This window comes from Somniosus microcephalus, unplaced genomic scaffold (genome assembly GCF_052327205.1).
Source record: "Somniosus microcephalus isolate GS21.2 unplaced genomic scaffold, FLI_Smic_1.0 unresolved_chr6, whole genome shotgun sequence".
In the NCBI taxonomy this organism is placed as follows: Eukaryota; Metazoa; Chordata; class Chondrichthyes; order Squaliformes; family Somniosidae; genus Somniosus; species Somniosus microcephalus.
This window is the reverse complement of record NW_028225184.1, coordinates 22,001,800-22,145,978: the sequence shown is the minus strand read 5'-3', so window position 1 is coordinate 22,145,978 and position 144,179 is coordinate 22,001,800. Positions and strand designations below refer to the sequence as shown.

At 44.8% G+C, this 144,179-nt stretch overlaps 2 protein-coding genes across 2 annotated transcripts; both read left to right on the top strand.

Moving 5' to 3' along the window:
• Positions 1 to 63,531: 63,531 nt before the first annotated feature.
• LOC147087117 (NACHT, LRR and PYD domains-containing protein 3-like) lies at positions 63,532 to 129,395 on the top strand. Its single transcript, XM_085978051.1, has 6 exons — positions 63,532 to 63,802; positions 65,660 to 65,772; positions 74,178 to 74,344; positions 105,773 to 105,944; positions 106,039 to 106,104; positions 127,618 to 129,395. The coding sequence occupies exons 1-6, from the start codon at positions 63,669 to 63,671 to the stop codon at positions 129,393 to 129,395; spliced, it is 2,430 nt and encodes an 809-aa protein (XP_085834177.1). The 5' UTR covers positions 63,532 to 63,668.
• A 178-nt stretch (positions 129,396 to 129,573) lies between these two features.
• Positions 129,574 to 133,720, top strand: LOC147087116 (NACHT, LRR and PYD domains-containing protein 3-like). Its single transcript, XM_085978050.1, has 6 exons — positions 129,574 to 129,659; positions 132,163 to 132,249; positions 132,439 to 132,609; positions 132,981 to 133,151; positions 133,294 to 133,461; positions 133,633 to 133,720. Exons 1-6 carry the CDS (start codon positions 129,574 to 129,576, stop codon positions 133,718 to 133,720), a joined length of 771 nt encoding a protein of 256 aa, XP_085834176.1.
• Positions 133,721 to 144,179: the final 10,459 nt, after the last annotated feature.

Here is a 144,179-nt window from a genome sequence, read left to right as displayed (position 1 = left end):
TCAATCTTGAGTCCTGAGTTCATTTCAGGTGGGTGCCACGGTCAGCTATTAAAATACCCTGACATGTTTCTTGGTGACCTGAATGCACCTGTGACTCAGGCGTCTATCTGCTAAATTGGTCATGATTGGACCCATTTCCAGCCCTTTGCAAGATAGAGATTGAGTAGGTTCGGCATTCCGGTGCAAACTGATCAACAGTAAATGATCCCTGCACCGGAACAATGACAGTGACTATCTGCCCATTGACATTGCGCATCCTGGACGTAAAGCAGTCTGTGGGGAATGATGGTCAAAGTATGAAACCTGCTGTCCTATCATTGAGGGACTGGGGTTAAATATAGCACAGATTGGGCGGGGTTTCACTGTGCATTAGAAACCCCACTTTACCTCTGGAACATGGATTTACATCAGGTTGTGGGGCTGTTGTAACAAGGAATAACGCCTATGTCTTCCCATCTCTGTGATTTAGGTCCAAAACCAGCCCAGCAGTACCGACCTTCACACAATGGTTGATGCAGCACCCATGCCTCAGAAGTGAAACAAGACAAGAGTGTTCCTATTAATTCATTCACGGGATGTGTACCTCACTGACAAAGCCACATTTATTGCCAATACCGAGTTGCCCTTGAGAGGATGATGGTGGGCTTTATAATTGAACCACGGCAGACCGTGTGGTGAAAGTGCTTCCACAGCGCTATAAGATAGGGAGTTACAGGAGTCTCATCTTTTAAGGCCCACGTGTTCGGCCGCATGTAGACATGGTTATCTCAAATGAATCTAGCCTGGCAGCAGCTGCCAACAGTATACAGCAGTTGTAGGAAAGGGCTTGTTCCCCTTAGAGCAGAGAAGGTGAAGGAGAAATTTAATAGAGTTGTTCAAAATCATGAAAGGTTTTGATCGAGTGAATAAGGAGACATTGTATCGAGTGCCAGGAGAGTCATTAACCAGGGGAAACAGATATAAGTTGATTGGCAAAAGGAGCAGATGTGAGATGAGGAGAAAAATAATATGCAGCGAGTTATGATGATCTGGAGTGCTCTGCCTAAAATGAGGGTTGCAGCAGATTCAATACTAACTTTCAAAAGTGAATTGTATAAACGCTTGAAGTGGAGATGTTTACAGGCATATGGGGAATCGCTGGGGAGTGCGATTAATTTGATAGCACTTGCAAAGAGCCGGTACAGGGCCGATGGGCCGAATGGCCTCCTTCTGTGCTGTAAGATTCTACAAAAGCACACATTCTGAATGTAATGAAATCTGTTTGTTCTTGCCTGTATTCGTTCTTGCCTGTATTCGTTTTGCACTCATGTATATTACCCTCCCCCACACGGTGTATGGTTTCACTTCCTCTTTCCTGACTAACCTGTATGGCTCATTCCTCTGAGCCAGTCAGTGTGTTGAGTTGTTAGCTCTGATCTTAGTGATAGCTCTGATCTTAGTGTTTAAAAGCCAACTTGTTAAAGTCTATGGCCTAGAAATTCATTGACGCCACTTTTGGGGCGCTAAAGTGGGGCGTCCGCTAAAGTTTGCGGCCGCCGCCAAATCTAGGCCACTTCTCCGATATTCATTAGCTTCGCCCTACTAGTTCGGGCGAGCACTAAAACTGCTGTTGGACGCCTCTCTTTGGGCGCTAAGCCGGAGGTGGTGATCGAAAAGCGCCGAGGCCGGGCGAAGCGCAGGTGCGGCCATCTCGTGACTGACAGCAGACACCCTGGCGCCGGCCAGCTCTTAAGGGGGAAGGGTCGGCTGTGTCTGCTGCCACGCCCTGGATAGTGGAGCCCTCCAGCTAGGCCTGAACACTGCTGCTAGACCCAAATAGCGCCTGAAGACATGGAGAAGGCCCGTGAACGTGCGCAGCCCTTCTCAGAGCGTGATCTGAGTGTGCTGTTTGCTGCTGTGGAGAAGCGGCACCATGTTTTGTACCCGGACAATGGCAAGAAGGTGATGGTCCGCATCTACAGGAGAGCCTGGAGGCATGTCGCCAGCAAGCTGTCAGCCAACAGCGACATCCCCAGGACCGGTGACCAATGCCGCAAAAAGTTAAATGACCTCACACGCATTGTCAGGGTGAGTACCCTTTCCAATGACCTCCTCATCCTTGCATGTGCACCTCACATTATGGGCAAAGGGACCTGAAAGCTCTAATGGCCAGCCTTCATCCAGCAGCTATGGCACAGGCATGAGCATCAATTGCACATTCTGCACTGAACACACTGGCCAAGCTATTCCACCATGGAAGGCAGTGCACACCAGATCATGGCGACACACTGGCCAGGCTATTCCACCATGGGAGGCAGTGCACGCCAGATCATGGCGACACACTGGCCAGGCTATTCCACCATGTGAGGCAGTGCACACCAGATCATGGCGACACACTGGCCAGGCTATTCCACCATGGGAGGCAGTGCATACAAGATCACGGCGACACACTGTACTTAGAGGCCGTCCTTTCTCTTGCAGGCCAAGCTGTCGAATAATCGCAAGAGCCGGACTGCGACCGGGGGAGGACGACCCCATATCCAGCCACTCACCGACCTGCAACATTGCGTGGAGCGCCTCATGAGTGGCCGGGTGATTGGGCCCACTGCATGTGGAGATGCCGACCCTGTTCTGGGAAGCAATGGTAAGGACATCACCTTTTGCACCTCTCTCGTCCCACTTGTGCATCAGATCAACATCCTTTGCCACTGTCCGACCAATGCGCTGAATGCCACCACTCATGCATCCCGCACTGACGCCCTCTCTTCACTCTAAAGCTACTCTTGTGCCTTCCTGCTTTCAGATGGTCAAGAGGAGGTCCCTCAACTTGCCAGTGACAGACCCTCCGAGGAGGAGCAGGAGGAGGAGCAAGAGGAAGGCGGCCCATCAGGGGAATCCTCAGCCGCGGCCACCCAGGACAATGTAGGGGACACGTCTTCCCTGGAGGGCAGCGTGGTGGAAGTGTCGAAGGGGAGGGGAGCTCCTGGGACCTGCGGGTTGCAGAAAGGCGGGAGGGGGTGGAAGTTGGCGGCCTTCTCCCCAGAGGGGGGATGCGTCGGAGGGGAGTCCAATTGCTGGGCCCAGCGGCCTCCAGCAATGCAGGAAGGGTCGGCCAGCTCGGCGGCCTTCTCCCCAGAGGGAGAGTCCGGCATCCAGTCAGGAGATGCTCTTCGCCGAGGAGATGGAACGCCTCGAAGACTTGTTCGCGGACTCGGAGCGCCGGCACACGGAGCTCATGGCGGCAGTGGCACGGTTGCCTGAGTCCATCGATTCCCTCTCTCGGAGTGTGGCCGAGTTCGGGCCCTTAGAGACCACCAGTCAGGTGGAATACCGGGCAGATCTATCAGCGACTGGCCAGATGATTAGTGGTGCCGTCCAGTCACTGGCTGCTCTGCTGCGGTCAGTGAACAGGTCAACACGGGCACTCACTGCTGCCACACTCGCTGTGTCAGCCAGGCATCACCAGGGCACCCGGCGTGCTGCAGCAGCACATCGGTCTGTCCCTCGGCAGATTGGTGCGCATGCTGCAGTGCTGGCCCGGGCGAGTGCCAGTGTCTCAGGCAACCAGCGAGCGCCTGCCATCCGCCAGCTTGCCGCCATTCCTCCAGCCGCCACTGCCACTCCCCCAGTGGAGCTGCCAGGAGCTGCTGCAGTGACTGATGCTGGCCAGCCACAGCTGCAGCAATCAACAGCCGGCCGCTCGACGCCCAGACCTCGACTAGGCCGACCCCCAAGGGCATCTGCCGTCACGACATGTGCCCCTCAGGAGCCTGCCCGCAGCCTTGCAGCAGGCAATGTCCTTACTTTGAGGCGGAGCAGCAGGGCGGGCAGGGGCCACCCAAAGATGGCCAAGGCATCGCCCTAGCGGGCCAAATAGTCGAATGTGTGACCATTTGTTTTTGTTTCATGAGGCCGAGAATTGGATGTTCGTTTTTTGAAGGCCGATGATGTGATGTTTGTGTTGGACGAAGGCCGAGAATGATGGCCATTTTAGTTGCCCTATTTTGTTAATCCTCCCCAGGTTGTGGGAGCGAGTAATGTGTTTGAGTGTTTTTTGGGGGTTTCCTCAGTTTTTGGTTTTCATGTGGGAAGGGCCCAGAGTTTGTACAATAAAGCATTTTATTTATTCACATTGTCCATGTTTGATCTTTGAAGTATTTGTTGCCTTAACCGGCTGAGGGCTTGCGGAGCGGCTGCAATCATGTTCTATCATTGGCACAAGCCATTCCCTGACAGGGGGCCTAGAAGTGACGTTCAATAAGCCGACGGCGGGCGGCCCTTGGACCTTGTGCGTCCCTCCTGGGCTGGTACTCCTCGTCCTCGTCGTCCTCATGCTCCTCCTGCTCGTCCTCCTGAGGTGGTGGTCCAACTTGAGGTGGCAGTGCCTGAGTCCTGCGGATAGCCAGGTTGTGCAGCATGCAGCAAACGACGACGAATTGCGAGACTCGATCCTGCGAATACGGGAGGGCTCCCCCGGAGCGGTCGAGACAGCGGAACCGTTGCTTCAGCACTCTGATTGTTTGTTCTATGAGGCTCCTCGTCGCTTGATGGCTCTCGTTGTATGCCTCTTCAGCAGGGGTCGTCGGCGCGCGGAGTGGGGTCATGAGCCAGGCACACAAAGGACAGCCTTTGTCCCCGATAAGCCATCCTCTTGAGGGAGACTGTGCCTGGAACATGTCAGCCACAGTTGTCTGTCGCAGGATAAATGCATCGTGGCTGCTGCCTGGAAAGCGGGCATTGACAGCTAGGATGCGCTGCCTGTGGTCACACACCAGCTGTACATTGAGGGAATGGTAGCCCTTCCGGTTGCAGTAATCCTCGGCATGCTCAAGAGGTGCCCGCAAAGCCACATGCATGCAGTCAATGGCGCCCTGCACCATGGGGAAGCCCGCTATTATTGCAAACCCCACTGAACGCTGCTGCTGCTTGTCCAGGGTCATGGGGAAGGAGATGAATTGATGTCTCCTTCTGAAAAGGGCTTCGGTCACCTGGTGGATGCAGCAATGCACGGCGAACTGGGAGATGTAAGCGATGTCCCCAGTAGCGGATTGGAAGGAGCCGGAGGCATAGAAGTTGAGAGCCGCCGTCACCTTTACTGCCACTGACAGAGACGTCCTGCGCATCAGCAGTGGCTGCAGACCTCTCTGAAGCAGCTGGCAGATGTCTGCAACCACCTCCCTTCGGAATCATAGCCTCCTAACACACATCGCAGCAGACATGGTCAGATAGGAGGTCTGCTGGCAGTATACCCTGCGTGGGTAAGGCCTCAGTTGGCGACGCCTGTTACCCCCTCTGTGTCTAGCCAGGGCTGCCACTCTCTCACGGCGTCTGTAAGCCCTTCTGGCATAAGGCTGAAATTCAGCGTTGCCACCCAATGCAGCCCCCATTATATGCTGGCAAACACTGAGCTCTGAATGAAGGCTAAGATAATTGGTAAGCTCTGGCCTGAGCCAAAAATACCTGTCCAAGTGTTGATCCAAACCAGTAAACTCTCCTCCTTGGTCTCTGTCCAAAAAACCGTTGCACAAGAGTGAATGCTGCAAAATGGCTGGCCTTTATACTGCTGGGTAAGTGCCCTTTAATTAGCGCTCCCCCCGGCCCGGCTGGCCTGTGTACCGTTCCACTTCACAGTCGCGCGGGACGCCCAGCGCACAATGGGCCAGCGCGAGTGAAGTTCCGGTTTGGGGCACACAAAGGGCGTTGCACTATTATATGACGTCATGATCTGCGCGCGCAGCAGGGCGCACGCGCTAAGACTTTGCGCCGGCGCTAAATGTGTCCTGAAGTTGGGGAGAGGCGCAGATTGTGCTGCGCCCGGACGATAAGCGCCTAGCGCTCGAGATCTACTCCCCCTAAGGCGCTAACGGCTGGCGTGCCCAACTGAATTTCTAGGCCTATAACTTCTAGTTTTGTGGTTATTGAAGGCACATCACTGATACACTGTCAGATCTGCGTTCATTATGGTGAGTTTGAACCGTAGCGGAAAAGATACCATGGAGCACCTTGTGATTGAACACAGATCAATGAGCTCAAAGGGCAATGCCTAACAAGCTCTGACGCACAGTTGGACCTGGAATGAATGGGAACCCAGTACCCAGAGGTAACCGTCCAGCCTGCCATGCGCTGTGGTGCCCAGCTATGATTTTCCTGAATATGAATGCAAGTGTTTAAGGTGAAAGGAGTGTCTCTTGCACACTCTGACACCCGTGTTCTCGGGGAGGTGGGTTGGCAGGAGGTCCCAGATTTGAAATACAATGTAATGACTGAGGCACTATGTCAACTAACGCCTCTGTGTTTCTCCTGAGGCAGGCATCACAGGTGAACTCCAGTATACATGGCAACCCCCTCCTAAGGTCTGGATTTGAAATAATTCCAAAATGCAGTACGCAAGTGTCGAATCTGAAGGGTGCAGTGGGTTAAAATGATAACACATTCAGTACAGGTCATTTGCATTCATTATTGAGTCCCCTGTAATGACACAGCAAGCCTTTCTTTAAAGTCTCTTCCTTCTCATGCTACTTGGAACTTGATTGTAGAAATGCGGTTCAGTCACGAATAGATATATGCAAATGTTTCCTTGTGATGGATGAATCAGTACAACATTGCAGGCACAGTTTACTCTGTGACTGAATACACTCGAGTGCTTCAATTCAACTCAGTTTCTTTCTGCGCCTCCCCTTTCCTCCCTCTCGCACATGAACCTACTGCTTCTGCCTGGGGCACAATTCTCCATCTGGTATTTCTCCTGAGGTGTGAGACCAGGCTTTTATTATTGGCCAAACTTTCACTACGGGAATCAAGACAGTCTATTCGGTCTTGTATGGTCTGACATCCACACACAAGTTCTTTTCAGCAGAGTTAAAAGGATAACAGAATAAACCTGATACCTGGCAAATGCTGCTCATGAAACCCAAGACCGATTGGAAAAAACTGGAATGCAACTAACTGGATTACCAGGTCCATTGACTCATTTTGTTAACATTTCCCAGATTTCAGAGAGCAGTGACTAGTACACTGAGACTTCCCATCCTCCCTGTCCTTCATCTGCACTAAGATTTGTTGATGAAAGAACACAGTCCAACAATCTCTCACACACCAACTTCTTACAACACTCACCGGTGTTTCATGAGGAATCTGCCGAGCACCCGCCGTGTTCGGCATCATTGTCATTTTACTTCAGTGCTATTCTGGATCACCCTGAATTAATCTTGAATTTCGTTTTCTCTGTTTTTTCCTATGCTCTTATTTTCGCACTTTGTGTGATGAGAAACTTAGTTCATGTTCCATCTTCCACTAAAAACATTCTCAGTCTAACAGCTCTGTTTTATATTTTGACTAACTCCACACATGTGTTCTACGACCTTTATAAACCGTCGGTTCTGGGTATATACAGCATAATCATTTGTACCTTCAATTTATTATTGTAAACCCCATTGGAAGATACATCGTCATCAATTAGACAGATGTAAGGAACAAAAGTGGTCAGATTCAAATTCGTTTCATGAAAGACAAGCCTCTCATTGAGGAGTCCTAAATCTACCTGGACATCAGCTGTGATTAAGTATCTATGTCCAGCTCTCCAAGATAGGGAAAGGGAGAGGGATAAGGAGAGGTATAGGACAGCGACAGGCATAACGACAGGGATAGGGTGAGGGCCTTTTACAGGGACACGGATAGGGAGAGGGTTAGGACAGGGACAGGGATAGCGACAGGGATAGGGAGAGGGAATGATACAGGGACAAGGATATTGACAGGGACAGGGATAGGGATAGGGAGAGGGACAGGGACTGAGATAGGGAGAGTGATCGGGACAGAGCCAGGGATAGAGACAGGGACAGGTACAGGGAGAGGGATAGCGACAGGGATAGTGATAGAGAGAGAAACAGGGAATGGGATAGGAAGAGGGAAAGGGATAGGGATATGTAGAGGGACAGGGACAGGGAGAGGCAGAGGGATAGGGACAGTGATAAGGACAGGGACAGGGACAGGGATTGGGACAGGTAAGGGGACAGGGATAGATAGATGATAAAGGGACAGAGAAAGGGACTTGGTATGGGACAGGAATATGGATAGGGAGAGGGACAGCGACAGGGATAGTGACTGGGATAGGGAGAGCGATAGGGAGAGGGTTGGTAGAGAGATAGGGATAGGGAACGGGAGAGGTACAGTGATAGGGAGAAGCTTAGGGAGAGCGATAGGGAGAGGGAGATGGATAGAGACAGGGCCAGAAAAGTGATATGTTCAGAGACAGGGATAGTAAAAAGGATACAGACAGGGATATGGATGGGGAAAGGGAAAGAAATAGGGATAGGGACAGTGTTTTGGATAGGAAAATGGACAGGGATGGGGTGCGTGACAGGGCTAGGGAGAAAGATAAAGATTGCGAGAGGGACAGGGAGAGGGACAGGGAGAGGCAGAAGGAAAGGGAGAGGTAGAGAGAGAGCGAGAGGAAGCGAGAGGCTGACAGGGACAGGGAACGTGATACTAACAGGGATAGCGACTGTGATAGGGCAGGGACAGTGATAGAGAGAGGGGACAGGAATAGGGACTGGGATAGGGACAGGAATAGGGACTGGGATAGGGACAGGGACAGGAATATGGAAAGCTAAAGAGTGCGGGGGTAGCGAGAGGGATAGCGAGATGGTTAAGCAGAGGGTGAATGATAGGGACAGGGAGAGGATAGGTACAGGGACAGGGAGAGAGACAGGGATAGTGACAGGGTCAGGGACAGCGATAGGGACAAGGATATGGATGGGGAAAGGGATAGGGAAAGCGACACGGATAGGGAAATGGAAGAGCTTGGGAATGGGACAGGGCTATGGAGAATAACAGGTATAGTAAGAGCGATAGTGAGAGAGACAGGGAGAGGGAGAGCGAGAAGTGGAGAGAGAGAGTGACAGGGATAGGGACTGGGACAGCACTAGGGAGAGCGACAAATATAGGGAGACGGGCAGGGAGAGGGACAGGGAGAGGGACTGGTAAATGAAAGGGGCAGTTATAGGGAAGGGGAGAGGGAGAGGGATGGGGACAGGGATATGGATAGGGATAGTGACATGGATTGGGGTAGGGATAGGGATAGTGGCAGGGATATGGATAGGGATAGTGTCTGTGATAGGGACAGGGACAGGGATAGCTACAGGGACAGGGACAGCGATAGCGACAGGGAGAGTGAGAGGGAAAGTTACAGGGCAGAAATATGCCAGAGACAGGGATAGGGAGAGGGAGAGGGACAGGGGCAGGGACAGAGGCAGGGATAGTGACAGGGATATAGGCATGGTTATGGATGAGGAAATGGAAAGGGATTGGTCCAGATACAAGGATAGGGAAACTGACAGGGATTGGGACCAGGGCAGGGCTGGGCAGAGGGACACAGGTATTGAGAGTGGCAGGGAGAGGGACAGGGAGAGGGAGAGGGAGAGAGGGAGGTGGGAGAGAGGGACTGAGATGGAGAGAGAGAATGACATGGATAGGGACAGTGACTGCGATAGGGAAGGGACAATGATAGAGAGAGGGAAAGGAATTGGGACAGGGATACGGCCAGGGACAGGGAAATGGAAAGCATGAGGGTCAGGGACAGGGATAGGGACCGGGATATGGATAGGGATATTGACTGGGACAGGGAAGGGAGAGTTGAAGGGAGAATGACAGCAATGGGGAATGGTAAAAGGACAGGGATAGGGATAGTGAAGGGGAATGGGAGAGGGACAGGGATAAGGACAGGGATAGGAATACTGACAGGGATAGGGACTGCGATAGGGGCAGGTACAGCGACAGTGATAGGGAGAGGATTGGGGACAAGGAGAGGGATAGCGATAAGGATAGCGAAATGAGAGGGATAGTGACAGTGAGAGGGATAAGGATACTGAGTAGGGAGAGGGACAGGGAAAAGGATGGGGGCAGGGATATGGATAGAGGAAGCGATATGGGTAGGGTAGGGAAAGGGATACTAACAGGGACACGCCTAGGGAAATGGACAGAAATAGGGACCGGGACAGCACTAGGGAGAGTGACAAATATAGGGATAGGGACAGGTAGAGGGACAGGGAGAGGGACTGGGAAAGGAAGGGGGCAGTGATAGGGAAGTGGAGAGGGAGAGGGATAGGGACAGGAACAGGGATAGTTATAGGGAGAGGGATAGGGATAGTAACCGTGATAGAGACAGGGACAGGGATAGGCACAGGGACAGGGTGAGGGATAGCAAGAGCTGCAGGACAAGGACAGGGATTGTGACAGGGAGAGTGAGAATGAAAGTTACAGGGACACGGATAGGAACAGAGACAGGGATAGGGAGAGCGAGAGGGACAGTGCCAGTGCAGAGGCAGCGATAGTGACAGGGAGAATGACGGGGATAGCGACAGGGACACGTTAAGGGAAATGGACAGGAAATGGGAAAAGGATAGGGCGAGTGAGAGGGACAAATATAGGTAGAGGGGCAGGGAGACGCACAGGGAGTGGGAGAGGTTCAAGGACAGGGAGAGAGAGAGAGGGAGGGAGAGGCAGAGAGGGAGGGAGAGGGAGAGAATAATTGACAGGGACTGGGATGGGGAGGGGACAGTGATAGAGAGAGGGACAGGAATAGGGACTTTTATAGGGACAGGGACATGAATAGGAAAAGGAAGAGGGACAGGGACAGTGATAGGGAAGGGATTGGTATAGTGACAGGGATAGTGACAAGGATATGGATAGGGACAGGGAGAGGGAGAGGGGCAGTGTTATGAAAAGGTACAGGGAGTGTGGTAAGGTGAGTGATGGGGACAGTGAGGGAGATAGGGATAAGTGATAGGGACGGGGCCAGAAATAGTGACAGGGAGAGGGAAAGGGATAGCAATAGCCTCCGGGATAGGGAGAGGGACAGGGATAGGGATATGGACAGGGATAGTCATATGGACAGGCATAGGGAGAGGGGTATGGGCAGGAACAGGGATAGAGATAGGGAGAGGTAAAGTGATAGGGGAATGGAAATTGTCCAGGATAGGGGCAGTGACAGGGATAGGGACAGGGATAGGGGTAGGGATCGGATAAGGGTGAGGTAAAGTGTGAGGTATAGGACTGGGACAGTGATGGCGACAGGGATAGGGAGAGGGATAACATATAAGGACAGGCATAGGTCGAGGGATAGGACAGGGTCAAGGATAGCGACAGGGATAGGGAGAGTGAAAGTTACAGGGACACGGATAGGGACAGGGACATGGATATGGATAGGTTCAGGGAAAGGGACAGGGATAGAGAGAGTGATAAGAACAGAGATAGGGATAGCGAGAGTGACAGGGAATGGGATAGGGAGAGGGAAAGGGACAGGGATAAGGAGGGGGATCGGGACAGGGAGAGTGAGATGGAGAAGCAGAGGGAGAGGGGGAGTGTTAGGGGCAAAGACAGGGATAGGGAGAAGGGCGGGGTCGGTGATAGGGACTGGGATAGGGACAGTGATATGTATAGCGATAGGGACAGGGACAGGAAGAGGGAGAGAGACAGGGACACGGACAGGGATCAGGGTTGGTATAGGGATAGAGAGATGGATAGGGAGAGGGATAGGGAGAGGGACAGGGTCAGGGAAAGGGAGAGGGACAGGGACATGGACCAGGACAGATACAGGGATAGTGACAGGGACGTGAATAGCGACAGGGATATGGATGGGAAAATGGAAAGGCACACGGATGGGAAAAGGACAGGAATAGGGAAAGGGACATTGTTAGGGAAAGGGCCAACGATATAGAGGGACAGGGAAAGAGTCAGTGAGTGGGAGAGGGAGAGGGAGAGAGACAGTGACGGCGACAGGGCCAGGAATAGCGACTGGGATAGCGACAGGGACAGGGATAGGGAAGGTGTGAGGGACAGTAAAAGCGACCATGATAGCAATAGGGATACAGACAGGGAGAGGGTAAGGGACAGGGACAGAGGCAGGGATATTGATGGGGACAGCAAGAGGGATGGGGATCGGGACAAAGATATGCATGTGGAAATGGAAAGGGATAGCGTCAGGCACACGAATAATGAAATGGACAGAGATAGAGACCGGGTCAATCCTAGGGAGATAGACAAATATAGGGAGAAAGAGAGAAAGGGGGAAAGGGTGAGGGAGGGAGCTAGTAATAGGGACAGGGATAGGGATAGGGACTGGGTTAGGGACTGGGATAGGGAAGGGAAAGTGATAGCGACAGAGACAGGAATAAGGACTGGGATAGTGACAAACAAACAAAATACTTCCCACAGGGGCGGGGGGTGACGCAGGGCTCGCCAATCTCACCGACACTCTTTAATATTTACATTAATGGATTGGCAAAACTACTTGAACAATCTACAGCACCCGGCCTCACCCTATATGAATCCAAGGTTAAATTCCTCCTCTATGCAGACGACCTGGTTCTGCTGTCACCTACTAAAGAGGGGCTACAGCAAAACCTGGACCTGCTGGAGTCGTACTGCCAGACTTGGGCCCTGACAATAAATCCCCAAAAAACCAAAGTCCTTGTGTTCCAGCAAAGATCCAAACATCAGGGACCCAAAATAAATTTCACAGTAGGAACAACCAAAATTGAACAAACCACTAACTACACATACTTGGGCTTAAAAATCAGTTCTACGGGAAACTTCAAACTGGCTGTGAATGAACTGAAAGAGAAAGCAAGAAGGGCTTTCTATGCCATCAAAAAATCAATCCAAATAGAAATCCCAATTAGCATTTGGCTCAAAATTTTCAAATCAGTAATTGAACCAATTGCACTCTATGGCAGTGAGGTATGGGGACCGCTAACTCAACAAGAATTCGCAAAATGGGACAAACACCCAATTGAGATCCTACATGCAGAATTCTGTAAAAGTATCCTCCGGACTCAAAGGAAAACAGTAAACAATGCATGCAGGGCGGAACTAGGCCAATATCCATTAATAATCAATATCCAAAAAAGAGCCACCAAATTTTGGAATCACCTACAAATGAGCAATCCCCAATGCTATCACTACGACGCCCTGAAATGCCAAGAGCTGACCATAAAGAAGAATACCCTCAGTCAACTAGTCCTGGGACTCAGTGAAGTAACTACTAACAATACTAACAATAACCAGCCCCAGGACAGTGACAGGGTAACACAAAGAATTCGACCCAACACAATCGTCGCTAAGCAAAAGGAAAAATATCTGACATATTGGGCAGAAACAACAAAAACCCAAAGCAAACTCAATTGCTACTTGGCCCTAAACAGACAATACAACATAGCTGATTACCTGACCATGGTAAAGGATAACAAACTGAGAAGAACCTTGACAAGGTACAGACTTAGCGAACATAGCCTAGCGATCGAAAAAGGCAGACACAGGCAGACCAGGCTGCCAAGAGAGGACAGGATATGCTCGCACTGCAGTCAGGGAGTGGTGGAGACAGAGATGCACTTCCTCACAGCTTGTGGAAAATATCAGGGCATCAGGGAGAATTTCTACCAAAAATTCTCACAAATATGCCCTGATTTCAGAAATCTGAATGACAACCAAAAACTCCCATTCCTACTGGGAGAGGAGAGAAGCTGTATAACACTGGCGGCACGCTAGTTACAGCTTGCCATGAACAGAGAGCCAACCAGTAAACCAAGAAAAGAATATATATAAACAATGCGAATGTATATTTATACACTCAGGGATATACCTGTTTATACACTGTATGAATAGAACTGCGTTTATGTGGTAAACCATAAATGTATTTTGATGCTTTGGCAACATAAGATGTAACTTATCATGCCAATAAAGCTATTTTAATTGTAATTGTAATTGATAGTGATGGGGTCAGCGACAGTAATAGGGAAGGGGATAGGGATAGTCACAAGGATAGGGAGTTGGAAAAAAATAAGACCAGGGAAAGGGTTAGGGACAAGGATAGGGAAGGGGATAGCGACAGGGATATGCAGAGAGACAGTTACAGGGACATGGCTAGAGACAGGGACAGGGATATTGATAGGGAGAGCAACAGTGACCGGATTAGGAAGAGTGATTGGGACAGGGACAGGGATAAAGAGAGGGACAGCGATAGGGAGAGCGATAGGGACAGGATTACGAATCGGGAGAGGGACAGGGAATGAGACAGTGACAGGGAAAGTGATAATGAACTGGAGAGGGACAGGGACAGGGAAAGTGACAGGGACAGCGAGAGGGAGAGGCCGTGGGATATGAAGAGTGATAGGGACAGTGACAGGGATAGGGAGAGGGACATGGACAGGGAATGTGAGAGGTAAGACCACAGGGCGAGGGACAGGGAGAGGGAGAGGGAGAGGACCAATGACTGGGATAGAGACAGAGACAGGGACAGGGAGAGAGTGAGTGATAGGGAGAGGGATATGGAGAGGAATAGGGAGAGGGAGAGCGATACAGCGAGTGAGAGTGACAGGGACAGGGACAGGGACATGTATAGGGACAGGGATGTGGCCTGCCCTAGGGTGGGGACTGTGATAGATAGAGGGACAGGAATAGGTACTGTGATAGGGACAGGGACAGGGCTGGGGAAGGTGAGAGGGAGAGCGACAGGGATAGGTATAGGAATAGGGATAGTCACAGGGAGAGCGACAGGGATAGGGATATGGACAGGTACAGGGAGAGGGAGGGGGAGAGGGAGAGCGGGAAATACATGGACAGGGATAGTGAAAGAGAAAAGGGTTGCAACAGGGATAGACAGGGTTGCGGATAGGGACAGGGGCGGGTATATCGAAAGGGAAAATGAGAGTGACAGTGATTGGGACTGGGAGAGTGATAGGGATACTGATAGTGAGAGGTATATGGAGAGCGATAGGGACAGGCATTGGGAGATGGACAGGGATAGGGAGAGAGACAGTGGCAGTGACAGGGACAGTGAGAGGGACAGCGACAGGGACAGGAATAGGGAGAGGGATAAGGACAGTGACAGGGATAGGGACTGAGATAGGGTTAGGGATAGGGATAGGGAAGGGGACAGGGACAGGGAGAGTGATAGGGATAGTGACAGGGATTGGGACAGGGATCGTGACAGTTACAGGGACAGGGAAAGGGAGAAGGATACTGATAATGATAGGGACTGTGAGGGGGATTGTAACAGGGAGTGGGATAGGGAGTGGGATAGGGACAGGGATAGTTACAGGGAGAATTTCAGGGACAGAGGCAGGTATACCGATATGGACAGGGACAGGGACGGGGATAGGGACAGCGATATGCATGTGTAAATGGAAAGTGATAGGTTCAGGCACATGAATAAGGAAATGGACACAGATACGGACCGGGGCAAGGCTAGGGAGAGGGACAAAGATAGGGAGAGGGAGAGGGAGAGGGAGAGGGGGACAGGGAGAGGGAGAGATATAGTGACAGGGACTGAGACAGGGATATGGACTGTGTTAGGGACTGGGATAGGCAAGTGACAGTGATAGAGAGAGAGACAGGAATAAGGACTGTGATTGGGACAGAGACAGTAATACGGAAGGGGATAGGGATAGTCAAAAGAATAGGGATTTCGAAAGGAATAAGGTCAGGGAAAGTGTTGGGGACATGGATAGGGTAACGGATAGCCTTAGGGATAGGGAGAGATTCAGTTACAGGACATGGATAGGTAGAAGAATAGAACAGGGACAGGGATAGCGACAGGGATAGGATGAGGAAAAGTTGCAGGGACACGGATAGGGACAGGGCCAGGGATAGAGAGAGGGACACCGACAGTTAGAGCGATAGCGACAGGAATAGGCATAGAGAGAGGGACAGGGAATGGGAAAGGGAGAGGGAAAGGGACAATGATATGGAGAGTGACATGGACAGGGAAAGTGACAGGGACAGGGAGATGGAGAGGCCGTGGGGTAGGGAGAGTGATAGGGACAGGGATAGGGAGAGGGACAGGACAGGGATTGTGAGAGATAAAGTGAAAGGGAGAGGGAGAGGGAGAGGGCGAGAGAGAGTAACTAGGACAGGGACAGAGACAGAGACAGGGACAGGGAGAGAGTGAATGATAGGGACAGGGATAGCGAGAGGAACAGGGAGAGGATTACAGTGAGGGGTATATCAGTGTTACAGTGAGGGGGACGTTTTCTACAGTTATTTCAATGTTCAGTACAGAGCAGTGATCATTGTGTTCCATAGATAGTTCAATGTTCAGTACAGAGCAGTGATCATAGTGTTCTACAGTTAGTTCGATGTTCAGTACAGAACAGTGATCATTGTGTTCCACAGTTAGTTCAATGTTCAGTACAGAGCAGTGATCATCGTTTTCTACAGTTATTTCAATGTTCAGTACAGAGCAGTGCACATTGTGTTCCATAGTTAGTTCAATGTTCAGTACAGAGCAGTGATCATAGTGTTCTACAGTTAGTTCAATGTTCAGTACAGAGCACTGATCATTGTGTTCTACAGCTAATTCAAAGTACTGTACAGAACAGAGATCATTGTGTTATACATTTAGCTCAGTGTATAGTACAGAGCAGTGATCATTGTGTCCCATAGTTAATTCAATGTTCAGTTCAGAGCAGTGATCATAGTGTTCTACAGTTAGTTCAATGTTCAGTACAGATCAGTGATCATTGTGTTCTACAGTTAGTTCAATGTACAGTACAGGGCTGTGATCATTGTTTTCTACAGTTAGTTCAGTGTATAGTACAGATCACTGATCTTTGTATGATTCAGTTAGTTCAGTTAACATCACAGTTTGTGAGAGAGAGAGAGACTGGGAGTGTGAGAGAGAGAGACTGGGAGGGTGAGAGAGAGAGAGAGTGGAAGTGTGTGAGAGAGAGAGAGAGAGTGGGAGTGTGTGTGAGAGAGAGAGAGAGAGTGGGAGTGTGTGTGAGAGAGAGAGAGAAAGAGTGACTGGGAGTGTGTGAGAGAGAGAGAGACTGGGAGTGTGTGAGAGGGAGCGAGACTGGGAGTGAGAGAGAGAGAGAGAGACTGGGAGTGAGAGAGAGATAGAGAGAGAGAAACTGGGAATGTAAGAGAGAAAGAGACTGGGAGTGTGTGAGAGAGAGAGAGACTGGGAGTGAAAGAGAGAGAGAGAGAGATTGGGAGTCAGAGAGAGAGAGAGTCTGGGAATGTGAGAGAGAGAGAGAGACTGGGAGTGTGAGAGAGAGAGAGAGACTGCGAGTGGGAGAGTGAGAGAGAGAGAGAGAGAGGGAGACTGGGAGTGAGAGAGAGAGAGAGAGACTGGGAGTTTGAGAGAGAGAGTGTGTGTGTGAAGAGAGAGAGTGTGTGAGAGAGAGAGAGAGAGTGGGAGTGTGAGAGAGAGAGAGAGACAGCTTGGACCTGTGGGAGAGCAGCAGCGCGACCGGCGGCACTTAAAACCGGCGGGTTCAGCAGAGGCGGGACCAAATCAACAGCAGAGCAGAGAGGCCCACAGCCCCGAGACCGGAGAAGCAGCGGACCTGCGCGGGAGCAGCCCGAGGCGGGAGAGCTTAAAGGCTTGAGCGGGAGCAGTCAGAGGCACCGACCAATCCAGGTTCCAGGAGAGAGCTAGTGCAGTCGGGAGAGCAGGAGGCCAGTAACTGGTGAGTTTAAAAGCTCACCTTTCGCGGGCTTTTTCTCTCACAGCTGGTGCAGTCAGGAGAGCAGGAGGCCAGTAACTCGTATATAAGTGGAGCTGTTGCTAAACCCGAAACACTACAGTGTAGTGTCTCCCACCCTTCCACCTCCTCTAACCTTTTAGGGGTTAGGGGAAGTTGAAAAGGTCGGTTCAATTTATTTTATTTCAGGAGCCTAACCTTGGTGGAAAAGGTTCCAGGACAGGAGGCGGCAGTGAGAGAGAGAGAGAGAGACTGGGAGTTTGAGAGAGAGCGAGTGTGTGAGAGAGAGAGCGTGTGTGAGAGAGAGAGAGCGTGTGTGAGAGATAGAGAGAGAGAGAGTGGGAGTGTGTGTGTGAGAGAAAGAGAGAGTTGGAGTGTGTGTGTGAGAGAGAGAGAGAGACTGGGATTTTGTGAGAGAGAGAGAGAGACTGGGAGTGTGAGAGAGAGAGAGAGACTGGGAATGAGAGAGAGAGAGACTGGGAGTGTGAGAGAGAGAGAGAGTGGAAGTGTGTGAGAGAGAGAGAGAGAGAGAGTGGGAGTGTGTGTGTGAGAGAGAGAGAGAGAGAGAGTGGGAGTGTGTGAGAGAGAGAGAGACTGGGAGTGAGAGAGAGAGAGAGAGAGAGAAAGAGTGACTGGGAGTGTGTGAGAGAGAGAGAGACTGGGAGTGTGTGAGAGGGAGCGAAACTGGGAGTGAGAGAGAGAGAGAGAGACTGGGAGTGAGAGAGAGATAGAGAGAGAGAAACTGGGAATGTAAGAGAGAAAGAGACTGGGAGTGTGTGAGAGAGAGAGAGACTGGGAGTGAAAGAGAGAGAGAGAGAGATTGGGAGTCAGAGAGAGAGAGAGTCTGGGAATGTGAGAGAGAGAGAGAGACTGGGAGTGTGAGAGAGAGAGAGAGACTGCGAGTGGGAGAGTGAGAGAGAGAGAGAGAGAGGGAGACTGGGAGTGAGAGAGAGAGAGAGAGACTGGGAGTTTGAGAGAGAGAGTGTGTGTGTGAAGAGAGAGAGTGTGTGAGAGAGAGAGAGAGAGTGGGAGTGTGTGAGAGAGAGAGAGAGTGGGAGTGAGAGAGAGAGAGAGAGAGAGAAAGAGTGACTGGGAGTGTGTGAGAGAGAGAGAGACTGGGAGTGTGTGAGAGGGAGCGAGACTGGGAGTGAGAGAGAGAGAGAGAGACTGGGAGTGAGAGAGAGACAGAGAGAGAGAAACTGGGAATGCAAGAGAGAAAGAGACTGGGAGTGTGTGAGAGAGAGAGAGACTGGGAGTGAAAGAGAGAGAGAGAGAGATTGGGAGTCAGAGAGAGAGAGAGAGTCTGGGAATGTGAGAGAGAGAGAGAGACTGGGAGTGAGAGAGAGAGAGAGACTGGGAGAGGGAGTGTGAGAGAGAGAGAGAGAGAGAGAGAGGGAGACTGGGAGTGAGAGAGAGAGAGAGAGACTGGGAGTTTGAGAGAGAGAGTGTGTGTGTGAAGAGAGAGAGTGTGTGAGAGAGAGAGAGAGTGGGAGTGTGAGAGAGAGAGAGAGAGAGACAGCTTGGACCTGTGGGAGAGCAGCAGCGCGACCGGCGGCACTTAAAACCGGCGGGTTCAGCAGAGGCGGGACCAAATCAGCAGCAGAGCAGAGAGGCCCACAGCCCCGAGACCGGAGAAGCAGCGGACCTGCGCGGGAGCAGCCCGAGGCGGGAGAGCTTCAAGGCTTGAGAGGGAGCAGTCAGAGGCACCGACCAATCCAGGTTCCAGGAGAGAGCTAGTGCAGTCGGGAGAGCAGGAGGCGAGTAACTGGTGAGTTTAAAAGCTCACCTTTCGCGCGCTTTTTCTTTCACAGCTGGTGCAGTCAGGAGAGCAGGAAGCCAGTAACTCTTATATAAGTGGAGCTGTTGCTAAACCCGAAACACTACAGTGTAGTGTCTCCCACCATTCCACCTCCTCTAACCTTTTAGGGGTTAGGGGAAGTTGAAAAGGTAGGTTCAATTTATTTTATTTCAGGAGCCTAACCTTGGTGGAAAAGGTTCCAGGACAGGAGGCGGCAGTGAGAGAGAGAGAGAGAGACTGGGAGTTTGAGAGAGAGCGAGTGTGTGAGAGAGAGAGAGCGTGTGTGAGAGAGAGAGAGCGTGTGTGAGAGATAGAGAGAGAGAGAGTGGGAGTGTGTGTGTGAGAGAAAGAGAGAGTTGGAGTGTGTGTGTGAGAGAGAGAGAGAGACTGGGATTTTGTGAGAGAGAGAGAGAGACTGGGAGTGTGAGAGAGAGAGAGAGACTGGGAGTGAGAGAGAGAGAGACTGGGAGTGTGAGAGAGAGAGAGAGTGGAAGTGTGTGAGAGAGAGAGAGAGAGAGAGTGGGAGTGTGTGTGTGAGAGAGAGAGAGAGAGAGAGAGTGGGAGTGTGTGAGAGAGAGAGAGACTGGGAGTGAGAGAGAGAGAGAGAGAGAGAAAGAGTGACTGGGAGTGTGTGAGAGAGAGAGAGACTGGGAGTGTGTGAGAGGGAGCGAGACTGGGAGTGAGAGAGAGAGAGAGAGACTGGGAGTGAGAGAGAGACAGAGAGAGAGAAACTGGGAATGCAAGAGAGAAAAAGACTGGGAGTGTGTGAGAGAGAGAGAGACTGGGAGTGAAAGAGAGAGAGAGAGAGATTGGGAGTCAGAGAGAGAGAGAGAGTCTGGGAATGTGAGAGAGAGAGAGAGACTGGGAGTGAGAGAGAGAGAGAGACTGGGAGAGGGAGTGTGAGAGAGAGAGAGAGAGAGAGAGAGGGAGACTGGGAGTGAGAGAGAGAGAGAGAGACTGGGAGTTTGAGAGAGAGAGTGTGTGTGTGAAGAGAGAGAGTGTGTGAGAGAGAGAGAGAGTGGGAGTGTGAGAGAGAGAGAGAGAGAGACAGCTTGGACCTGTGGGAGAGCAGCAGCGCGACCGGCGGCACTTAAAACCGGCGGGTTCAGCAGAGGCGGGACCAAATCAGCAGCAGAGCAGAGAGGCCCACAGCCCCGAGACCAGAGAAGCAGCGGACCTGCGCGGGAGCAGCCCGAGGCGGGAGAGCTTCAAGGCTTGAGAGGGAGCAGTCAGAGGCACCGACCAATCCAGGTTCCAGGAGAGAGCTAGTGCAGTCGGGAGAGCAGGAGGCGAGTAACTGGTGAGTTTAAAAGCTCACCTTTCGCGCGCTTTTTCTTTCACAGCTGGTGCAGTCAGGAGAGCAGGAGGCCAGTAACTCTTATATAAGTGGAGCTGTTGCTAAACCCGAAACACTACAGTGTAGTGTCTCCCACCCTTCCACCTCCTCTAACCTTTTAGGGGTTAGGGGAAGTTGGAAAGGTAGGTTCAATTTATTTTATTTCAGGAGCCTAACCTAGGTTGAAAAGGTTCCAGGACAGGAGGCGGCAGTGAGAGAGAGAGAGAGAGACTGGGAGTTTGAGAGAGCGAGTGTGTGAGAGAGAGAGAGCGTGTGTGAGAGATAGAGAGGGAGTGTGAGAGAGAGAGAGAGAGAGTGGGAGTGTGAGAGACTGAGAGAGAGAGTGGGAGTGTGAGAGAGAGAGTGAGAGTGGGAGTGGGAGATAGAGAGAGTGGGAGTGTGTGAGAGAGAGAGTGGGAGTGTGAGAGAGAAAGATCGAGAGTGTGTGAGAGAGAGAGAGAGAGTGGGAGTGTGTGTGAGAGAGAGACAGAGAGCGGGAGAGTGTGAGAGAGAGAGAGACTGGGAGTGTGTGTGAGAGAGAGAGAGAGAGTGTGTGTGAGAGAGAGAGAGAGAGACTGGGACTCACTTTATTAAAATTACTTTATAACAACTCTTTCCATTTTTTCCTTACAAGTACTTCGGTTTCAAGAGGAAGCCTGTGAGGGAGAAACATGCCCTTTAAGAATGCTGCCCTGATCCTCGTGGCGATTTTGCTTCAGAGAATTGGAAACGCCAGGGTACAACAAAGAAGACTGAGGAACCATAACCGTATCCTGATAAGGAGGAAGTACTACCCACCGCGGAGAGTTTACAGGGAGAGGCGATCATTTGAGATGCTGTCGGAGGAGTTGTGTGTGAGGAGGTTGTGCTTCATTAAATAGGGAATTGGCCGACTATGTGACATGTTAGAGGAGGACCTCCGAACATGCTCGAAGACCCGCAATACCTTGTCAGTGAACATGAAGGTAACCACAACATTCAACTTCTTTGTAAGTGGGTCATTTCGAGCAAGCACCGGTGAAATAAGCAACATCTGCAAGAATGCTGCGAGGGCCTGCATTCACCAGGTCACACATGCCATTTTCCATAGGCTTTCAGAGTTCATTAACTTTGATTGTCCACTCGCCAGCAAAAGGAGATGGTCCTTGCATTTTATCGAATTGCTGGATTCCCCAAAGTGATTGGGGCCGTCGATGGAACCCATATTGCATTGAAAGCACCAGTGGATGCACCTGTGACATAAACAACAGGAAGGGGTATCATTCATAGAATGTAATGATAGTCTGTGATGCGCACCACAGGATCCTAAACGTGAATGCAGCGCACCGGGGAAGTAATTGATAGTCCTTCATCCTCCGTCACTCGAACTTTTATGGAGCCCTTAGCAAATTGCCTCCAGGATCCGCATGGATATTGGGCGACAAGGGCTACCCGCTAAGACGATGGCTGATGACTCCCTACCGCAAGACCAATAATGAGGCTCAGGGGAGATACAACCAGGCACACTTGCCCACACGGCAATTGGTGGAGAGGACAATCGGAGTTCAGAAATCACACTTCCTGTGCTTGGACTAGTCAGGGGGGATCTTGAAGTATTCTCACCAGAAAGTGGCAAGGATTGTGATGGCCTGATGTGCTTTGCATAACTTTGCCCTGCGGGAACGACTGACCCCTAACACTGCAGAGGAGCTCGTTGCTGAAATGGAGGACATGGGCGATGCCAATGTGCCTGTGGCCAGGACTGATGTGCAGCAGCCAAGTGCTGCCGAATGTAAGGCTGCTCGGGAACTGCTAGTAGCCAACACCTTCACGAGGTAGTGTCGCCTTGTCCCTCCCCCTCCCCCAGCAAGGCAAAGAAAGGAACAGACACAATTTAAAGTGAAACAGTGAACTTTTATTGCAGCATCAAAGACTTTTGAGATTCATTTTTGATGTAGATAGTTTATAACTTTTAAATGTTAACTCGCTAATTTCTACTTTTTAAACATTCGCAAACATAAATAGTTTAGAAAAATGTTGTAAACAGTTTAAAGTGACTTTTTTTGGTTTCTGAGTGCAACAATGACATTCAAGATGGAAACTAGCTATTTTCTAATTTTCAAACAGTTGTAAAAATATTTTTGCAAAAATAAAAGTTGCAGTTTCTTTCAAAGTGACTAGAGGCTGTACTTTTTAAACGAAAAGGTTAGATATACTTTCAGTCACAAATATACATTTCAATGAAAAAGCAAAGACAACAGTTAACATGTAAATAAAATGAAAAATTAAACAGATGAATGATTTGCCCCCTCGCATGCATGCCTGAGGGTCAAAGGAGGTGCATTGTACAAAAGGTGACACCCTAACGTCTCCTGCGCTCTCCCCCTCCCCGTGACCGGAGCCCTCTGCTGCCACTTGAAAGGCCCCTGTGTGCCATCTCTTGCCCTTCAGCAATTGTCTCATGACAGGGTTGCTGCTGCTGCTGCAAGGCAATGTTTGCTTTCATCACGACTGGCAGAGCGACTGGCTCTTGTGCCCTCACTGTTTTTGTGCAGGGAGTCAAAGTAAAGGTAGCAGAATGTGGTTCAAGCAACTGCAAGAGTCGAACGAATGTCTCATTTATTAGATTACGCGACACCAAATGCAAAGCTATCTGATTAAGTGAATTGCCAAGATTATCGATTCCCTGCCTGATGGAGGCAATAGAGTCAACTTTCTTCTCAGTAAGAGAACACATCAATTGGCTCAACCATTCAATCAGTTGCACCTCAGCTTGTAAGTGCTGTTCTGGTAAATGTTTTCTGCTCTTCCCACCTGCTCTGCAGTATCAAGCTGGTGTCCGTCTGGAAAAACAGTCATCTGTGCCTCGCACATTTGACTCAGATACACACTGGTCCGGGAGATGGAATGCGGAGAACGGTCAGAGAGAGTCCCATTGACTCAGATACACAATGCTGCTGGAGATGGACTGTGGAGAATCAGCAGAGAGAGTCCCATTGACTCAGATACACAATGCTGCTGGAGATGGACTGTGGAGAATCAGCAGAGAGAGTCCCATTGACTCAGATACTCACTGGTCCTGGAGATAGACTGGGGAGAATGCTCAGAGAGAGTCCCATTGACTCAGATATACAGTCGTCCTGGTGATAGACCGGGGAGAAAGATCAAAGAGAGTCCCATTGATTCAGATACGCACTGTACCTGTGGACAGTCCACAAAGATTACAACATGAGGCAGAAAATGATGAGAATGAGACTGGGTGAGTCTGGCAACTGAGCACAATTATCCAGCATTAGGCTGTGCCTTGAAATGTGAAGTGAGATCAATTTCTGTCTCTAAACACAGTCACAGAGAATCTTGTGTGTTTTGCTGTAAATGAAGTGACAGAGAGGTTTGATGCAGGGAGTGCTGTTGATGTATATATGGACTTTCAAAAGCAATTTGCTAAAGGGCCACATAAACGAACTTGTTCAGAAAATAGAAGTACCTGGTATCAAAGGGACGGTGATAACTTGGGCTGGTAATTATCTGAGTGATAGGAGGCAGAGATCAGTGGTGATCAGTTGTTTTTCTGACTGGAGAGAAGTATGCGTTGGGTCATCCAGGGCTCACAATTGAGATCTTTGTTTTCTTAAATTTTAAATGACCTGGACAACGGTATATGGAATGGACCTTCAAGGTTTGCTGATGATACAATGATTGACTCTTGTAAATGCTGAGCAGGGTAGCAGCAGAGTTTAGAAAGACACAAACAGTCTGGTGAAATGGGCAGACACATGGCAGATGCTGTTTAATGCGGGTCAAATTCAACAGACTTGACTGTAGTATTTTGAGGGTTTGCAATAGCAGAGGGTTCTTCGGGTGCATAATCACAACTTTCAGAATGTGGCAGGATAATTTGAAAAGGCTTTTAAACGAGTGCGTGTGAACTTTGCTTTTTAAATTGGGTATTGAACACATAAAAGGAGGTCAATGCTAACAGATTATAATTCATTGGCTAGGCTGGAGTGTTGTGTACAATTCTGGTCACCGCACTTTAGGATTGATGCCAAAGTCATGGAGAGGGTACATAGGTGATTTACATAGAAACATAGAAATATAGAAGCTAGGAGCAGGAGTAGGCCATTCGGCCCTTCGAGCCTGCTCCGCCATTCAACGAGATCATGGCTGATCTTCCAAACCCTAGCACCCGGTCCCTACACCGACAGCCATCCCACCCAAGCCATATCCCCGTAACCCCACATATTTAATCCCCCCTAACACAAGGGGCCAATTTTTTTATTTTTTTATTTTTTATTTTTTATCATGGCCAATCAACCTAACCCGATCAACCTACCAGAATGATACTAGGGATGAAGGACTTCAATTATACGGAGAATTCGGAGAAGCTGGGATTGTTGCCTTTTAGAGCAGAGAAGATTAGGGGGAGATCTAACCGTTATTCAAAATTAAGAGGGGTTTAAATAGAGCAAGGAAGAAGAAATATTTCGTCTGGCAAGTAGGATGTAAACAAAAGGTCACAGCTTAAAATAATTGGCAAAAGAACTGGAGGGGAAATTTGGAGTATGTGTTTTACACAGTGGTTTAAGGTCTGGAATGATGCACCTGGAAAACTGATGTAAACAAATTCCATGGGAACATTCCAATGGCAATTTGAACTTTAATTGAATAGGATGAATTTGTGAGGTTATGGGGAGAAAGCTGGGGTGTGGGCTTAGTTTGGACATCCTTTCAAAGAGCCGGCACAGGCACTGTGGGCAGAATGGCCTTCTGTGTTGTATGATTGGAAGGGGTTTGATCCACGAGCCCAGCAAATATTAACTGTCTCCCAAAACCAAATGGGAAATAAATGACTTTTATGTTCCCCACAATATTAATATATACTGCGTGTTAAGGTAGCACCAGACACTCAAATATATTTCCGATCCAACTCTCAATTAGTAATCTAGGCCGTTAAGGGGTGATAGAATCATAGAATCTTTGTTATGGCACAGTAGGAGGCCATTTGGACCACCGAGCCCGTGCCGTCTCTCTGCAAGACCACTTCAGCTCAATCCCCCGCCGTTTTCCTGTAGCCCTGCAATGCTTTTCCTTCAGCTACTTATGTAGTTCCATTTGGATGGTGGAAAGCATTTCTTCACAGAAAGAGTGGTGGAAATCTTGAACTCTTCCCCCAACAAGCTGTTGAGGCTGTGGGTCAAATGAAAATTCCAAAACTGAAGTGAATAGATGTTTGTTGGACATTAAGGATTACGTAACCAAGGCAGGTCAATAGGGTTAAGACACAGATCAGCCATAGTCTAATTGAATGATGGAACAGACTGGAGGGGCTGAATGGCAGTTTCCTGTTGCTCTGTTGCTGTGTAGTCCTCCCACTACTCGTGGTGTTGCAGAGATTCATTTTCGCACCCAGTCTCTCCCGCGCAGTCCCAGTTCCGCTCCCTTGCTGATCCGGGGGTGTGCAGTGGGCAGGGTTTGCTTTGTGCCGGGCCAGACAGTGCGGGCCGGCGTGTGAGCGATGGTAAGAAACAGGATGGTTGCCCGGGTTGCAGGGCCCGCGCTCTGTGACTGAGGGAACTCGGCTCCATTCAGCACCCGGCCCGAAAGCGTCTGCCCAGACCCCAGTGTAAAGCACAGCGAGGGTGTGGCTTCATAGTGTAAAATAACCGGTTTGTAACTCCCTATCTCTGTAATCTGAATGAAATCAGTATTTGTAGGGAAATGGTGTTAGGGAAATTGACGGGATTGGAGGCTGATGAATACCCAGGGCCTGATAATCTACAAATTATGTGACTTAAGGAAGTGGCCCTTGACATAGTAGATGAATTGCTGGTCATCTTCCAAAATTATATAGACTCTGGAACAGTTCCCATGGATTGGAGAGTAGCTAATGTAATCCCACCATTTAAAATAGGTGGTAGAGAGAAAACGGGGAATTATGCCTGACATCGGCGGTGGGGAAAATGCTAGTGTCCAATATAAAACATGTAATAGCAGAGCACTTGGAAAACAGTGACAGAATCGGACAATGTCAACAAGGATTTACAAAAGGTAGGTCAATCTAAACTAATCTACTGGAATTCTTTGAGGATGTAACTGGTAGAATAGATCAGGGAGAATCAGTGGATGTGTTGTATTTGGACTTTCAGAAGGCTTTTCATAAGGTCCCACATAAGAGATTAGCGTGTAAAGTTAAAGCACATGGGATTGGGGGTAAGGTCCTGTCTTGGATAGAGAACTGGATGTCAGACAGGAAGCAAAGATTTGGAATAAACGGGTCTTTTTCCAAGGGGCATCCGGTGACTAGTAGGGTACCACAGGGATCGGTGCTAGGTCCCCAGCTATTCACAATATATATTAATGATCTAGACGAGGGAACTAGATGTAATATCTCCAAATTTGCAGACGACACAATGTTGGATGGGCGTGTGTGCTGTAAGGAGGATTCAGAGAAACTCCAGTATGATTTGGACAGGTTGTTTGATTGGGCAGATGCATGGCAGATGCAGGATAATGTGGATAAATGCGAGGTTATCCACTTTGGTGGCAAAAAAAGGAAGACAGTTAATTAACTGAACGGTAATAGATTGGGAGAAGGGGAAGTACAACGAGACCTGGGTGTCCTTGTGCACCAGTCGCTGAAGGTGAGCATGCAGGTGCAGCAAGCTGTTAAGATGGCAATTGGTATGTTGGCCTTCATACCGAGGGGATTCGAGTACAGGAGCAAGGATGTCTTACTGAAGTTTTACAGGGCCTTGGTGAGACCACTTCTTGAGCATTGTGTGCAGTTTTGCCCGCATTATCTGAGGAAGGATGTTCTTGCCATGGAGGGAGTGCAGCGAAGATTCACAAGACTCATACCTGGGATAGCAGGAATGACGTATGAGGAGAGATTGGTTCGATTGGGTTTATATTCGCTAGAGTTTTGAAGAAGGAGTGGGGATCGCATTGAAACTTTTGATATTCTAACAGGACTAGACAGGCTAGGTGCAGGAAGGATGTTCCCAATGTCGGCAGAGTCCAGAACCAGGTCTCACACTCTAAGGCAAAGGGGTAAGCTATTTAAGACTGAGATGAGGAGGAATTTCATCTCCCAGAGAGTGGTGTACCTACGGAATTCTCTACTACAGAAGGCAGTTGAAGCCAAGTCAATAAATATATTCAAGAAGGAGTTAGATACATTTCTTAAGGCTAAAGGGATCAAGTTATATATGGAGAAAGCAGGGACAGGGTACTGAGTTTGGATGATCAGCTGTGATCTCATTAAATGGCGGAACAGGCTCGAGGGGCCGAATGGCCTACTCCTGCTCCTACCTGCTATGTAATCTCTTCCAGTCCTACATCCCTCCGAAATCCCTGTGCTCCTCCAATTCTGACCTGTGGCACATCTCTGAATTCCTTCCCTCCACCATTGGCGGCCGTGCCTTTATCTGCAGCGCCCCTAAGCTCTAAATGCAGGCCAAGCCAGCCATAACCGTCCACATCCCAGCAATGAAAAAAATTTAAAAAATTCCCTCTTTAAACATCACTACATCTCTGCTCCTTTAAGATGCTCCTGAAAACCTGCTTCTTTGTCCAAATGTAGAATAAAAGCCGTGACAGCCGGCTCATGCAGACCATAAACACTGGCGCAGACCACTTGGGCAGAGTAGCCTGTTTCTCTGCTATGTTAAAACGGAAGTGACAATACCAAATTTTCTGAGACAGTTTGATACAAAGCGAGCATCAGAAGCTTTGGTGTTATTCTGAAGCCTGCAACTATTAACCACCTCCGGTGGACTGGGAGATCCCAGTCACCCAGCCAGAGCACGTGGAACATTCTGTAAAGGTGGAATGAGTTTAACTGTTCCTGTAACATTCAATGAGACTTGTGCATTTCAGAGGAGAGGGTTTGACCAGAGATTCGTCCAGTTTGACACGTGGGTGAAGAGTTAGACATGAGCATCTCCATCTCCAGCCTCCCTTTCTTCCATGTTTTGTCACCTCCCGAATCTCTGCCTATCTTTTTCACAGCTTCATGTTTGAATCTCTCCAGGGTCAGCCACCTGAAACTTTAACTCTGTTGCTCTCTCCATAGATGCTGCCTGACCTGCTGAGTATTTCCAGCATTTTCCGTTTTATTCAAGATCTCTATGTTCCTCCAAATCTGGTCTTTTGTGCATTTCACCCTCTCCTCATCCGAAAGGTGGTGGCCTTGCCTTTGGCTGTCCCTGCACTGAAATTCCGCACCTAAACCTCTCTGCCTCCCTCTCCTCTTGTACGAGCTGCCTAAAACCCACTCCTTTAAGAACATAAGGAATAGGAGCAGGAGGAGGCCATTTGATACTTCGAGCCTGCACTGCCATTCAATAAGATCACGGCTGATCTATTACCTCATCTCCACTTTCCTGCACGATCAACATATCCCTTGATTCTCTTAATATTCAAAACTATGTCGCCCTCTATCTTGAATACACTCAACGGCAGAGCCTCCTCCACCCTCTGAGTGAAGACATTTCTCCTCATCTCAGTCCTAAATGGCTGACTCCTTATTCAGTGACTGTGACACCTGGTTCTATTCTCCCCAGCCAGGTGAATCATTCTCCCTGCATCTACCCTGTCGAGCCCTGTAAGAATTTTGTATGTTTCAAAGAGATCTCCACTCATTCTTCTAATCTCTAGAGAATATAGGCCTAGTCTACACAATCGTTCCTCCTAGGACAATCCCAACATCCCAGGAACCAATCTGGTGGACCTTCGTTGCACTGCATCTAAGGGAGGAAATAGCAGAGGCTTTGAAAATCACTTTCCAATCCTCTCTGGCTACGTTTGTGGTGCAGGGGGACTGCTAACATGGTACAGTTGTTTAAAAAGGGAGATAGGGATAGACCGAGTATTACAGGCCAGTCAGCCTAACTTTGGTACTTGGAAAATTATTGTAATAAATTCTGAGGGACAGGATACATCTTCATTGAGAAAGACACGGATTAATCAAGGATAGTCAGCATGGATTTGTTGATGGGAGGTCGTGTCTGACAAATAGATTGAATTTTTTGAGGAGGTAATAAGGAGGTTCGATGAGGTTTCTGCTTTTGATGTAGTGTATATGGATTTCAGCAAGGCTTTTGATAAGGTCCCATATGGCAGACGGATCCCGAAAGTAAAAGCCCATGTGATCAAAGGCAAAGTGGCAAGTTGGATCCCAAATTGGCTCAGAAGTGGAAAGGAAAGTTTTATGTTCGATGAATTTTTTTTTGTGACTGGATGGCTGTTTCCAGTGGGGTTCTGCAGGACTCAATACTAGGCCTCTTGCTTTATGTGATATATATAAATGATTTAGACTTCAGTGTAGGGTGTAAGATTAAGAAGTTTGCAGGTGATACAAAAATTGGCAGTGCGGTGAAAAATTATGAAGAATGCTGCAGACTGCCGGAAGATATCAATGGACTGGTCAGGTGGACAGAACAGTGGCGAATGGAATTAAATCCGGACAAGTGCAAGGTGTTACATTTGGGGAGGGCTAACAAGGCGAAATAACGCACAATAAATGATAGGACACTGATAAGTGCGGGGGAACAGAGGGACCCTGGAGCGCATCTCCACAGATCCCTAAAGGTAGCAGGAGAGGTAGATGAGGCGGTTAACAAAGCTTGTGCCTTTATTAGCATATAAGAGCAGGGAGGTTATGCTTTAACTGTATAAAACGCTAGTTAGGCCTCAGCTAGAGTACTGCGTGCAGTTCTGGTCACCACATTACAAGAAAGATGTGATTGCCCTAGAGAGGGAACAGAGGAGATTTACCAGGATGTTGCCTGGACTGGGGAATTTTAGCTATGAGGAAGGATTGGAGAGGCTGGGGCTGTTTTCTTTGAGGGGCCGAGATAGAGTGGATAGGAAGGAACTATTTTCCTTTGCAGATGGGTCATTAACCTGGGGGCATAGATTTAAAGTAATTGTTCGTAAGGTTAGATGTGATTTGAGGAGAATATTTTTCACCCGGAGGTTGGTGGGGGTCTGGAACTCACTGCCTGAAATGGTGGTAGAGGCAGAGACACTTATCATATTTATAAAGCCCTTGGATATGCACCTGAAGTGCTGTAACCTACAAGGATACGGACCAAGAGCTGGAAAGTGGGATTAGGGTGGATAGCTCTTTGTCGGCCGGCACGGACAAGACCAGAGAGGGCCCACCTGATAAAAGGCACTCGCCCCTTCGAGCGCCTGAGCGTTGATTTTAAAGGGCCTCTCCCCTCCTCCGACCGCAATGTGTACTTCCTCAATATTATTGATGAGTACTCCCGTTTCCCGTTCGCCATCCCCTGCCCGGACATGACCAGTGCCACGGTCATTAAATGTCTGAACGACCTCTTCACCCTGTTCGGTTTTATGGCAAGTATATCCATCCTTGGGATAGGAGACCTAAAATGTACACAATACTCCCGGTGTAGTCTCACCAGGGCCCTTTATAACTGCAGTAAGACGTCATTACTCTTCTAATCAAATCCTATTGTGATAATGGCCAACATGCCATTTTCTTTCCTAATTGCTTGCTGTACCTGCCTGTTAACTTTCAGTGATTCATGTACAAAGACACCCGGGACCCTCTGAACACTAACATTTCCCAATCTCTCACCGTTAAAAAATACTCTGCTGTTCTCTTTTTCCTACTGAAGTGGATAACTAGTCATTTCTCCACGTTATATTCCATTTGCCATGTTCTAGCCCACGCGCTTAATCTGTCTCTATCACCTTGAAGTCTCCTTGCATCCTCGTCACAACTTACATTCCCACCCAGCTTTGTATCATCAGCAAACTTGTATATGTTACTTTTGGTCGACTCATCCAACTCATTGATGTAGATTGTGAATAGCTGAGGCCCAAGCACTGATTCTTGCGCTACCTCACGAGTTCCAGCCTGCCAACCTGAAAATGACACGTTTATTCCTACTCTTTGTTTTCTGTCAGTTAACCAATCCTCAATCCATTACCCCCAATTACATGAGCGCTAATTTTATATAATAACCTTTTGTGCGGCAACTTATTGAATGCCTTCTAAAATTTCAAATACACCACATCAACTGGGTCCCCCTTATCTATTGAGCTGGTTACGACCTCAAAACACTCCAACAGATTTGTAAACACGAATTCCCTTTCCTAAATCCGTGTTGATTCTTCACAATCCTAGTATTATTTTCTAAGATGCTCTGTTACCACGTCTTTAATAATAGTTTCTAGCATTTTCCGTGCAATTGATTTCAGTTTAACTGGCCTGCAATTCCCCGTTTTCTCTCTCCCTCCTTTCTTAAATCGTGGGGTTTCATTTGCTACCTTCCAATCCACGGGAACCGTTCGAGAATTTGAAATTTTGGAAAATGACAACCAATGCATCTACTATCTCTGTAGACACCTCTTTCAATACCCTAGGATGTAGACCAGCAGGTCCAGGGGATTGATTGGCTTTCAGTCCCATTATCCTCTCCAGTAGTATTTTTTTTACCAATACAAATTTCTTTCAGTTCCTCATTCTCGCTAGACCCTTGGTTCTACACTATTTCCGGGAATTTCTGTATCTCTTACCCAAAACCTTAAATATGTGTCCCCTAGACCTTGTACCATCCACAAGTGGGAACAGCCTTTCCCCGTTAGCCTATCCAAAACCGTCATCATCTTGTACACCTCTATCTTGAATAGTGCGATTGCATTTTCTACCTTCCAGTCTGCTGGGACTGTTCTATAATCTAGGGAATTTTGGAATATCACAACCAATGCAACCACTGTCTCTTCCGCCACCTCTATTAGAACCCTAGGATGTAGGCCATCAGGTCCAGAGCATGGGCTATTAGTCCCTTTCGTTTCTGTAGTACTTCTTTCTCTACTGATATTAATTACTTTAAGTTCCTTACTCTCATTAGAGCCTTGTTTCCCTGCTATTTTTCGTATGCTATTTTTGTATTCTATGTGCAGATAGATGCAAAATATGTATTTAAAGTATCTGTCATTTCCTTTTTTCCCATTATAATTTCTCCTGTCTCAGCCTCTAATGGACCAATGCTTACTTTTGCTACTCTCTTCATGTTTACATACAAATAAACTCCCCTGCATTTTTATGTGTCTTGCTATAATACACTAATTCTATTTTCTCCCTTTTTATCAATTTTGGTCATGCTTTCTTGGTTAACAGAATAAGGCATCCAAAGGCAATTTCACCCGCTAAATGTCTTCTACTGTAAATAGCATTCAAGTGCATTTATCGTTTATTACACGCTTAGGAACAAAGAGTTAGAGGTCGACCCCATAGGAATTTGGAATCATACAGCTCAGAATGAGGCCATTCAGCACAACGTGCCTGTACCGGCTCTTTGAAAGTGCAATCCCATTCATCCCACTCCCCTGTTGTGTCCCCAGAGCACTGCTAATACACTTCCCTTCGTGTATTTAAGGAATTCAGTTTAAAATGTTATTATTGCATCTGCTCCCACCACTCTTTCAGACATTGCATTCCAGATGCTAATAACACGAGGCCTAAAAACAATCTCCTCATCTTACCTCTGGCTCTTTTGTCAATTACACTAAATCTGTGTCCACTGTTTACTGACCCTTCAGTCAGTGGATACAGTTGCTGCTATAGACTCTATCGAAACACTTTCATGATATTGAACACTTGTATTAAATCTCTCCTTAACCTTTACTGCTCTAAGGAGAACACGATTCTCTGGAGCCTCCATGTAGCTGAAGTCCCTCATCTCTGTTACCATTCGAGAAAATCTCCTCTCCGCCCTCTCCAAGGCGTTGGAAGCCTTCCTAAAGTGTAATGCCCAGAATTGGACACAATGATCCGGCTGAGGCCTAACCAGTGTTTGATGATGGTTGAGCATAATTTCGTTGCACTTGTACTCTATGGGTAAAATTGTTGCAGATGGAGTTCAATGTGGGAAAGTGTGAGTTAATTCACTTTGGACCTTAAGAGGAGAGATCAGAGTATTTTCGAAATAGTGAGAAGCTGGGAAACATGGATCAGCAGACAGAATTAGAGGTCCAGGTATAGAAATTACTAGAAGCTAGTGGTCAGCTACAAAAATAAGTAAAATGCCTAATGAAATGTTAGGTTTTATCTCGGGGGGGCTGGATCACAAAAGTAATGTTACAGCTGTACAGAGCTCTGGTTAGAACCGATTCAGAGCACTGTGCTAAGTTCTGGGCACCGCACCTCATGCAGGATATCTTGGCTTTGGTGATGGTCAAGATCAGAGTTAAAAGAGTTAAATTATGAGAGCTGATCGCATAGACAAATCTTGTATTCCCTTGAATATACAATATTAAGGGGTGATCTTATTGAGATATTAAAGATGATCAAAGGAATTGACAAGATAAACAGAGATAAACTTTGCTCCTCTGGTGGAGGAGTCCAGTACAAGGGGCAATAACTTTTAAAGCAGAGCCAGGCCATTCAGTGGTAATGTTAGAAATCATTTATTCACACAAAAGATAGTGCAAATCTTGAACACTCGCACGGTGGCATAGTGGTTAGCACTGTTGCCTCACAGCGCCAGGGACCTGGGTTCGAATCCGGCCTCGGGCGACTGTCTGTGTGGAGTTTGCACATTCTCCCCGTGTTTGCGTGGGTTTTCTCCGGGTGCTCCGGTTTCCTCCCATAGTCCAAAGATGTGCGGGTTATGTTGATTGGCTATGATAAATTGACCCTTAGTGTTAGGGGGATTAAATACGTGGGGTTACGGGGATAGGGTGGGATATGTGTCGGTGTAGGGGTTACGGGGATCGGGTGAGATATGTGTCAGTGCAGGCTCGATGGGCCGAAATGGCCTCTATCTGCACTGTGGGGTTTGTGTGATTCTGTGATTCCACAGCTGTTGAAGCTGGGGGTCAATTGAAAATTTCAAAACTGTGATTGATAGATTTTTGTTAGGCTTATGGAACCAAGGTTTGTAAATTCAGTTAAGTTCAAGATCAGCCGTGATTGAATTGAATGATGGAACAGGCTCAAACCAATAAATTGCCTACTGTTGCTACATTCCTATATTCCCATGTCTCTATTAAAAAAGCCAGTGATCCCGTATGCTTTTCTAAAAGCTCTCTGAACTTGTCCTGCCAACTTCAATGACTTCTGGCTGTATGCCCCCATGTTTGCCTGTTCTTGCACCCCGTTTTCTCTTGTACTATTTATTTTATATTACATCTCCTCAGTCTTTCTTCAAAAATGGATCACTTCACACTCCTCTGCATTAAGTTAAACCTGTCAAATGACTGTGCATTTCACCAGACGGATTATCTCCTCCTTAATACTTCCATTATCCTCCTCAGAGTTTACGACTTTTCCGAGTTTTGTGTTATCTGCAAACTTTGAAATGATGCCTTGTACACCCAAGTCCAGGTCATTAATTTACTTTAAAAGGAGCAATGCTCATAATACCGACACCTGGGAATAGCATTAACTTAACTCCTGTCTGAAAAACCTCGATTCACCACAACTTTCTGCTTCCTGTCGCTTTGCAAATTTAGCAACCACGCTAACATTGCACCTTTAATGTCAATGGTTTCAATTTTGCCAACCAGTCTATTATGAGGTACTTTTTCAAAAGCCTTCTAAAATTCCATAGACACAGCATCAATCGTACTACCTTCAAAAGTCCGCTCCCTAATTTCCTCGAAGAAATGAAACAAGTCAGACTCGATTTGCCTGTAACCAATCTGTTTTGGCTGTGTTTTGGTAGCCCATGTTCTTCCAAGTGACAAGTAATTTTTTGTCTTGCTTTTGTCTCAATGAGTTGTCTGAAGAAATTTTCTCAACATCGGCGATAGACGGAGTGGCATGTATTTAATGGTTTTATCACACTCTCCACTTTAAACAAGGGGGCAACATTTACAAATCTCCAGTCCTCTGGCACCACTGCCTTATACAAGCAGGATTCAAAGATTATGGCCAGAGCCTTTCTTCTCTCAGCAACCAAGGATGCATTCCATCCATACCAGTGACTTCTCCACACACAGTCCTGTCAACTGTTTTAGTACATCCTCTTGGTCTATTTATATCCTGTCCAATTTCACTACCACCCTCTCCTTTACTGTAACATTGACAGCATCCTGTTCTTTAGTGAAGGCAGATGCAATGTACTCATTTAGTACCTCAGCCATGCCCACTGCATCCACAAGAAGATTGCCCTTTTGGGCCTTAATCATCGCACCTTTCACTGTCCTTTTCAGCTTTATATGTTTAAGAGAGATTTTAGTATTCCCTATTGTATTACAACTAATCTTTTCTCATTCCTTCCGTGCCCCTCTTTGTTCTTTTTTCATTTCTCCTCTGTAGTTTCCGTATTCAGCTTGATTCCCCACTGTGCTGTTGGAGCAATCGTGTGTTTATTATACCAGTGTCTACGTGTGTGAAACAGCAGAAAACTGAATTTTACAAGGACTCAAACTTGGTTATAATTTAATGCCGGCGAATAACGTCAACTATAGTTTATATAAATTACTGATCCGAGGCTGAATCACTTGTACACAGTGGGGAGAGGAAAGGACGCTGACTGAGAGTTTGTTAGATGCACGAACGTGGGCACGCACACAGCGAGACATGTGCACAAGTCGAGAATTATAAATGCATAGCAGCAGTCAGATCAAACCAGTTATGCATTTAAGGCACTTCCAGAGATTGTAAAACACCTAAAGATAGGCCAAACAAAAATGTTGTACGTCACCAACCTGCTTAATGTTACACAACTGATATCATTGCACATTAATTTAATATTAGTGGAACAGCGGTATAGTCCTCGCCTCCTACAGTGCTCTTTAGTCAGGTGCAAACACCATAAGCGATGCCCTGGGCTTATTAATGGAGGTACAGAGAATACAAGCAAGGAACTTATGTTAATACATTATGAAAGACTGATTCGACCTCAGCTGGAGGATTGTTTTCAGTTCTGGCCACCACAATTTAGGAAGGATATTAAGGCCTTGGAGACGGTGCAGAAGATATTTGAGAGACCTTTACCAAGGATGGGGGACTTCAGTTGTGGTGAGAAAGTGGCGAAGCTGGTTTGTTCTCTTTAGAGCAGTGATAGTTCAGAGGAGATTTCATTGAGGTGTTCAAAATCATGAATGGTTTTGATGAGTAAATAAGGAGGAACTGTTTCCTGTGGCAGAAGGGTCGGTAAACAGACCACGCAGATATAAAGTTAGTAGCAAAAGAACCAGAGTCAACATGAGGGAACATTCTGTTACTCAGCGAGTTGGTGTGTTCTGGAATGCATTGGAAGGGTGGTGGAATGAGTTAAACTAGTAACATTAAAAAGAGAATTAGATAAATACTTTAAGGCAAAACATTTACAGTGCTATGGGGAAGAGAGGGGCAGTCGTAATAACCAGATAGTTTTTCCAAAGAGCTGGCAAAGGCACGATGGGCCGAATTATCTCTTTCTATGTTGTATCATATTATGATTCTATGATGCAGCCTCGCCTAGTCAATGGAGGTGCAAGGTGAGGCGATCTCAGTACAGAGTTTGTAATCCACCGCCCATTGCTCTGGCTCTGACTTGACTCTGACATTCAACCTATCAATTCTGCCTCTAGTGCTCAGTAATCAGTTACTATGTACCGGAAACATAATTGTCAGTTCAATATTGGACTACGAGAGGGATAGAAGGCCAAAAGTTAACCCATTGCTGGAGATCTGGTATCTGTGATCAGGGAGCTAGACAGCAAGCACCCGAGAAGCAGTTTAATGGGGGTGGAAAATGGAGGCCATGACATGGGAAAGGATGCCAGATGAGACCATATCGAATGCTGTGGAAAGGTTAATGATGGACAAGGAAGGGTTATACACCATGGACACAGTCACTAAGATTGTAGTTTTTGACTTTTTCGGGGCAGATAAAATTAAATAGAAACAGCAGAAGAGAAACAGGCCCAATTGGTCTCGGCTGTGTTTATCTTCCACGGAACCTCCTCCCACTCGAATTACATCGTGACATTGTGTCCACATATCAGCTCGAGGGCGTTAGACTAGTGGCACCAATATTAAAAAACATTCAGAACGCCGGAGATCCCAACCTCCGGGAAAGAATTGAGTGAGTTAGCCGCACTCCCCTCACTTCTTCAGAAATAAATACTGCCACTGATAATGAAGCAACTCGTTAAAAATTAAATTGTGCTTTTTGACCCCCCGTGACCGGGAAACCTCCTTTAATTATTCACTTTACAATGAAGAACACCAGATATGCCTGTAGTATTAGAGTACTGGGTGCAGTATCACGCTCCATGCTTTAGGAAGGATATTGAGCCTCTAGAGAGTGAAACAAATCTGCCTGGTTGCTGAAAAACAAGTACAAACAACTACTTGGAATGAGGCCTTTTTTCATTAGAACAACACATATTATGGAGCGATATGCTAATTGTGTTTAAAATTATGGGCGTTTGGGACAGGGTAGATAGACGCAGACTGTTTTCAGCCGCTGAGCTAACTCGCACTGAGGAGACAATGATTTAAATTTTCAGAGTTTGCCAGGTCCACAATGAATTGAAAACGCTATTAAACATTTAACAGAAAGAGGAAATGAAAATGAGACATTTCAGCTCTGTGTTGACAGTTAACCGGCCAACGATGCTGAACGTTCACTTCTTTACTGCACAAATTTACTTATTCAGTTCCAGTAATTGAAAGCCCCGAACCATCACTGAAATACAATATATCTAGCCATGGACTGTTTCCTCCTTGGCCCATATTGACCTTAGGATGCTGGAACTCATTGGGGCCAAACCGAGGCAAAAGCTAACTTGTTGTCGAGGTGAATAACGGTCCCGCTATTGATCAGTCCATCCGTCACTTTGCTGATCATTGTGAGGTGGCTGGTACGGCGATAATTGGCCTGACTCCTTCTGTCCTTATCTTTGCAGATAGGACATTGCTGGTCATCGAAACCATATCATTAAGGAGGTAAAAGTTCACTTGTACAGTCAAACAGCCATGGTCTGCATGTGCGATAAGATCAGTATGAAGCTAAAGGAAGTGATTGACACTAATGTCAAGAAAAGCGTTAATCCTGAGGACTGGGGGAAACATTGAAAACGACCAGGTTTACAAAGAAAATAGTAAGAGCCGCAAAAAGGGAATACGAATGCACCTTGCAAATAATATAAAAGCTAAAAGTAACAATTCATGTAAATATGTGAAGATTCAGAGAGTGACTGAGGGAGATGTGGGCCATTAAAGACAGATTCAGGTGATACAGTAATACCTACCAAGGTAACAGCAGATTTATTTAACTAATATTTTGTGTCAGTTTTCACGGTGGATCAAAAGGATAAAATACAACTGATAGCAGGGAAACTAAAAATAAATAAAGGAGAGGAACTTACTAATAGTAAAAATGTTAATGTGGAATATATTGGAAATCTCTATGACCTGATAATTTCCACCCAAGGTTATTAAAAGAAGTAGGGTGGAAATTGCTAAGCGTTTGTTAGAATCCTTCAAAGCTTCCTTGATTTGGGAATTGTGCCGTTGGACTGGAAATTGTTAACGTCACTCCACTTTTTAACATGGGTGTGATAGAAATTCAGGGAACTACATGCAAGTTAGTTTAATGTCGGTTGAGGAGAATCTACTGGAATCGGTCATTAAGGATCGAGTGACGGACCATTTGAGCAAAATCAGCTGATCAGAGATCCAGCATGGTTATTGTGGTGATTATTCTTTATGTTTAGTAAGAAGTATTGTGATTGGTTGTTTGTTTCCTGCCTTGGGATATATGCTGTAATCTCATTGGTAGTTGATGTCAAGTGATTTGTGGTGGCCATCTTAAATTCAGTTCTTTCCAGCCTTTAGTTGGGACTGGGTGTTGAAGATGTGCTACAGGATTTTTAAGTTAATTAAGCCTAGATTAGAAAGGCAAATCTATTCTTTATTTCAATTTATTAACTTTATGTCAGAATGGAGCGATATCTTCAACCAGAACGATTCAATGCTGACCCTAATTCTGCAGGAGTGGATGATAAATGGAAACACTGGTATTGTACATTTAAAAACTTTTTGGGCGTGTTGGATCAAGAGTCTCTAAATAAGCTGAATATGCTGATCAACTACATTGCTCCGGATGTGTATAAGTATATTTTGGACTGTAGAACTTACGAAGTGGCTATTTCTACATTGGAAAAGATTTTTGTTAAACCAAAGAATGAGGTATTTGCACATCACCTTCTAACTGCCCATAGGCAGCAGGTGGGAGAATCTTTGGATGCTTATTTACAAGCACTTCGGTGCCTTAGTGTTAACTGTAATTATAAGGCCGTGACGGCTGAAGAATATAAGGAAGAATTGGTACAGGATGCTTTTATTAATGGATTACTGTCTAGATCAATTCGTCAGCGGTTGATAGAAAATAAGACTTTGGATCTTAAGAGTGCTTCTGAGCAAGCTTCTACATTGGATGTGGCTCAGAGAAGTTCGGATTCTTATGCTCTTTCTAATCATCCTGTGACTGTGGTTTCGGCAGTTCCGGATGAAAAGGAATTATGTGGACTTAATCGGAGTGGTTTACTAGATTCTGAAACAGTTTCTACTTCAGCGGCTGTTGCCTCTAGGATTCAGAAGTGTTATTTTTGTGGGAACGTCCAGCACCCTCGTCTGAAGTGTCGTGCTCGGGAGGCTGTGTGTAGTAAATGCGGCAAGAGAGGTCATTACGCACGTGTGTGTAAATCATCAGGTTCAATTACCTCCTCTGTGACTATTCAGCCTTTAGATAGGGCGTTTATTGCATCAATTTCTGCTGCATTTGCTCATGGCCTAAACAAAGCTATAGTTACGGCCCAAGTTAATGGGTTGGAAGTGAAGGCCCTTATAGATACGGGCAGTACCGAGAGTTTTATAAGTCTTCAGTTTGCAAAGGAGAAGCATTTGAAAATTTCGCCTGTTTCCTATCAGGTGTGTATGGCTCAGACGACTCTCACTTCACAAGTAGCTGGTTGTTGCCTTGTGAAATTGATTCTTGTAGGTAATACGTATACTGATATGCGCCTATCTGTTTTGCCTAATCTCTGTGCGGATATTTTGATTGGTCATGATGTGCTTCAGTTACACGAGTCTCTCAGTCTTTCATTTGGAGGGACTAAGCCACCTTTATCTATTTGTGGATTAACCTCTTTATCCATTTATCTATTATCACTTTTTTCCAATTTGATGCCGGATTGTAAGCCAATTGCTACCAAGTCAAGAAGGTATAGCAGTCAGGATAGAGAATTTATTAATTCTGAAGTTCAACGTCTCGTATTGGAAGGAATCATTGAACCTGGTTGTTCGCCTTGGCGGGCACAGGTAGTTGTCACGACTAACGAGAGACATAAGAAACGAATCGTGATAGACTATTCCCAAACTATTAATAGGTATACTCAATTAGATGCATACCCTTTGCCTAAGATTGATGAGCTTATCAATAAAGTATCTCAGTATAAGGTTTTTAGCACTATTGACCTAATGTGTGCTTATCATCAGATTCCTATTGTTAAGAAGGATCAACCATATACGGCCTTTGAGGCTGGTGGAAAGCTGTGTCAGTTTTGCCGAATACCATTTGGTGTTACTAATGGTGTTGCTTGTTTTCAACGGGCAATGGATGCTTTTATAAGTGATAACTCTCTCTCTGACACCTTTTCATTCTTAGATGACATCACGGTGTGTGGCAAATCAAGGGTGGAGCATGATTCTAATTTAGAAAGATTCCTTCATGCTGCGGAAAAAGTTGGTTTAACTTTCAATAAAGAGAAGTGTACCTTTTCGACCACTGAGGTAAATCTACTGGGGTATATTATCTCGGGAAACAAGATTAAACCAGACCCAGAACGTCTGTGACCATTGATTGATTTACCTTGTCCTACTAATTCTAAGGCTTTGCAACGAGTTGTTGGACTGCTTTCTTACTATTCTAATTGGATTGCAAATTTTTCACACAAGATCCGGCCTCTTATTCGGGTTACGACATAGCCTTTATCATGGGAAGCCAGGACGTGTTTTGATCATTTTAAAAAGGATATCCTTGCAGCAGTTGTGCATTCTATTGATGAGCAGGTTCCTTTTGTGATTGAGATGGACGCTTCTGATTTTGCAATTGGGGCTACTCTGAACCAAAATGGAAGACCTGTGGCCTTTTTCTCACGTACCTTGAACAATAGTGAAAAAAGGCATTCCTCAATAGAGAAAGAGGCGTATGCAATAGTAGAAGCACTGCGTAAATGGAGACATTATTTATCGGGGCGACATTTTACGTTGGTAACTGATCAAAAGTCTGTGTCCTTTATGTTTGATGTCAAACATTTTGGAAAGATTAAGAATGATAAAATAATGAGGTGGAGGATTAAGTTGGCATGTTACCATTTTGATATAGTTTATCGTCCGGGGAAGGATATTGTTGCTGCTGATTCGCTGTCGAGCGCTTATTGTTCTGTGATTCACGGAGATACACTTATTAATCTTCACAATGCCTTATGCCATCCTGGGGTTACGAGGATGATACACTTCGTACGCAGTAAGAATTTGCCCTTTTCAGTTGAAGACGTCAAGCGGATGACTTCATCATGTTCTATCTGTGCTCGGTGTAAACCGAATTTCTTTTAGCCTCAACGAGCTCATCTTATAAAGGCTACTTCTCCTTTTGAACGTTTGAGCGTCGATTTTAAGGGGCCTCTTCCTTCAACTACTCAAAACCGATATATATTTACTGTTGTGGATAAGTTTTCAAGGTTCCCTTTTGCTTTTCCTTGCGCAGATGTATCAGCTGCTGCAGTTATCAAATGTCTGACTCAACTTTTTGTCATCTTTGGGATGCCTGCATATATCCATTCAGATCAGGGAAGTTCTTTTATGTCTTCCCAGTTGAAGGAATACCTTCAGAGTCGGGGAATTTCTACTAGCCGAACTACCCCGTATAATCCCCAGGGTAATGGACAGTGCGAATGATAAAATGGGGTGATCTGGAAGGCAGGTATGTTGGCTTTGACATCCCGGAACCTTAAGAATACACAGTGGGAAATGGTACTGCCTGATGCCCTGCATTCCATTAGATCATTGCTTTCAACGGCTACTAATGTGACCCCCCATGAAAGGCTCTTTAACTATCCGCGGAGATCTACTACGGGATATTCGGTACCTTCATGGCTTACTATGCAGGGACCTGTGCTGCTTCGACACCATGTTCGATTGTCAAAATATGATCTTTTAGTGGAGGAGGTGGAGCTGTTGGAGGCAAATTCCCAATATGCTCATATTCGATTCCAAGATGGGAAAGAAAGTACCGTTTCAATTAAAGACTTGGCTCCTTGTGGTGGCCAGCCCTCTTCTGAGGATATTAACAATAGTCATGATTCAGATAATGTGGATGCTGTTACAGATACTACGAATATTTCCAATCCGACTGCAGATAATTATACTTCTATTAGTCAGCCCTCGAGGGATGCTCATGACCGTCCCAGTTTATCTCCTGATGGGATTTCTAATCCGGAAACCGTTGAAAATCGGGATATGGATAGCCTTCCTGCAGAAGATACTTCTGTGTCTCCTGGTGTGGGAGGGCAAGGAATTTCACCAAGGTTAAGAAGGTCGACACGAACAAGATATCCGGTCGACCGATTGAAAATGGACTTTTAAATTGATAGTAATGTTTTACAATTGTTGAAATAATATATTATATTGTTTTAGTTGAGAGATACTTAATACTTATGTGCAATGTTACTATTTGTTGTTGCTCACTTAGTATTGTGTCATGTTGAATAGTTTTATTTTGTCTGTGCATAGTTTTAGTTGTAAATAATTAATTATAATTGTAAAGGTTATTTAGGTTGGAGTATATTTTAAAAGGAGGGGTGAATGTGGTGATTATTCTTTATGTTTAGTAAGAAGTATTGTGATTGGTTGTTTGTTTCCTGCCTTGGGATATATGCTGTTATCTCATTGGTAGTTGATGTCATGTGATTTGTGGTGGCCATCTTAAATTCAGTTCTTTCCAGCCTTTAATTGGGATTGGGTGTTGAAGATGTGCTACAGGATTTTTAAGTTAATAAAGCACAGATTAGAAAGGCAAATCTATTCTTTATTTCAGTTATATTAAAGGTCAGTCATGTCTGACTAATTTAGTGGAATATTTTGAGTACCTATGGGTGTTATCGATGTCGACTTGCAGAAGGCATTCGATCAGGTTCCACACAAAAAATAATCGGCATAAATGAGAGCGCATGGAAATGGAGGCAGCTTTTTAACGTGTTTTAGAAATTGTTACTGAGGTAGGAGAAAGAGCGGAGATCTACCAATGGTATGCACTCATTGGCATGTTGCAATATCTTGGCTTGTATTCGCTTGAGTATAGAAGTTTGAGGGGCGAACTGAACGACGTTTTTAAAATGTTAAGCTACGATAGTGTAGATTGAGATAAACGATTTCCTCTGATCGGGAAATTAATAACGAGGGGACATGGTTGAACTTTAGAATCAGGCCCTAACCTCATCAAACTACAACTGAGACAAAGTACCACAAGGGGAACTTTTAACACGGAGATGTGTGATCACACATATAACTATTGAAGAGGAACAATATCCAGATGGTTGATGCTGGTTCATTATTGCAGGGCCATTTCTCGAGTCTGTAACAACATTCAGTGCAAAGAATATAGGCTGGGTTTTTGAGTCGGCTGTACTTCAAATAGATTTAAAATATTATTGAAAATACGGTGCAAATCTGAAATAAAAACAAAAAATGCTTGAAATACTCAGCAGGATAGGCAGCATATATGGAGAGGGAATGTTTCAGGTTCTGACGAAAGGTCTTCGGCCTGAAAAGTTGAATCATTCTCTCTCCACATATGCGGCCTGACCAGCTGAGTATTTTCAGCATTTTCAGCTGTTACACATTGTGTGTGGTGGATAGGAAATTAGACATGCAGCAGGATCGGGAAGGAACCAGGGAAGGTAATCAGACATGCGGCAGGTGGGATGGAAAGGAGAGGGTGAATCAGATATAGAGAAAGAGGGCAAATGGGTATGGGAATATCGGGCACGGAGCAGGAAGAAAGGAAGGTCAAGGGGAAAATTAGTATCGCAACAGGTGGGGCGGAATAACGGGTTAGCGGGAGATAGTTGGAGGTGGAGGAATGTGTTGTAGAGCTGGAGGCAGTTACAGATGCGTGGGGACATTCAGCATGGAGCAAATGGGATGGAGTATTTGGGGAAGGGAAGTTACTACAGAATCAGACATACAGCTGATAGGAACGGAAACAGCGGAATACAGAAATGGTACCCATGAGGGAGGGAAACAAACATTAAAGATCAGGTAGGGCACGCAGAGAGATAAAAGGCAAGGATTTCAGACACGGAGCAGGGGACCTATAAACAGATTGGGAGCTGCAGCACAGAGAAGCAGGAAGGGGAATGGGACATGGAGCAGGGGGAGCTGTAAACAGATTGGGAGCGGCAGCACAGAGAAGCAGGCAGGGGAAAGAGACACGGAGCGGTCGCAAGAGATAGCCTGAACTTTTAATATTTATATTAAATACAAATACTGATTAGCAAATGAATTTAATGTTCCGAGTGTCTCAGTCTCATAATATATACAATCGTCTGCCAAACTGTTAACATAAAGAATAAATGAAAATGTGAAATTACATCACGACCACTAAAAGTTAACAAGCCGATGAAGCAGATTTTCACAAGTTAACCTCACCCATTGGCAGATTCTGAGACTCATGGGTTAACATCATGATCAAGACCCAGACTGTTACTCATTAACTAGAGAATATTTTCTGGAGATTATAACGAGCGATCTTTGTCCCTTGCCATCTCTGCCCTTCACTGGTCCGAGAATAAAGAGGTTTAATGGTGAAAAATAAAATATAATTGATGAACTGAAACTGATTCCTGATGCAGAACACGGATTCACTGCGGGGTCTTCTGAACCGCAGATGGAAGAGTTGTGGGGGAATGTAGTCATTGTTACCACACAGGGGATTCATGATTTTGGGCCAAAGGTCAGTAATTTATCAGAACAATTTAAACTGAATGCGACCGTGTGTGATTTTGATTGAGCCCCGCATCAGAGAACAAGGCGGGGAGGGATTGTACTGATCAGGCTGAAGGTCGGGTTTATGACTGTGATCTGTAACTGATCCTTACCCAGGGTGTGCTCATTAACCTGCAGAACTGACAATGCTAACTTACCTGGACTCGCTGGAACCGGAATCAGGAGCAGCAATATACTGAGGAACATTATTGTCTTTTAATGTAGAGTAAGTGCCGTTTAATTGTGTCATAGTTCAAAGATAGTGACAAGTTAACATAACAATAATGGTCAGGTATTAACTGATGTATTTTCAGAAATTGATTTACTGGGAGTCGCATCATTTAACGGAATGAAACTTCCAAATATTATTTCAATCTCTAAAATTCTGCTGCTGTAAATAGATTTCAAGTGTATATATCGTTTACTAAACGCTTAGGAACAAAGAGTAAGGGGTCGTTATCAAAGAATCATCCAACAGAGAAGGCGGCCATTCGGCCTATCGAGCCTGGACCGGTTCTTTGAAAGAACAATCCAATCAGTCCCACACCACTGCTCTTTCCCCTGAGCCCGACAATTTTCTCCCCTTCAAGTATTTATCCAAATTCCCTTTGAAAGTTACTATTGCTTCTGCTTCCACCCTTTCAGGCAACGCATTCCAGATCATAATTACTTGATACCTAAAACAATCTCTCCGCATCACACCTCTGGCTCTTTTGCCAATTATATTAAGTCTGTGTGCTCTGTTTACCGACCTTTTTACCAGTGGAAACATTTTCTCCTTATTTACTCTGTCAAAAAAGCTTCATCATTTTGAACACCTCTATTAAATTTCCCCTCAAAATTCTCTGCTCCAAGGAGAAGAATTCCAGCTTCTCCAGTCTATCCATGTAACTGAAGTTCCTCATCCTTGTTACCATTTCAGTCAATATAATCTGCATCCTCGCCAAGGCCTTGACAGCCTTCTTAAAGTGTGACGATACAATTGGATACAGTACTCCAGCAGACGCCAGTGATTGATGAAGGGTGAGCCTAACTTCCTTGATTTTGCACTCTCTGGGCAAAACTGTGGCAGTTGGAGATCAATGTAGGAAAGTGTGAGCTCCATCAACTTGGACCTGAATAAGAGAGATCAGAGTATTTTCTAAATGGCGAGAAACTAGGAACTGTGGATGAGCAGAGAGAATTGGGCTCCAAGCACGGAAATCACTAAAAGATAGTCAATAGGTGCAAACAATCAGTAAACAGTGAAATGGAATATTGGACTTTTTCTCAAGAGGGCTGGAACACAAACGGCTTGAAGTTCTGCTACAGCTGTACAGAGCTCTGGTTAGACCCCATTTTTATGTCTGTGTTAAGTTCTGGGAACTGGACCTTAGGAAGGATATACTGGCCTTGTAGAGGGTGTAGCTGACATTCACCAGAATGACACAAGGGCTAAAAAGGTTAAGTTATGAGGACTGAATGCATAGACGATGTGTGTATTCCCTTGTCTGTATACGATTAAGGAGTGATCTAATTGAGGTCTTTAAGACGGTCAAAGGAATTGATGGGATAAAAAGTGGCAAACTATTTCCTCGGCGGGAGGAGTCCAGAAAGATGGGGTTAAACTCAAAGCAGAGCTGGGCCATTCAGGGATGATGTTAGAAAATTCTTCTTCACATAACTGCTGGTAGAAATCTGGAACACTCGCCCTCAAAAATCCGTTGAAGTTTCGGTCAATTGAAAATGTCCAAACTGAGATTGATAGATTTTGTTAGGCAAGGGTATTTAGAGTTACGGAACCAAGGTGGGTAGATGGAGTTAATTTACAGATCATGATGTCATTTCGTCGTGCAACGCCCTTTGTGCGCCCGGAACCGGAACTTCGCTCGCGCCGCCCCATTGTGCGCCGTGCGGCCCTAATGACTGTGAAGTGGAATGGTACACAGCTGAGGCGGGCCGCGGGGAGCGCAAATTAAAGGGCACTTACCCTGCACTATAAAGGCCAGCCATTTTGCAGCATTCACTCCTCTGCAACGGTTTTTTGGAGAGAGACCAAGGAGGAGAGCTTACTGCTTTGGCCCAACAGCAGGACAGGTATTTTTGGATCAGGCCAGAGCTTAGCAATTATCTTTGCCTTCATTGAGATCTCAGTGTTTGCCAGGATATAATGGTGGCTGCATTGGGTGCCAACGCTGAGTTCCAGCCTTATGCCGGAAGGGCTTACAGATGCCGTGAGAGAGTGGCAGCCCTGGCTAGACGCAGAGGGGGCAACAGGCGTTGCCAACTGAGGCCTTACCCACCCAGGGTATACTGCCAGCAGTCCTCCTATCTGACCATGTCTGCCGCGCAGTGTGTTAGGAGGCTGCGATTCAGAAGGGAGGTGGTTGCAGACATCTGCCTGCTGCTGCACAGAGATCTGCGTCCACAGCTGATGCACAGGACGTCTCTGTCGGTGGCAGTGAAGGTGACGGTGGCTCTCAACTTCTATGCCACCGGCTCCTTCCAATCCGCTGCTGGGGACATCACTAACATCTCCCAGTTCGCCGTGCATTGCAGCATCCGCCAGGTGACCAATGCCATTTTCAGAAGGAGACGTCAATTCATCTCCTTCCCCATGACCCTGGACAAGCAGCAGCAGCGTGCAGTGGGATTTGCAAGAATAGCGGGCTTCCCCATGGTGCAGGGCGCCATTGACTGCACGCAAGTGGCTTTGCGGGCACCTCTGGAGCATGCCGAGGATTACCGCAACCGGAAGGACTACCATTCCCTCAACGTACAGCTGGTGTGTGACCACAGGCAGCGCATCCTAGCTGTCAATGCCCGCTTTCCAGGCAGCAGCCACGATGCCTTTATCCTGCGACAGACAACTGTGGCTGACACGTTCCAGGCACAGCCTCACCCAAGAGGATGGCTTATCGGGGACAAAGGCTATCCTTTGTGTACCTGGCTCATGACCCCGCTCCACGCGCCCACGACCCCTGCTGAAGAGGCATACAACGAGAGCCATCAAGCGACTAGGAACATCATAGAACAAACAATTGGCGTCCTCAAGCAACGGTTCCGCTGTCTCGATCGCTCCGGGGGAGCCCTCCAGTATTCGTAGGAGGGAGTCTCCCAATTCATCGTCGTTTGCTGCATGCTGCACAACCTGGCTATCCGCAGGACTCAGGCACTGCCATCTTACGTTGGACCACCACCTCAGGAGGAGGAGCAGGAGGAGGAGGAGGACGAGGAGTACCAGCCCAGGAGGGAGGCAGAATGTCCAAGGGCCGCCCGTCGGTGGCTTATTGACCGTCACTTCTAGGCCCCCTGTCAGGGAATGGCTTGTGCCAATGAAAGAACATGATTGCAGCTGCACCGCAAGCCATCAGCCGGTTAAGGCAACAAACACTTCAAAGATCAAACATGGACAATGTGAATAAATAAAATGGTTTATATTACAAACTCAGGGCCCTTCCAACATGAAAACCATAAACAGACGAAACCCCCAAAAAACACTCACACACATGACTCACTCCCACAACCTGGGGAGCATTAACAAAAGATGTAAACAAAAATGGCCTTCATCCTCGGCCTTCACAAAACACACATTGCAAAAAACACAACATTTGGACACACCCTCTACTTAGTGGCCCGCGAGGGCGATGCCTTCTGCAAACTTTTGCGGCCCCTGCACGCCCTGCTGCTCCTCCTCAAATTGAGGCCATTGGCTGCTGCAAGGCTGGGGGCAGGCTCCTGAGGGGCACATGTCGTGACGGCAGATGCCCTTGGGGGTCGGCCTAGACGAGGTCTGGCCGTCGAGGGGCCGGCTGGTGAATGCTGCAGCTGTGGCTGGCCAGCATCAGTCGCTGCAGCAGCTCCTGGCAGCTCCACTGGGGGAGTGGCAGTGGCGGCTGGAGGAATGGGGCAAGCTGGCGGATGGCAGGCGCTCGCTGATCACCTGAGACACTGGCAATCGGCCGGGCCAGCACTGCAGCATGCGCACCAATCTGCCGAGGGACAGACCGCTGTGCTGCTGCAGCGCGCCGGGTGCCCTGCCGATGCCTGGCTGACACAGCGGGTGTGGCAGCAGTGAGTGCCCGTGTTGACCTGTTCAGTGACCGCATCAGAGCAGCCACTGACTGCACGGCACCACTGATCACCTGGCCAGTCGCTGCCAGAGCTGCCCCGAATTCCGCCCGACTCGCTGCCTGATCTTCCCCGAATTCCGCCCGACTGGTGGCCTCTGAGGCCCCGAACTCGGTCACACTCCGAGACAGGGACTCGATGGCCTTAGGCAAACGTGCCACTACCACCTTGAGCTCCGTGTGCCGGCGCTCCGAGTCTGCGGACAGGTCCTCGAGGCGGCGCATCTCCTCGGCGTTGGCCATCTCCGGACTGGAGGCCGGACTGTCCCTCTGGGGAGAAGGCCGCCGAGCTGGCCGACCCTTCCTGCATTGCTGGATGCCGCTGGGCCCAGCAATTGGACTCCCCTCCGACCCTTCCCCCCTCTGGGGAGAAGGCCGCTGAGCTTCCACCCCCCTCCCGCGTTTCTGCAGGCCGCTGGTCCCAGGATCTACCCTCCCCTCCGACACTTCCCCCACGCTCCCCTCCAGGGAAGACGTGTCCCCTACATTGGCATGGGTTGCCACGGCTGAGGGTTCCCCTGATGGGCCGCCTTCCTCTTGCTCCTCCTCCTCCTCCTCTTCTGAGGGGCTGTCACTGGCAACTTCAGGGACCTCCTCCTCACCATCTGAAAGCAGGAAGGCACAAGAGTAGCTTTAGAGTGAGGAGAGGGCGTCAGCGAGGGATGCATGAGTGGTGGCATTCAGCGCATTAGTCGGACAGTGGCAAAGGATGTAGATCTGATGCGCAAGTGGGACGAAAGAGGTCCAACAGGTGATGTCCTTACCATTGGTGCCCAGAACAGGGTCGGCATCTCCAGATGCAACGGGGCCAATCACCCGGGCACCCATGATGCGCTCCACGTGATGTTGCAGCTCGGTGAGCGGCTGGATCTGGGGTCCGCCTCCCCCGGTCGCATTCCGGCTCCTCTTATTATTGGCCAGCTTGGCCTGCAAGAGAAAGGACGGCCTCTAAGTACAGTGTGTAGCCCTGATCTTGTGTGCACTGCCTCCCATGGTCGAATAGCCTGGCCAGTGTGCAGCCCTGATCTTGTGTGCACTGACTCCCATGGTCGAATAGCTTGGCCAGTGTGTAAAGTGCAGAATGTGCAATTGATGTTCATGCCAGTCGCATAGCTGCTGGATGAGGGCTGGCCATCAGTGCTTTCAGGTCCCTTTGCCCATAATGTGAGGTGCACATGCAAGGATGAGGAGGACACTGGAAAGGGTACTCACCCTAACAATCCTGCCGAGGTCATTGAGCTTTTTGCGGAATTGGACACCGCTCCTGGGGACCTCGCTGTTGGATGTCACCTTGGTGGCGACATGCCTCCAGGCTCTCCGGTAGACGCGGGCCGGCAGCTTCCTGCCATTGTCCGGAAACAAAATATGGCGTCTCTTCTCCACAGCACCAACCAGCACCCTCAGATCAAGCTCTGAGAAGCGCTGCGCTCGTTCACGGGCCTTCTCCATGGTTTCAGGTGCTATTTGGGTCCAGCAGCAGTGTTCAGGCCTAGCTGGAAGGCTCCACTATCCAGGGCGTGGCAGCAGACCAACTCAACCCTTCCCCCTTAAGAGCTGGCCGGCGCCATTGTGTCTGCTGTCAATCAAGAAATGGCCGCACCGGCGCTGTGCCCGGCCTCGGCGCTATCGCTCAGCACCTCCGGCTTAGCGCCTAAAGCGAGGCGTGCATCGCCAGTATTAGCGCTCGCGCAAACTCTTAGGGCGAAGCTAATGAATATCGGGGAAGTGGCCTCGAATTTGCGCCGGGCGCAAACTTTATCGGCCGCCCGACTTTACCGCCCCAAAAGTGGCTATAATGAATTTCGAGGCCTCAGACTCGATCTGCCTTGAGCGATTCTGTTCTGGTTGTCGTATCCATGCTTACTGCTGTATATTAACCCATCTTCTTAAAAGTGACAATTAACTTTGTCTCGAATTATTGCCTCTACACGTTTCCCATAGCCTGATGTAAGGATGACTTGCCTGTAGTTACTTGATTTATCCCTGTCCCCTTTTTGAACAGGAGATTAATTAATGCAGCCTTCAAGTCCTCTGACACCACTCGCATATCCAAGGAGGGTTGCAAGATTGTGGCCAGGGCCTCCGCCATTTTGATCCTTACTTCTCTTAGCAACGGAGGATGCATCCCATCCAGACCGGGTGACATTTCCACTTTAAGCACTGTCAAAAGTTTTAATAACTCCTTTAATCTATTGATAGCCCATCCAATTTGTCAACCACCTCCGCCTTTACTATAAGATTGGCAGCATCCTCTTCGATATTGAAGACCGGGGGAAAGTTCACAATTAGGACATTAACCATAGAAACATAGAAACATAGAAGATAGGAGAAGCAGTAGGCCATTCGGCCCTTCGAGCCTGCTCCGCCATTAAATGAGATCATGGCTGATCATCCATATTCAGCACCCTGTCCCTGCCTTCTCCCCATATCCCTTGATCCCTTTAGCCTTAAGAAATATATCCAACTCTTTCTTGAATATACTTAATGAACTGGCCTCCACCGCCCTCTGTGGCAGAGAATTCCACAGGTTCACCACTCTCTGGGTGAAGAAATTCCGGCTCATTTCAGTCCTAAATGGCTTAGTCCCTTATCCTTAGACTATGACCCCTGGTTCTGGACTCCCCGGCCATCAGATACGTCCTTCCTGCACCTAGTCTGTCCAGGCCTGACAGAATTTTATAGGTTTCGATGAGATCCCCTCTCAATCTTCTAAACTCCAGTGAGTATAAGCCCAATCGACACAATCTCTCCTCATACGTCATTCCTGCCTTCCCAGGTATCAGCCTGGTGAATCTTCGCTGCACTCCTTCCATGGCAAGAACGTCCTTCCTCAGGTAAGGCGACCAAAACTGCACACAATACTCAAGGTGTGGTCTCACCAAGGCCCTATACAACTGCAGCAAGACATCCTTGTTCTTGTACTCGAACCCTTTTGCTATGAAGGCCAACGTACCATTTGACTTCTTAACCGCCTGCTGCACCTGCATGCTTACCTTCAGCGACTGGTGTACAAGAACATGCAGGTCTCTTTGCACTTCCCCTTCTCCCAAACTATTGCCATTGAAATAATAATCTGCCTTCCTCTTTTTGGCACCAAACTGGATAACCTCACATTTATCCACATTATAGTGCATTTGGCATATTTCTGCCCAATCACCCAACCTGTCCAAATCGTGCTGGAGTTTCAGGACATCCTCCTCACAGCATAACCTCCCACCCAGCATTGTGTCATCTGCAAATTTGGAAATATTACATCCAATTCCCTCGACCAGATCATTAATATATATTGTGAACAGCTGGGGTGCTAGGACCGATCATTGCGGTACCCCACTAGTCACTGCCTGCCACTCGGAAAATGACCCGTTTATTCCAACTCTTTGCTTTCTGTCCGCCAACCAGTTCTCTATCCAAGTCAATACCTTGCCCCCAATCCCATGTGCCTTAAATTTGCACGCTAATCTCTTATGCGGGACCTTATCGAAAGCCTTCTGAATGTCCAAATACACCACATCCACTGGTTCTCCCTTATCTATTTTACCAGTTACATCCTCAAAAATTTCCAGTAGATTAGACAAGCATGATTTACCTTTTGTAAATCCATGTTGAATTTGTCCGATCCAGTCATTGCTTTCCAAGTTCTCTGCTATTACATGTTTCATAATAGATTCTAGCATTTTCCCCACTACCGATGTCAAGCTTACTGGTCTATAATTCCCCGCCTTTTCTCTACCACCTTTTTTGAACAGTGGGGTAACATTAGCTACATGCCAATTCTTGGGTACCGTTCCAGAGTCTATCGAATTCAGGAAGATGACCAGCAAGGCCTTCAGTCCCATCAATTTTCCTAACACCATGTCCCGACAAATACTGATTTCTTTCAGTTCCACCCTTTCATCAGACCCTATGTTCCCCGGCATCTCTGGGAGGTTATTTGTGTCCTCCTTTGTGAAGACAGAACCAAAATATGTATTTAGTTGGTCTGTCATTTCTTTGTTCCCCATTATAAATTCCCCCGATTCCGACTGCAAGGGACCTACGCTTGACTTCACCAATCTTTTTATCTTCACATATCTATAAAAGCTTTTACAGTCAGTTTTTATGTTCCCTGCAAGCTTACTCTATTCTATTTTCCCTTTCTTAATTAATCCCTTTGTCCTCCTTTGTTGAATTCTAAACTGCTCCCAATCCTCAGGATTATTGCTTTTTCTGGCCAATTTAAATGCCCTCTCCTTGGACCTTATGCTATCCCTAATTTCCCTTGTTTGCCACGGCTGGGTCACCTTTTTTGTTTTATTCTTATGCCAAACTGGGATGTACAAATTCTGTAGTTCATCCATTCGGTCTTTGAATGTTTGCCATTGCCTATCCACTGTCAACCCTTTGAGTGCCATTCCTCAATCAATCCAACCAACTCGCTCCTCAGACCATCGTAGTTTCGTTTATTTAAATTGAGGACCCGAGACTCCGAGTCAAATACTTCATTCTCCATCTTAATGAAGAATTCGACCAAGGGGCCTCGGACAACATGATTGCTAATTAATCCTTTCTCGTTACATAATAGCCAGTCTAAGATGGCCTGATCTCTGGTTGGTTCCTCGATATATTGGTCCAGGAAACCATCCCATAAACACTCCAGAAATTCCTCCTCCACTGTACTGTTACTCATTTGGTTGGCCCAATCTATATGTAGATTAAAGTCACCCATGATGACTGCTGTGCCCTTATTGCACGCTTCTTTAATTTCGCTTTTAATGCCATCCCCAACCTCCGCCTTACTGGTTGGAGGTCTATAAACCACTCCCACTAACGTTTTTTTCCCCTTAGTATTTCTCAATTCTACCCATACAGATTCCATCTCATCAGAGCTAATGTCCTTCATTACAATTGTGTTAATCCCTTCTTTAAAAAGTAATGCTACCGCACCTGCCTTTCCTTTTTGCCTATCTTTCCTGAATATCGAATACCCCGGGATGTTGAGTTCCCAGTCCTGGTCTTCCTTGAGCCACGTTTCCGCAATCCCAACCAAATCGTCTTTGTTTACTTCTGTTTGCACAGCCAATTCATCCACCTTATTACAAATGCTCCTTGCATTAAGACACAAAGCCTTCAGGCTTGTGTTTTTAACGCTCTTAGTCCTATTAGAATTATTATTTTCTGTGGCCCTGTTTGATTTAGACCGTTGAATTCTCTGACTGCCACTTTTGTTTTTCTCCTTCCTATCTTTTGCTTTTATCCTTGTTTCCCTTTCCTCTGTCTCCCTGCTCAGGTTCCCAAACCCCTGCCAGTTTTAGTTTAAACCCTCCCCCACAGCACTAGCAAACACTCCCCCTAGGACATCCGGTTTGAACTGGTCCCACCTCCCCCAGAACCGGTTCCAATGTCCCAGGAACTTGAATCCCTCCCCCTGGCAACATGTACTATGCTTCCACAACAAGACTGCCTTTTATATCCATGATCGGCCCTACCTTTCCTATGACAATCACTCGCAGAATCATAGAATAGCTATAGCACAGTAGGAGGCCATTCGGTCCGTCGAGCACGAGCAGGCTCTCTGCAAGAGAACTTCAGCTAGCCTCAAACTCCACACTTTCCTGCATCCCTGCATTTTCCCCTTCAGTTACTTATCCAATTCCCTTTTGAGAGCCATGATTGAATCTGCCTCCACCACCCTTTCAGGCAGTGCAGTTCAGATCATAACCACTCGCTGCATAAAAAAGATTTTTCTCATGTCGCCTTTGCTTCTTCTGGCAATCACCTTATAGCTGCATCCTCTGGTTCCCGACTTTTCCACCAATAGGAACAGTGTCTCTGTAACTACTCTGTTTCACCCCTCATGATTTTGAGCACCTCTATCAAATCTCCTCTCAATCTTCTCTGCTGTAAGGGGAATAAACCCAGCTTCTACAGTCTATCCCCGTAACTGAAGTCTCTCATCCCTGGAACCATTCTTGGGAATTTTTTCTGCACCCAATCAAAGGCCTTCACATCCTTCTTAAAGTGCAGTGCCCACAACTGGACACAATACGCCAGTTGAGGACGAACAAATGCTTTATACATGTTGATCATGACTTCCTTGTTTTTTTACTTGTTGCCTCTATTTATAAATTCCATGATCCTGGCTGCTTTTTTAACAGCTTTCTCAACCTGCCCTTCCACCTTCATCGATTTGTGCACAAATACCCCAGCTCTCTCTGGTAATGTGCACCCTTTAGCATTGTATCCTTTATGTATATGTCGTCTCCTAGTTATTCCTACCAAAATGTATCACGCGCACTTTTCTGCATTGAATTGCACCTGCCATGTGCCTGCTCATTCTACCAGCTGATCTATGTCCTCTTGAATTCTATCACTATTCTCAGTTTTCACTATACTTCCAAGTTTTGTGTATTCTGAAAATTTGGCCCTGTATACCAGGTCTAAGCCGTTAATATATACCAGGAAAAGCAATTGTCCTATTGCCGACCCTTGGGGAACCCCTTCCTCCAGTCTGAAAAAATAACCATTCACCACTACACTCGGTTTCCTGTCCATTTCGTGTCCATGCTGCCACTTTCCCTTTTATTCCATGGTCTTTAACTTTGCTGGCAATCCTATTATGTGGCACTTTATCAAACGCCTTTTTGAAGTCCTTGTACACTACAGCAAATGCATTGCCCTCATCAACCCTTTCTGTTACCTCATCAAAAAACTCAATCAAGTTAGTTAAACACGATTTGCCTTTAACAAATTCTTGCTGGCTTTCCTTAATTAATCCATACTTGTTCAAGTGAGTGTTAATTTTGTCCCGGATTATCGTTTCTAAAAGCTTCGCCAGTACCGAGTTTAAACTGATTGGACTGTAGTTGCTGGATTTATCCGTACACACTTTCTTGAACAATGGTGTAACGTTTGGAATAAGCCAGTCCTCTGGCACCACCCCCATATCCAAGGAGGATTGGAAGATTATAGCCAGTTCCTCCACAAATTCCACCTTTACGTCCATTAGCATCCTAGGATGCATCCCACCCGGTCCTGGTGACTTAACTACTTTAAGTACAGCCAGCGTTTCAAAAGCTCCTCTTTATCAATTTTTATCTCAACCAATATCTCAACTACCTCCTCTTCAAATATGACTTTGGCAGCATCATCTTCCTTGGTAAAAAGAGCTACAAAGTCTTCATTTATTACCTCAGCCATGACCTCTGCCTGCATGTATAGGTCTCCATTTTGGTCCCAAATAGGCCCTACCCCTCCTCTTACTACCCGTTTACTATTCAAATGCCTATAGAAGACTTTTGGATTCCCTTTTATGTTAGCTGCCAATCTATTATCATACTCTCTCTTTGCCCCTCTTATTTCCTTTTTCACTTAAACTCTCAACTTTCTATAGTCGGCCTGCTTCTCATTTGTATTCTCAACTTGACATCTGTCATAAGCTCCCATTTTCTGCTTCATGTTACTCTCTATTTCTTTCGTCATCCAGGGAGCTCTGGCTTTTGTTGCCCTACCGTCCCCACTAGTGGAAATGTACGCGAAACATCTCCTCATCAAAGACAGCCTGCCAACCTTTGATTCCAATTTACCCTGTCCAGATCTATTCTAAACACCGGGAAATTGGCCTTCCTCCAATTAAGTATTTCTTACTCTAGATTTCTCCCAGTCCTTTTCCAAAGCTAATCTGAACCTTATGATATTGTTCTCACTGTTCCTTAAATGTTCCCCAACTGACACTTGCTCTACTTGACACAACTCATTCCCCACAAATAGATCAAGCAGTGCCTCCTTCCTGTTTGGGCTGGAAACCTACTGATCGAGAAAGTACTCCTGAACAAACATCAGAAATTCTTGTTCATCTCTGCCCTTAACACTTTACTATCCCAGTCCATGTTAGGATAGTTGAAGTCGCACATTATGACTACACTATAGTTCTTGCATCTCCCTGTAATTTCTATTCAAATTTTCTCCTCTATATCCTTCCCACTAGTTGGCGGCCTTTTGATTAAACAATGTAGTATAATGGCACCTGTTTTGTTTCTGAAATCTAACTAAATACATTCTGTGTTTTAACCTCCAGAACATCCTTTCTCTCCAGCATAGTAATATTCTCCTTAATCAATACTGCTGCCCCACCTTCTTTCTTTCCTTCCATAGCTTTCCTGAACACCTTACATCCGGGCATACTTACTACCCAACCATGCATTTTTTTGAGCCAGGACACCGTTATCGCCACGACATCATATTCCCATGTTGCTATTTGCGCCTGCAGCTCACCAATGTTATTTACCACACTTCGGGCATTCACACACATGCATTTTAAAGATTTTTTAGACCTTGTATTCTCTCTGAGTCTGACCCCACACACTACCATTCTATTTCTTACTCGAGTGCTATCTGACTCTCCCAATTCTTTGTGCACGTTGTTTCTCGTTTCTAATGCAACATCCTGCTGCCCATCCCCCTGCCAACAGCACCATCAAACCCACATCCCACAGAGGACATTGGACCCAACCCTGTTGAGGTGCAAGCCGTCCGGCTTGTAATAGTCCCACCTCTCCCAGAATTGGTCCCAATGTACCTGGAATCTAATCTTTCCCTCTAAACCATCTCCCCAGCAATGCATTTATCTGTTCTATCCTCCTGTTTCTATAATCACTAGCTCGTGGCACCTGGAATCACAGAAATCACAGAAATCACAGAATCCCCACAATGCAGATAGAGGCCATTTCGGCCCATCGAGCCTGCACCGACACATATCCCACCCTATCCCTGTAATCCCACGTATTTAATCCCCTAACACTAAGGGTCAATTTATCATAGCCAAATCAACCTAACCCGCACATCTTTGGACTGTGGGAGGAAACCGGAGCACCCAAAGAAAACCCACGCAGATACAGGGAGAATGTGCAAACTCCACACAGACAGTCGCCCGAGGCCGGATTTGAACCCGGGTCTCCATCCAGAGATTACGAACTTTGAGGTCCTGCTTTTTAATCACTTTCCTAGGTCCCTAAAATCTGCCTGCAGGACCTCATCCTTCATTCTAACTATGTCATTGATACTGATATGTGCCCGACTTCTGGCTGTTCCCTCACCCCCCTCAAAATGTTCCACAGCTGCTCAGTGATATCCTTGACCCCGGCATCAGGGAGGCCATATACTGTCCCCGAATCACGTCTGTGGCTGCAGAAACGCCTGTCTGTTCCCCAGCTATCGAATTTCCTATCACTATTGATTTCCAGACCGTATTCCTCCCCTCACCCCCAATCAACTGAGCCACCCGTGTTGCCATGGACGTGGCCCTGGCTGTATTCCCCAGAGGAACCATCGCCCTCACCATACTGGCTAGATAGCGAGATGCACTCAGGTGACTCCTGCATTCCCTGCCTGGTCCTCCCTGTCCCTCTAACGGTCAGCCACTCCCTCCCTGCTTGCACACTCTTACGCTATGGCGTGACCACCTCCTCAAACGTGCTGTCCACGTTGCTCTGAGCCTCACGGATGCACCGTGATGACGCCAGCTGCTGCACAAACTCCAAAAACTGGAGCTTGATATCCTCCAGATGATGACACTTCCTGCATATGTGTTTCTCCAGGACAAGGGAAGAATCCTGGAGTTCTCACATGGCATAAGATGTGCATTCCACGGGACCGATGTCTACTTAATAGACAATTAATAACTGAACTGAAATAAAGTTAAGCCATAAAATAAAACATCAACTATTCACCAATCAGCTCCTTCAATTGTGCTAATGTCAATTATCGAGCTCCGTGTCACTCGCGGCCCTCCGGCCTCTTGGGCCTTACTTTATCTGTGGCTGCTCCTCTCGATTTCCTGCAGGTCGATCTCGTGTAAGTAACTTAGAACCCCTCCTCCTTTTCAGTCCGACGTCTCCACCAACTTCCTCCTTTCCACCAATTCCTGCGCTCACAAAATTCCTCAGTACTCTTGCGATTCACTTAATTTGCGATCTCCCAGCTCTGTGATTTTGCAAACTACTGCCTCAGATTTCCCTTTTGAGAGTCAAACAAGCTACACCTGCTTAATCAGCTGCAACTCACCGCTTTTCCCACCTAGTCAAGCAATCACTTACAGCTGATAGCTCTAAACTGCGAACTGCCACTGACCATGCAGTTTATTTTATGTTACAATACAAAGCCAAATTCAATATGATGATTACTTACCTAACATACCTTATACCTAGCAGTGAATTCCTCCTCTCCCAATTCCTGCGCTCACAAAATCACTCACTCTGCTTGCTTATTCACTTGGTCTGCAATCTCCCAGCTCTGCCTCCCAGCTCGGTGCTCACGCACTCTTCTATCCCTTTTGGGTCTAACATGGATGACCTCACATTTACCTACAGTAAAATCCATTTGTTACGGTTTTGCCTATTCAATTAATCTATCAATATCTCCATGTAATTTATGCTTCTACCTATAGTGCTTATATTTCCGTCTATCTTTGTGTCATCGGTAGACTTGCCCAAACAACGCTTTGTAATTGATCAAACTGATTTAAAGCAATACCACGGGTACTTTTAACAGTTTTCTTGTTAACTCTAGACTAATGTTTGTAAAGTTCAAATTTATTTTCTACCATGTCAAACTTAACTTGAAGGATTAGGCTTGGATTGTAACTTAACTTTTGTAAAACAAACTTTTTTTGTTTTGGGTCGTCTCAGCCTGTCCACACCAGCGTTTCTAACTTAAATAGTAATTTCGTTTATTTCCCCAATTCTGGGTGAAAATTTTAAATAAAAATTAACATGTTTATTTAAAATGTTTATTTTTACAGATGTTCCCTGTTCGGAGCTCTCCTTCTTGGACTTGGTCATTACTGGAGTTTATCCATCTCACATTTCCTTACAACCGCCTTCCCTTTTCTCTGATGTCTATAAGAGATTGAGGACTATATGAATAGTATAGTGGTCCTTCAGCCGCTGTCACATCAATATGCCATAAACCGTTGAATGTGATATGCCCCACTATCATATTGAATACTACCCACACGTATAGATACTTTTATCCTGAGTCCTGCTTTGTTACTTTGGTTTGTCGCTGGGTGTAGTAGTCTACCTCCTTCCCCAGAGCAAATTCACCATTGAGTTCTTGATGGCTGTGTTTCGATTTCAGTCCCGTTTCGATGCCCCTGTTTTTCAAACAATCCTTTGCTCAGCTGGCCAATGTTGTATTAAACAGGGTTATGTTTTTTCACTTGAGTAGTAACGAATTCACGCTTCTGGTTATAATCATCTTCTTCTTTAACTTCACCATAAAAAACAATTTACAAGCAGAGTATAGTCAGTTAGTCACACAAAATAGGCGTGGTTCATTTGGTGCCACCTGAACACAGGAAAAAGCTTCAGTTTATGCACTCTTTTCTTATGAAACTGGAGCAGGCATTGCCTAATATGGTAGTCCAGAGACACAAGTCTGCATTTTCTTCAAAATACATCAACCACGTTAGAAGCACATAAAAAATAGTGGCCTTGCTGTGGAAACATCCAAGACAACAAACAGCAGCTGTGGCTGAGTGAAATCCGTCTCTCCCTCTCTCTCTCCAATGGTACCAACTAAATGTTTTCCCGATATCGAATGAACTAAACATGAACCCCTTTCAGAAGCTGAATTAACCGAGTTCCATATACCACCAGCCGAGCATCACATTTGTCACTGCCGGACTTTCTCAGGACTGCAACCTTGGTTAGGTACATTCAAAAATTACTTTCTCTTGGTCATAAGTTCAGGAATCGATCCGTTCTCTGTGAATTCAACAGTGCCCTGCTCCTTTTTCGAAGTCATTAATAATGAAGCAGCCCGTGACAGAGTAATTGAGGACTACAAAATTTTCCAGGCATGTGCTAAAGGTGGCAGGTATTATTTGTGCCACGTCAGTGCCAGGCAATTAACAGATCCAACGGAAAAAGGCACAACACATCGCTCCATCATATTGGGGCAACAGCATAACCTTCTGCCGCCCCATCAACATACTGGAAGTTCCCATTGACCAGAAGGTAAGCGGCACCTGCTTTATCAAAACTGCAGGTGAACGGCAGAGACTGGGAGCTCCACGATACGTGTCTCTCTTCCTGATCTCTTAAAGCCTTTTCGCTAGGCCTCAAGCTAGGAATGTGATGGAATAATCACCACTTGTCTTAAATGGATACACCCGCAACACCACTCATAAAGCTCAGCCTCATCCAGGACAAAACATTCTGCGTTATTCTAAGTCAATAACATCCACCCCGTCCACCGTCAGTAGACTATTGCTGCAGTCTGTTTAATCCACTGCAAATCACCAAGCTTAACTTGACATCACTGCTCAGACCAGCTCTCTCTATCACTGAAAAAGGGAAGAGCAGAACTCTTTTGAGATACCCGCTGCTCCAATGCCCCCTCCAAATCACAGACTATCCTGAATTGGACACATATCATGGTTACTTCATTGTTTGTGAATCAAAATCCTGCGATTGCATTCTGATCACAATCCTAGTAACATCATCACCACAAGGATTGCAGCGGTTTGAAAAAGCCAACCTACTCGAGGCAGCTAAAGAAGACAGATCAAAACCATCGGGTAGATGAGAAACAATGGAATGTATTCAATATGGAGATTTCTGAGCGGAAAGACATGACTGTTGAAGAGAAGCATGATGTGGCTGCTCACCTGGTATGGAAGGAACCATTTCCCTAACCGGTAACTGCATTCGGTGAAGATAATAAGAGAGGGATTCTGTAGGTTATGGGGGATTATGTGCACACTTAGTGTGATGTTGGAGTACATTAAACAGCTTTAATCGGTCCTTGGTTGTGAATGGGGAATTAGACATGAAACAGGATGGAGAGGGAAGCAGGGAAGATAATCAGGTATATAGCAGATGGAAATGGGAGGACAGGGAGGACAGGGACAGAATCAGGAACCGTGCATGAGAAAAGGAAGTTAAAGGGGAGAATTTAGATTATAGCAGGTGGGGGAGGGAAGGACACATCAGGAACAGAATAGGTGTGGAACCAGACATGAAGTGCCAGATGGAGCGGCACAGAGAAGGAGCAATGGGAATCAGGAACAGAGGATTCGGAAAATTTGTTTGAAAGTATTATTATTTAAGTTAAATGCAAATTATAATACGGAAATAAATTTAGTTTTCCGAGTTTCCCGGTCTCACAATGAAATGAATCGACTGCCAGATATGTTTTTAAAAATGAAATTAAAATGTAAGTTTACAGCACTACCAGCAAAAAATAACTGGCCAATGAAAAATACGGTTCGCTTGTTTACTGGACACATTTGCTGAGTCAGTTCCAGTGAACGCAACTCAGAGCCTGATACTCATGGGTGTGACCAACCTGATCAAGACCCTGACTGTTACACATTAACTGGAGACCTGCTCCCGGATTTTATAGTCATTGCTAATAAATAAACGTCAATGGAAAAAAACTTGCGACTGGACTTGTAGCGGGAATTACGGAAATCCATTTCAATTCTTATCAGGATAACATTGTAAATAGCCTGATACCGAAATTAGTAGAGACGGGATCAGAATCAATTACATTTACACAGAGTTAGAATCGGCTCCAAGAAACAGCGAATGCTTGAATGGGAAGGAAATTTCAAGACATTAACTTGTTAACTCAGGGTCTAACCCTTCCCTTCCCTCTGGTGTTTGATCCCAATAAACTAACAGCAATCTTTGTCCCTTGCTATCTCTACTCTTTTATAATCTTACAATAACGAGATTTTATGATGAGGAATGCAATCGACTTCAGGACACGGAACTACATCCGGCTACAGAGCTCGGTTTCCCTGCGGGGTCATTTGAACAACAGCAGAAAGAGCTGGTGGAAATGTATTTTTGTTACCACAAAGAGTCCATGACTTTGGGTAAAACACGAGTAATTCATCAGAAAAATGTGAATAAAACCACGTGCGATTCAGATCGAGCCCTGAACCAGAGAAGAGCGAAAAGGGATTGTACTGATGAGGCCGAAGGTCCTGTTTATGACTGTGATGTGTAACTGTTCTTTACCCAGGGTGTATTCAGTAACCTGCAGAAGACACAACGCTGACTTAGCCAGACTCTCTGGAAACAGAATCAGGATCCGCAGCACAGGGTAAGGAGCCGGAATATACTGAGCACCATTATAGTGTTTAAATATACAGTAGTGGATTCACCGCCGATTGTCAGTGTCATTGTTCAATGGTGTTGAAAAAAGTTGTAGTATCCATAATGCATTAGTCAAGAAAGGAATGTTTTTTCAGACATCAACTTACTGAAAGCAGCGCCACTTTACAGAATATAACTTCAAAATGTAAACCCGCATGCTAAAATTCTACTGCTGTAAACCGTATTTATATATATTTATCGTTTATGACACGGTTAAGGTAAGAAAGGTAGAGGTCGAGACTTTTCACCATAACTCCAAACAATCACCGAAATCCAAAGATTCCAGCCACGGGAGGTTTGCCTTGACTTTATGGATATGACACAGCCCATCATTCTGTTATGTTGTCCAGTAGATGCCAGTGTCAGTTGCTCCAGCATCGGTTGCCCCTATTTTAACTCTTACCATGTCACGTTAACCCTGTGCAAGCTGACCTACACTGGCTTCATGTTCGGCAAAGCCTCGATCTCAAAATGCAAATAATTGTTTTCAAATCCTTATGTGACCTTCCTCCTACCTATCTTTGTAACCTCCTCCAGCCCTACAATCCTCCGAGGTTGCTGCGGTTCTACAATTTTGTCACATTCCCAAATTTCACCAACGGCGGTCGTAGCTTCAGCTGCCTCGTTCCTAAACCTCCCTGCCTCTCTACCTCTCCCCACGCTGAAGCCGCTCCTTAAAACCTACATATTTTGCTAATATTTTGTGAAAATTTGTATCATAACTATATCTGTGTAGAGGGTTAGAGTGTTTTACCGCAATAAAGGCTCTACATAATGCAAGTAGTTGTTATGAAATACGTGGCAATGACGAAAAATAGAAATTCAAACTAATGAGTAGTGAACCTAATGAAATTATCAGTCTGTACTTTGTGTTGTGTTTTCAGGTATCAGTTCCATTTAATCCTGATCCCTTTCAAACTTCTAATTCTATGTCTTTGTAAATGGAGTGCAAGGTATAATTGGAAACTGTGCTCTGAACTAATCGCTAATCCCATTCAGTCAGAAATGTCTGGTTATTGGGGCAATTGAATTTTGAGAGAAAACGAGCAGACTAGAACGTTTAAGACTTTCATCGATTGAACTGAAATTTTCAGAGAATGTTCAGTATCTCAGTATTTTAAAGCATTTCCAGCACTAACTCCCTCCACACTGGTCCCTCCGGAAGAGTCATCACTAAACGCCGCCACCCTGACCCCGGCGGTGCTTTATCAGTGACCCCCACCCCAACCTTACCATGCCGGGCTTTTATTGATCAATGAGAGCACAATCCTGAATGGCCAGTAGTTTATCAATGACTCCCTCCACACATGCCTCACCACCCCGGCACCCACACCCCCTCCACACACACACACACACACACACACACACACACACACACACACTGACCCCTCCGGCGATGTATCAATGACACTCCAACCCTGGCACGCTGGTAGTTTATCACTGACCCCGCCCCACCTTACACAGAGCCCAACCCGTACCGCCAGTGATTCATCAATGATGCTTGGTCCATCGCTTGCTCAGAATATTCGCTACTTTAAGAATGCAGGAGATGGTGGCTGCACGGTAGGAGTAGATTTTACTAAATGGCGCTGCTGTTGAGGAGTTCCATCCAACGGGAGCCCATACCGAGTGTGGAGCTCAGTGGGCCCGATCGATTTTACTGTGTTCTTGTCTGGGACAAACCTGATGTGGATTATTGTTCAAACCATTCAGGCAACTCTCTATTACAGAGCTAACAGTTGCTCCACGGAACGGGTAGGAAACATTCTTTGCATATACGTAATTATCTCTAACCATCCTACAGTATTATAATTATTGCAGAGCATCAGAATCTGGAAGCAACTATCACCACAATGGCTGAAAGTCCAACATCGATGGGGGATGCAACACTTTCAACAAGAAAAAGACAAGACATAGGTAAAATCAGATAAATATTCCAAAGATCAATTCATTCCTTAGCAACGGTCGACATCTGCAGCAAAAACCCGAAGCTCGCGGAGGAAATAGAGCAGTTGATACACTATGTGGAAATAGGTAAGTGTAGAGAAGCACCAAAGTCACAGGTGCAGAGGACCACTGAGTGCTGGAACTGGGAAGACAGACCTGGTGCTGACAAGTGTAAAGTGGATAGAGGCAGGGCGATTTCAACCCAACTCACCGGCAGCAGACCCCACGAGACCTGGTGGAACTCTAGTTTTGCACCCCGCAAAATATTACTCTTCATTGATGTCAACGGAGAGTAAAATCTGGCTCGGTGTAAAACCGGCGGTCCATCAGATCCCGCCAGTTTCCAGTCAGGTGGGCTAGGCTAAAAATTGCCTCAGTAACACTGTTGAGTCAGCAGACGGTATACATAGATACATAGATACATAGAGATAGGAACAGGAGTAGGCCATTCGGCCCTTCGAGCCTGCTCCACCATTCAATGAGATCATGGCTGATCTTACCAGTTCAGTACCCCGTCCCCGCCTTTTCTCCGTAACCCTTAGTCCCCTTAGCCTTCAGAAATATATCCAATTCTCTCTTGAAAATATTTATTGAATTAGTCTTCACAGCCCTCTGTGGCAGGGAATTCCACAGGCTCACCACTCTTTGAGTGAAGAAATTCTTCCTCATCTCTGTTTTAAATGATTTGCCCGCTATTTTTAGACTGTGGCCCCTGGTTCTGTGCTCCCCGGCCATTGGAAACATTCTCTCTGAATTCAGCCTGTCCAGGCCTGCCATAATTTTATATGTTTCGATGAGATCCCCTCTCAATCTTCTAAACTCCAGTGAGTACAAGCCCAAACTATTTAATCTCTCTTCGTAGGTCATTCCCGCCATTCCAGGTATCAGCCTGGTGAATCGCCGTTGCACTCTTTCCATGGCAAGAACATCCTTCCGCAGATGGGGCGACCAAAACTGTACACAATACTCCAGATGCGGTCTCACCAGCACCTTGTACAGCTGTAGTAAGGTATCCCTATTCCTATACTCGAACCCCCTTGATATGAAGGCCAACATACCATTTGCCTTCTTAATCGCCTGTTGCACCTGCATGCTCTCCTTCAGTGACTGGTGCACAAGAACACCCAGGTCCCTCTGCACTTCCCCATCTCCCAATCTATTGCCATTTAGATAATAATCTACCCTCCTGTTTTTACCCCCAAAGTGGATAACCTCTCATTTATCCACATTATAGTGCATCTGCCACGTATCCGCCCATTCCCCCAACCTGTCCAAATCGCACTGTAGCCTCCTGACATCCTCATCAGAGCCCACCCCTCCTCCTAGTTTAGTGTCGTCAGCGAATTTGGAAATATTGCATCCAATTCCCTGATCCAGATCATTTATATATATTGTGAACAGCTGGGGTCCCAGGACAGATCCTTGCGGCACCCCGCTGGTCACTGCCTGCCACTCCGAAAACGAGCCGTTTATTCCAACTCTCTGTTTTCTATCCGCCAGCCAGTTCTCTATCCACGTTAATACTTTGCCCCCAATTCCATGAGCCTTAATTTTGCATGATAATCTTTTGTGTGGAACCTTATCGAAGGCTTTCTGGAAGTCAAGGTACACCACATCCACTGGCTCTCCCCCATCTATTTTTCCAGTTACTTCCTCAAAAAATTCCAGCAGATTAGTCAAACACGATTTACCCTTTGTAAATCCATGTTGACTCTGTCCGATCCTTTCCCCATTTGTCAAGTGCTCCGCTATTTTATCCTTAATAATGGACTCTAGCATTTTGCCCACAACCGATGTAAGGCTTACTGGTCTATAATTCCCTGCTTTCTCTCTACCCCCCTTTTTAAATATTGGGGTAACATTAGCTACCCTCCAATCCACGGGTACTGTTCCCGAGTCAATGGAGTTCCGGAAGATGATCCTTAGAGCATCTGCTATCTCCAGGGCCACCTCCTTAAGTACCCTAGGATGTAGTTTATCAGGCCCCGGGGATTTGTCGGCCTTCAGTCCCCTCAACTTACCCAACACCATATCCCTAGAGATACTAATTTCTGTCAGCTCCTCCCTCTCATTAGTCCCCATGTTTGCCGATATTCCTGGGAGGTTATGTGTGTCCTCCTTTGTGAATACAGAACCAAAGTATGAGTTTAATTGGTCTGCCATTTCCTTATTCTCCATTATATATTCTCCCGAATCGGACTGCAAGGGACCGACTTGGGATTTTACCAGTCTTTTCCTCCTGATATACCGATAAAAGCTTTTGCAGTCTGTCTTTATGTTTGCTGCAAGTTTACTTTCGTATTCTATTTTCCCCTTCCTGATTAATCCCTTTGTCCTCTTTTGCTGTATCCTGTTCTGACCCAATCTTCCGGTCTGGTGCTTTTTTTTGCCAGTTGATATGCCCTTTTTTTTGATTTTATGCTGTCCCTAATTTCCCTCGTTATCCACGGTTGAGTCACCTTTTTAGGTTTATTTTTATGCCAAACCGGTATAAACATGTTCTGGAATTCTTCCATTCTATCTTTGAATGCTTGCCATTGTCTCTCCACTGTCAATCCCCCCAGAAACACCACCCAATCAATCTTACCCAATTCCCGTCTCATACCCTCGTAATTCCCTTTATTTAAGTTCTGGACCTTAGTCTCTGATTCAATTTCCTCACTCTCCATCTCGACTGAGAGCTCGATCATATTATGATCGCTCTGACCCAAGGGGCCTCGTACAAGAAGATTGCTGATAAGTCCCTTCTCATTGCACAATACCCAGTCTAAAATGGCCTGATCTCGAGTCGGCTCCTCGACATATTGGTCCAGATAACCGTCCCGAAAACATTCCAGGAATTCCTCCTCCTCAGAATTTTTACTAATTTGGGTAGTCCAATCAATATGTAAATTAAAGTCACCCATGATGACAGCTGTGCTCTTATCGCACGCTTCTCTAATTTCCCTTTTTATGCCTTCCCTCACCTCCATATTACTATTTGGAGGCCTATATATCACACCCACTAACGTTTTCCTCCCCTTGCTATTTCTCATTTCTACCCATACAGATTCCGTTTCATCCGAGTTAATATCCTTCCTTTCCATTGCATTAATCCCCTCCTTTACCAGCAATGCTACCCCACCTCCCCTACCTTTTTGCCGATCCTTCCTAAATATTGTATATCCCTGGATGTTAAGTTCCCAGCCTTGCCCACACTGCAGCCACGTTTCTGTAATCCCAATCAAATCATACTTGTTTACCTCTATTTCCACAACTAATTCATCCACCTTGTTCCTAATGCTTCTAGCATTAAGATACAAAGCCTTCAGGCTTGCTTTTTTCACACTCTCATTATGAATTAGTTTGGCCCTTTGTGTTTCTCTCCTTTGCTTATTGCTTCTCACCTTTCTACCATCTATTTCTGACTTCATATGACTTCCCTCTTTTCCACTACCTAGGTTCCCATCCCCCTGCCAAATTAGTTTAAATCCTCCCGAACCGCCCTAGAAAATATTACCCCGAGGACATCGGCTCCCTCACAGTTCAGGTGTAGACCGTCCCCTTGGTACAGGTCCCTCCTCCCCAAGAACTGGTTCCAATGCCTCAAGAATTTAAATCCCTCTCCCTTGCACCACTGCTCAAGCCACGTATTTAGCTTATCTATCTTATTCTCTCTAAACTTATTAGCTCGTGGCACTGGTAGCAATCCAGAGATTACTACCTTTGAGGTCCTACTTTTCAATTTAGCTCCTAACTCCCTAAATTCAGCTTGTAGGACCTCCTCCCTCTTTTTACCTACATCGTTGGTACCTACATGTACCACGACAACTGGCTGATACCCCTCCCCCTTCAGAATGCTCTGCACCCGCTCCGAGACATCCTTGACCCTTGCACCAGGGAGGCAACATACCATCTTGGAGTCTCGGTCTCGGCCACAGAAACTCCTGTCTATCCCCCTTACAATTGAATCCCCTATCACTATAGCCCTATCCCTCTTTTTACCGCCCTTCTGTGCAGCAGAGCCAGTCATGGTGCCCTGAACCTGGCTGCTGGTGCCTTCCCCTGATAAGTCATCTCCCCCAACAGTACCCAAAACGGTAAACCTGTTTTGGAGGGAGATGACCGCAGGTGACTCCTGCACTACCTTCCTGCCTTTACCCTGCCTTTTGGTCACCCATTTACTGTCTGAGCTAGCGTTTACCTGCGGTGTGACCAACTCACTGAATGTGCTATCCACAAGATCCTCAGCATCGCGTATGCTCCAGAGTGAGTCCATTCGCAGCTCCAGCGCCGCCATGCGGTCCGCTAGGAGCTGCAGCTGGACACACTTCCTGCACACATAGTTGTCAGGGACAGTGTCCCTGATTTCCCACATGGCACAGGAGGAGCATGACACGGGTCTGAGCTGCCCTTCCATGACTTAACCCTTACAAGACCCTTTTATTTACTACGATTTAGCTTAATTATTGAATTCTACTTGGAATAAGTTTGTGAAAGTACTCACCAACCTGTGTAAACCTGCGGCTCTTCTACGGATGGGCATCATGGATATCCGTGTTGGTCAGAGGCTGGAAGTTGTTTGCTGCAGGGTAGAAAGATTGGTAGATACCCTTCTATGGGTCTGTTAATATAGAGGTGTGGATGGAGTTAGGGGAATGAGTTGCTCAACTGATGTGCGGGCTAATCAACGGCTGGTGAAGAGCTGTTGTCCGTGGGGACCATAGAAATAGGAGAGCAATAGTGGTGGCTAAACTGTAGCCTGTGGAATAGACGACCTCTATGGCAGTCCCAAGCCACAGCACTGGATGGCAATTTGCCTCGATGATACCAGAACGAAGAACGTCACAGGACAGGAGGAACCATTTCGGAGTGGAGTTAGAGAGCAGAAAGAAAATGTGCTCAACCGCAATAGATCTTCACAAACAGTTGATTAACCCACAACTCAGCCATCCCCCAAATACATCCCCTCCCCTATATTAATTGTCCTAACACGATCTCTACCAATCCAAAGAACTTCCAACCTCTGACTGACACTGATATCCAAGACACCTCACAGACCACTCTACTTACAGGCGCAGTCACTACAATGAACCATGCTGCAGATAAAGTCGCAAAGTCAAAAGCTGTAATTTATTAAAGGCTGTTAGAACAGACCTAATGTCACCTGTGGGTCGACTTTAAGTGAGACTTGCGTATTCTGCCCGCCTACGAAGTGCAGGTGCAATCGTGGCATGTTTACCTTGAAGGCTGACCACTCAAGCTCTGTTCAGCCGAGCTAGGAGTCGAAGGTGCCCAATTGTGAGCCAACGGCCGGGATGACGTTTCCACATGTCTGCCCTTGCTGTCTTCAGGTCTGTGGTTCATGGTGAGCAGACTCATGTAACTCACAATCTGTTCCACGCGGGGAACCGATTTATCTACTGGTGCTTGAGAGCGATGGAACCAGTGCTGCTTCATCGTGTGCATCATCGAGTTGATTGTCCCCATTTCAATCAGGTTATGTGGGGCCCAGGTCTTCAGACGGAGGTACACAAATCGGGAGAGTGACATGGCATGGAAAGGTTACTCCGTTGTGGTTAGTTAAGAACATAAGAACATAAGAAATAGGAGCAGGAGTAGGCCAATCGGCCCCTCGAGCCTGCTCCGCCATTCAATAAGATCATCGCTGATCTGATCCTAACCGCCAATCCACTATCACAGAACCATCTCCTGAATCTAACAGAATTAGACACACGAAATAGGAGCAGGATCAGGCTACACGGCCCATGGGCCTGCTCCGCTACCCACAGGGCCATGACCGATCCGAACCTAGACTCATGTCCAAATTCGTGCCCGCTCCCCGTAACCCTTAATTCCCTTTACTTCTAGGAAACTGTCTATTTCTGTTTTAAATTTATGTAATGATGTAGCTTCTACAGCTTTTTGGGGCAACATATTCCATGGACCTACCACCCTCTGAGTGAAGTAGTTCCTCCTCATCTCAGTTTTGAAAGAGCAGCCCCTTATTCTAAGACTATGACACCTAGTTCTAGTTTCACCCATCATCGGGAACATCTACCCCACATCCACCCGATCCGAGCCCTTCACAATCTTATATGTTTTAATAAGATCGCCTCTCATTCTTCTGAACTCCAATGAGTAGAGTCCCAATCTACTCAACCTCTCCTCATATGTCCATCCCCTCATCCCTGGGATTAACCGAGTGAACCTTCATTGTACTGACTCGGGAGCAAGTATGTCCTTTCTTAAGTATGGACACCAAAACTGTACGCAGTATTCCAGGTGTGGTCTCACCAATACCTTGTACAACTGAAGCAATACCTCCCTATTTTTATATTCTATCCCCCTAGCAATGAAAGCCAACATTCCATTGGCCATCTTAACCACTTGCTGTACCTGCATACTAACCTTTTGAGTTTCGTGCACCAGGACCCCCAGATCCCTTTGTACTTCAGTACTTTCCAGTTTCTTTTCATGAAGATAATAACTTGCTCTACGATTTTTCCTGCCAAAGTGCATAACCTCACACTTTCCAGTATTGTATTCCATCTGCCAAATCTCTGCCCACTTACTTAGCCTGTCCATGTCCCCTTGCAGGTTTTTTATGTCCTACTCACTCACTACTTTCCCTCCCATCTTAGTATCATCTGTAAACTTTGATATGTTACACTCGGTCCCCTCCCCCAAATCGTTAATATAGATTGTAAAGAGTTGAGGACCCAGCACTGACCCCTGCGGAACACCACTAGTTACTGATTGCCAGTCTGAGAATGAACCATTTATCCCAACTCTCTGCCTTCTGTTAGATATCCAATCCTCTATCCATGCCAGAATGTTACCCCCGATCCCGTGATTTTTTATCTTAAGCAATAATCTTTTGTGTGGCACCTTGTCAAATGCCTTTTGGAAGTCTAAATACACTACGTCCAGTGGTTCCCCTTTATCCACCCTATACGTTATTTCCTCAAAGAACTCCAGCAAATTTGTCAAACATGACTTCCCCTTCATAAAACCATGCTGACTTTGTCCTATTAAATTATGATTATCCAAATGTCCTGTTACTGTCTCCTTAATAATGGACTCCCAAATGTTACCTACCACACATGTTAGGCTAACCGGTCTATAGTTTCCAGCCTTCTGTCTACTGCCCTTTTTAAATAAGGGTGTTACATTAGCAGTTTTCCTGTCTGCCGGGACCTTTGCCGAGTCCAGGGAGTTTTGGAAAATTATTACCAATGCATCCACAATCCCTACCGCCACTTCCCTCAAGACCCTAGGATGTAAGCCATCAGGTCCAGGTGATTTATCCGCCTTGAGTCCCATTATTTTACCGAGTACCACTTCCTTAGTGATTTTGATCGTGTTTAGCTCCTCCCCCCCTTTAGTCCCCAGTTTGTCCAGTGTTGGGATATTCTTAGTGTCTTCTACTGTAAAGACTGATGTAAAATATTCATTCAGTGTTTTTGCCATCTCCATATTTCCCACCATTAATTTCCCGGTCTCATCCTCTAAGGGACCAACATTTACTTTACCACCCTTTTTCTTTTTATATAACGATAAAAACTCTTACTATCTGTTTTTATATTTTTTACTAATTTACTTTCATAATCTATCTTCCCTTTCTTAATCAATCTTTTTGTCATTTTTTGCTGTCTTTTAAAGTTTTCCCAATCCTCTATCCTCCCACTAGTTTTGGCTACCTTATATGCCCTTGCATTTAGTCGAATACTATCCTTAATTTCTTTACTTAGCCACGGATGGTTGTCTTTTCTTTTACACACTTTTCTTCTCAGTGGAATATATTTTTTTTGGAAGTTGTAAAATAACTCCTTAAATGTACACCACTGATCATGTATCGTCTTAACCTTTAATCTATTTTCCCAATCCACTCTTCTCAATTCCGCTCTCATACCTTCACAGTCTCCTTTATTCAAGCTTAGCACGCTTGTTTGAGATGCAACATTCTCACCCTCCAATTGAATATGGAATTCAACCATGTTATGGTCACTCATTCCAAGGGGATCATTTATTAGGACATTTTTAATTAATCCCGTCTTGTTACACAGGACCAGATCTAAGTTTGCTTGCCCCCTGGTCGGTTCAGTTACATACTGCTCAAGAAACCCATCCCTAATACACTCAATGAACTCATCCTCAAGGCAGCCCAGCCCAATTTGATTTGCAGCATTGATTCCAATGGATGGAAATGATGCCTGGCCATCGAATTGGTTCGGGCTAATAATGATGTATTTTATATCTCGATAATCTGAACTTGTAAAAACGAACTTAAGCTGTTTATATTCTAATGGAAAAGAAAGGAGAACCGTCTCCATAACGCTGCAATTCCTGAAAAAGTAATCTCAGGAATTAAACAATTCGTTTTGTATTCATAGATCCGATCTCTACCATCACTGAGCTCTTGATCAAGTGCAACGATTACCAGCTCTTCCAATTGACGAAATTCTACCGGGACAGACTAGAGCAGGCGATTGAAGGAGGGGTGGACGGAGTTAGCTCTTTGTTAACATACGAGAGGTATTTCGATGGACAAGAACACCTGGTGAGTGGGAGGGACACAGAATGAGTGCAGGTTACTTCAATATGACAAAAATGACAGGATATCAGAGCGTAGAATCGTAGAATCGCCCTGAAAAGGCAAAGTTAACCAGACAGGAAGAAAAACAGCAAATGTTGTTTGAAATAACAATGCAAAATTGAGATTTCCCAGCAGACAAGTGAGTGTATCTACCATGAGGCAGAGGATAACGTATCCGATATAACCTTTAGTGTGATCTGATAACTAAATGTATAAATAACTTAATGGGAATGGGACAAGAACCAGAGACAAGAAAGACAGACAGGATTAAGAAGGAAGGTAACGGGTTGAGCAATCTGCAAATTACTGTGTAGCATTTCAGGGAACAGTGAGATTAGCCAGAATTTGTAAACTTCGACTCCTCGTGAACGCAGAGCCGGCATATCTTGGATCCACTTTCAACAGGTTGAAGTGGTTGTTAGAATAGGAAACAAACGGAGACAAAGCCTCTTACAGGGAATATTCACAGAGAATGGGTCCTATATGATGGCATTAACAAGTTAAATGTGCTAGAAAAAAAAATGAATGTGGCCCAAACAATCTAAATCAGAGAATAATTAATATAAATTATCACTTAAATTATTAACCAATACAGACATTTCAACTACAAGGGACACCATGGTTACCATAGTATATTTCATTCCCGATTGCGTTTCAAGCTCACAGCCTAAGGAATATAGTGCAGACCACTAAAAATCATTTGCTTCCATTAGTTCAGTGTAGAGTAATGATCACTGATTTAGTGTTCTACAATTAGTTCATAGGAACAGGAGGAGGCCATTCAGACCCTCGAGCCTGTTTCGCCATTGAAATAGAGCATGCTTCATCTGTATCATAACTCCATCCTTGGCTCCATATCCTTTTAAACACTTGTTTAGCCAAATTCTAGCGAACTCAGATTTAAAATGATGAATTGAGCCAACATCTACAGCTTTTTGCTGGCGATTGCTCCACAGTTCTAGCGATGGCTGAGCATAATTTATGCTGATTAGAGAAAGCCAGCATTGATTTGTGCACTTTGCGTGAAGAAGTGTTTCCTAACATCTTTCCTGAATGGCCTGGCTCTGATTTTAACGTCATGTCCATTTTTCTTTGACTCCCCAACCAGCGGAACAAGTTGCTTTATATACCATACCAATTCCTTTCAAAATTCTACAAGCATAAATCAAATAACCCCTTAAACTTTTATATTGCAGGAAATACAGGCGTAGTTTATGTAATATGTCCCCATAATCACACTTGGAGACCTGGTAACATTCTGGTGAATCTGCACTACACGCCTTCCATTGCCAATATATCAGTGCTACGGTGCGTTGCCCAGAGCTGTACACAATACTCCAGATGTGGTGTAACCATGGTTTTGTAATGCTGAAGCAAAACGTCCTCCTCTTTATATTATATCCCTCTCGTTATAAAGTCTATCATTCCATTAGACTTCTTGATTATTTGTGTACCTGAACACAGCATTTAAGTGATCTATGTTCATGGATCACTAAATCCCATTGGACCTTCACTGTTCCTAGTTTTTCACCATTTAAATAAGACTCGGATGTATGCTTTCTTGATCCAAAATGGATGACCTCACACTTGCCTGTGTTGGAATCCATCGGCCACTGTTACACTTAATCTAATTAAATGCACTCGTGGCTGGCCTCCCACGTTCTACCCCACTTAAACTTGAGGTCATCCATAAGCCGGATGCCGGTGTCCTAACTCGCACCAAGTTCCATTCCCCCATCACCCCTGTACTCGCTGATCCTCATTTGCTCTCGGTTAAGCAACGCCTCGATTACCAAATTGTAATTTTTTTCAAATGCTGCCAAGGCCTCTCTAAACTTCTTCAGCCCCACAGCCCCCTGAGATATCTGCATTCCTCTAATTCCGCCCTCTTGAGCATCCCTGGTATAATCTCGCAACCATTGGTGGTCGTGTCTTCAGCTGCCTAGGACCTAAGCTCTGAAATTCCCTCCCTAATCCTCTCCACCTCTCTACCTCTTTTTCTCCTTTAAGACGCTCCTTTAAACTTACCTGTTTGACCAAGCTTTTGGTCATCTGGCCCAATTTCTCCTTATGTTGTTCGGTGAAAAATGTTTTGTCTAATAATAATCCTGTGGAGTGCCTGGTGACATTTTACTATGGTAAAGACGCTATATAAGTGAAGGTTGTTGTTGTTGTTGTTCTATTAATGCCTCGTTGTTTTTGCAAGCTCCCGTTCTGCACTACCTACAATACCTCTACTCTTTGTGCTATCTGCAAACTTGGATATATGGCTCGCTATTCTGTCATCTAAGTGATTAATGAATAAAGTGGTTAGTTCAGGCCACAGCAGAGATCATTGTGGAACACAACTGGACATTTTCTTCCAATTATAGTGCATACTCATTACCTCTACTCACTGTCTTCTACCACCTGAACAATCTCCGAACCAGGTCAAAAGTGGACCTACATTCAATTTGCTTTAATTTATTTAAGAGTATGTCATAGGGAAGAATATTAATAATGATAATAATAATCAACTTTATTGTCATTGTTAGTGCACAAGTGCAGTACAATGAAATGTAGTCTTGCGGCTCCGAAGAGTGTACATTTAGATTAAGACATTTAAACATTCAACATTAATTTGCCTTGTAATACATTAACATAGACATAACCATAATAAAGTGCATTGGCAGATGTGCAGACTTCAGATTTTATTTGTGGAGTTCAGTAGGATGACAGCCCTGAGAAAGAAGCTGTTCCTAAATCTGGTCGTTCGGGTGCGAATGCATCTGTAGCGTCTCCCAGGTGGCAGGAGGGCGAGCAGACTGTGGCTGGGGTGGGTAGGGTCTTTGATGATGATCTGTGACCTCCGTAAATAGCGTTTCTGGTATATGTGCTCTATGGTCGGTAGCCGGGTGCCGGTAATGCGTTGGGCAGTTTTGACTACCCGCTGCAGGGCTTTCCGGTCATAGTAGCTACAGCTGCCATACCATACTGTGATACAGTTTGTCAGGATGCTCTCTATTGTGCAGCGGTAAAAGTTAGAGAGGATCAGGGGTGACAGGTTACATCCCTTCAGCCTCCTTAGGAAATATAGGCGCTGCTGGGCCTTCTTCACCAGGGAGGAGGTATTGAGGGACCAGGAGAGGTCTTCTGTGATATGGACTCCGAGGAACTTAAAGCTGTCCACCCTTTCCACCACAGCCCCATGGATGTGGATGGGGGTGTGACTTCTGCCTTTAGACTTCCTGAAGTCCACAATGATTTCTTTGGTTTTCTTGATGTTAAGGGCCAGGTTGTTGTCAGCGCACCACTTCACGAGATGCTGGACCTCCTCCCTGTACGCTGACTCATCGTTGTTGGTGATCTGGCCTACTATTGTGGTATCATCCGCAAACTTGATGATGGTGTTGGAACCATGAACAGCCACACAGTCGTGGGTGAAGAGGGAGTAGAGGAGGGGGCTCAGCACACATCCTTGTGGGGCCCCCGTGTTCAGGGTCAGTGGGGGGGAGGTGTGGTTACCTAATTTGACAGACTGGGGTCTGTTTGTTAGGAAGTCCAGGGTCCAGTTGCAGAGGGAAGTTTTCAGGCCGAGAGTGTGGAGTTTGGTTGCCAGCTTGTTGGGGACGATAGTGTTGAATGCTGAGCTGTAGTCTATGAAAAGCATTCTGATGTAGGTCTCTTTACCATCTAAGTGATTCAGTGCAGAATGTAGAGCAGTTGTGATTGCATCCTCCGTTGATCTGTTTGCACGATAGGCAAACTGGTGTTGGTCAAGAGAGGCGGGAACACTGGCTTTGCTGTGAGCCAGGACCAGTCTCTCGAAACGCTTCATTATGATGCGTGTGCGTGCGAAAGGTCGATAGTCGTTCAGGCACATCACAGCCGTTTGCTTTGGCACAGGAATAATGGTAGCGGTCTTGAAGCATGTAGGGACTATTGCCTGGGCCAATGACAGATTGAATATGACGGTGAAGACATCAGCCAGCTGATCAGCACATTCCTTGAGTACCCGTCCAGGGATGCTATCCAGTCCAGCAGCCTTTCGTGTGTTCACTCCGCATAGAACACCCCTTACATCGGAGGTTGACAGAGTGAGCACCTGGTCTTCCGGGGGTGGCAAGGTTTTGGTAGCCGGCTCCCTGTTGTCCCTGTCAAAGCGAGCATAGAAGTTGTTAAGCTCCTCCGGAAGGGAGGCATCGCTAACCGGGGGGCTGGTATTTTTGCTCTTGTAGTCAGTGATGGACTGGATGCCTTGCCACATGCGCAGGGGGTCCAAGTTGTTGTTGAAATGGTCCTCTATCCGCAGTGTCTGTTTACTTTTGGCAGTCCTGATACCCTTTTTTAGGTTGGTCCTAGCTGCACTGTAAGCCGCCGCGTCACCAGATTTAAATGCTGCGTCGCTTGCTTTCGACAGCGAGCGGACCTCTCCGTTCATCCAGGGTTTCTGGTTTGGGTATGTCCTGATATTTTTACGGGTCGTGACGACCTCGACGCAACTATTAATGTTGAATAGCACTGTGGATGCGTATTCCTCGAGGCCATTATGGGCAAACATGCCCCAATCAGTGCGTTCAAAGCAATCCTGAAGCTCCGAGACTGCCCCCTCTGGCCATACTTTCACTTCATCAAATGACGTCAGGAAGTCCCTACAAACTAAATCAATTGTAATTTCCTCATCTGCCCATTAGTTACATTCTACAACAATCAATTAGGTTAGTTATACATGACTTACCCTTTACAAACCCATGTTGGCTCTCTAATCAGCACAAATTTTGCTCAGCCACTCGGTCCTTAATTATAGATTCCAATAACCTTACCACAATACGTGTCAGATTAACTGGTCTATAACTTCCTGATTTCTCTATCTCATTTATCATAAATAATAGAGTTAAATTTTCAATTTTCCAATCTAAAGGGACAATTTCTGAATCGAGAGAGCTTAGAAAGTTTCTGGCTATAACCTCTGCAATTTCCTCAATACTTCCTTTAAAAACCTGGGGTGCAAACCATCAGGTCCTGCGGATCTGTCAGTATTTTAGTTCCATCATTTTTTCTAATAATATGTTCTTGCTTACATTAACTTTATTGAGTTCCAGTCCTAGATTAATTTTATCTTCCCTGATGTGTCACGTATGTTATCCTCTTGTTCCAGTGGGAAGACTGTCAAAAGTAATTATTCAACACGTCTGCTATTTCCTTTTTTCATTTGCAATATTATCCCCATTATTATTTAAAGGGCACATATTACCCTTGTTCTTCTAAAATAATTGTTGATTTTTTGATATCCCTCGCAAGTTTCTTTTCATGTACCCTTGTTGCAACCCTTACTAGTTTTTTGTCTTCGTTTTCTGTTCTTTATATCTCTCCCAGGCCCCTAGATCTACAAAATTCTTCGCAATTCTACATGTTATTTCCTTCAATGTTATGTTATCTTTCACCTGTTTTGTCGTCCCTGGCTTAGAGGTAAATATTGGTCATGTATTAAGCTAAATTATATTTGAGCACCTGGTACTGTTAAACATTATTTGTACCCGCTATCAGTTTTCACCAGTTTATGGTTGCCAGTCTGTGTCTCAACTCGTTAAAATTAGACTTCCAAAATCTAGAACCTTAGTAACTCTTTCTCCTTTTCAAACCTAACATTGAATTCGATCACCTTATGATGACTGTGAGTGAAATGATCCTTTACCTTTAGATTAATAACAGAGGCTGGCTCATTATTACTAGCTAAATTTAGTATGGTCTGCCGTCTTGTTGGTTCTAGAACATCTTTCTCAGTAAACTAACATGTATACAGTCAACACATTCACTATCTTACTGGCCATAGTTAACCTGATCTTCCCAATCTATATGAAAATTAAGATCTCCCATTAAGATTACTTTGGGTTTGCTACAAGCTACTCTAATAACTGAATAAATACAATCTGCTGCTATCAAGAGGCCTGTGCACAGCTCCCATTACAGTTTTAAGTCCGCTCTTATTCCCCAATTCAATCCACAGAATATCAGCTGATTACATTCCCTTACGTATATCCACCCTCACTACTGTTACAATAGTATATTTAATCAATAAGATGGCCACTCCTCCTATTCCAGTTTCGCTATCCTTTATAAAGACGTTAAAAACTGGAATATTTAAGTCCCTGTCCTGACCAGCTTGCAGACATGTCTCTGTAAAAGCCAGCCTGTTGTTCCCTCTAATCTGTATTTGAGCCTCTAATTCACTCAATTTATTTCTTCTACTCTGTGCGTTAATATAGGGAACTCTTACTTGTCCTTTAGCTCTGATGTTTCCTTTAATACACCGTTTAACTTAACACGTTTCTCATTTGTTCCTCCTGCTGTAACTACATTAGTTACTTTAGTATTCCTTTCAACTGGAGTATCAGTGTTGTGACCTGAATTCTGCTTTTATCCCTCTTTTAATCGTTAAATTATCATTTTAACTATTGTTTATGACTGAGCCCCCCCACAACCATTTATTAGTTTAAAGTCATTTTTACCACACTATGTAACCTTTCCGCCAGGACCTTCATCCCAGCCCGGTTCTGGAGCAGCCCGTCCCAACGGTACAGCTCTCTCCTGTCCCACTGCTGGTGCGAGTATCCCATGAAACAGACATCCACCTTCTCACACCACTCCTTCAACCACGTGTTCGCCTTCCTGTTCTGTTTGTCCCTATGCCAGTTAGTATACCATAATTGTGAGATGACAACGCTTGAGGTCTTGCTTTTTAACTTTAGCCCCTTTTGCCAGTTGTCACTGGTCTCGAAAAGGAACTCAGCAATTGGATCTTCTCTTCCCTTTTCCAAATTCCTTTCTAGCCGCAATGAGATATCCCTTACCCTAGCACCAGGTAGGCAATACATCCTTCGGAACACTCGATCATAACTGCAGAGCATGCTGTCTATTCCCCTAATTATTGAATCCGCTATGATCAATGTTCAGCACAGAGCAGTGATCATTGTGAGGGAGGATGCCCTTGCCATGGAGAGATTGCAGCGATGATTCACCAGACTGATAACTGGGTTGGCAGGAATGACGTATGTAGAGAGATTGGGTATAACACTCGCCAGAGTTTAGAAGAATGAGAGGGGATCTCATTGGAACTTATAAATTTCCAGCAGCACTAGACAGACTAGCTGCAGGAAAGATGTTCCCGACGGCGGGGGAGTCCCAAACCACTGGTCACAGTCTAAAGATAAGGGGTAAGACATTTAGGAATGAGATGAGGAGGAATTTTTTCACCCAGAGAGTGTTGAATCTGTGGAATTCTCTACCATCGAAGGCTGTTGAGGCCAATTCATTAAATATATTCAAGAAGGAGTTAAATATATTTCTTAAGGCGAAAGGAATCAAGGGATATGGGGAGAAAGCAGGGACAGGGTACTGAGTGTGGATGATCAGCCATGATCTCATTAAATGGCAGAACAGGCTCGAGGGGCCGAATGGCCTACTCATGCACCTATTATCTATGTTTCTATGTGTTATACAGTTCGTCCAATGTACGTTACACAGCATTAATCATAGTGTGCTAAAGTTACTTCAATGTTCAGAACAGTGATCATTGTGTTATACAGTTAGTTCAATATACATCACAGAGCAGTGATCATGTGTTGTACAGTTAGTTCAATGTTCAGTACATTCGGCCCGTCGACCCCGCTCCGCCATTTAATGAGATCATGACTGATCATCCAATTCAGTGCGCAGTCCATCCGTACTCCCCATATCCCTTGATGTCTTTAGCCTCAAGAAATATATCTGACTCCTTCTTGAATGTATTTAATGAATTGGCCTTAACTGCCCTGTGTGGCAGAGAATTCCACAGGCACACCACTCTCTGGGTGAAGAAATTCCTCCTCATCTCAGTCATAAATGGCTTACCCCGTATCCTTGGTCTGTGATCCCTGGTTCTGGAATCCCCCACCATCGTGATCTTCTTTCCTCTGTCTGGTGGTTTTAGAATGTTATACATTTCAATGACATCCCCTTTCATTCTTCTAAATTCTAGCGAATATAAGCCTAATCGACGCAATCTCGCCTCATACGTCATTCCTGCCACCCCAGCTATCAGTCTGGTGAATTTTCGCTGCACTCTCTCCATGGCAAGAACATCCTTCCTCAGATAAGGCGACCAAAACTGCACACAGTACTCAAGGTGTGGTTTCACCAAGGCCCAGTGCAACTGCAGCAAAACATCCTTGCTCCTGTACTCAAATCCTCTCGCTATGAAGGCCAACATACGATTTGCCTTCGTAACCTGCATGCTTACCTTCAGCGACTGGTGCACAAGGACACCCAGGTCTCGTTGCACTTCCCCTTTTCCCAATCTATTCCAATTCAGATAATAATCTTTCATCCTGTTTTGCCACCGAAGTGGATAACCTCGCATTATCCACATTATACTGCATTCGCCATTTATCTGCCCAATCAGCCAACCTGTCCAAATCGTCCTGGAGTTGCTCTGCATCCTCCTCAAAGCACGCACGCCCACCTAGCATTGTGTTGTCTGCAAACTTGGAGATATTACATCCTGTTCCCTTGTATAGATCATTAATATATTTTGTGAATAGCTGGGGACCTAGCATCGATTCATGCGGTACCCCACTAGTCACTGCCTGCTACTCAGAAAAAGACACATTTATTCCAACTCATTGCTTCCTGTCTGCCAACCAGTTCTCTATCCAAGACAGTACCTTACACCTGAACCCATGTGCTTTAACTTTACACGCTAATCTCTTATGTGGGTCTTTATCGAAAGCCTTCTGAAAGTCCAAATACACCACATCCACTGGTTCTCCCTTATCTATTCTACCAGTTACATCCTCAAAAAATTCCAGTAGATTAGTCAAGCAGTAGTAAATGCATGTTGACTTTGTCCGATCCTGTCACTGTTTTCCGAGTGCTCTGCTATTACATCTTTTATAATTGACTCTACCATTTTCCCCAATACCGATGTCAGGCTTATCGGTCAATAATTCCCCGTTTCTCTCCAGCACTCCTTTTAAATAGTGGGGTTACATTAGCTATCCTCCAATCCATGGGAACTGTGCCAGAATCTATAGAATTCTGGATGATGACCAGCAATGCCTCTACTATTTCTAGGGCCACTTCCTTAAGTACCCTAGGATGTAGACTATCAGGCGCTGGGGATTAATTGGCCTTCAATCCTGTCAATTTCCCAAACTCAATTTCCATCAAAATCAGGGGCAGCACGGTGGCATAGTGGTTAGCGCTGTTGCTTCACAGCGCCAGGGGCCCGGGTTCGAATCTGGCTTCGAGTGACTGTTTGTGTGGAGTTTGCACATTCTTCCTGTGTTTGCGTGGGTTTTCTCCCACACTCCAAAGATGTGTGGGGTAGGTTGATTGGCTATTAAAAATTGACCCTTAGTGTTAGGGGGATTAAGTACGTGGGTTTACGGGGATAGGGTTGGATATGTAGTGGTTACGGGGATCGGGTTGGATATGTGTTGGTGTAGGCTCGATGGGCCGAAATGGCCTTTATCTGCATTGTGGGATTTCTGTGATACTGATTTCATTCAATTCTTCCATCTCATTAGGCACCATGTTCCCGGACATCTCTGGGAATTTATTTGTGTCCTCCTTTTGAAGACAGAAACAAAGTATGTATTTAATTGGCCTGCCATTTCTTTGTTCCCCAACATAAGTTCCCCTGATTCTGCCTGCAAGCGACCAACCTTTGACTTCACCAATCTTTTTCTGTTCCCATATCTAGAGAAGATTTTACAGTCAGTTTTTATGTTCCCTGCAAGCTTACTCTCATAATCTATTTTCCCACTCTTAACTAATCCTTTTGTCCACCTTTGCTCAATCCTAATTTGCTCCCATTCCTCAGGTTTGCTGAGTTTTCTGGCCAAATGATATGTCCTCTCCTTGGATCCTATTCTATACCTAATTTCCCTTGTTAGCCATGGTTGAGTCACTTTTTTGTTTTATTATTGTGCCAAAGAGGGATGAACAAATTCTGCAGTTAATCCATGCGATATTTAAAGGTTTGGCATTGTCTATCCACTGTCAAACCTTTAAGTAATATCCCCCAATCCATCCTAGCCAACTCGTGACTCATAACCTCGTAGTTTTCTTGATGTAAATTCAGAAGACTTGTCTCTGAGTCAGGTACTTCACTCTCCATTTTAATGAAGAATTCTATCATATTATGATCGCTCCTCCATAAGGGGCCTCTGACAACAAGATTGCTAATTAATCATTTCTCATTACATAATATCCTGTCTAAGATGGCCTGATCCCGAGTTGGTTCCTCGACATATTAGTCCAGGAAACTATCCCGTATACACTTATGGAATTCCTCCTCCACCGTATTGTTACTAATTTGATTACCCAATCTATATGTAGATTAATGTGACCCGTGATAACTGCTGTGCCCTTACTGCACGCGTCTCTAATTTCCCATTTAATGCCATCCCCAACCTCAGCATTTGTGTTTGGGTCTTTATACCACTCCCACTAACGTAATCTGGCGCTTGGCATTTTGCAGCTCTACTCATACAGATTCCACATCATCAGAGCTTATACCCTTCCTTATAATTGTGTTAATCTCGTCTTTAACCAGCAATGATACCCCACCTGCTTTTCGTTTTTTCCTGTCCTTCCTGAATATTGAATGCGCCTGGATGTTCAATTCCCAGTCTTGGTCACCCTGGAGCCATGTCTCCGAAATCCCAATTATATCATATCCGTTAACAACTATTTGCACATCTAATTCATCCACCTTATTAAGAATAAGAACATAAGAACATAAGAAATAGGAGCAGGAGTAGGCCAATCGGCCCCTCGAGCCTGCTCCGCAATTCAATAAGGTCATGGCTGATCTGATCCTAACCGCCAATCTAATATCACAGAACCATCTGCTGAATCTAACAGAATTAGACAAACGAAATAGGAGCAGTGTCAGGCTACACTGCCCTTGGGCCCGCTCCGCTACCGACAGGGCCATGTCCGATCCGAACCTAGAATCATGTCCAAATTCCTGCCCGCTCCCCGTAACCCTTAATTCCCTTTACTTCTAGGAAAATGTCTGCTTCTGTTTTAAATTTATGTAATGATGTAGCTTCTACAGCTTTTTGGGGCAGCATATTCCATGGATCTACAAGCCTCTGAGTGAAGTAGTTCCTCCTCATCTCAGTTTTGAAAGAGCAGCCCCTTATTCTAAGACTATGACCCCTAGTTCTAGTTTCACCCATCATCGGAAACATCCTCCCCGCATCCACCCAATCCAACCCCTTCACAATCTTATATGTTTCAATAAGATCGCCTCTCATTCTTCTGAACTCCAATGAGTAGATTCCCAATATACTCACCCTCTCCTCATATGTCCATCCCCTCATCCCCGGGATTAACAGAGAACCTCCTTTGTATTGACTCGAGAGCACGTATGTATTTTCTTAAGTATGGACACCAAAACTGTATGCAGCATTCCAGGTGCGGTTTCACCAATACCTTGTACAACTGAAGCAATACCTCCCTATTTTTATATTCTATCCCCCTAGCAATGAAAGCCAATATTCCATTGGCCTTCTTAATGACTTGCTGCACCTGCATACTAACCTTTCGAGTTTCGTGCACAAGGACCCCCAGATCCATTTGTACTTCAGTACTTTCCAGTTTCTTGCCATTAAGATAATAACTTGCTCTACGATTTTTCTTGCCAAAGTGCATAACCTCACACTTTCCAGTATTGTATTCCATCTGCCAAATCTCTGCCCACTTACTTAGCCTGTCTATGTCCCCTTGCAGGTTTTTTATGTCCTCCTCACTCACTACTTTCCCTCCCATCTTAGTATCATCTGCAAACTTTGATATGTTACACTCGGTCCCCTCCTCCAAATCGTTAATATAGATTGTAAAGAGTTGGGGACCCAGCACTGAACCCTGCGGAACACCACTAGTTACTGATTCCCAGTCTGATAATGAACCATTTATCCCAACTCTCTGCCTTCTGTTAGATAGCCAATCCTCTATCCATGCCAGAATATTACCCCCAATCCCGTGATTTTTTAACTTAAGCAATAATCTTTTGTGTGGCACCTTGTCAAATGCCTTTTGGAAGTCTAAATACACTACGTCCACTGGTTCGCCTTTATCCACCCTATATGGTACTGCCTCAAAGAACTCCAGCAAATATGTCAACCATGACTTCCCCTCCATAAAACCATGCTGACTTTGTCCTATTAAATTATGATTATCCAAATGTCCTGTTAATGTCTCCTTAATAATCGACTCCAAAATTTTACCTACCACAGACATTATGCTAAACGGTCTATAGTTTACAGCATTCTGTCTACTACCCTTTTTAAATAAGGGTGTTACATTAGCAGTTTTCCAGTCTGTCGGGACCTTTGCTGAGTCCAGGTAGTTTTGGAAAATTATTACTAATGCATCCACAATCCCTACCGCTACTTCCCTCAAGAGACTAGGATGTCAGCCATCAGGTCCAGGTGATTTATCCGCCTTGAGTCCCATTATTTTACCGAGTACCACTTCCTTAGTGATTTTGATCGTGTTTAGCTCCTCCCCCCCTGTAGCCCCCTTTTTGTCCAGTGTTGGGATATTCTTAGTGTCCTCTAATGTAAAGACTGATACAAAATATTCATTCAGTGTTTTTGTCATCTCCATATTTCCCACCATTAATTTCCCGGTCTCATCCTATAAAGGACCAACATTTACTTTAGCCACCCTTTTTCTTTTTATATAACTATAAAAACTCTTACTAGCTGTTTTTATATTTTATGCTAATTTACTTTCGTAATCTATCTTCCCTTTCTTAATCAAACTTTATGTTATTTTTTGCTGTCTTTTAAAGTTTCCCCAATCCTCTATCCTCCCACTAGATTTGGCCACCTTATATGCCCTTGTTTTTAGTCTAATACTATCCTTAATTTCTTTACTTAGCCACGGATGGCTGTATTTTCTTTTACACCCTTGTCTTCTCAGTGGAATATATATTTTTTGGAAGTTGTAAAATAACTCCTTAAATGTACACCGCTGATCATGTATCTTCTTACCCTTTAATCTATTTTCCCAATCCACTCTACTCAATTCTGCTCTCATACCTTCGTAGTCTCTGTAATTCAAGCTTAGCACCCTTGTTTGAGGTCCAAACTTCTCACCCTCTAATTGAATATGGAATTCAACCATGTTATGGTCACTCATTCCAAGGGAATCCTTTTCTAGGACATTTTTAATTAATCCTGTCTCGTTACACAGGACCAGATCTAAAGTTGCTTACCCCCTGGTCGGTTCAGTTACATACTGCTCAAGAAACCCATCCCTAATACACTCAATGAATTCATCCTCAAGGCAGCCCTGCCCAATTTGATTTGTCCAATTAATATGAGTTAAAATCCCCCATAATTATAGATGTTCCCTTATTACAAGCCTCAACTATTTCCTGATTGATACTCCGTCCAACAGTGTTGCAACTGTTCAGAGGCCTATAGAATACGCCCACTAGTTTTTTTTTCCCCTTATTATTCCTTACCTCCAACCAAACTGTTTCATTATCCTGATCTTTTGACCCAGTATCATTTCTCTGTATTACAGTGATTCCTTCCTTTATTAACATAGCCAGCCCACCTCCCCTTCCTTCCTGCCTGTCCTTCCTGATCGTTAAATAACCTGTTATGTTTAATTCCCAGGCATTGTCACCCTGCAGTCATGTTTCTGTAATGGCCACAAGATCATACCCATATGTAGTTATTTGTGCCATTAACTCGTCTATTTTGTTACGAATGCTAGGTGCATTCAGATAGAGAATTTTCAAATATGTTTTGTGACACTTAGTTCCTGCTTTTGCCCTTATTATTACTTTATCTTTTACTGCATACCTTCTGCCCCTTCCTGACACGCTCTGGTTTTTAATTTCCCCACTGCTACCTAAGTCTATGAGCTTCTCTGTTGTCATTTTTATTATTTGCTCCCTAGGAACCTCCCCCCAGTAGTTAGTTTAAAGATCTCTCCACAGCCCTAGATATATGATCCGCCAGGACTCTAGACCCAGCACTGGCCAAGTGAAGCCAATCCCAATGGAACAGCTCCCTCCTGCCCCAGTAATGGTGCCAGTGTCCCAGGAAGCAAAACCCATTTCTCCCACACCAGTCTTTGAGCCACGTATTTAACTCTGTAATTTTATTTGTCCCAGCCAAATTCGCTCGTGGCTCAGGTAATAATCCAGAGATTATTACCCTTGCGATTCTGTTTTTTAATTTGACCCCTATCTGCTCATAATCCTTTAACAGAAGCGGCTTCCTAGTCCCATCTACGTCGTATGTACCAACATGGACCACGACAACTGGATCCAACCCCTCCCACTGCAAGTCTCTTTCCAGCCCAGAGGAGATGTCCTTAACCCTGGCACCGGGTAGGCAACACAGCCTTCGGGACTCTCGCTCTCGGCTGCAGAGAACTCTATCTATCCCCCTAATAATACTATCCCCTACAACTACAACATTTCTATTTATTCCACCCTCTTGAATGGCCCCCCGTTCCACGGTGCTGTGGCCAGGTTGCTCATCCTCCCTGCAGTCCCTGCTCCTGTCCCCACAGCGAGTAAGAACCTCGAACCTGTTGGACAAGAGCAAGGGCTGCGGCTCCTCCAGCTCTACCTCCTGGGTCCCTGTACCTGCCTCACTCGTAGTCACACCGTCCTGTCCCTAACCATGGGCTACATCTGAATTAATTAACTTCATAGGTGTGACCACCTCCTGATTCACAGAGTCCAGGTACTTCTCCCCGTCCGTGATGTGTCACAGTGTTTGAAGCTCAGACTCCAGCTCATCAACACGGAGCTGGAGTTCCTGTAGCAGCAGACACTGGTCACAGATGTAATCACCGTGAGCCTCAATGGGGTTCACCGGCTCCCACATCTCGCAACAGTAACACATCACCTGCTCCATTCTATGTAATTAATTACATTTTTATTGTTAGTTATGGACACCCTCTGCCCGATTTTAGATGCTAGTATCCCCTTTAATTAATTGGATTTAAATTAAATCAATCCCTCTAGTTACACCAGTTAAATGGTTTACCAACAGTCACTCTGCACCAGAAAGGCCTTATTAACTACAACCCACAGAGTTAAAGTTTGAAAAGAGCACCTAACACCCCACTTACCCTAACTCACACTTACCCAAACTCACAGCACTCTTTGATGACTCGCACTAGGACTGGTCTTTTTATACTGTTTGTTTGTTTACAGCCAAATAAGTCACCCCTGCTGAGTGGTTAGAAAACTGCTTTCCACTGCCTGCTGTGCCAATTTACTCCTACTGCAGTGTAACCTTGTTTTACTCTTCTTAAACCAAAAGAAACCCAAATATTTAACTTTTCCCCTTTACTTAAACTGCTTAAGTAATCTTATCAAGAATGATTTAAAGAGAAATAACAATTAAAGAACTCTCACACTTACCCAAACTCACAGCATGCTTTGATGACTCGCACTCAGTGTTTGTTCGCACTAGGACTCCTCGTATTAAGACACAAAGCCCTCAATGTACAGTACAGTAAAGAGCAGTGATCATTGTGTTCTACAGTTAGTCAAATATTCAGTACAGAGCTGTGATCATTGTGTTCTACAGTTAAAACAAAGTTCAGTACAGAGCAGTGTTCATTCTGTTCTACAGTTAGATGGATGTTCTGTAGAGAGCAGTCATCATTGTGTTCTACAGTTAGTTGAATTTTCAGTACAGAACAGTGATCATTATGTTCCACAGTTGTTTCAATGTACAGTACAGAGCAACGACCATTGTGTTCTACAGTTAGTCCAATGCTCAGTACAAGCAGTGATCCTTGTGTTCTACAGTTAGTTCAATGTACAGTAGAGAGCAGTGATCATTGTGTTCTACAGTTCGTTCACTGTTCAGTACAGTGTAGTGATCATTGTGTTGTACAGTTACTTCAGTGTTCAGTACAGAGCAGTGAACATTGTGCCCTACAGTTAGTTCAATGTTCAGTGCAGAGCAGTGATCATTGTGTTCTACAGTTACTTCAATGTTCAGTACAGAGCAGTGATCATTGTGCTCAACATATAATCCCATGCTCAGTACAGAGCTGTGATCATTGTGTTCTACAGTTAGTTCAATATTCAGTACAGAGCAGTGATCATTGTGTTCTACAGTTAGTTCAATATTCAGTACAGAGCAGTGATCATTGTGCTCAACATATAATCCCATGCTCAGTACAGAGCAGTGATCATTGTGTTCTACAGTTAGTTCAACATTCAGTACACTGCAGTGATCATTGTGTTCTACAGTTAGCTCAATGTTCGGTACAGAGCAGTGATCCTTGTGTTCTACAGTTACTTCAATTTTCAGTACAGAGCAGTGACGACTGTGTTCTACAATTAGTTCAATGTTCAGTACAGAGCAGTGATCATTGTGTTCTACAATTAGTTCAATATTCGGTGCACTTCAGTGATCATTGTGTTCTACAGTTAGTTCAATATTCGGTACAGAGCAGTGATCCTTGTGTTCTACAGTTAGTTCAATATTCGGTACACAGCAGTGATCATTGTGTTCTACAATTAGTTCAATGTTCAGTACAGAGCAGTGATCATTGTGTTCTACAATGAGTTCAATGTTCAGTACAGAGCAGTCACCATTGTGTTCTACAGTTAGTTCAATATTCGGTACACAGCAGTGATCATTGTGTTCTACAATTCGTTCAATGTTCAGTGCAGAGCAGTGATCATTGTGTTCTACAATTAGTTCAATATTCGGTACACTTCAGTGATCATTGTGTTCTACAGTTAGTTCAATATTCGGTACAGAGCAGTGATCCTTGTGTTCTACAGTTAGTTCAATATTCGGTACACAGCAGTGATCATTGTGTTCTACAATTAGTTCAATATTCAGTACACAGCAGTGATCATTGTGTTCTACAATTAATTCAATGTTCAGTAAATTGCAGTGATCATTGTGTTCTACAATTATTTCAATATTCGGTACAGAGCAGTGATCATTGTGTTCTACAGTTAGGTCAATATTCGGTACAGAGCAGTGATCCTTGTGTTCTACAATTAGTTCAATATTCGGTACAGAGCACTGATCCTTGTGTTCTACAATTAGTTCAATATTCAGTACACAGCAGTGATCTTTGTGTTCTACAATTAATTCAATGTTCAGTAAACTGCAGTGATCATTGTGTTCTACAATTATTTCAATATTCGGTACAGAGCAGTGATCATTGTGTTCTACAGTTTGTTCAATATTCGGTACAGAGCAGTGATCCTTGTGTTCTACAATTAGTTCAATATTCGGTACAGAGCACTGATCATTGTTTTCTACAGTTTGTTCAATATCCAGTACAGAGCAGTGATCATTGTGTTCTACAATTAGTTCAATATTCGGCACACTGCATGATCATTGTGTTCTACAGTTAGTTCAATATTCGGTACAGAGCAGTGATCCTTGTGTTCTACAGTTAGTTCAATATTCGGTACACAGCAGTGATCATTGTGTTCTACAATTAGTTCAATATTCAGTACACAGCAGTGATCATTGTGTTCTACAATTAATTCAATGTTCAGTAAACTGCAGTGATCATTGTGTTCTACAATTATTTCAATATTCGGTACAGAGCAGTGATCATTGTGTTCTACAATTATTTCAATATTCAGTACAGAGCAGTGATCATTGTGTTCTACAGTTAGTTCAATATCCAGTACAGAGCAGTGATCATTGTGTTCTACAATTAGTTCAATATTCGGCACACTGCATGATCATTGTGTTCTACAGTTAGTTCAATATTCGGTACACTGCAGTGATCATTGTTTTCTACAGTTAGTTCAATGTTCAGTAGAGAGCAGTGATCATTGTGTTCATCAGTTAATTCAATGTTCAGTAAACTGCAGTGATCATTGTGTTCTACAATTATTTCAATATTCGGTACAGAGCAGTGATCATTGTGTTCTACAATTATTTCAATAGTCAGTACAGAGCAGTGATCATTGTGTTCTACAATTATTTCAATATTCAGTACAGAGCAGTGATCATTGTTTTCTACAGTTAGTTCAATATCCAGTACAGAGCAGTGATCATTGTGTTCTACAATTAGTTCAATATTCGGCACACTGCATGATCATTGTGTTCTACAGTTAGTTCAATATTCGGTACACTGCAGTGATCATTGTTTTCTACAGTTAGTTCAATGTTCAGTAGAGAGCAGTGATCATTGTGTTCATCAGTTAATCCCATGTTCAGTACAGAGCTGTGATCAATGTGTTCTACAGTTAGTTCAATGTTCAGTACAGAACAGTGATCATTTCTTTCTGCAGTTAGTCAAATATTCAGTACAGAGCAGCGATCATTGTGTTCTACAGTTAGTTCAACGTTCAGTACAGAGCAGTGATCATTGTGTTCTACAGTTAGTTCAATGTCCAGTACAGAGCAGTGATCGTTATGTTTACAGTTAGTCCAATGTTCAACAAAGCGCAGTGATCACTACCTTCTAACATTTGTCCAATGTTCAGTACAGAGCAGTGATCTATATTTTCTGCAGTTAGTTCACTGTACAGTAAAGATCAGGGATCATTGTGTACCACAGTTAGTCCAATGTACAGTACAGAGCTGTGATCATCCTGTTCTGCAGTAATTTGGATTTTCAGTAGAGAGCAGTGGTTATTGTGTTCTACAATTAGTTGAATGTTCAGTACAGACAAATGATCCTTGTGTTCTACAGTTATTTCAATGTTCAGTACAGAGCAGTGATCACTGTTTTCTACAGTGAGTTGAATGGACAGTAGAGAGCAGTGACCAATGTGGTCTACAGTTAGTTAAAATTCAGTACAGTGCAGTGATCATTTTGATCTACAGTTAGTTCAAGGTTCAGTACAGAGCATTGATCATTTTGATCTACAGTTAGTTCAATGTTCAGTACAGAACAGTGATCATTTTGGTCTAGAATTAATCCAATGTTCAGCTTAGCCCACTGATCTTTGTGTTCTACATTTATTCCATTGTTCAGCACACGGCAGTGGTCATTTTGTTCTACAGTTAGATCAATGTTTAATACAGAGCATTGATCATAGCGTTCCTCAGCTTGTTCAATGTACAATACAGAGCAGTGAAATTTGTGTCCTACAGTTATTTCAATGTTCAGTACAGAGCAGTGATCATTGTGTTCAACAGTTAGTTAACTGTTCAGTACAGAGCTGTGATCATTGTGTTCCCCAGCTTGTTCAATGTACAGTACAGAGCAGTGATCATTGTGTCCAAAGATAGTCCAATGTTCAGCACATAGCAGTGAACACTACGTTCTAAAGTTAGTCCAATGTTCAGTACAGAGCAGTGATCATTGCGTTCTACAGTTAGTTCAATGTACAGTATAGAGCAGTGATCATTATTTTCTGCAGTTTGTTCAATGTACAGTGCAGAGCTGTGATAATTCTGTTCTAAAATTAGTTCAATGTTCAATACAGAGCAGTGATCATTGCTTTCCTCATTTCGCTAAATGTACAATACAGAACAGTGATCATTGTGTTCTACAGTTTGTTCAATGATCTGTTCAGAGCAGTGATAATTGTGTTCTACTGTTAGTTCACTGTTCAGCACAAAGCAATGATCATTGAGTTCGACAGTTAGTTAACTGTTAAGTACAGAGCAGTGATCATTGTGTTCCACAGTTAGTTCAATGTACAGTAGAGAGCAGTGATAATTGTGTTCCACAGTTTGTTCAAATTGCAGTAAAGTGAAGTGATCATTGTGTTCCAGTTAGTTCAATGTACAGAACACAGCAGTGATCATTTTGTTCCACTTTTTGTTCAATGTACATTTCAGAGCAGTGAACATTGTGTTCTACATTTAGTTGAAAGTTCAGTACAGAGCAGTGATCATTGTGTTCTACTGTTGTTCAATGTTCAGTATGGTGCATTGATCATGGTGCTCTACTGTTAGTTCACTGTTCAGAACAAAGCAATGATCATTGTGTTCGACAGTTAGTTAACTGTTAAGTACAGAGCAGTTATCATTGTGTTCCACAGTTTGTTCAATTTACAATACAGAGCAGTGATCATTGTGTTCCACAGTTAGTTCAATGTACAGTACAGAGCAGTGATCATTGTGTTCCACTTTTTGTTCAATGTACAGTACAGAGCAGGGAACATTGTGTTGTTCAGTTAGTTTATGTTCAGTTCAGAGCAGTGATCATTGTGTTCACAGTTTGTTCAATGCACAGTACAGAGCCGTGATCATTGTGTTCTACAGTTAGTTCAATTTTCAGTATGGAACATTGATCATTGTTTTCCATATTTAGTTCAATGTACAGAACAGAGCATGTTCCCGCAAATGACATGGGTGGGTCTAACACACCCAGGGAACCCTGGATGTCAAGGGATATACAAGAATGAAATAGGAAAAAAGGATGGCGTTTGGCAGATACAAAGTACTAAAAGCAGTGGAAGCCCTAGAGGAGTACTGAAAGTGCAGGGGCGTTATATAAAAAATAAATTAGGAGAGCAAAGAGGGGTCATGAAAAAACAGTGGCGGACAAAATAAGGGAAAATCCCAAAGTGTTTTATAAGTACATTAATTGCAAAAGGATAACCAGGGAAAGAGTAGGGCCCATTTGGGACCAAAGTGCTAATCTGTGTATAGAGCCGGAAGATGTAGGTGAGGTTTTAAATGAATATTTTGCATCTGTGTTCACTATGGAGAAGGACGCTTTAGGCATAGAAACCAGGCAGGGGGATTGTGATATACTTGAACAAATTAGTATTGAAATGGAGGATGTACTAGCGGTTTTAGCAAGCTTACAATTGGAAAAATCCCCAAGCCCAGATGATATTTATCTCAGGCTGCTGTGTGAGTTAAGGGAGGAGAGTGCAGGGGCTCTGACATAAATTTTCAGAACCTCTCTGGCCACTGGGGAGGTGCCAGAGGTCAGGAGGACAGACAACATAGTGTCATTATTCAAGAAGGGTAATAGAGATGAACCAGGGAATTACAGGCCAGTGAGCCTAACATCAGTGGTAGGGAAATTTTTTGAAAAAATTCTGAGGGACAGAATTCATCTCCACTTGGAGAGGCATAGATTAATCAAGGATAGTCAGCATGGCTTTGTTAGGGGTTGATCATGTCTAACCAATTTGATGGCATTTTTCGAGTGGGTTACTAGGTGTGTGGATGAGGGTAGTGCAGTTGATGTAGTCTACATGGAATTCAGTAAGGCTTTTGACAAAGTCTCACATGGGAGACTGGTCAAGAAGGTAAGAGCCCATGAGGTCAAAGGCAAGTTGGCACGTTGGATCCCAAATTAGTGGCAGGAGGCAGAGTGTGATGGTCGAAGGTTGTTTTTGTGACTGGAAGCCTGTGTCCAGTGGTGTACCACAGGGATCGGTGCTGGGTCCTTTGCTGTTTGTAGTGTATATTAATGATTTAGATATGAATGTAAGACGTATGACCAGTAAGTTTGCAGATGACACGAAAATTGGTGGAGTGGTAAATAGCGAGGAGGGATATAGACGGGTTGGTCAGATGGGCAGAACAGTAGCAAATGGAATTTAACCCTGAAACGTGTGAGGTGATGCATTCTGGGAGTACTAACAAGGCATGGGAATACACAATGAATCGTAGAACTCTAGGAGGTACAGAAGATCAGAGATATCTTGGTGTGCATGTACATAGGTCCCTGAAGGCAGCAGGACAATCAGATAAGGCGGTTGAAAAAGCATATGGGATACTAGCCTTCATTAACCGAGGCATAGCATAGAAGAGCAAGGAGGTTATCATGGAGCTGTACAAAACGCTAGTTAGGCCACAGCTGGAATACTCTGTGAAGTTGTGTTCGCAGCACTATAGGAAGCAGGTGACTGCATTGGAGAGGATGCATCAGAGATTCAGCAGGATGTTCCCTGGGCTGGAGTGCTTCAGCTATGAAGAGAGACTGGACAGGCTGGGGTTGTGTTTCTTAGAGCAGAGAAGGCTGAGGGGGGAAGGGTTTGAGGTGTACCTAATGATCAGGGGCATAGATAGGGCAGATGGAATGGAACTTTTCCCCTTATTAGAGTGGTCAATAACCAGGGGGCATAGTTTCAAAGTAAGGGCCAGGAGGCTTAGAAGAGATTTGAGAAAAAACGTTTGCACCAGAGGCTTGTTGGAATCTGGAACTCACTGCCTAAAAGGGTGGTAGAGGCAGGAATCCTCATAGCGTTCCAGAAGCATTTAGATGAGCACTTGAAACGTCATAGCATACAAGGCTATGGACCAAATACTGGAAAATGGGATTAGAATAGACAGGGCTTAATGGCCGGTCGCGGACACGATGGGCCGAATTGCCTCGTTCTGTGCTGTAAAACTCATTGACTCTATGATTCTATGAGAGCAGTGATGATTGTGCTATACAGTTAGTTCATTGTACACTACAGAGCAGTGATCAATGTGTCCTACAATTAGTTCAATGTACATTACAGAGCAGTGATCATTGTGCTCTACCGTTCTTTCAATGGACATTACAGAGAAGTGTCCATTGCGTTCTGCAGTTAGTTCAATGCTTAGTACAGGGCAGTGATCATTGTGTTCCTCTGTTAGTTCAATTTACACTACAGGGCAGTGATCATTCTATACTACAGTTAGTTCAATGTTCAGTACAGAGCAGTGAATATTTTGTTCTACAGTTACTTCAATGTACATTAAAGAGAAGTGATTTCTTTTCTACAGTTAATGCAATGTTCAGTACAGAGCAGTGATCATTGTGTTCTACAGTTAGTGCAATGTGCAGTACTGAGCAGAGATCATTGTGTTCTACAGTTAGATCATTTTATACAACAGAGCAATAATGATTGTGTTAAAGAGTTCGTTCAATTTACAGAACAGATCCGTGATCATTGTGTTCGACAATTAGTTCAATGTACAGCACAGAGCAGTGATCCTTGTGTTCTACAATTAGTCCAATGTTCAGCTCAGAGCAGTGATCACCGTTATCTACAGTTAGTCCAATGTTCAGTAAAGAGCAGGTATCATTGTGTTCCTCAGTTAGTTCAAAGTACAGTACAGAGCAGTGATCTGTGTGTTCTAAGTTTAGTTGAAAGTTCAGTACAGAGCAGTGATCATTGTGTTCTACTGTTGTTCAATGTTCAGTACGGAGCAGTGATCATTGTGTTCTACTGTTGTTCAATTTTCAGTACGGAGCAGTGATCATTGTGTTCTACTGTTGCTCAATGATCAGTACGGAGCAGTGATCATGGTGTTCTACTGTTGTTCAGGGTACAGTACAGAGCAGTGATCATTATGTTCAACAGTTAGTTCACTGTACAGTAAACAGCATTGATCATTGTGTTCTTGCAGTTAGGTCAATGTACAGTACAGAGCAGTGATGCTTGTATTATATCGTTAGTCCAATGTACAGTACACAGCAGTGATCATTGTGTTCTACAGTTAGTTAAATGTACAGTACAGTGCAGTGATCATTGTGTTCTACAGTTAGTTCTATGTACAGTACAGAGCAGTGATATTTGTGTTCTATGGTCAGTGCAATGTGCAGTAAAGAGCAGTGATCATTGTGTTCTACAGTTAGTTCTATGTACATTACACAGCATTGATCATTGTGTTCTACAGTTAGTTCTATGTACAGTACAGAGCAGTGATATTTGTGTTCTATGGTCAGTGCAATGTGCAGTAAAGAGCAGTGTTCATTGTGTTCTACAGTTAGTTCTATGTACATTACACAGCAGTGATCATTGTGTTCTACAGTTAGTTCTATGTACATTACACAGCATTGATCATTGTGTTCTACAGTTAGTTCTATGTACAGTACAGAGCAGTGATATTTGTGTACTACGGTCAGTGCAATGTGCAGTAAAGAGCAGTGATCATTGTGTTCTACAGTTAGTTCTATGTACATTACACAGCAGTGATCATTGTGTTCTACAGTTAGTTCTATGTACATTACACAGCAGTGATCATTGTGTTCTACAGTTAGTTCTATGTGCATTACACAGCATTGATCATTGTGTTCTACAGTTAGTTCTATGTACAGTACAGAGCAGTGATATTTGTGTTCTACTGTCATTGCAATGCGCAGTAAAGAGCAGTGATCATTATGTTCTACAGTTAGTTCTATGTACATTACACAGCATTGATCATTGTGTTCTACAGTTAGTTCTATGTACAGTACAGAGCAGTGATATTTGTGTTCTACGGTCAGTGCAATGTGCAGTAAAGAGCAGTGATCATTGTGTTCTACAGTTAGTTCTATGTACATTACACAGCATTGATGATTGTGTTCTACAGTTAGTTCTATGTACAGTACAGAGCAGTGATATTTGTGTTCTACGGTCAGTGCAATGTGCAGTAAAGTGCAGTGATCATTTTGTTCTACAGTTAGTTCTATGTACATTACACAGCAGTGATCATTTTGTTCTACAGTTAGTTCTATGTACATTACACAGCATTGATCATTGTGTTCTACAGTTAGTTCTATGTACAGTACAGAGCAGTGATATTTGTGTTCTACGGTCAGTGCAATGTGCAGTAAAGAGCCGTGATCATTGTGTTCTACAGTTAGTTCTATGTGCATTACACAACATTGATCATTGTGTTCTACAGTTAGTTCTATGTACAGTACAGAGCAGTGATATTTGTGTTCTACGGTCAGTGCAATGTGCAGTAAAGAGCAGTCATCATTGTGTTCTACAGTTAGTTCTTGAAATAAGGAATAGATTTGCCTTCCAAAGTTAGGCTTTATTAACTTTAAAATCGGCAGCATATCTTTCTACATCCAGTCCCAACTAAAGCTAGAAAAGGACTGAATTTAAGGTAGCCACAACACATCATGTGATCATCAACTACCAATGAGATTACAACACATATCCCAAGGCAGTTAACAAACAACGAATCACAATACTTTTACTAATCAAGGAATAATCACCGCATTCACCCCTCCTTTAAAATATACTCTAACCTAATAACTTTTACAATTTACAATTAATTATTTACAACTAAACTATGCACGAGAATAAAACTATTTACCTAACACAATACTAAATGAACAACAACAAATAATAACATTACGCATAAGTATTAAGTATCTCTCAACTAAAACAATATACTATAATATTTCAACAATTTTTAAAACATTACTATCAATTTAAAAGTCCATTTTCAATTGGTCGACCGGATAACTTGTTCGTGTCGACCTTCTTAACCTTGGTGAAATTTCTTGCCCTCCCACGCCAGAAGGCACAGAAGTATCTTCAACAGGAAGGCTATCCATATCCCGATTCTCAATGGTTTCCGGATTAGAAATCCCATCAGAAGATGCACTGGGACGGTCATAAACACCTATCAAAGGCTGACTAATAGAAGTATGATTATCTGCAATCGGATTGGAAATATTCGTAGTATCTGTAACAGCATCCACATTATCCGAATCATGACCATTGTTATTATCCTCAGAAGAGGGCTGGCCCCCACAAGGAGCCAAGTCTTTAATTGAAACAGTACTTTCCTTCCCATCTTGGAATCGAATATGAGCATATTGGGAATTTGCCTCCAACAGCTCCACCTCCTCCAACAAGGGGTCATATTTTGACAATCTAACATGGCGTCGAAGCAACACAGGTCCCTGCATAGTAAGCCATGAAGGTACCGAATATCCCGTAGTAGATCTCCGTGGTTAGTTAAAGAGCCTTTCATGGGGGGTCACATTAGTAGCCGTTGAAAGCAATGATCTAATGGAATGCAGGGCATCAGGCAGTACCATTTCCCACTGTATATTCTTAAGGTTCCGGGATGTCAACGCCAACATAACTGCCTTCCAGATCACCCCATTGTATCGTTCGCACTGTCCATTACCCTGGGGATTATACGGGGTAGTTCGACGAGTAGAAATTCCCCGACTCTGAAGGTATTCCTTCAACTGGGAAGACATAAAAGAACTTCCCTGATCCGAATGGATATACGCAGGCATCCCAAAGATGACAAAAAGTTGAGTCAAACATTTAATAACTGTAGCAGCTGATACATCTGCACAAGGAAAAGCAAAAGGGAACCTTGAAAGCTCATCCACAACAGTAAATATATATCGGTTTTGAGTAGTTGAAGGAAGAGGTCCCTTAAAATCAACACTCAAACGTTCAAAAGGAGAAGTAGCCTTTATAAGATGAGCTCGTTGAGGCTTAAAGAAATTCGGTTTACACCGAGCACAGATAGAACATGATGAAATCATCCGCTTGACGTCTTCAACTGATAAAGGCAAGTTCTTACTGCGTACAAAGTGTATCATCCTCGTATCTCCAGGATGACATAAGGCATTGTGAAGATTAATAAGCGTATCTCCGTGAATCACCGAATAATAATCCCTCGACAGTGCATCAGCAGCAACATTATCCTTCCCCGGATGATAAACTATGTCAAAATGGTAACATGCCAACTCAATCCTCCATCTCATTATTTTATCATTTTTAATCTTTCCAAAATGTTTAACATCAAACATAAAGGACACAGATTTTTGGTCAGTTACCAACGTGAAATGTCGCCCCGATAAATAATGTCTCCATTTACGCAATGCTTCTACTATTGCGTATGCCTCTTTTTCTATTGAGGAATGTCTTTTTTCACTATTATTCAAAGTACATGAGAAAAAGGCCACAGGTCTTCCATTTTGGTTCAAAGTAGCCCCAATTGCAAAATCCGAAGCATCTGTCTCAATCACAAAGGGAACCTGCTCATCAATGGAATGCACAACTGCTCCTAAAATATCCTTTTTTAAATTCTCAAAACATGTCCTGGCCTCCCATGATAGAGGATATGTCGTAACCCGAATAAGAGGCCGGATCTTCCGTGAAAAATTTGCAATCCAATTAGAATAATAAGAAAACAGTCCAACAACTCGTTGCAAAGCCTTAGAATTAGTAGGACAAGGTAAATCGATCAATGGTCGCAGACGTTCTGGATCTGGTTTAATCTTATTTCCCGAAATAATATACGCCAATAGATTTACCTCAGTAGTCGAGAAGACACATTTCTCTTTGTTAAAAGTTAAACCAACTTTTTCCGCTGCTTGAAGGAATCTTTTTAAATTAGAATCATGCTCCACCCTTGATTTGTCACACACTGTGATGTCATCTAAGTATGAAAAGCTGTCAGAGAGTGAGTTATCACTTATAAAAGCATCCATTGCCCGTTGAAAACAAGCAACACCATTAGTAACACCAAATGGTATTCGGCAAAACTGATACAGCTTTCCACCAGCCTCAAAGGCCGTATATGGTTGATCCTTCTTAACAATAGGAATCTGATGATAAGCAATCTTTAAGTCAATATTGCTAAAAATTTTATACTGAGATACTTTATTGATAAGCTCATCAATCTTAGGCAAAGGGTACGCATCTAATTGAGTATACCTATTAATAGTTTGGGAATAGTCTATCACCATTCGTTTCTTGTGTCTCTCGTTAGTTGTGACAACTACCTGTGCTCGCCAAGGCGAACAACTAGGTTCAATGGTTCCTTACAATAAGAGACGTTGAACTTCAGAATTAATAAATTCTCTATCCTGACTACTATATCTTCTTGACTTGGTAGCAATTGGCTTACAATCCGACATCAAATTGGAAAAAAGTGATAATGGAGGAATAGATAAAGAGTTTAATCCACAAATAGATAAAGGTGGCTTAGTCCCTCCAAATGAAAGACTAAGAGACTCGTGTAACTGAAGCACATCATGTCCAATCAAAATATCCACACAGAGATTAGGCAAAACAGATAGGCATATATCAGTATACGTATTACCTAGAAGAACCAATTTCACAAAGCAACAACCAGCTATTTGTGAAGTAAGGGTCGTCTGAGCCATACACACCTGATACGTAACAGGCGAAATTTTCAAATGCTTCTCCTTCGCAAACTGAAGACTGATAAAACTCTCAGTACTGCCCGTATCTATAAGGGCCTTCACTTCCAACCCATTAACTTGAGCCGTAACTATAGCTTTGTTTCGGCCATGAGCAAATGCAGCAGAAATTGATGCAATAAACGACCTATCTAAAGGCTGAATAGTCACAGAAGAGGTAGTGGAGGAAGACCCTCCCACACCAGGAGAAGGGAAGGTAATTGAACCTGATGATTTGCACACACGTGCATAATGACCTCTTTTGCCGCATTTACTACACACAGCCTCCCGAGCAGGACACATCAGACGAGGGTGCCGGATATTCCCACAAAAATAACACTTCTGAATCCTAGAGGCAACGGCCGCCGAAGTAGAAACTGTTTCAAAATCTAGTAAACCACTCCCATTAAGTCCACATAATTCCTTTTCATCCGAAACTGCCGAAACCATAGTCGCAGGCCGATTAGAAAGAGCATAAGAATCCGAACTTCTCTGAGCCATATCCAATGTAGAAGCTTGCTCAAAAGCACTTTTAAGATCCAGAGTCTTATTTTCTAACAACCGCTGACGAATTGATCTAGACAGTAATCCATTAATAAAAGCATCCCGTACCGATTCGTCCTTATATTCTTCAGCCGTCACAGCCTTATAATTGCAGTCAACACTAAGGCACCGAAGTGCTTGTAAATAATTATCCAAAGATTATCCCACCTGCTGCCTACGGGCAGATAGAAGATGACGTGCAAATACCTCATTCTTTGGTTTAACAAAAATCTTTCCAATGTAGAAGTAGCCTCTTCATAAATTTTACAGTGCAAAATATATTTATATACATCCGGGTCAATGTAGTTGATCAGCATATTCAGCTTATTTAGAGCCTTTTGATCCAACACGCCCAAAAAGTTTTTAAATGTACAATACCAATGTTTCCATTTATCATCCTCTCCAGCAGAATTGGGGTCAGCCTTGAATCGTTCTGGTTGAAGATATCGCTCCATTCTAACATAAAGTTAATAAATTGAAATAAAGAATAGATTTGCCTTCCAAAGTTAGGCTTTATTAACTTTAAAATCGGCAGCATATCTTTCTACATCCAGTCCCAACTAAAGCTAGAAAAGGACTGAATTTAAGGTAGCCACAACACATCATGTGATCATCAACTACCAATGAGATTACAACACATATCCCAAGGCAGTTAACAAACAACGAATCACAATACTTTTACTAATCAAGGAATAATCACCACAGTTCTATGTACATTACACAGCAGTGATCATTGTGTTCTACAGTTAGTTCTATGTACAGTACAGAGCAGTGATCATGGTGTTCTACAGTTAGTTCTATATCAGTACAGAGCTGTGATCATTGTGTTCTACAATGTGTTCAATGTACAGTACAGAGCAGTGATCATGGTGTTCTACAGTTAGTTCTATATCAGTACAGAGCAGCGATCATTGTGTTCTACGTACAGTACAGAGCAGTGATCATCGTGTACTACAGATTCAGATTCAGAAAGATTCAGAAATCCCACAGTGCAGATAGAGGCCATTTCGGCCTGTCGAGCCTGCACCGACACATATCCCACCCAATCCCCGTAACCCCTACACCAACACATATCCCACCCTATCCCTGTAACCCCACTTATTAAATCCCCCTAACACTAAGGGTCAATTTATCATAGCCAATCAACCTAACCCGCACATTTTTGGACTGTGGGAGGAAACCGGAGCACCCGGAGGAAACCCACGCAAACACGGGGAGAATGTGCAAACTCCACACAGACAGTCACCCGAGGCCGCATTCGAACCCGGGTCTCTGGCGCTGTGAGGCAACAGTGCTAATCACTATGCCACCGTGCTATGTTCAGTACAGAGCAGCGATCATTGTGTTCTGCAGTTAGTGCAATGTTCAGTATAGAGCAGTGATCATTGTGTTCTACAGTTAGATCATTTTACATAACAGAGTAATAATCATTGTTTTTCAAGAGTACGTTCAATTTACAGCCGTGATCATTGTGTTCTACAGTTAGTTGTATGTTTAGTACAGAGCAGCGATCATTTTGTTCTACAGTTAGATCATTTTACATAACAGAGTAATGATGAATGTGTTCAAGAGTTCGTTCAATTTACAGTACAGAGCAGTGATCATTGTGTTCTAAAGTTAATTCAAAGCAGAGTACAGAACAGAGATCATTGTGTTCTACATTTAGCTCAGTGTACAGCACAGAGCAGTGATCATTGTGTCCCATAGCTAGTTCAATGTTCAGTACAGAGCAGTGATCATAGTGTTCCATAGTTAGTTCAATGTTCAGTACAGAGCAGTGATCACAGTGTTCTACAGTTGGTTCAATTTTCAGTACAGAGCAGTGATCATTGTGTTCTACAGTTAATTCAAAGTACTGTACAGAACAGAGAGCATTGTGTTATACATTTAGCTCAGTGTATAGTACAGAGCAGTGATCATTGTGTCCCATAGTTAATTCAATGTTCAGTACAGAGCAGTGATCATAGTGTTCTACAGTTAGTTCAATGTTCAGTACAGATCAGTGATCATTGTGTTCTACAGTTAGTTCAATGTACAGTACAGGGCTGTGATCATTGTTTTCTACAGTTAGTTCAGTGTATAGTACAGATCACTGATCTTTGTATGATTCAGTTAGTTCAGTATACATCACAGCGCAGTGATCGCTGTGATCTACAATTAGGTTGATGTACCATACAGAGCAGTGATCATTTTGCCCTACATTTAGTTGAATTTACAGTACAGTACAGTGATAATTGTGTGCTACATTTAGTTGAACGTACAGTACACAGCAGTGATCATTGTTTTCTACAGTTAGTTCAATTTACAATACAGAGCAGTGATCATTATGTCCTACAGTTAGTTTAATGTGCAGTACAAAGCAGTGATCATTATTGTGTTCTACAGTTACTTCAATGTTCAGTACAGAATAATGATTGATTTTGTACTCACTTGAAAATACACCGTAAAACAACGATCGTAATTAAAAATCATTATTTAAATATTCCATTGTCATTCCATTTTGTTCTGCTGTTGAAAGTCTTTCAGCTTTAGACCTTTTTCTAGAGCTGTATTCAGTCGACATGATTGGTTTCGCACTTGTTAATAGAAACCGTTTTGATACCGAAGGGCCATTCAGATCCTGGGCCCACAGTAAGTGTGGTTTCAAAGGCTTTCATTCAGGAGCACCCAGTTCCTTCCCAGATGAGGTCCCTGATATCGTGTTGGATACACTTTATAATAAACTAGTCACATTCACTATTTCAGATTAACAATGTTTCTTCACAGCCCAGCTGAACGATTCATACTTTAATGTCATCACTTCTATTTATAATTAATGACAGAAACAAGATATTTGCAGAATATTTATATATTAAGAATGGAAGAGTAACCGGCCCCTGATTAACTATCTCAGCAGAATCATGAAAACATAGTAAATTCCATCACGTGGCAGATCATGTCCTTCTCATTCTCAGTGTATGCCATTCACTCCGCTGCTCAGTATCTTAATTTTATTCATTGCAGAAAGTGACTGAGCTCGTGGAGAAGGGTAACAGGGCGGACAGTTCCAAACTTCTCCTAAACTTAGTGATGGAGAAAGGCTCTGGGGCCCGAAGGGTGATGTGGAAATCCTTTGTGAATATGCGCCATGGGGTACCAAAGTTGGACAAAATATTGAAAGAAATGGAGGAACTTGGTACGATAAAATCTCGCTGAGTTTAATTTCATATTTAAACACGATTGTAATACTGATTAAAACTGGTTTCATGAAATCTAATTGATCTGAACAGATGCTGATGAATTTGATAACATAAATATCGCACGAGGTTTAACTGAAGTTGGCGAACATCTGAAGGGTAAGTGACGCACTTGGCATTTTATACAATTTATTTTAATTCTGAAAGTGTGCCCATATCCGTTTGTCTAAAGATTGATGGATAATCGGTATCAGACGTTCAGGGGGTTGGGTTAAACAGCTGTATTGCTTGTCAATCCCCAAAACTACTGCACGGATGGAAGTTCGATTGCACATCGTGTTCAGAGGTTTATTTAAATTTGCAGCTGCATTTTAACTTCCATTAAAAAACACGCATATCAGTTCTGAAAACCAATACAAACCAGGTAGGATCCTGATACACTGTGAAACCCCATAAATACCTGGCAGGATCCTAATACACTGTAAAATCCCATACACACCTGGCAGCATCCTGATACAATGTGAAACCCCATACACACAAGGCATGTCCTGATATATTGTGAAACCACAAACACACCTGGCAGGATCCTGAAATACTGTGAAACTCCATACACACCTGGCAGGATCCTGACACAGTGCGAATCCCCTTAAACACCTGGCAATATCCTGTTACACTGTGAAACCCCATAAACAACTGGCAGCATCCTGATACATTGTGAAACCGCACACACACCTGGCAGGATCCTGATACACTTGGAAACCCCATACACACCTGGCAGGTTCCTGATAAACTGTGAAATCCCATACACACCTGGCAGGTGCCTGAGACATCGTGAAACCCCATGCACACCTGGCAGCATCCTGATACACTGTGAAACCCACACACACCTGGCAGGATCCTGATACACTCTGAAACCCCATACACACCTGACAGGATGCTGTTAAACTGTGAAAGCCCATGCACACCTGGCAGGATCCTGATACACTGTGAAACCCCACTTACACCTGGCAGGACCCGGATATACTGTGAACTCCCATACACACCTGGCAGGATCGTGATAGATGGTGGAACACCATAGACACAAGGCAGTAATTGATTTACTGTGAAACCACATACATTACTGGCAGGATCCTGATACACTGTGAAACACCATACACACAAGGGATGGTCTGATACATTGTCAAACCACAAATACACCTGGCAGGACCCTGATAAACTGTGAATCCCCATACACACCTGGCAGGATCCTGATACACCGTGAAACTGCATAAACACCTGGCAGGTTCCTGATAAACTGTGAAACCCCATACACACCTGGCAGGATCCTGATACACTGTGAACCCCCAAACACACCTGGCAAGATCCTGATAAACTGTGAAACCCCATACACACATGGCAGTATCCTGTTATACTGTGAAACCACATACACACCTGGCAGGATCCTGATGTACAGTGAAACCCCACACATCCCTGGCAGGAACCTGATACACTGTGAAACCCCATACACATCTGGCAGGATCCTGAAACACTGTGCAACCCCATACACACCTGGCAGGATCCTGATAAACTGTGAAACCCCAGACACAGCTGGCAGGATCCTGATACACTGTGAAACCCCATAAACACCTGGCAGCATCCTGATACACTGTGAAACCCACACACACCTGGCAGGATCCTGATACACTGTGAACCCCCAAACACACCTGGCAAGATCCTGATAAACTGTGAAACCCCATACACACATGGCAGTATCCTATTATACTGTGAAACCACATACACTCCTGGCAGGATCCTGATACATTGTAAAACCCCATACACACCTGGCAGGATCCTGAAACACTGTGAAACCCCACATACACCTGGCAGTATCCTGATACACTGTGAAACCCCATACACAAATGGCAGGATCCTGATAGACTGTGGAACCCCTTAGACACACGTAAGGAATTGATTAATGTGAAACCCCTTACATTACTGGCAGGATCCTGATTCACTGTGATACCCCTTACACAGAAGACATGGCCTGATACATTGTGAAACCAGAAATACACCTGGCAGGATCCTGATGTACTGTGAAACCCCATACACCCCTGGCAGGAACCTGATACACTGTGAAACCCCAGACACACCTGGCAGGATCCTGATACACAGTGAAACCCCATACACACCTGGCAGCATCCTGATACACTGTCAAACCGCATACACACCTGGCAGGATCCTGATACACTTGGAAACCCCATACACACCTGGCAGGATCCTGATACACTGTGAAACCACATACACACCTGGCAGGATCCTGATACACTGAGAAAACCCACATTACACCTGGCAGGATCCTAATACAATTTGAAATCCCATAAACACCTGGCAGGATCCTGTTAAACTGTGAAAGCCCATACACACCTGGCAGGATCCTGATAGACTGTAAATCCCCCCACACACCTGGCAGAACCCTGATACACTGTGAATACCCATATACCCCTGGCAGGATCCTGATACACTGTGAAACCGCATACACACCTGGAAGGATCCTCATAAACTGTGAAACCCCATACACAGCTGGCAGGATCCTGATACACTGTGAAACCCCATAAACACCTGGCAGCATCCTGATACACTGTGAAACCGCATACACACCTGGCAGGATCCTGATGTACAGTGAAACCCCACACATCCCTGGCAGGAACCTGATACACTGTGAAACCCCATACACACCTGGCAGGATCCTGATACACTGTGCAACCCCATACACACCTGGCAGGATCCTGATACACTGTGAAACCCCAGACACAGCTGGCAGGATCCTGATATTCTGTGAAACCCCATAAACACCTGGCAGCATCCTGATACACTGTGGAACCCACACACACCTGGCAGGATCCTGATACACTGTGAACCCCCAAACACACCTGGCAAGATCCTGATAAACTGTGAAACCCCATACACACATGGCAGTATCCTGTTATACTGTGAAACCACATACACTCCTGGCAGGATCCTGATACACTGTAAAACCCCATACACACCTGGCAGGATCCTGAAACACTGTGAAACCCCACATACACCTGGCAGGATCCTGATACACTTGGAAACCCCATACACACCTGGGAGGTTCCTGATACACTGTGAAACACCATACACACCTGACAGGATGCTGATACACTGTGAAACCGCATACACACCTGGCAGGATCCTGATACACTTGGACACCCCATACACACCTGGCAGGATCCTGATACACTGTGAAACCACATACACACCTGGCAGGATCCTGATACACTGAGAAAACCCACATTACACCTGGCAGGATCCTAATACAATCTGAAACCCCATAAACACCTGGCAGGATCCTGTTAAACTGTGAAAGCCCATACACACCTGGCAGGATTCTGATAGACTGTAAATCCCCCCACACACCTGGCAGAACCCTGATACACTGTGAATACCCATAAACCGCTGGCAGGATCCTGATACACTGTGAAACCCCATACACACCTGGAAGAATCCTCATAAACTGTGAAACCCCATACACAGCTGGCAGTATCCTGATACACTGTGAAACCCCATAAACACCTGGCAGCATCCTGATACACTGTGAAACCGCATACACCCCTGGCAGGATCCTAATGTACAGTGAAACCCCACACATCCCTGGCAGGAACCTGATACACTGTGAAACCCCATACACACCTGGCAGGATCCTGATACACTGTGCAACCCCATACACACCTGGCAGGATCCTGATACACTGTGAAACCCCATACACAGCTGGCAGGATCCTGATACACTGTGAAACCCCATAAACACCTGGCAGCATCCTGATACACTGTGAAACCCACACACACCTGGCAGGATCCTGATACACTCTGAAACCCCATACAGACCTGACAGGATGCTGTTAAACTGTGAAAGCCCATGCACACCTGGCAGGATCCTGATACACTGTGAAACCCCACTTACACCTGGCAGGACCCGGATACATTGTGAACTCCCATACACACCTGGCAGGATCCTGATAGATGGTGGAACACCATACACACCTGACAGGATGCTGTTAAACTTTGAAACCCCATACACACCTGGCAGGATCCTGATACACTGTGCAACCCCATACAGACCTGGCAGGATCCTGATACACTGTGAAACCTCATACACAGCTGGCAGGATCCTGATTCACTGTGAAACCCCATAAACACCTGGCAGCATCCTGATACACTGTGAAACCCACACACACCTGGCAGGATCCTGATACACTCTGAAACCCCATACACACCTGACAGGATGCTGTTAAACTGTGAAAACCCATGCACACCTGGCAGGATCCTGCTACACTGTGAAACCCCACTTACACCTGGCTGGACCCGGATACATTGTGAACTCCTATACACACCTCGCAGGATCCTGATAGATGGTGGAACACCATCGACACAAGGCAGTAATTGATTTACTGTGAAACCACATACATTACTGGCAGGATCCTGATACACTGTGAAACACCATACACACAAGGGATGGTCGATACATTGTCAAACCACAAATACACCTGGCAGGACCCTGATAAACTGTTAATCCCCATACACACCTGGCAGGATCCTGATACACCGTGAAACCGCTTAAACACCTGGCAGGTTCCTGATAAACTGTGAAACCCCATACACACCTGGCAGGATCCTGATACACTGTGAACCCCCAAACACACCTGGCAAGATCCTGATAAACTGTGAAACCCCATACACACATGACAGTATCCTGTTATACTGTGAAACCACATACACTCCTGGCAGGATCCTGATACACTGTAAAACCCCATACACACCTGGCAGGATCCTGAAACACTGTGAAACCCCACATAAACCTGGCAGGATCCTGATACACTGTGAAACCCCATACACAAATGGCAGGATCCTGATAGACTGTGGAACTCCTTAGACACACGTAAGGAATTGATTAATGTGGAACCCCTTACATTACTGGCAGGATCCTGATTCACTGTGATATCCCATACACAGAAGACATGGCCTGATACATTGTGAAACCAGAAATACACCTGGCAGGATCCTGATGTACTGTGAAACCCCATACACCCCTGGCAGGAACCTGATACACTGTGAAACCCCAGACACACCTGGCAGGGTCCTGATACACAGTGAAACCCCATACACACCTGGCAGGATCCTGATACACTTGGAAACCCCATACACACTTGGCAGGATCCTGATACACTGTGAAACCACATACACACCTGGCAGGATCCTGATACACTGAGAAAACCCACATTACACCTGGCAGGATCCGAATATTATCTGAAACCCAATAAACACCTGGCAGGGTCCTGTTAAACTGTGAAAGCCCATACACACCTGGCAGGATCCTGATAGACTGTAATCCCCCCACACACCTGGCAGAACCCTGATACACTGTGAATACCCATATACCCCTGGCAGGATCCTGATACACTGTGAAACCCCATACACACCTGGAAGGATCCTCATAAACTGTGAAACCCCATACACAGCTGGCAGGATCCTGATACACTGTGAAACCCCATAAACACCTGGCAGCATCCTGATACACTGTGAAACCGCATACACACCTGGCAGGATCCTGATGTACAGTGAAACCCCACACATCCCTGGCAGGAACCTGATACACTGTGAAACCCCATACACACCTGGCAGGATCCTGATACACTGTGCAACCCCAGACACACCTGGCAGGATCCTGATACACTGTGAAACCCCATACACAGCTGGCAGGATCCTGATACACTGTGAAACCCCATAAACACCTGGCAGCATCCTGATACACTGTGAAACCCACACACACCTGGCAGGATCCTGATACACTCTGAAACCCCATACACACCTGACAGGATGCTGTTAAACTGTGAAAGCCCATGCACACCTGGCAGGATCCTGATACACTGTGAAACCCCACTTACATCTGGCAGACCCGGATACACTGTGAACTCCCATTCACACCTGGCAGGATCCTGATAGATGGTGGAACACCATAGACACAAGGCAGTAATTGATTTACTGTGAAGCCACATACATTACTGGCAGGATCCTGATACACTGTGAAACACCATACACACAAGGGATGGTCTGATACATTGTCAAACCACAAATACACCTGGCAGGGCCCTGATAAACTGTGAATCCCCATACACACCTGGCAGGATCCTGATACACTCTGAAACCCCATACAGACCTGACAGGATGCTGTTAAACTGTGAAAGCCCATGCACACCTGGCAGGATCCTGATACACTGTGAAACCCCACTTACACCTGGCAGGACCCGGATACATTGTGAACTCCCATACACACCTGGCAGGATCCTGATAGATGGTGGAACACCATACACACCTGACAGGATGCTGTTAAACTTTGAAACCCCATACACACCTGGCAGGATCCTGATACATTGTGCAACCCCATACAGACCTGGCAGGATCCTGATACACTGTGAAACCTCATACACAGCTGGCAGGATCCTGATTCACTGTGAAACCCCATAAACACCTGGCAGCATCCTGATACACTGTGAAACCCACACACACCTGGCAGGATCCTGATACACTCTGAAACCCCATACACACCTGACAGGATGCTGTTAAACTGTGAAAACCCATGCACACCTGGCAGGATCCTGCTACACTGTGAAACCCCACTTACACCTGGCTGGACCCGGATACATTGTGAACTCCCATACACACCTCGCAGGATCCTGATAGATGGTGGAACACCATCGACACAAGGCAGTAATTGATTTACTGTGAAACCACATACATTACTGGCAGGATCCTGATACACTGTGAAACACCATACACACAAGGGATGGTCGATACATTGTCAAACCACAAATACACCTGGCAGGACCCTGATAAACTGTTAATCCCCATACACACCTGGCAGGATCCTGATACACCGTGAAACCGCTTAAACACCTGGCAGGTTCCTGATAAACTGTGAAACCCCATACACACCTGGCAGGATCCTGATACACTGTGAACCCCCAAACACACCTGGCAAGATCCTGATAAACTGTGAAACCCCATACACACATGACAGTATCCTGTTATACTGTGAAACCACATACACTCCTGGCAGGATCCTGATACACTGTAAAACCCCACATAAACCTGGCAGGATCCTGATACACTGTGAAACCCCATACACAATTGGCAGGATCCTGATAGACTGTGGAACTCCTTAGACACACGTAAGGAATTGATTAATGTGGAACCCCTTACATTACTGGCAGGATCCTGATTCACTGTGATATCCCATACACAGAAGACATGGCCTGATACATTGTGAAACCAGAAATACACCTGGCAGGATCCTGATGTACTGTGAAACCCCATACACCCCTGGCAGGAACCTGATACACTGTGAAACCCCAGACACACCTGGCAGGGTCCTGATACACAGTGAAACCCCATACACACCTGGCAGGATCCTGATACACTTGGAAACCCCATACACACTTGGCAGGATCCTGATACACTGTGAAACCACATACACACCTGGCAGGATCCTGATACACTGAGAAAACCCACATTACACCTGGCAGGATCCGAATATTATCTGAAACCCAATAAACACCTGGCAGGGTCCTGTTAAACTGTGAAAGCCCATACACACCTGGCAGGATCCTGATAGACTGCAATCCCCCCACACACCTGGCAGAACCCTGATACACTGTGAATACCCATATACCCCTGGCAGGATCCTGATACACTGTGAAACCCCATACACACCTGGAAGGATCCTCATAAACTGTGAAACCCCATACACAGCTGGCAGGATTCTGATACACTGTGAAACCCCATAAACACCTGGCAGCATCCTGATACACTGTGAAACCGCATACACACCTGGCAGGATCCTGATGTACAGTGAAACCCCACACATCCCTGGCAGGAACCTGATACACTGTGAAACCCCATACACACCTGGCAGGATCCTGATACACTGTGCAACCCCAGACACACCTGGCAGGATCCTGATACACTGTGAAACCCACACACACCTGGCAGGATCCTGATACACTCTGAAACCCCATACACACCTGACAGGATGCTGTTAAACTGTGAAAGCCCATGCACACCTGGCAGGATCCTGATACACTGTGAAACCCCACTTACATCTGGCAGACCCGGATACACTGTGAACTCCCATTCACACCTGGCAGGATCCTGATAGATGGTGGAACACCATAGACACAAGGCAGTAATTGATTTACTGTGAAGCCACATACATTACTGGCAGGATCCTGATACACTGTGAAACACCATACACACAAGGGATGGTCTGATACATTGTCAAACCACAAATACACCTGGCAGGGCCCTGATAAACTGTGAATCCCCATACACACCTGGCAGGATCCTGATACACCGTGAAACCGCATAAACACCTGGCAGGTTCCTGATAAACTTTGAAACCCCATACACACCTGGCAGGATCCTGATACACTGTGAACCTCCAAGCACACCTGGCAAGATCCTGATTATCTGTGAAACCCCACACACACATGGCAGTATCCTGTTATACTGTGAAACCCCACATACACCTGGCAGGATCCTGATACACTGTGAAACCCCATACACAAATGGCAGGATCCTGATAGACTGTGGAACCCCTTAGACACACGTAAGGAATTGATTAATGTGAAACCCCTTACATTACTGGCACGATCCTGATTCACTGTGATACCCCATACACAGAAGACATGGCCTGATACATTGTGAAACCAGAAATACACCTGGCAGGATCCTGATGTACTGTGACACCCCATACACCCTTGGCAGGAACCTGATACACTGTGAAACCCCAGACACACCTGGCAGGGTCCTGATACACTTGGAAACCCCATACACACCTGGCAGGATCCTGATACACTGTGAAACCACATACACACCTGGCAGGATCCTGATACACTGAGAAAACCCACATTACACCTGGCAGGATCCTAATACAATCTGAAGCCCCATAAACACCTGGCAGGATCCTGTTAAACTGTGAAAGCCCATACGCACCGACAGGATCCTGATAGACTGTAAATCCCCCCACACACCTGGGAGAACCCTGATACACTGTGAATACCCATATACCCCTGGCAGGATCCTGCTACACTGTGAAAACCCATACATACCTAGAAGGATCCTCATAAACTGTGAAACCCCATACACAGCTGGCAGGATCCTGATACACTGTGAAACCCCATAAACACCTGGCAGCATCCTGATACACTGTGAAACCGCATACACACCTGGCAGGATCCTGATGTACAGTGAAACCCCACACATCCGTGGCAGGATCCTGATACACTGTGAAACCCCACACACACGTGGCAGGACCCTGACACACTCTGAATCCACATACACACCTGGCAGGATCCTCATACACTGTGAAACCGCATACACACCTGGCAGGTTCCTGATACACTGTGAACCACCATACACACCTGGCAAGATCCTGATAAACTGTAAAGCCCCATACACACCTGGGAGGATCCTGAAACACTGTGAAACCCCACATACATCTCGCTGGATCCTGATAAACTGTGAAAACCCATACACAACTGGCAGGATCCTGATAGACTGTGGTACCCATTAGACTCCCGTAAGGAATTGATTACTGTGAAACCCGTTGCATTACTGGAAGGATCCTGATGCACTGTGAAACCCCAAACACAGAAGTCATGGCCTGATACATTGTGAAACAACAAATACACCTGGCAGGATCCTGATATGCTGTGAAACCCCATACACACTTGGCCGGTACCAGATACACTGCGAAAACCCAAACACGCCTGGCATGATCCTGAAAGACTGTGAAACCCTATACACACATGGCAGGATCCTGATACACTGTGAAACCACATACACATCTGGCAGGATCCAGATTGACTGTGAAACCCCATACAAACCTGGCAGGATCCTGGTACACTGTAAAAACCGCATACACACCTGGCAGGCTCCTGACACAGTGCAAAACCACATGCACACCTGGCAGGATCCTGAAACACTGTGAAACCCCACATACACCTGGCAGGATCCTGATACACTGTGAAACCCCATACACAACTGGCAGGATCCTGATAGACAGTGGAACGCCTTAGACACACGTAAGGAATTGATTAATATGAAACCCCTTACATTACTGGCAGGATCCTGATTCACTGTGATACCCCATACACAGAAGACATGGCCTGATACATTGTGAAACCAAAAATACACCTGGCAGAATCCTGCTGTACTGTGAAACCCCATACACCCCTGGCAGGAACCTGATACACTGTGAAACCCCATACACACCTGGCAGCATCCTGATACACTGTCAAACCCCATACACACCTGGCAGCATCCTGATACACTGTCAAACCGCATACACACCTGGCAGGATCCTGAGACACTTGGAATCCCCATACACACCTGGCAGGATCCTGATACACTGTGAAACCACATACACACCTGGCAGGATCCTGATACACAGTGCAACCCCATACACACCTGGCAGCATCCTGATACACTGTCAAACCGCATACACACCTGGCACGATCCTGATACACTTGGAAACCCCATACACACCTGGCAGGATCCTGATACACTTTGAAACCACATACATACCTCGCAGGATCCTGATACACTGAGAAAACCCACATTACACCTGGAAGGATCCTAATACAAACTGAAACCCCATAAACACCTGGCAGGATCCTGTTAAACTGTGAAAGCCCATACACAGCTGGCAGGTTCCTGATACACTGTAAACCCCCCACACACCTGGCAGAACCCTGATACACTGTGAATACCCATACATACCTGGCAGGATCCTGATACACTGTGAAACTCCATACACAACTGGAAGGATCCTCTTACACTGTGAACCCCCAAACAGACCTGGCAGGACCCTGATACACTGTGAAACCCCATACACACATCGCAGGATCCTGAAATACTGTGAAACCCCATACACACCTGGCAGGATCCTGATTCAATGTGAAACGCCATACACACCTGGCAGGATCATGATTACATTGTGAAAGCCCACACACACATGGCAGGATTCTGATACACTGTGATACCCATTAAATCCTGGAAGGATCTTGATAGACGGTGGAATCCCACAGAGATAAGTCAGGAACTGATTTACTGTGAAACCCCATACATTAATGGCTGGATCCTGAGACACTGAGAAACCCCATAAACACAAGGCATGGTCTGATACATTGGGAAACCACAAACACACCTGGCAGGATCCTGATATACCGAGAAACCCCATAGACACCTGGCAGGAACCTGTTAAACTGTGAAACCCCATGTAAACCTGGCAGGATCCAGACAGAATGGGAAACACCACAGACACATGTCAGCATCCTGATACAATGTGAAACCCCAAACACACCTGGCAAGATCCTGATACACTGTGAAAACGCATACACACCTGGCAGGAATTGATAAACTGTGAAACCCCATACACACCTGGCAGGTCCTGACAAACTGTGAATCCACAAACACAACTGAAAGGGTCCTGATACTCTGTGAAGCCCCATACACACCTGGCAGGAATTGATTTACTGAGAAACCCCATACACTCCTGGCAGGATCCTGATACACTGTGAAACTCCATACACACCTGGCAGGAACCTGATACACTTTGAAACCCCATACACACCTGGCAGGATCCTGATACACTGAAACCCCATACACACCTGGCAGGAGCCTGATACACTGTGAAACCCCATACACACCTGGCAGAATCCTGATACTCTGTGAAACCCCATACACACCTGGCAGGATCCTGATACACTGTGAAACCCCATACACACCTGGCAGGATCCTGATACTCTGTGAAACCCCATACACACCTGGCAGGATCCTGATACACTCTGAAACCAAGTACACACCTGGCAGGTTCCTGAAATACTGAAACCCCATTCACACTTGGCAGGATCCTGATACACTGAAAACCCATACACACCTTACAGGATCCTGATAAACTGTGAAAGCCCATACACACCTGGCAGGATCCTGATACACTTTGAAACACCATACACACCTGGCAGAATCATGATACACTGTGAAACCCCATTAACAACTGGCAAGATCCTGATACACTGTGAAACCCCATACTCACCTGGCAGGATCCTGATACACAGCGAAACCTCATACACACCTATCAGGATCCTGATACACTGTGAAACCCCATTCACACCTGGCAGGATCCCGATGCACTGTGAAACCCCATACACACCTGGCAGGATCCTGATATACTGTGAAACCCCATACACACCTGGCAGGATCCTGATACACTGTGAAACCCCATACACACCTGGCAGGAACCTGATGCACCGTGAAACCCTATACACACCTGGCAGATTCCTGATACACTGTGAAACCACATACACACCTGGCAGGATCCTGATACACTGTGAAAACCCACACACACCTGGCAGGAAACTGATACACTCTGAAACCCCATACACCCCTGGCAGGTTTCTGATACACTGTGAAATCCCATACACACCTGGCAGGATCGTGATACACTCTTAAACCCCATAAACTCCTGGCAGGTTCCTGATGCACTGTGAAACCTCATACACACCTGGCAGGTTCCTGATAGACGGTGCAACCCCATAGACACAAGGCCGGAATTGATTTAGTGTTAAACCCCATATATTAGGCAGCACGGTGGCATTGTGGTTAGCACTGTTGCCTCACAGCGCCAGGGACCCGGGTTCAAATCCGGCCTCGGGAGACTGTCTGTGTGGAGTTTGCACATTCTCCCCGTGTTTGCGTGGGTTTCCTCCGGGTGCTCCGGTTTCCTCCCACAGTCCATCGATGTGCGGGTTAGGTTGATTGGCTATGATAAATTGACCCTTAGTGTTAGGGGGATTAAATACGTGGGGTTACGGGGATAGGGTGGGATATGTGTTGGTGTAGGGGCTATTGGGATATGTGTCAGTGCAGGCTCGATGGGCCGAAATGGCCTCTATCTGCACTGTGGGGTTTCTGTGATTTCTGTGATTTCTGTGATATTACTGGCAGGATCCTGATATACTGCGAAACCCCATACACACAATTTCAGGATCCTGATATTCTTTGAAACCCCATACATACCTGGCAGGATCCTGATACACTGTCAAATGTGTACAAACATGGCAGGATCCTAATAACGTGTGAAAGCACAGACAAATCTGGCAGGATCCGGACACAATGTGAAACCCCAAACACAACTGTCAGGATCCTGATACACTGTGAAACCCCATACACACCTGGCAGGATCCTGATATGCTGTGATACCCCTACACACCTGGCAGGATGCTGATACACTGTGACACCCCATGCAAACCTGGCTGTATCCTGCTACACTGTGGAACTCTATACACACCTGTCTGGATCCTGATACACTGTGATACCCCAAGCACACATGGCATGATTCTGATACACTGTGAAGCCCCATACACATCCAGGCATAATCCTGATGCGCTGTGAATCCCCATGCACACCTGACCGGATCCTGATACACCTTGTTACCCCATACACATCAGACAGGATTCTGATACACTGTGATACCCCATATACAACAGGCAGGATCCAGTTACACTGTGTCACCCAATACACACCTGGCAGGATACTGATACACTGTGGAACCCCATACAAACCTAGTAGAATCCTGATACACTGTGAAACCGCATACACACCTGGCAGGATCCTAATAGAGTGATACCCCATACACACCTGGCAGGACCCTGATACACCGTGAATCCCCATACACACCTGGCAGGATCCAAATACTCTGTGAAACCCCATACACACCTGGCAGGATCATGATGCACTGTGAAACCCCACATAAACCTGGCAGGCTCCTGATACACTGTGAAACACCACACACACCTGGCAGGTTCCTGATACACTGTGAAACCCCATACACACCTGGCAGGATCCTGATACACTGTGAAACCCCATAAAAAACTGGAAGTATCCCGATACACTGTGAAATCCGATAGACACCAGGCAGGATCCCGATACAATGCGAAACTCCATACGCATCTGGCAGGATCCTGATATACAGTGAAACCGCATGCACACCTGGCCGGATCCTGATACACTGAAACCCCATACACACCTGGCAGGACGCTGATACGCCGTGAAACCCCATACACATCTGGCAGGATCCTGATTCAATGTGAAACCCCATACATATCCGGCAGGATCTTGATACACTGTGAAACCCCATACCCACCTGGCAGGTTCCTGATTCAATGTGAAACCCCATACACACCTGTCGGAAACCTGATACACTGTGAAACCCCTTAAACAAATGGCAGGATCCTGATAGTCTGTGAAACCACATACACACCTGGCAGGTTCCTGATATACTGTGAAACCCCATAGACACGTGGCAGGATCCCGATACAATGTGAAACTCTGTACACTCCTAGCAGGATCCTGAGATACTGTGAAACCCCACACATACCTGGCAGGATCGCGATACATATGTGAAACTCCATACACACCTGGCTGTTTCCTGATAAACTGGGAACCCCCATACACACCTGGCAGGATCCGGATACTCTGTGATTGCACATACTCACCGCCAGGATATACATAGATACATAGAAGATAGGAGCAGGAGTAGGCCATTCGGCCCTTCGTGCCTGCTCCGCCATTCGATGAGATCATGGCTGATCCTTTAATTCAGTATCCCGTCCCCGCCTTCTCTCCGTAACCCTTAACCCCTTTTGCCCGTAGAAATATATCTAATTCCCTCTTAAATATATTTAATGAGCTGGCGTACACTGCCCTCTGTGGCAATGAGTTCCACAGGTTCACCACTCTCTGAGTGAAGAAATTCCCCCTCATCTCTGTCCTAAATGGTTTAGCCCTTATCCTTAAATTATGTCCTCTAGTTCTGTTCTCACCCGCCAAGGGAAACATTCCTTCTGCATCCAGTCTGTCTAGACCTGTCAGAATTTTATACACTTCTATGAGGTCCCCTCTCAATCTTCTAAACTCCAGTGTGTACATCCCTAAACTACATAGTCTCTCCTCATAGGTCATTCCCGCCATTCCTGGTATCAGCCTGGTGAATCGCCGCTGCACCCCCTCCATGGCAAGAACATCCTTCCTCAGATGAGGCGACCAAAACTGTACACAGTACTCGAGGTGTGGTCTCACCAGTGCCCTGTACAGCTGCAGCAAGGTATCCCTGTTCCTGTATTCTAACCCTTTTGCTATGAAGGCCAGCATACCGTTTGCCTTCTTGACCGCCTGTTGCACCTGCATGCTCGCCTTCAGTGACTGGTGTACAAGAACACCCAGGTCTCTCTGTACTTCCCCCTCTCCCAATCTATTGCCATTTAAATAATAATTTGCCCTCCCGTTCCTGCACCCAAGGTGGATAACTTCGCACTTGTCCACATTATAGTGCATCTGCCATTTATCCGCCCAATCGCCCAGTCTGTCCAAATCGCTCTGGAGCTTCCTGGTCTCTTCCTCTGAGCCCACCCCCCCTCCTAGTTTAGTGTCGTCTGCAAATTTGGAAATGCTGCATCCGACTCCCTGATCCAGGTCATTAATGTAAATTGTGAACAGCTGGGGGCCCAGGACAGATCCCTGTGGTACCCCACTTGTTACTGCCTGCCATTCAGAAAATGAGCCGTTTATTCCAACTCTCTGTTTTCTATCTGACAGCCAGTTCCCTATCCACGCCAAAACTTTCCCCTTTATCCCATGAGCCTCAATTTTCCATGCTAATCTTTTATGTGGGACCTTATCGAAGGCCTTTTGGAAGTCCAGGTACACCACATCTACTGGCTCTCCCCCATCTATTCTACCAGTTACTCCCTCAAAAAATTCCAATAGATTAGTCAAGCACGATTTACCCTTTGTAAATCCATGTTGACTCTGTCCTATCCTGTCCCCATTTGCTAAGTGCTCCGCTATTTCATCCTTAATGATGGACTCCAGCATTTTGCCCACAACTGATGTAAGGCTTACAGGTCTGTAATTACCTGCTTTTTCCCTACCCCCCTTTTTGAATAGTGGGGTAACGTTAGCTACCCTCCAATCCATCGGCACTGTTCCCGAGTCTAATGAATTCTGAAAAATCATCCTTAGTGCATCCGCTATCTCTAGGGCCACCTCCTTCAGTACCCTAGGATGCATGTTATCAGGCCCTGGGGATTTGTCCACCTTCAATCCCTTTAGCTTCCTTAACACCATATCCTTAGAGATATTGATTTGCGTCAGTTCCTCCTTTGCCAATGTCCCTATTTTTCCCAATATCCCAGGGAGGTTTTTTGTGTCTTCCTTCGTAAAGACTGACCCAAAGTATGCATTTAGTTGATCTGCCATTTCCTTATTTCCCATTATATATTCCCCCGTATCTGACTGCAATGGACCAACTTTGGTTTTCACCAGTCTTTTCCTTTTGATATATTTATAAAAGCTTTTGGAGTTAGTTTTTATATTTTCCGCCAGCTTGTTTTCGTAAGCTATTTTGCCCCTCTTGATCATGCCCTTTGCCCTCCTTTGCTCTATCTTAAACTGTTCCCAATCTTCCGCTCTGGCGCTTTTTTTGGCTATTTTATACGCCCTATCTTTGGATTTTATGCTGTCTCTAATTTCCCCTGTTATCCACGGTTGAGTCACCTTTTTAGATTTCCTTTTATGCCAGATTGGTATAAACAATTTTTGCAATATAAACCATATGCCGCATAGACATTTTAACTTTCCACTTTTAAAACAGTAACTTGAATTCAATTTGTGGATGGGAAAGGGACAGATGTAGCCCTGGAATTCTATAGTGGATCACCTATGGAGAACGAGGCAGAAAATTTAAAAATAAATATTATTACTGCAAAGCACAGAAATAGCCGTCTGCAATTGTTGCATGCTATATGTTTAGTTGCATTGATTAGCATATAATCGGACATTTATGTGTGGACAATGGTATTTGTGAGTGGCAGTTAAACAGACAGCGTGGGCACAGAGAATAGTACTTAACTCTGGAGTTTGTTTTTACCCAATCCACAGATTTTTTTAACTTGCAAAATTAAATTTTACAAAGAAAGCTTCAATACGACGTTGAAATGAAAGTCGAGCGAGTTGCAAAACGGGTTTTCTAACCGTTATCGCCTGTTTTTCACCCCGCAATTAAAGTAAAAAGACTCCCAATTATCTCTTGACCCTGATTATATGAGCTTTTCATTAATCCTTCCCTGGTAACTGGTTTCCCCGCTCCTTTGGTGTAAAATCCAATCATGCTTCCCGTCATAGTCCTGGATTCGTTCTCAGTTTTATCTATTATCACAGAATCACAGAAACCCCACAGTGCAGATAGAGGCCATTTCGGCCCATCGAGCCTACACTGACACATATCCCACCCGATCCCCGGAAACCCCTACACCAACACATATCCCACCCTATCCCCGTAACCACACATATTTAATCCCCCTAACACTAAGGGTCAATTTATCATAGCCAATCATCCTAACCCGCACATCTTTGGACTGTGGGAGGAAACCGCAGCACCCGGAGAAAACCCACGCAAACACGGGGAGAATTTGCAAACTCCACACAGACAGTCACCCGAGGCCGGATTCGAACCCGGGTCCCTGGCGCTGTGAGGCAACAGTGCTAACCACTATGCCACCGTGCTGCCCACTATTACCATGCATTAATGTTGTGAATTCCATTCCATTTTTTTCAATGCACCCTTGCAAAAGAAAGAAATCCAACACCCTCGCCCTTTTCTCAGCCTAAAGTTCAGATATATATTATCTTATTATTCCCTTCTGTAAAGATAATGCAAATAACATTCTTGCTGCAATCAATGGACTCTAATTGCACACCATACCCCAGATAACTAACCTAAACACCTGATACAATAACAGTGTAACTTCTGCACATTCTCATTCTGTACGTCACCCAGTAAACACCATATCCCAGTTTGCCTGCCGAAGGCCTGTACAGTAATGATGGAACTCCTGTACATTTACCGTATTCCCTTTCCCTGTGACACCCAAAAATGTATTTTCTATTCCTTCAGAAAGTTATAAAACTGGAGCATTCCTACGTTCATCCCTAGAGCAGAGTTGTTCAGTACATTACCCACAAGCCACAAGTGGAACATTTCATTCTGATTGATCAATATAAAGTGAGACACCGTCCTCACAGTAACACGGTTTATGCATGACTAATTTAACCCGTTCTGTGGAATGTAGGCAAAGGTGGTGAGAAGAAAAGCAGCCTATCAGAATATTTTGATCGTGGTGTAGGCTTTACGCCCGTGGGTGCGTATAACTAAAATAGTTTCTTATATGGGAGAAAACGCCAGTCTACAGCAACATGAAAACTTCATTTACATTGTATGGAGAGGGGAGCTGTCATCATGGTCAGCTTAACCAATTGGAGTAACCGCTACAGACAGCAGAGGAATGCAAGACTATCCAAGAATTAGGAACTCCACCAGGGCGCATTATGGTGGAGGAAAAGCAGCCTCGCATTGATGGAGAGCAAGACAGATCTGGTGGGTCTCGTTGTGCGAGACAATATTCTCAGCAACTACCCTGCTGCAGTCAAAGCAGCGCTGGCAACTGCTGGTCAAATGCCTAGAAGCCACAGTGATGTGATGAGAAATTGATGGCAGCAATCCAATGGTGCAAGTTTGATGACAATGAGAGGGAATGGCTTCAATTTTGGGCGGCACTGTAAAGTAGAGGATATCGAACTGATTGCCCATTGCACGAGGTAATTGGAAACGGACATGGTGTATAATGTGCAGCTCATTCTAAGTCACCCAATTTACACCATCGCCCAAAGCCAAAATTGTCCCCAGAGACTGCAAAGTTTTGCAATGAATGGTGGTAGATGATTGTTATGTAAATATACAGGGGAAGCACATTTGTCTATGTTGTGGCATACGGCATTTGCTACTAAAAATAGTGCATGTGGGTAACACCAATGGATACTCAGGGATATTTATTTGGACAACACTTCACTAGATGCCAAAGCTTCCATATAACCAGAATCGTGAGATGTCTATAGTACAGTTCAGGATCTATATTATCGGCATAGCAGAATTATTGAATAATTAAATATCTTCAGTAATTACTCGAGAGAAGTGTCAGGGGTACATGACATCAGGAGACAATATTAGAATTTATATAACCGTTTATATAATAAAATAGGAGTACTGAGTACAGTTTCGTTCTACTTACCTAAGAAAGGATAAACTTGCCTTGGAGGGTTGCTAGATTGACTAAATTGATTCCTGGGATCAAAGGGCTGTCTTACAACGAAATATTGTGCAGAATAGGCATATAGTATCTGAATTTTAGAAGAATGAGCGATGACCTCAAGCAAACGTATAACCTGCATAGAGGGCTTGACAAGCTATATGCTGAGAGTTATTTTCCCCTGGCTGGAGTGTCTAAAACTAGGGGGCATAGTCTCAGAATAAGGGCTCGGCCAATTAAGACTGAAATGAGGAGAATGTCTTCATTAGAGAGTTGTGAATCTTAGGAATTCTAATTCAATGGGCTGTGGATGCTCAGTCGCCTAATATACTCAAGGCTGCGATAGGTAGATTTCTTGCACAAAGGGAATCAAGGCATATGTGGATAGGGCGGGCAAGTGGAGTTGATGTAGAATTTCAGGCATGATCGTTGTGAATGTTGGAACATGCTCAAAAGTCTGTATGCCCTATTCCTGCTCTTATGACTTATCTTCTTAAATTAATCTAACTCAAGGAGAATCAAACGCCTGGTCTGGACGAATTGCATCTGTGTATTATAAAGTCTCTACAGGCGAGATAGCTGAGGTACTATTATACCTATTTAATAATTATTTAGAGAAAGTTGTAGTGCTAGAGTACTGGTAGATAACTAATGTTATATCTACATTGAAGAAGGGAGGCAGAACATCTCCAGGAGACTATAGACCAGTCAACTTGACATCGCTTATAGGGAAGATAATGGAATCCCAAATAAGGGAGAAAATAGAATGTAGAAACCAAAAACATAATAACAGCCTGGATTTCAAAATGGAAATTCTTGCTTGACCAATCTCACTGAATTCTTTGAAAAGATAACAGCGAGAGTAGACGAGGTTAATGTAGTAGATGTAATTTATCTAGCTTGCCAAAAGGCCTTCGATAAGATACCACATATACAGATCAATGAATAAGGGCAGAGAATACGGAGTCAAGGGATAAGCATCAGACTGAACAGCAAGCTCCTGCAAGACAGAAAACAATGACTGCAGGTAACAGTTAGCTACACAGAGTGGCTGAACGTGGGGTCCTACAAGGATCAGTGCTGGGCTCACAGTTGTTCACAAATTAGATTTACGATTAACACTTTAAAATCATAACATAATTTATAAGTTTACACAAAACACCACACTTGGTGGGGCGGGTGAATATTAAATAACGTGGATGACTGCAATAACTTAAAAGAAGATGTTAATAAACTTTCAGAATGGGCATATAATTGCCAAATGAATTTCAACATAGATAATTGTGAGTTATTACATTTTGTGAAGAAAAATATGGAGGTCACACAGTACTTGGGTAATTAGAATCAAAATGGGGTAGAGGAGGATGGGAATCTGGGAGAACAAATACACAAATCATTATAAGTGTGGTCGCTGGCTATTAATGCCATTACAAAGAAAAACAGTCACTGGGCATAATTCTACAGGGATAGAATTGAAAAGTTGACAAGTTATGCTAAACTTGTATCGAACATTATTTTATCACACTTGGAGTACTGTTTAAAATTCCAGTCACTATATTATAGAAAGGATATTGAGGCATTTGAGAGGGTGCCAAAAAGGTTTACAAGGATGATACCAGAACTGCGAGGTTATACATATCAGGAAAGGATCAACAGGCCGGGTGGCATTTATCTTGTAAAGAAAAGGCTGAGGGGTGACCTAATAGAGCGCTTTAAATTTATGAAAGATTTTGAGAGATTAGATAGAGAGCGAATAATCCCACTTTTTGAAATAACAAAACTAGAGGTCATCATTATAAAGACATTTAATAGGGAATTCGGGAGCAATTTCTTTACACAGAGAACGGTGAGTACGTGAAACTCGCTACCACAGGCAGTAGTTGAGGCGAATAGTATAGATGCATTTAGAGGTAAGCTAGGTAAGCATATGAGGGAGAAGGAAATAAAGGATTATGCTACTAGAGCAATATGTGGAATGATGGGAGGAGGCTCGAATGGAGAACTAACCCCGGAATGGTGGAGATGGGCTGAATGGGCTGATTTTTTGCGTTATATTCTAAGCAATTCGATGTAATTCTGTGTAATAATCATCATAGGGAAATGTGACATTTTAACCAAATCTTTATTTTAGTAAGTATTCGAATCAGGTGCACAGTTGAATCATTTCTTAGTGATTATAGAAGGCAATATTGGAAGTGGATTGTATTGGGTGGCTAATGCGTTAGCGCCCATTTTACATCCTCGCCCAGGTAACAACAGCCATTCACTGCGTGGTAATGTTCTGCACCGAATCTATTGAATTTATGATTTAATTGTTTCACGAATCTTCACTGCAATGCAAAATATAATTTAGAAGTCGTTTCATAAATATGTAACTAATACTAAAAACCACTTTCTGTCTGTTCTAATTAAAGGTGTTCAACAGAAACACAAGGAAACACTCCGGGTACAAACTGAAACACTGAGAGTGAACACTATCCTAATAAAGGAGAAGGTTATGAATTTCCAGCTGGTTGATCGATACGCTGAGCTAACGGTCATTTCTACTGTTCGAGATCGGATACTTGTAGAACATGAACTGCTGGCAAGAGGCCGAGACCATGAAGAGTGGAGAAAGAAACATCTCCGGAGAGAGCTGGAGAAAATCCGAACTGATCAATTGTTCCACAGCAGTTTTTCCTGGATAGGCAGATTCATCAAGAAAATGAAGGCTATCTTCTGGCGATCCAATTCTGGGAGTTCAGCAGCAGTGAGCGGAGTCCCAGGGATTGGAAAAACAACAATGGTACAAAAGATTGTTTATGACTGGGCGACTGGGAAAATATACCCACACTTCCAATTTGTTTTCAGCTTTAAATTCAGGGACTTAAACGCTATTACCTGTAGAATAAACCTGAGGAATCTGATACTGGATCTGTATCCTTACTTTGGGAATAATCTGCGAGAGCTCTGGAAGAACCCAGAGGGATTGCTGTTTATATTCGATGGTTTGGATGAATTCAAGGAGAGCATCGATTTTTCTGACAATCGGAGAAATACAGAACCGCAGCACAGGTGCACAGATCCTGAAGACTGGTGTGAAGTTTCTGACATTGTGTACAGTTTAATACAGCACAAGCTGCTCCCAGGATGTTCAGTTTTACTGACCAGCCGCCCCACTGCATTACATTTATTAGAAAAGGCTCACATCAGTGTCTGGGCTGAAATCCTGGGATTTGTTGGTGAAGAAAGGAAGGAATACTTCAACAAGTTCTTTGAAGATCAGACGGTGTCAGCAGCTGTTTTCAAGCATGTGGAGGAAAACGAGATCCTGTACACCATGAGTTACAACCCTTCCTACTGCTGGATCCTCGGTATGTCACTGGGACCATTCTTTAAACAACGAGACAGGAAGCAGCAGCGAGTTCCCAAGACCATCACCCAACTATATTCCTACTATATTCACAATATTCTGAAAAACCATGGCCGAGAGATTGAAAGCCCCCGAGATGTGTTACTGAAGATTGGTGAGATGGCATTCTCAGGAGTCTCAGAGAAGAAGATTGTGTTTAGAAATGGAGATTTGATCAAGTACAATCTACAACCTTCCCAGTTCCTGTCTGGGTTCATGATGGAACTTTTGGAGAGAGATGATTCTGCCCAGAGCGTGGTGTTCACATTCCCACACCTCACCATCCAAGAGTTTGTAGCCGCACTCGCACAATTCCTGACTCCAGATCCCGGGGACATCCTGAAACTCCTTAGAGAAGCCCACAGCAAGGAAGATGGGCGATTTGAGATATTTCTCCGTTTTGTTGCTGGTCTCTCCTCCACACAGGCAGCTCGACCCTTGGAGGAGTTTCTGGGTTCATTTCTTCATCAAACCACCTGCCGAGTGATTGACTGGGTGAAGGAAAATATCGAAGACCAGATTGCAAACACATCGAGTGAAACTGGTAAAAGGACCCTCCTGAACACATTCCACTATCTGTTTGAATCTCAGAATACAGCACTGGCTCAGACCACAGTGGGATCTGTGAAGACAATTAGATTTAGCGGATTGCGACTCACCCCGATTGACTGTGCAGTCCTGTCTCATGTCATTGGGCTCTGTGATACAATTAAAAAGCTCGATCTCGGATATTGTTACCTTCAGTGTGAAGGACTCCAACGGCTGGGACCCGTACTGCACAAATGCCGGGAGTTGAGGTAACTGTTTATTTGCCTCTAACTGTTGGGCGAATTGTAGAACAGTTAGGGATTGTTTTGTTGCTCCATAATGAACGGAAACAAACAGTTCAGTAAAACCAGAGAGAAGTAGATACAACACAAATATGATCAATTATATAAGAGGATCGGTCAATAATTCCCTAAGGACTGGAGAATCTAAAATGCATCCTTGTGAACAAATAGGGATTTTACAACCTTTATCGGATCAGCAAATACAGGTCACTGAGAGTCTGATAATTTACTTACAGTAAATCAGATTTATTGCTATTTTTCACTACCTAAGATACCTCCATTGTAGAGGCTGCTAATTGCAGCAGTCCTTTAGTCAGAGCATCACACGCTCATCCCAAGTTGTAGGGGTCAGTGACAGTCACCGGAATGTCAACGTGTGTAGGAAAGGGGAGCAGAAACACCAAACATTGAGTAAGAAAGAGCAAAGCACAGCTTTCGGGCAATGACCCGCCAGTGGGCGAGCGGAGCGTTCCCCGAAGGACGTCAGTATGTTATCTTAACTCATCAATGAAACCGCCCTTAACACTCGCCAAGTTATTCACCATCTCTTCACCCAGCTGGCAGCACTCGTACCTCTGAGTCAGAGTGTCGTGGATTCTGGCCGCACGCTTCGAATCCAGGCCAAAGCTTCAGTGACGTTTGGGAGCTAAATTCTGTTAAAAAGGTTCCAATCTAACAGGTTGTGGGGTATGAGTCCCGGAGTAAAGACACACACTGGCCAGCTTTGGGGCCTCGCAGACAGCGGGTGGCTCCTGGGGAAACCGGGGACAGTGAACCCGGGAATTCCCCATAATCCGCGCCCTATGTGTGAGGTCCCGCATCGGAAGGGAACTTACAAAAATTCCCCAGAAACTGTCGGGCCAGTGACACCTGAAATAAATGCAGAGCCAGTTTAATGGGAAATAAAGTGAGAGACTCCCCTCCCCTATAAACTAGGAGCACAACGACATTTAAAACTTGTAACGGGACAGAAGAAACTCTCCTTGTTACATAAAATCCTGGGGGACATTACAGCAGCAGTTAGCAATGTTTGACAATATAACTCACCCCGAGATATTATACAGATTAATATAATGCACAGAGTATAAAGTAAAGGGATTCATGTAACAGAATCATAGAGTCATAGAAAGTTACAGCACAGAAGGAGGCCATTTCAGCCCATCGTGTCCACGCCGGCCAAAAAATAGCTATCCAGCCTAATCCCAATTCCCAGCTCTTGCTCCGTTACCCTGCAGGTTAGAGCATGCAAAGTGCACAACCAAGTAGGTTATAAATGTGGTTAGGGTTCCTGCCTAGTCCAGCTTTTCAGGCAGTGAGTTCCAGACCCCCACAGCTCTCTGGGTGAAGAAATTTCCCCTCACATCCCCTGTAAACCTTCCAAAAATTACTTAAAATCTGGGCCCCTTGGATTTTGACCAGCGAAGGGAAATAGGTCATTTCAATCCACTTTATCTATGCTATCATAATTTTGAACACCACAATAAGGTCTCCAGTCAGCCTCCTCTGTTCCAAGTAATACAGACGCAGCCTATCCAGTCTTTCCTCATAGCTAAAATGCTCCATTCCCGGCAACACCCTTGTAAATCTCCTCTGTACCCTCTAGTGCAATCACATCTTTCCTGTAATGTGGTGACCAGAACTGCACGCATTACTCTAGCTGAGGCCTAACTAGTGTCATATACAGTTGAAGCATAGCCCCCTGCTCTTGTATTCTATGCCACTACTAATAAAGACACGCATTCCATATGTCTCCTGAACCACCTTATCTACTTGGCCGGCTAACTTCAGGGAACTGTGGACATGCAATCCAAGGACCCTTTGTTCCTCTACAATACTCAGTGTCCTACCATTTAATGTGTATTCCCTGTCCTTGTTAGCCCTCCCTAAATGCATTAACTCACACTTCTCCGGATTGAATTCCATGTGACACTGTTCTGCCCACCTGACCAATGTATTTATATCTTCCTGCAGTCTACAGCTTCCATCTTCAGTATCAACCACACAGCCGATTTTAGTATCATCTGCAAACTTCTTAATCATACCCATTATATTCAAGTGAAGATCGTTGATATATACCACAAAAAGCCAGAGAGCCCGTACTGAGCCCTGCGGAACCCCACTGGAAACAGCCTTCCAATCACAAAAACACTCATCAACCATTACCCTCTGCTTTCTGTCTCCGAGCCAGTTTTGAATCCAAATTGACACTTTGTGCTATATCCCATGGGCCTTCAACTTCGTGACCAGTCTGCCATGTGGATCCTTAATAAAAACCTTGCCAAAATCCATATATTCAACATCAAACGCACTACCCTCATCTACCCTCCTTGTTACCTCCTCAAAAATTCACCCTGTATAATTTATTTCCGCGAAAATCGCCCCAATCCCATTAAATCCGTCAGTTAAAGAACAGCAGAAATGAGACTAGTTTCTCCAACTTGACGGGGCCGGTCACCGAGCTCAAGGAGGTTAATCATCAGGAAATGAAACCTGGCTGAGGGACATTTAAGGGCTTCACACAGACAGCACTTTATTTAAAAAATGCATTTACTGACCGTCCCTGATTATATGGGGAGTTGGACAGAGTGTTATTCATTGCCAGTGACAGAAAAATCTGGTTTTAAACTTCCTGAAGTTTACTTTCTGTTTCCTGTAATATCCAAAAGAGAAAAAAACTTATAAATGAACCGGGGCTTGATTCAGTTTATTTCTCTCACTCTCTGTCGGTTTGTGTTTAGACTGAGTTTCAACACAGTGGGAGATTCAGGAGTGAAACTATTGTCTACGGCTCTGAGTAATCCGGACTGTAAAATACAGGAACTATGGTAAGTACCAGGCTGTGTGAGATTTGTTATAACTGGGTGTCTGACACTGTACATTATTATTAGTATCTGTAATAGTGTTATTAATAAACTGTACATTTTTAGTAGTATATGTAATAGTTTTATGAATTTTAACTTGGGATCTGCCCTTGGGATCTCCCCTCTCTCATCTCTTTCTCTCCTGATCCTCAGGTTGGATAATAACAGTCTCATACATTCTTGTGCCGAGGATCTCGCGTCCGCTCTCTCTACAAACCGCTCACTGACGAAGCTGTACTTGGGTTATAATAAACTGGGAGATTCAGGAGTGAAACTTGTGTCTATGGCTCTCAGGAACCCGGACTGTAAAATACAGACACTGCGGTAAATAACAGACTGTGTGAGATTATGTTTATAATAATTGGATGCGTGACAATGTACATTATTATGAATATCCATAATAGTGTTATTAGGAAACAATGGGGAAGTACACTTGCCATGAATCTTATCATTCATGGAGAAATGACTCATGAAATAACACTGTGCGGCCAGATGGTGGCCCCGTCCAAGGAGTATAAATATCGGGCGTGGGCCCAGCTTGCTCAGGACGTTTTTGTAACCAGCAACTAGTGATGGAACTAGAATCTCACGGTTGTGAAACAGTTGATTAAAGTCTTGATTTATACCCAAACCAAGTGCTCAGTAGTCTTTTTACATCAACACTAATTCGATGTATTACTCTCTTTGACGCCCAGGCTGGATGATGTCGGTCTCACAGCTTCTTGTGCCGCGGACCTCGCCTCCATTATCAATACAACCTGCTCACTGACGGTTCTGTCCTTACGTTCTAATAAACTGGGCGATTCAGGAGTGAAACTACTGTCTGGGGCTCTGATGAACCCGGACTGTAAAATACAGGAACTGGAGTAAGTAGCAGACTATGTGAGATTGTGTTTATGATAACTGGATTTCTGACACTGTACATTATTATTACTATCAGTCATTGTGTTATTAATAAACTCTGGAGGTTTACTTTGATTCTTTTTATATCTCTCTCTCTGATCCCAGTCTGGATAATAATGGGTTTACAGATTCTTGTACCGAAGATCTCGTTTCCGCTCTCAGTACAATTCAGTCACTGGCGATTCTGTGCCTGGGATCAAACTCCTTCACAGACCGATCTGTCGCCACTCTCCGCCACCTCATACTGAACTGCGGGAGCCTGGAGAAGATCTGGTGAGTGTTTGTGTTCATGTTTCAGATGGTAGGTAAAATATAAATGGGATTCCATCACCTTTACGGGTAATATTTCCCTGTATTTATTATTAAATAATAACACCAGTCACCCTGCTATTTACACTGTTGTGGAAACTGGTTAATCCCTGTTTAATCTTTAATATGTTTCAGGCTGAGAGATAATCATTTCAGTTCCAATGGAAAGAAACAGCTGGAGTTGCTGCAGGGAACAAGACGTGGACTGAGTGTGGATGTGTGAACATTTCAATTGATGACCATCACTGGACTCATTATATGACCATTTCTGCCCGATATTCTGCCCCTCCTCTTTAAGCGGCCGCGCTCCAGGTTTAAATCCTATCAGCCCCTTTAAGGGTTTCCAGCTCGAGCTGAGCGGGCATCATCTCCCATTGTTAAGTCAGAGCCCCAGCCACAGGGACACGAGACTCAGCCGCCCAGCCCCACATTGCTGCTTCTGCAGGACATCCGAGGCTGAATGTTCCCCAATGGGGCACTGGGGAAATGTACAGACAGGAAGGGCCCAGAGTGGGGCTCAGTCTGGGCTGCAGTGGGACGCTGACGGTTGCAATCGGTATTCCTGGGTTTGGGGTAACATTACCCAGGGTCCGCGGTCATTATCAGTCCCCAGTGCCTTGCTGGGAAGTGAACCTGTGCGGGTTCACACCTGATCCGCTAAAGCCGCTTTATCGCCCCGCTAAGAAAGTGGAAATTAACCCCTGGAGAGTGGGAATCGGAACTTCGAGGAAAAGGACAGGACGGGGGAATCGTTGGAACTGGGATCAGGCTGAATGAAGAGTAACCAATGGATCAGAGGGGCTGATGAGATGGGCAGCGGGAAGAGCAGAACAAATCAAGAGACTAAGTGTAAAAATTAAATACATATGAATTAATAAAATATGTATCAGATTTTGTGTAACTATATATCGATTGAGGAAACGGCAAAACAAAATAAAGGATACCTTTGCTGAAGGAGACCTTGGTTTAAATATCAACGGGCATTGGTTAAAGGTCTTAAAGGCTATTTGTTCAAACTTAAATTATCAATGCAACAATGAACTTGAAAACTGAAAGTGAGATGTCAAGGTAATACTGACGAAATCCAGATGCAAGATAATGTACCAGGTCTCGCCCGCATCCGGTGAAGTATCTGAAAGTTATGAACATTGCCCTTGCATTTCCCGCGGGTTTTCGTCCATTACTGTCAATGGGATGAAAGTCTGGGCAATGTTGCCGCAATTTCCCCGCAGACCGCCCACTGTGAGTGTGCAACTCCGGCATTGGCATGGCATCCAGGAAATCCCAGCCCTAGTGTAGAAGGGGGGCAAGTTAGTAAGGAAGTGAGTGAGAGAGTAATCGAAATTCCTTTCAGAGAGACAGGGACAAAGGGAAAGAGAGGGCTATAGGGAGAGAGGTATCGATTATTTACCAATACCCTTTAGAACGTTCAAGAATCTGATTCCACCACCCTTTCACGCAGTGCATTTCAGATCAGAACAACTCGCTGTGTAAAGTAATTATTCTCATTTGGGTACATACCCTCTGCCAGTGGAAACACTTTTCCCTGTTTTACTCTAACAAAACTCCCCTTTTAACTTTTAACATTTCTGTTAAATATCCCTTTGACCAGCTGTGTTCTAAGGAGAACAATCTTCGTTTCTCCAATCTCTCCACATAACTGAAGTCCATCATCCGCTTTAACTTTACTCTGCAACTTCTCTCAGGCCCATTAAAATGTAACATTTAGTTTATATTGGATCATTATTTCTACCAACATAAATCACTTCACACGTCTTTGCATTAGATTTCATTTGCCATTTGTATGCCCATTTTTCAAGTCTGTCTATATCCTCTTGAACCGATTACTATCCTCCACAATGTTCAAACAATTTCGAGTATCATTTAATTCGCAAACCTTGAAATTATGTTTCAAGACCGAACCCTGTGGAACGGCTGCACACTTCCCTTTCGTCTCAAAAACAGCCATTCACCAGTGCCGTATGCTTGCTGTCCTTTAGCCAATTTCGTATCCATGAAGTCGCTGCTGCTTTAATCCAATGAGCTTCAATTTTGCTATCAAGTTTAAATTTTTATCAAACAATTCATGGAACTCCACATAGAAAACATCAACCCTACCACCCTCATCCACCCTCTCTGATACTTCATCAAGAAACTCAAGAAAGTTATTAGAACACGAATTTCCATCAACAAATCCTTGCTGGGTTTAATTTATTAGTGCCTTTTTTCCAAATGAAAATTAATTTTGGTATGGTTTTTTGTCCATAAATGTTGCCCGAACAGCGGCGTCGAATGAATCTTTTGTAGTCGTCGAGTTTAGCCCTCTCCATTTTTTGAAGAGTCGTGTAGCATTTGCAATCTCCCAGTCATTTGGCACCGCTCCCATATGTAAGGAGAATTGGAAGATTGTGTCCAGTATTTCCGCAATTTTCTCCTCACTTCCCTTAGCAACCAAAGATGCTTCCCATCCGGTCTGGGTGACGTTTCTACATTTTACAGCCCAACTTTTAAGTACCTCCTCTTTCATTTTTATCCTATCCAGTTTATTTACTATCTCCTCCTTTCCAGTTACATTGGCAGTATCCTGTCTTTACTGAGCACAGATGCAAAAGACACACTTAGTACCTCAGCCGTGCCCTCTGTTTCCACAAAACGATCCCTAATTGGGCCAGCTCAGACTTTGACTCTTTGTTTTAGTTAGTTATATGTTTATAAAATACTTTTGTGTTCCCTTTCAGGAACCAATCTGGTCTCTTTGCCTTTTATTTATTTTATCTTGTTCCCTCTGTGCTTCCTGTATTACATTTAGTTTTGCACTGATATATGAAACAGACTTGAATCATTAGCTTCCTTTTTCTGTTTCCTTGTTATGTCTGTATCTTTAGTCATCCAATGAGCTGTATTTATGGTTATCCTTCATTTCCCCCTCATGGAAATGTGTCTAGTCTATACCTGTACTATCACCTCTTTAAAGGCCTCTCATTGCTCATCGACTGCTTTATCTGCTATTTTTTATTCCAATCCGTTTGGGCCAAATTCTTTTAGAACCCTCCTCCATTTGTGTATGTTCACATTAGACTTTACCTTCTCCTTTTCCATAATTACACGAATCCTAATGATAATGTTTATCACTTTCCCAAATGATCTCACGCTTCACATGCCGCACTTCATTCTCAAGGACTAGATACAGCTCTGCTTCCTCTCTCAATTGGCAGGAAATATATTGATAAAGAAGTTTCTTTCGTACACATTTCCTTAATCCCTCCATTTCTTAGACCTTTACAGTGTTATTTTCTCAGTCTATATTAGCTCATTTAAATCCCTTTTTGGCACTGGTCTATAGCCCTTGCATCTCTTTGCAATGTGCCTGCAAATTTCTCCTCTAGTCCCTTCCCACTATTTTTTCGGCGATAGTATACTACCAAAAACGTGATAGCTCTTCTATTATTCCTTAATTCTAACCTAAAAGTTTCTGTCTTTGAAGCCTCAAGCACAATATCACTTTCAAGGGCTGTAACAGTATATTTGATCAAGACTGGCACCCCGTCCTTTTTCCTTCCCTATATTTCCTGAATACTGTGATCCAGGAATATTACGTCCCCAATCCTACAATTGTTTGAGCAACGTCTCCATTACTGCCACTATATCATAATCCCGTGTGAATATTTGTGTCTGCAGCTCACCAACATTATTCATCACGATCCATTCCTTTGTGCACATGCGCTAGAAACCCATCTCAGTCTGCGTCACATTTTCCCCTCTGATCCATCATATTTCTGAGCTAATCTCTGCTTGAATACTCTTCATCTTTCCTAGTCCTCCGAAGCTTGCATATCCTCTCTATTGTTTCACACTGGTGCCCCTCCCACTGCCAAAATAGTTCAAATACTCCTCCACCAGCACTAGGTAACCTTCCTGCCAGGGCATTTGTCCAAACCCTCATGTGGTGCAGCCTATCCATCTTGCACAAGTCCCCCTGAACCCAAAACCGCTCTCAACGCCCCAGGAATCTGAAGCCCTCCCTCCTGTACAATTTCTTCAGCTAAGTCGTAATCTGCCTTATTTTACTGCTCCTATACTCACAAGCACGTGGCACTGACAGTAATTTAGAGATTACTGCCTTTGACGTACTGCTCTTTAACATTCTTTCTAGCTCCAGAAGCTCTCTCCCATGGACCTGAACAGCTTTCCTACCTCTGGCATTGGTTCCAACATGGACCGTGACATCTGGCTGTTCCTCTCCCCCCGCAAAATGTTCTGCCTTTGTAACATTATGTCTTCACACTGGCACCAGCGAGGCAACACACCTTGCGATACTCATATTGCCGGATGCTGAAACACCTTTTTAACCCACTGTCTGTCTAATCCCCTATGACAATTGCATTTCTGTACTTTGCTTTAGCTCTCTGTACAGTCATTTATTCCATGTTACAGTGGATGTACCCTGGACTGCACTCACCCTCACTGGGAGTTAAAACAGAAAACAGGGTTAACAGTGACACACTCCTGGAGAATTACTGCAATGCCTGCCACTTCCAATCCTGCCAGACGTTCACCCACCAACTGTCATCCTGAACTGTCTCTGGCTGTGCGGTGACCACCTCCTGAAGCATGTGATCAGGTAATACTCAGCTTCCCGTATGCCCTACGGCAACTCCAGCCAGAGCTTGGGATCGAGCAGCTGGAGGCACTTCTTGCACACGTGGTTATCCAGGACACAGCAAACATCCTGGAGATCCCACATGGCACAAGTTTTGCATGTTAAAGCTCTCAGCTAACGATTACTTTACATAAAAGTCTGTGCGATATATATAGATTCCTATCCCCTGACCTCTTATTTGTTTTTTTATACAATATGTGCACCACATTTCTATTTAATGCAATTTGGATATCTTTATTGTTGATCTTCTCTACTTAGTTCATTTAGATTTTATCTCCTTAGATCTAATTAATTACACTGATTATGTATTTATATATTTGCTATAGTCCCATGGTTTTAATTAATTTGCACCTCCTTCTCTCGCTGCACCAAATTCACACTCTCACCAAATTTCAATTATAAAATGGTCCCTTGTTTGCAAATCACTGCGTCAAGGAGATTCATCCAGCTCTGTCCTTAACAAGCATTGCCCAAGTTCTGCTTTTGCAGATATCCCTCTAATATATGCCTCTTAGAAAACCACCAGTTACAACTGGTCAGTGAAATACCAGCAACAGTAATTAACATCTAGTCAGGGATCCACTTGCAGCTGATTCACTGTTAACTGTCACTGACATGTCGTTTTTTAGATATGGAAAAATAAGTTAAATTTCAGTTTAGTCGCCTTTTTCCTGGTTCTTCACAATCTGATAAACTTGAATACTCTCTCAAAAAGTACTTAATCCAAACATTAGATTATTTAATAGGCCTCTATCAGGTCACGTGTAAGTTTACCTTGCTCTAATGTCAATAGACCAAGGTCCCTCAGCCTCTGAGGTTCTTTAAAGTAGCGATCATTTTTGAAGCTCTCCTCTGGCCCATTTCGATGGCCATTATATCACTACTATGTGGGGAGACCAATACTGGGCACAGCACTCTCGATGTGGTCTGACCAGCGACCTTTATAATGGTGTTCTTCAATTTGTGCTAAATCGCTCTATTAATACAATACAATAACTTGTTAGCTTTAGTTGTGCTTTCTCTACATTGGTCATGAAAATTGAATGATGCATGCAAAATAAATGAAGATCCCTTTCTCTGACGACCTCTTTCAGCATTGTTCCTTAAAAGTGATACATGCATTCTGTGATGGCCCTGCCCACATGCAGCGCAGTATACTTACCGAAATTAAATGGCATTCGGCACTGTGTGGCTCACTCCCCTAGCACATCTAAATAGATTTGCGTTTGACTGCACTTCTCTACCGTCATAACGCTTGCAAATATGTTGAGTATTCAATATTCCTACTGCTAGACTGGGAGTTACATTGGTGAGCACCTCACCACTAACCGTGGGAAACTGCTGCCATCCTTTGCCCTTTCTCTCCCATATCTCCTCGCTTCCATTGTTGACGTTCCCCTGGCTCTATTAGTTGGCACTTTATAGACCTAACCATAAGTTAACTGCAAGTAAACTGCTGTGTTACACAGCCATTACCCACCCCCCAGCCCTACGCCTGCTCTCTGTTTATCTCATTGAGCTGCTAATCTCTTCCCAAATTTGTGTTCTGAATTTCTGGACTGGAACTACACTGGATTAGACCATCAGACTCATCCAGGGCAGCCTTGATGAAGAGTGCATTAGGAACGGGTTCCTTGAGCAGTATGTTATTGAATCAACCAGGGGGGCAGGCAATTTTAGATCTGGTCCTGTGTAATGAGACAGGATTAATATAAAATATCCTAGTAAAGAATCCCCTTGGAATGAGTGATCATAACATGGTTGAATTCCAAATTCAGTTGGAGGGTGAGAGAGTTGGATGTCAAATCAGCGTACTAAGCTTAAATAATGGAGACTATGAAGGTATGAGAGCAGAGTTGACTAAAGTGGACTGGGAAAACAGATTAATGTGTAAGATGGTACATGAGCAGTGGTGTACATTCAAGTAGATATTTCACAACTTTCAAGCAAAATATATTCCACTGAGGAAATAGGGGTGCAAAAGAAAAGACAGCCATCTGCGGCTAAGTAAAGTAATAAGGAATAGTATCCGACTGAAAACAAGGGCATATAAAGTAGCCAAATCTAGCGGGAAGATGGAAGATTGGGAAGCATTTCAAAGCCAGCAAAGAATAACTAAAAGATTAATTAAGAGAGGGAAGATAGATTATGAAAGTAAATTGGCAAAAAATATAAAACAGATAGCAAGAGTTTCTACAGTTATGTAAAAAGAAAAAGGGTGGCTAAAGTGAATTTGGTCCCTTAGAGGACGAGACCGGGAAATTAGTGGTGGGGAACATGGAGATGGCAAAAACGCTGACATTTTTTTAAAATCAGTCTTTACAGTAGAGGACACGAAAAATATCCCAACACTGGACAAACAGGGGGCTATAGGCGGGGAGAAGATAAACACGATTAAAATCACTAAGGAGGTGGTACTCGGTAAGATAATGGGACTAAAGGCGGATGAATCGCCTGGACGTGATGGCTTGCATCCTAGGGTCTTGAGAGAAGTGGCGGTAGGGATTGTGGATGCATTAGTGGTAATTTTCCAAACCACCCTGGATTCAGGCAAGGTGCTAGCAGATTGGAAAACAGCTAATGTAACGCCCTTATTTAAAAAATGGAAGTAGACAAAAGGCTGGAATCTATAGACCAGTTAGCCTAATATCTGTGGTTGGTAAAATGTTGGACTCCATTAATAAGGAAGCAGTAACAGGGCATTTGGATAAGCATAATTTAATCGGACAGAGTCATCATGGTTTTATGAAGGGGAAGTCATGTTTGACAAATTTGCTCGAATTCTTTGAGGACGTAACAAAGAGTGGGGATAAAGGGGAACCAGTGGATGTGGAGTATTTGGACATCCAAAAGGCATTTGACAAGGTGCCACACAAAAGATTACTGCACAAGATAAAAAAGCACGAGATTGTGGGTAATATATTGGCATGGGTGGAAGATTGGCTATCTAACAGAAAACAGAGAGTTGGGATAAAAAATGGTTCATTCTCGGGCTGGCAATCAGTGACTAGTGGTGTTCCACAGGATTCAGTGCTAGGACCCCAACTCTTTACAATCTATATTACCGATTTGGAGGAAGGGACCGAGTGTAACGTATCCAAGTTAGCCGACGATACAAAGATGGGAGGGAAAGCAGTGACTGATGTGAACATAAAAAACCTGCAAAAGGACATAGGCTAAGTGAGTAGGCAGAAATTTGGCAGATGGAATATAATGTTGGAAAGTGTGAGGTTATGCACTTTGGCAGAAAAAAATCAAAGAGCAAGTTATTATGTAAATGGTAAGAAACTACAAAGTGCTATAATACAAAGGGATCTGGGGGTCCTGGTGCATGAAACACAGAAGGTTAGTATGCAGGTACAGCAGGTGATCAGGAAGGCCAATGGAATCTTGGCTTTTATTGCAAGGGTGCTGGAGTATAAAAGCAGGGAAATCTTGCTTCAGTTATACAGAGTACTGGTGAGGCCTCACCTAGAATACTGCATGCAGTTTTGGTTTCCATATTTAAGAAAAGATATACTTGCTCTTGAGGCAGTTCAGAGAAGGTTCAGTCAGTTGATTCCGGAGATGATGGGGTTGATGTATGAGGAAAGGTTGAGTAGGTTGGGCTCTACTCATTGGAATTCAGAAGAATGAGAGGTGATCTTATCGAAACATATAAGATTGTGACGGGCTTGATTGGGTGGATGCGGTGAGGATGTTTCCACTGATAGGTGAGACTAGAACTAAGGGGCATAATCTGAGAATAAGGGGCTGCCCTTTCAAAACTGAGATGAGGAGAAACTTCTTCACTCAGAGGGTAGTAAATCTGTGGAATTTGCTACCTCAGAGAGCTGTGGGTGCTGCGACATTAAATAAATTTAAAACTGAGATAGACAGTTTCCTAGCAGATAAGGGAATTAGGGGTTACTGGGAGCGGGAAGGAAAGTGGACGTGAATCTAGTTTTGGATCAGCCATGATCCTATTGAATGGTGGAGCAGGCCCGAGGGGCCGTATGGCCTACTTATGCTCCTACTTCTTATGTTCTAATGGTTCTCACCCTTCAGGTTTTGCCGCCCCCTTCCACAAATCTGCCGTCATCATACCTCTCCTCAAAAAACAACCTTTGATCCCTCCGTTCTTGCAAACTCGCACCCCATCTCTAAACTCCCTTTCTTCTGCAGTGGCCTTGAATGTGTTGCTGCCTCCCAAATTCGTGCCCCTTTTTCGTGCAAATCCATGTTCAAATTCCTCCAGTCTGTTTTCCGCCCTGGACACAGTACCATCATAGTCACAAATGACATCCTTTGTGAGTCTGACCAAGCTAAACTATCCCTCCTCGTCTTTCTTGACGTATTTTTATTCGTTTATGATATGTGAACGTCGCTGGCAAGGCCAGCACTTATTGCCCATCCCTAATTGCCCGAGACAAGGTGGTGGTGAGTCACCTTCTTGACCCGCTGCAGTCCGTGTGGTAAAGGTACTTCCACTGTGCTGTTTGGTAGGGAATTCCAGGACTTTGACCCAGCGACGATGAAGAATCGGCGATATATTTCTAAGGCAGGAGCTGTACGACTACGAAGGGAACTTGGAGGTGCTAGTTTTCGCATGCATCTGCTTCCCTTGTCCATCTAGATTCATAGATTCATAGAGATAGGAACAGGAGTAGGCCATTCGGCCCTTCGAGCCTGCTCCGCCATTCAATGAGATCATGGCTGATCTTCGTCTGAGATCATAGCTGATCTTACCAGTTCAGTACCCCGTCCCCGCCTTTTCTCCGTAACCCTTAATCCCCTTAGCCTTCAGAAATATATCCAATTCTCTCTTGAAAATATTTATTGAATTAGCCTTCACAGCCCTCTGTGGCAGGGAGTTCCACAGGCTCACCACTCTTTGAGTGAAGAAATTCTTCCTCATCTCTGTTTTAAATGATTTGCCCGCTATTTTTAGACTGTGGCCCCTGGTTCTGTGCTCCCCGGCCATTGGAAACATTCTCTCTGAATTCAGCCTGTCCAGGCCTGCCATAATTTTATATGTTTCGATGAGATCCCCTCTCAATCTTCTAAACTCCAGTGAGTACAAGCCCAAACTGTTTAATCTCTCTTCGTAGGTCATTCCCGCCATTCCAGGTATCAGCCTGGTGAATCGCCGTTGCACTCTTTCCATGGCAAGAACATCCTTCCGCAGATGGGGCGACCAAAACTGTACACAATACTCCAGATGCGGTCTCACCAGCACCTTGTACAGCTGTAGTAAGGTATCCCTATTCCTATACTCGAACCCCCTTGATATGAAGGCCAACATACCATTTGCCTTCTTAATCGTCTGTTGCACCTGCATGCTCTCCTTCAGTGACTGGTGCACAAGAACACCCAGGTCCCTCTGCACTTCCCCATCTCCCAATCTATTGCCATTTAGATAATAATCTACCCTCCTGTTTTTACCCCCAAAGTGGATAACCTCGCATTTATCCACATTATAGTGCATCTGCCACGTATCCGCCCATTCCCCCAACCTGTCCAAATCGCACTGTAGCCTCCTGACATCCTCATCAGAGCCCACCCCTCCTCCCAGTTTAGTGTCGTCAGCGAATTTGGAAATATTGCATCCAATTCCCTGATCCAGATCATTTATATATATTGTGAACAGCTGGGGTCCCAGGACAGATCCTTGCGGCACCCCGCTGGTCACTGCCTGCCACTCCGAAAACGAGCCGTTTATTCCAACTCTCTGTTTTCTATCCGCCAGCCAGTTCTCTATCCACGTTAATACTTTGCCCCCAATCCCATGAGCCTTAATTTTGCATGATAATCTTATGTGTGGAACCTTATCGAAGGCTTTCTGGAAGTCAAGGTACACCACATCCACTGGCTCTCCCCCATCTATTTTACCAGTTACTTCCTCAAAAAATTCCAGCAGATTAGTCAAACACGATTTACCCTTTGTAAATCCATGTTGACTCTGTCCGATCCTTTCCCCATTTGTCAAGTGCTCCGCTATTTTATCCTTAATAATGGACTCTAGCATTCTGCCCACAACCGA

Excerpts from the sequence above, each read along its gene's own strand:
- LOC147087116 (XM_085978050.1), top strand. The coding sequence starts at position 129,574 with ATGCATCCTTGTGAACAAATAGGGATTTTACAACCTTTATCGGATCAG. Across the intron at positions 129,660-132,162 it reads AGTCTGATAATTTACTTACA|ACTGAGTTTCAACACAGTGG; the intron begins GTAAATCAGATT and ends GTTTGTGTTTAG. Across the intron at positions 133,152-133,293 it reads TGTAAAATACAGGAACTGGA|TCTGGATAATAATGGGTTTA; the intron begins GTAAGTAGCAGA and ends CTCTGATCCCAG.
- LOC147087117 (XM_085978051.1), top strand. The coding sequence starts at position 63,669 with ATGAGGCCGAAGGTCCTGTTTATGACTGTGATGTGTAACTGTTCTTTA. Across the intron at positions 63,803-65,659 it reads ATCAGGATCCGCAGCACAGG|TATTATAATTATTGCAGAGC; the intron begins GTAAGGAGCCGG and ends ACCATCCTACAG. Across the intron at positions 65,773-74,177 it reads AAGAAAAAGACAAGACATAG|ATCCGATCTCTACCATCACT; the intron begins GTAAAATCAGAT and ends TTGTATTCATAG.